The sequence below is a fragment of the Crocodylus siamensis genome, chromosome 2 (genome assembly GCF_052110815.1).
Source record: "Crocodylus siamensis isolate JL-2025a chromosome 2, ASM5211081v1, whole genome shotgun sequence".
Lineage (NCBI taxonomy): Eukaryota > Metazoa > Chordata > Crocodylia > Crocodylidae > Crocodylus > Crocodylus siamensis.
The window spans coordinates 175,867,073-176,009,490 of NC_143396.1; the positions used below are offsets into that span (position 1 = coordinate 175,867,073).

The window sequence follows — 142,418 nt, forward strand, 5'->3', positions numbered from 1 at the left end:
CTCATGCAGAACCCCCCACATGGCGCACAGGGCAGTGGGGGGCAGCATGGATTACCCACCGCCAGCAGGAGTGGTGAGTGCCGGGTTTTATAGTTTCATAGTTTCTAGGGTCAGAAGGGATCTGAGTATATCATCAAGTCCGCACCCCTGCCATGGCAGGAAAGAGTACTGGGGTCAAACGACCCCAGCAAGGTATTCATCTAGCCTCCTCTTAAAGACCCCCAGGGGAGGAGCCAGCACCACTTCTCTTGGAAGCTGGTTCCAGACCCTAGCCGCCCTGACGGTGAAGTAGCGCCTCCTGATATTTAGCCTAAACCTACCCTCTGCCAGCTTGTGACGGTTATTCCTGGTCACTCCTGGTAGTGCTTGGGGGAACAGGGATTGCTCCAATGCCTGCTGGTCCCCTCTGACTAGTTTATAACAGGCCACTAGGTCCTCCCTCAGCCTTCTCTTGTGGAGGCTGAACAGGTTCAGGTCCCGTAGCCTCTCCTCATAGGGCCTGCCCTGCTGCATCCTGATCATGCGAGTGGCCCTCCTCTGGACCCTCTCCATGCTGTCGACATCCCTCTTGAAGTGTGGCGCCCAGAACTGGACGCAGTACTCCAGCTGCAGCCTGACCAGTGCCGCATAGAGGGGGAGGATCACCTCCTTGGACCTGCTTGAGATGCATCTGTGGATGCATGACAAGGTGCGGTTGGCCTTCCTGACTGCATCCCCACACTGCCAGCCCATGTTCATCTTGGCGTCAATGATGGCTCCAAGATCCTTTTCTGCTTCTGCACTGCTGAGAAGGGAGTTCCCCAGCCTGTAGGTATGGTGCTGGTTCTTCCTCCTCAGGTGCATCACTTTGCACTTGTCCGTGTTGAATCCCATCCTATTCTCATCCGCCCACCCTTGTAACCTGTCCAGGTCTGATTGTAGCCTGTTGCACCCTTCCAGTGTGCCCACATCCCCCCACATCTTAGTGTCATCAGCAAATTTGAACAGGGGAACAGGGTGCTTTTTACCCCCTCGTCCAAGTCACTGATGAAGATGTTGAACAGTGCGGGCCCGAGCACCAAGCCCTGCAGAACTCCACTGCCTACATCCCTCCAGGTCGAAAATGACCCATCCACCACCACCCTCTGGGTGTGGCCCTCCAGCCAGTTGGCAACCCATTTGACTGTGTGGGTATCGACACCACAGCCCCCCAGTTTTTTAATGAGAATGGGGTGAGAGACAATGTCGAAAGCCTTCCAAAAGTCCAGGAAGACTATGTCCACTGCTACCCCTGCGTCTGAGGATTTTGTGACCTGGTCATAGAAAGCCACCAGGTTGGTCTGACAGGACGTGCCCCTAATGAACCTGTGTTGGTTGCCCCTAAGCACGCAGTCCCCTGCTGGCCCCTTGTGGATATGCGCCAGAATAATTTTCTCAAAAAGCTTGCCCAGGATCAAGGTAAGACTAACTGGCCTATAGTTTCCTGGGTCCTCCTTCCTCCCCTTTTTGAAGATGGGAACCATGCTGGCCCTCTTCCAGTCCTCTGGCACCACACCAGAGCACCAAGAGTAAATTGGATGCTTATCTTGCTGGGATCCTATGACCCCAGCTGACTTCCTGCCCTTTGGGCAGGGGGCTGGACTCGATGATCTCCTGAGGTCCCTTCCAGCCCTGATGTCTGTGAAATCTATGAGTGCTCGTAAAGCCGTGCCAGGGGTCCTGCAATGACCTCAGCTAATTCCCTCAGTACTCTGGGGTGGAGATCATCCAGACCAGCTGATTTGAATACATCCAGTCCCTCCAGAAGTTCCCTGACTAGTTCCTCACTGACCCTTGGCCTAGGTGCACCTTCCCTGGGGCCTGAGGGGGACCCAGTGTGGGGGCTGTTCCAGTCCCTGCTCAGGAAAATGGAGGCAAAGAAATCGTTAAATATGTTGGCTTTGTCGTCTGGTGTGACGACCAAATTTCCTAGCGTGTCCTGCAGGGGCCCCACATTACCCGGAACCTTCTTTTTGCCCCCTTTGTATTTAAAAAAGGACCTCTTGTTGTCCTTGATCCAGGTAGCTAGTCCCAGTTCCATCTCCACCTTGGCCTTCCTGACTGCCCCCCTGCATCCCCGAGCAACGGCTTCCCTGGTGGTGGCCTCTCCCTTCCATTGGGTGTACGCCTCCTTTTTTGCTAGGAGACATTCCCAGATGCTTTCGGTGAGCCATGGGGCTTTTGCCCCCTCCTGCTCCCTTTGATCCATGTTGGGATTACCTCCCTTTGGGCTTGGAGGATTGTTTCCTTAAGAAGCGACTGCCCTTCTTGGACACCTGGCTCCCCTCCCCTCCGGGACCTCAGCGCTTCCCCGACTATTCTCCTTAGCTCACTGAAGTCCGCCCTCCTGAAATCTAGGGCTGCTGCCTTGCTGTAGGCCTTTGCCACCTTGCGCTGGATGGTGAATTCCAGCAGGCGACGGTCACTGTTGCCCAGGTGGTCGAGCACCCGCAGCCCACTCACCAGGTCATCTCCTGTGGCCAGCACCTGGTCCAACAAGGCATCTCCCTTGGTGAGGCTGTGTACCTCCTGGGTGAGATGGAGGTCCTGCATTTGGGCTAGGAACCTACGTGAGCGGTCAGCCCTGGCTGACTGCTCTTCCCAGCAGGTGGTTTTTTTTTTTCTTAAAGGGCTGGAGCTGGCCCAGGCGGGGCATCCGTGATGGGGCTGGGGGAAGGGGGGGACTGGGGGGCTCGTGGCAGAGTCCTCCATGCAATGTGGGGCAGTGGGGGGCAGCAGGGATTGCACCCCGCATAGCAGCACCCACTGAGCTGGGGGTTTTTTCCCCCAAAGAGCCGGGAGCTGGGGGAGGTGGGGCAGCCATTGCTGAGCTGGGGGATGGGCCTGGCTGATTCAAAGATTCAGCCGAATCAAATCCAGACAGCGATTCGAATCACCCTCCCCCAAATCGGCCAAATCCGAAGTGAATACTAGCCGCCTCGCACAGGCCTACTGTGTGCCTTAATGCCCATCCTGTCCCAGCCCCTTAGACTGAGAGGTAATTATATTAGAGTGTATATGTACCTTCATGTGAAAGAAAATCCTGGATTCAAAAGGACATTTTAATGTATTGGAGAAAAGTATGAGTCCATGGTTGAAAGCTGAAGCTAGACAAATTCAAACTTGAAATAAGGCATATTTTTTAGTTAACAACTTCAGCAAATAATCCAGAGAAGCAGAGAGGTGGTCAGATATGTTATTCTGAAGTCGGGCAGAAGTCAGGGCAGGGTGGCACATTAGAGACTAACTGGTTCAGCAAAGCATGAGTCTTTTTTAGGCAACAACCTACAAAATAACAGATGCATCTGGCAAAGAAGGTCATTGTCTACAAAGTCTCATGCCTCTCTGAACCAGCTGGTCTCAGAGTCCCTGACTCACCTTCTTCTATGGAAGTAGTATATTTTCTTGTTCTGGATGCCAGATCAGGAATGGATAGATATGATTTCACTAAATACAATTTATTGGGCTGAAGGGGTAACTGGCTGTTATTGTCACCCTTTGAGCATGTCTACTTAAGACATTTACTGCAGAGCTGACTAATTAGCTCCACAGTAAAGCATCAGCCTGTACACTTGTAATGCTATTAGGCTGGAGCAAACTAGTTAACTCCATGGTAGGATACTACTGACCAACAGAAATACTATCCTATGGCGGAGTGCTTTACCCTGTTGCACAACGCATGTGTAGATGCTGACCAGGGCTGGCTAGGGCACGGCAGTGCTACCGTGTGGGATGCCTGCTGGCTAGCCATGCACTGTAGCACCTTGTACCTCAGCCATTCACTCCACACAGCACATTGAAGAAGGTCGGAGCAGCCCCTGGCTGTCAGGCTGACCCCTGCAGCCCCCTGCCAGCTGAGGCTGTGCTGCCCTGGCATAGGTGATGGAAGGCTGGGGCTAATGGGGCTCAACACTCCCAAACGCAGGACAGTGGGTAGGGCCGCGAGGCAGCCTGGCCCTGGGCTCTGGGCAGCTGCAAGAGGTGAGGAGGGGTGCGCATGCAGCCAGGATCGCAGCCCAGTGCGTGGATCACGGGCTGCCCAGCACAGCAGGTAAGTACCAGTCGATTCTGTGAAGGGGAAGGGGCTGGGGGTGGGCAGCTTGAGGCCTCCGCGGTGAGGGAATGGGGCACAGGCAGGGCCAGGGGCTGGGGTGAATGGGGCCCTGGCCAGGCTGGGTGGTGGAACAATAGGAGCACGGGTTGCTTGCCCAGTGTCACAGGGAGGCTCCTGCTGCTGTGTATACTTGGGCAAAGGCCTGGGGGGCATGTGCCTCCCAAACTGTGTGTAGGATGGAGGCGGCTGCTGCTATGGGCTGGGCTCCACACGATACTGCAGCTGCCCTGGGAGTGGCATGATGCCACTTGCCTGCTGCTGCTGGGCTGAGCTGTGCCCCCTGCCTGCCCAGCAGCGGGATGCACATGGCGTCGCATGAATCTGAAGGGAGCAGCGAGCACAGCCCAACTGGCAGCAGCAGCAGCCTCTGTGCCATGCACAGATCAGGAGAGCACATGCCCTCTGGGCCTCCACCAGGGTGTGCACAGCAGCGGGACCCCTGCCACATCCCTGGACGGGGCCTCCTACACCCCTGCTGAGCAGGGGACTGCTTCTGCCCAGCAAACAGTTAAGAGGTGCCTGTGGACCAGCAGCAGTCAACCTTTTCTGGTCCGGTACCAGTTATGCCCTGCCCTTCCTAAAGTGCTCCTGTGATCCCCACCCTCCAGAGGAGCACCCCATACAGACTCTGCACCCTGAGACCTGAACAGAATGGCTTGAAGCGCCATTGCCAAGAGCCACGTTAACGCTTCCCTGGCCCTGTGGTGACCAAAGGTCCAGAGCCCTGAATTCAGCGGCACCTGCAGAGCCAGGGAAAGGCTTAACCCCATTTTTGGTGGCAACAGCACCTGACATCTCCTTTCCCAGCATCAGCAGCCTGCTCCTGCTCCTGGCTGGCCTAAATGTATTGCATGGCTCACCCCTTCATTGTGCAATAGCTACTTAGCAGTAGCACGCATGGCCTGTCTCAATTAATTGTGTGATATAGGTAACTTCTACATGTCCACCACCCCTAGTCAGGAGCCCAAGGTGGTGCAATCACAATCACGCCCCCCTTAAAGCCACCAATGGTTCAGCACACTGGCCCTTCTCTCCCAATCGTTCAGTCCCCATTAGCTTGCCTTCCTCCCCCCTACTAGCAACGAATGGTGCAGCCCAAATTCTGGTGCCCCCCGCATTCCTAGACTGAATGGTTCCAGCCCGGCTCTCGCGGCCCGTCCCGCGCGGGGAGGGGAAAGAGCCACGTGACCCGGAAGTTCTGTGCGTCCACTTCCGGGTGAGGATCCCAGCGGTGTCCGGTTCCCCCCCGGCGGTGTCCCGGTCTAGGCCCTGTCTCCCCTCCACTCCTCACGGCTCCGCGGTATGTGAGCGGCGGCGGCCGGGCCTGTCTCCCACTGAGGTGAGTCGCCAGCGTTCCTTATTACCCCGAGGCCTTGCGTGGGGGTCTCTCCCCCCCGGAGCCCGGCTGCCGCCGCCGCCGGCCTTCCTGACGTCACTCGCCGGGGGGGGCGCATTCGGAGCGACCCCGGCTCCCGCCCGCCACAGCGCTTGGGCCGCGTCGGTTGACATGGCAACCAACCGCCTATTATGGGCTAGCGAAGCGCCTGGCGGGGGGGCGGGTGGGACCAGGGAGCTCCACTCGCCCCGGCTCCGAGCCACGTCCCGGCTGTCTTTTTTTCATTATTATTATTTTAATGTTTCTATTTGATTTTTATCTTTTATTTTTTATTTTATTTTTGTTTTTTTAAACTTTTTATTTTTTCTCTCTCGGATGCTAGTTTTCTGCCTTCCTTTCATGTGTACTCTTTACCTCTTGCGTGGAGAGGGAGAAGCAGACCTAGAACGGCTGTCTCTCCCTCCTGTAGCTGGCTGGTGTCGTTCCCCCCCCCTCCCCTGCCCCGTTTTCAAGCCCCAGGTAGACAAAGCCCAGTTTTGCCAAGTCTTCAATATGAAATAATTGTATTGGGAGCTGAAAATTATTGTGTTTTCTGAAAAACTCTCTTACAGTGAAAAAAAAAGTGTGCAAATAAGTCATCTCCATCTTAAGTAACTCCTCAAGCTGTGGGAAAGCAGCTGTGGTGACTGGGGACAGAGGAAGAAGGGATCGGGCCCAAGTGTGATGGATCCCTGGCGGGTTTTCAAGGAGGGGAAACAAAGATCTAGTAGATCTGACAGGGAGCCTGGCAAGGGCTAGACCCTGTGTGCTGGACAGGCAGTGGAAACAACCCACCAGCACAATGCTGTTTCCCCTGCTGCTTTGGGAGAATACATAGATGCACATGTACATATATAAACACACATGCACATTTATTTTCTCATAACAAGCCTGGCTCACGCCCACACTGCCTGGCACCTCCAAGATGGGCTGAGGTGCAAAGCTGTGAAGGCTCAGCATAACCTGCACAGAAAAACAGAAGGGGTCAAAGGAGCCCAGCACATTTTTCCGAAATTTAATGACACAAAAAAAAATCGTACATTTTGAACGCTTTTAGTATTATCTATTCTACATCATACAAGAGTTGAAATGATTGTACAGATGCGATAATTATTGTGTACCTGGCAGTACTGACAAAGCCTTGGCTGAGAAGATATAGTTGGGGACAGTCCTGCTGTGAACAGGGGGCTGGCCTTGGTGCCTTCCTGAGGTCCCCTCATTGTTTGCAATGATCTGTCCAGCCCAGGCAAGGTGGCAGGGGCCCAAGGGAAAAGTCGCCAAGCAGCTGGCTTAAAAGAAACCAAGCAAGGTCCTTCTTTTTTTGTTTTTAAGGCGAGGTGTAAAAGGCGCTGCCATGCAGAGGCTAGCAGTATCACCCAGAGCAAAGGTTTAGTTCCCTGATGAGGGGCCAGGTGTTTGGAGGCTGGGTCTGTGGTGGGGTTATGGAACTTCACAGCCAAGGTCATGGCCTCAGGCTCCAGGCATCCTCAGGCTTGCAACAGGCGTGACTGTAATAGGGCATGTGCTGCTCTTTGTTCCTGCTGTGCTGCCTCTGAAACGGCTGCTGTTTGTTGCTGTTAGAGATGGGCCTGTTTTATGTGCCAGTGGGGGATGCTGGGTCAAAGCCAACTAACAAAACTATAGAATCATAGAAAACTGGGGTTGGAAGGGACCTCAGGAAGTCATCTTTTCCAACTACCTGCTCCGAGCAGGACCGTCCCCAACAAGACCATGCTAGCCAAGGCTTTGTCTACCTGGGTCTTAAGACCCTCCAACGATGTAAAGTTTACAGTCTCTCTGGGTAACCTGTTTTAGTCCTTTACTATCCTCCTCCTGAGAGAGTTTTTCCTTATATCCAATGTAAGCCTCTCTTGCTACAACGTGAGACCGTTGCTTCTTGTTCTGTCATCTGCCACCACTGAGAACAGTCTATCTCCATCCTCTTTGGAACCACCCTTCAGGTAGTTGGTGGCTGCTATTAAATCCCCCCTCCGTCTTCTCTTCTGTAGATTAAATCAGACCAGTTCCCTCAGCTGCTCCTCAGCAGTTATGTGCCTGTCCCTTAACCATTTTTGCTGCCCTCTGCTGGACTCTTTCCAGTCTGTGCACATCCTTTCTGTAGCTGGGGGAGCAGGAGGGGAAAATAAACCTCTGCACCTTCCTTAGTTAGGGGCGGAAGTGAGTGCATAATAACAGTACTGGGGATGGCTAATGAGAAAACAGGGATGGGCATTGACTTCATAGGTTCATAACAAGTGGTCTGAAGGGGGAGGGCATGCAGCAAAGCACACAAGGCAGGCCTGTTTTTTATGCAGTGAGGTAACAGTGGCCCTATGCTCACTAAAATAGCTACGAGCTTCCCTTGCTTAGGGAGGCAACTGATGCATAACAATTAATTCCTTGGAAAGAAATAACTGGGGAAAGAAGTGTGGGGGAGGGGGTCAGAGGTTCATAACTAGTGCTCTAAGAGGAGGACTGTGATCAGAGCACACCAGCCATTGTTGGACATGGGCTACAGGGCTAGATGGACACTTGGGTGACCCAATAGTGCTTTCAGAATTTTATTTTAATGTGGTGTGGCTAAACACCAAAGAGAAAGTATTGATGTCCTAGTGACTTAAGATGACACATTTAAAACTTCAGTTGCTAAATATTATCCATGGACTCTTGTGTGAAGTGTGGGAGATTTGTTTATTATATGTATCTTCATCTATTGACTATTTTGAAGTCTGCTACACTGGTGCTAAGAGCTAACCCAGGTTTCAGCTACACTACAGAGTTATTCAAGCATAGGTATGTCCCTAGAGGTGTGAAAAGACTGCACTGCCTAGCTGATATAGCAGTACTGGCAAAACTTCTGGTATGGATACAGCTATGCTGGCAAAAGAGGCATTTGCTGACTTAGCATCTATTGTTCTGGAAGGTAGTGTAGCTGTGCTGGAAGAATAACTCTTCTGGCCAGGGTACACCTACATTTATGTGCATCTGCTGCTAGAACTTCTAACAGCAGGGTGCAGTCACTGTTGCTATGCTGCCAGAGTCTGCGCACACCCATGTGCTGTTGATAGCTCAGCACCTCTTCCCCCCTGCAGCTGTGCTGGTGAAGCATGAAATTCTCTGGGGAGGCTCCAGCTGGCTGCCACTCTGTTCAGCAGCAGTGTGTGTGAGAGTGTCTATGTACACCTGTTGGCTGCAGGATGGAGTAGCAGCCTTGCTCCATTTGGCAGCGATAGTGTAACTTGCCTGGCAGATAGACAGGTTCTGCTACCACAGGAGCTATCATTGTGGTTGTGTTTTAAGCTGCACTGGAAAAACTTTGTTGGGTAAGACAAGTCTCTGCTTAGGTAGGGAGCTTTGCTGGCAGCACTATAGTAGGGACTCTGATGCAGAAAAATGGTTAGTTTTGCATGGTTTTACATACTTGCAGGCAGTAGTCAGCCTAACACTGACAAACTTGACAGGTCTTGATGTCAAAACTGTTTTGCTGTTGTATATGTGTGTGTGTATTTTATTTGTCCAGTGGTTGGCACAACTGACTCATTGTTTGTTGTCCCTGTGTATAGAGTAATAGGAAGGATGGGAAGCGTGCAGATGTGAAAAAGCCTGCTCTTAAAAGGAGAATATCTGTAGCAAGTGGAGATTGAAAGTAAAAAAGAACGCTAAGCAGAAAGAGGAGGGGTGCTGGAAGAATCCTGAACTCTTGAGAGGACCCAAAAGATTCTGAGGACGGTGAGGAAGCAAAAGAGTCTTGTGCACTGGTGTTTGTTTTTCCATAGAGCCGTATATCTCTTGCACCTTCTCCCTGAGGAACGCGTGCAGGATTTAAAAGTACCTTTGTGAATTCTCTGTTCAATCCTCTGTGGCCTTTCTGACAGTTAAACAAAAAGCTCAGTTAGCTACAAAGGTGGAATGCTGGTGTGCATGTGTAAGCTATGGGGAGTCTGTGGGGATGCGCACTGCTTTTCAGGACTAGGGCACTTGGACTGTAAGATCCAACATCCTGGAAAACATGCCAGACTTGGAACCTTCATTCTGAGAGTGTGTCTGTCTGGCAAGGTTACCATATTTCCAGGCCCCAAAAAATGGGCATCTGTCTGGGGAAGGGAGGGGTAGGGGGAATATGATTGGGGGCGGGGGGCAGCAGTGACATGCCGATGCCCTGCCCTGCCTAGTCTGTTGCCCTTCATTGACAAACCATACCCCCAAGCCCTGCCAATACCTCTCGCTCCCAAACAGCAGTAACCTGTCCCTCACCCCTTGCTGGTGCCCCTCACTCCCTACCCACAGCCCTCTCATGCTGCCAGTGCCCTGCACACCCAACCCACAGTCACCTGTCCCATCCCCTGTGCCCCTCACTCCTGATCTATATCATCCGCCCCCCCCGCCAGCCTTGGTGGTGCCCCTCACTCCTGACCCACAGACCCCTGCCCCCTAGCTTTGCTGCCCAAGCAGCTCCCACATTTTGCTCCTGCTCTCTCCTTGCTATCTTGCCAGAGCCTATGTGGGGAGCACATGACCCCCAACAGCCAATCCCCAAGCAGCCTGCCCGGGAGAGAAGAGGAGCAGCAAAAAAACGGACATTTGGCTCTTACTTTAAAAACCTTCCTGGACACAGCACGGGGGGAGAGGGGGGCTAAAAAAGAAGACATGTCTGGGAAAACCTGGACGTATAGTACCCGTACTGTCTGGGCTAGTGTCTGGATACTGGTTGAACCGTGCAGGCATGAAAGAAGAATCCTAGTATTGGTTCCAATATACTAACTTGCTAATGCTCCACAACAGGGAGCTCTGGATTTTAATTTTTTTTTGCTCTTTCACATGAGAACAGTCAGTGGGTTGCTAGTGAAAAGTAGGTCAGAAACTCACCTAGTTAGGAAACTATATATCTCCACTTTGCCACACTCTGACCCTGTCTGAGTTAAAGCCTTCTTTGCAGCTTTCTGATTTTCTTTAGCTTTCTTTATCCCTTTGAGCTTTGAGTGTTTGGTTGGTTCATCCAGTTTATTAGAGCATCTAATATGTGGTAGAATAGTGGGAGTTACTGGGCTGTATTAACAGAAACATCATCTGCAAGTCGAGGGCAGTGATTTTTCCACTCTGTTCAGCACTGGTGAAACTCCTTTTGAAGTGCTGTGCTCAAAACCAGATGCAGTAGTACTCCAGGAAACATGTGGTCAAATTGGAATGAGTCCAACAGAAATTATTAAAGGTCTGGAAGAGTTAGAAGAACTGGGATTATTTAGTCTGGATAAGAGAAGACTGAGAGGGGATTGGTAAATTTCATATACTGAAAGGGTTGTTGGAAAGAGGATGGTGGTGGACTGATCTCTCGGGGGTTTTTGCTACTTAAATTATTTTCATAGATTCATAGCCATTAGGGACTGGAAGAGATCTCGCAAAACCGAGTCCAGCCCCCCATAGGCAGGAAGTCTGCTGGGGTCAAATGACCCCTGCAAGATAGGCATCCAAATGCTATTTGAATGAGTAGGTGCTTGCACCACCTCTGAGGGGAGTCTGGTCCAGACCCTGGACACTCGGACCATAAAGAAGTGTTTCCTTATGTCTGATCTAAATCAGCCTTCCAGAAGTTTGTAGCCGTTAGACCTTGTTATTCCTTGGGGAGCCCTGGTGAACAACTGTTCTGCAGGTGAAGAACAACTGTACTTTAATACTCTTTTGGCTTTTATAAGCTGTGTTGATCTGGCTTTGTGCTCTTGCTCATTTGTTTTGTAAGCTTTTTTGCTTTGATGTGCTGAGCCTTTGTTGAGAAGGGTAGCATATATATATCTAATGAATAAATTGCAGCAAAGGAGACTTAATTGGATACTAATGCTGGCTGTCTGGATGATAGAAAAGCCTGTTGGGAATGACTGCCAGTTTGGGTGTGGTTAATTGTTGGAACAGATTATTTAGAGAGTTAGTGGAATCCCTTTCCTTGGACATTTTTAAAATGCAGGTCAGGGAAAAGCACTCATCTAAGATGGAATCATCCCTGTCTGAACTGCCTTTAGTAAGGTGTTAGCTATGTTCATGTTTCTCAACCTCTTTTGTACCAGGAACCATTTGTAAACCTTGATGGCCAGTCCTGACCCAGTAAATAGTTTAAGTAGAAAACAGCCCCTGGGCCCTGTTGGTGCTCCTTACTCCCTACCCACAGCCTCCCATACCCCTAGTCCTGCTGGTACCCCTCACTCCCAACCTGGGAACCGGGGGTGGAGGACAGCAGCTCTACCCTGCCACCATGGCCCAGCTGTCACCACTTCCCTCAGGCCGCCTGTGCTGCCCACCATCCTACCTCCCTTCTGAGGTAGAGCCGCAGCCTGAGGGGAGCGGGGGGTGGGGTGGATGCTGCCACCAGGCCATGGCATAAGGTAGAGCCGTAGCCTGGTGCAAAAGTGGGTTGTGATGGGAAGATGTGAGGGCAATGTGAACACCCCCCCCCCCCCCCGGTTCATTACTCCTCATGCTGCTGGCACCATGGCTGGTGCAGGGCCCATGGCGGTGACAACGGCAGCAACATGTCTTGCTGCTCCACTCTGCGTTCTGACTCTGGGACCTATCTCCTGGGCCACAGAGGCAGCTCCTGCCCATGCCAGTCCAGCCAAGCTGCAGCCCCACTGTGGATGCACAAATCTGGGGGGGGGGGGGGGGGGCATATTCCCTCCCTACCCTCCAACACGTTGCCTGTGCCCTCCCCTGCCTCCCCCATGCATTGTTTATGCCCCCCGCCCCACAGACTTACTTACAGGGAACTGCTCCCTACCCTGCCTGACTGCCATATGTATGTGTGCGTGCATAGATGCACATGGTGCCCCCTGCCTGATCGCCTTCCTTTTGCATCCCCCAGCCCAAAGCAACCCTTTTGCAGGCTGGAACTCTTCTGACTTTTTCAGGTCTCTCACAGTCCTACTTTTCTATGATTTTTAGTTTAGAAATGACATCTTGGGCAATTAATTCAGGGAAAACAGTCTGGTCAACCAAGTCCCTTGGTGTCAAGTTTTGTCATGCTAAAAGCCTGCCCAGTGACTCCTGTCTTTCAAGGCCTATTTAGTCCACTATGGATTTGAAATAGTCTGCAGCTCCTGATTTTTGGACATACCTTGTGGCAGTGGATCCTGGGATTTTGAAAATGCTGATTTAGTTGTTGTTTGCCATTGGTTAGATGTTTTTTCCAATTATTGTAAAGACTCTGACCAGGCAGTCCTAGTATGAATAATGTAAAAGTTAATGTTTATAATCTGGAGAGAATAAATATTTTAAATGGGGGAAAAAATGAAAGTTAGTTTTATTGCTGTTTTTCCAAGTTACGGTGTGTGCTCTGTCAGTATATATAATACAGGCAGTACATACAACAAACTGAAGAATAGGTATCACTTATCTTGCTAACCCAAATTGGTGCATTTCTGAGTTTATGGTCTTTTTAAGGCTATTTACGACTTTTTTTCAGTTTACGTTCAGAATATCTTGGTAGTTGTCATTTGCTAAATTCCGTGTCTCCAGACTTTGTCTTAAGGTTGTACAGTTTCATGGGCAACTGGTGCTGCCTTAGTCAGGGAGGGAATGTGCCCCACCCCCCTGCAATTAGTCCCACTGACTGTGGGGGGGTACCCCGCAGGTGATCCTCCCGGAAGCAGCTGCAGCAATCAGCCAGTGATTGCAGGGAGGGCACCTGCATTCCTGCCTGCCCGCCCCCCTCTGCCCATTGCCTAAGTGGCAAACACAGCCAGTGAGAGGGTGCACCAGCACTCTGAGGGTGCACATGTACCCCCTACACATTGCCACTGTACAGTTTCTATCTTGGCACCTTTTATGTATATTTATTTGTTGCGGCATCTGAAACTTCAATCTTATTCACTCATTTGCTGATGTTTGACATAGTTTCTTGAGTGGGCAGAGCAGAGCTTCAGTGGCATAAAACTCAAATAAAAATAGATGCTTTCTGGTCAGTGAGGCATGGAAATTAACTTGTTGAATCTTCAGTGATTTTTAGTTTAGTTCTAGATGTTCTTTGGCATGCAATCTGCCCAACAAAACGAAGCTAGTGTTCAGAACTGATCGGGAGAAATTCCTGCTCCTGTTCTCTTGGTTTGCAAGTTTATATGAACTTTAGTATTAATAGATTAAAATAAATGCCTTGCACCTTTCAATAAAAAAAGGAAACAACTAAAATCTGCACATTTTTCAACAGTAAGTCAATGACAGCACAGTAGGCTGAGTGTTAGAACATGAGATCTCGAGGGAGCTCCTGCATTAATGAGTTCAGTTTAGTTTCCTGCTATCATGGATAACTACTTCATACCCCTTTGATAGAGTGATCAAGCATTGTCTTAAATCAGAGTAGGGTTTTGGCTCCCCATACTCTTGTGTTCCAGGAAGTTGTTCCAGAGACTCACTTCTCAGCTGGTTAGAAACTTTCTAATTCCTTATTCCTGGTGGCTTCAAATATACAATTATAATAGCCGAGTATCAAAATATAAGCTATTTTTAAAGACCTACTTATGTTATAGTATTCCAGTAAACAAAAGCTTATTAAACATTTCATTTTTTTTGCTTTAAAAATATCTTTTGCAAGCAGAATTAGTCAAAAAAGCAGTTAAAAGCTTTGTTTCAGTTTGGCTAAAATTAGGGGTGCACCGATAGAGATTTTGGTGACTGATACCGATAGCTGGTATTTAAGGAGGCATATCAGTTGATGTGATCTGATTTCCAATACAGCTGCCTCCAGCTGATAAGTCCATTGTGGTGGAAGGGGAGTGGGGAGCAGATCAATGCGCCCCGCAGTGAGGGAGGGGGCAGGTGCTGCATAGCTGAGGCAGGGCAGGCATGGGACAAAGATGGCCATGTTTGGGGGGGGGGGGGTGAGCTGGAGCTGGGCTGTACAGGGCTCTTCTTGGCAGGTGCTGGGCTCAGAGTGGGCACCGGCGACAGTGGGAGGGGCTGTAGATGCCCCAAATTTCGTCTAGCTGAGCTCCGAGCACTGGGCAGGTATGTGGCAGCAGTGCTGAAAGCAGGACAACAACAAAATTTGGGGTGGCTGCACCCCCCTCCCAGGACTGCTGGTGCTCCCTCTGAGCCCAGCCCCTGTCAAGAAGACCACTGCTCAGCCTGTGGCTGCAGCTCGCCCTGCCCTGCCCTTTGCAGATCTGGGGGCACCCCCCCGCCATCCTGGGGTATGTACAGCAGTGGGAGCTGGCCCCCCTTCCCCCCCATAAGCTGTGGCTTTGTCCAGCACCTGCTCCTGCCCCTTTCCTCACCAGAGAGGGGGCGACGGGTGGCGTTGATTTGCCCCCCCACACCGCTTCTCTCCCCGCTCCCCTTCTGCCACAATGGACTTACCAGCTGGAAGCAGCTCCCCATGTTGCCTGGCTGTGTTCCTCGCTGCCTGCGTGCTGTGCTGTGGCTATGCATGCGTTTATCAGCCCCATTCGCGCGCATAAGCATTTATCGGCCCCATTGGGCTGATTTCCAATACAGCAAATTTTCTTTGTATTGATACCAGTCTGCCATCGGGCCAATGTATCTGTGCACCTCTAACTAAAATAGTTTAAAACTTCATCAGTTTTTACATTATTGGTATAAAAAAAATAAGGTTAAAGACTTGGGGCTGTTTATTTTACAGTAGAGCCTGACCTTTGTTGTATGTATTGCACACCTTTAAAAAACAGGTCCTGCCCTGAGGAATTTGAAGGTTTGTAGAGGTCAAAAGAAGGGTTATGTAAAGGTATTGATGTATTAGCAGATTGAGCACATGCCAACTGCCACATCACTTTTGAAGGAGTTTGTTTGTTTTTTTGTGACCTGTTAGTTCTGCTCTGTTAAAAACTCAAAAATGGTTTAGCTTCAGCTCATCTTGTTCTGTTTCTAAATGCTAGATACCCTTCTGGATCAAAATTCTATACGGCGTTACCTTTGTAGTTTTGGCAGCTTGATTTTTGTATTTCTTATGAACTCAAACTAATCTTTAACTTAACTGAGAGTTCTGACTATCCTGCACATGCAGGATTTGCTCTTGGTTGTGATCATGTCATCAGTTATATTGGCTTGGACTTTGGAGTAGCTGTTGCAATTTGTGCTGTTTTATGCTGTATATATGCTTTTCACAGGAGCACCAAATAAAAATATTATCAGGAGTAGGCATTACTGTTGCTCATTTTGTTCTAGACGAGAAAAATAAATAAATAGTTCTACAACTGGAATCATAAAGATTGCTATTTGACTGTCTGAGAAAATTCATCAGCTACTATTTGACTCTTATTCCAATTTGCTCCTTTTCTGATTATTACTAATAATCTTCATTTGTTAGCTTCTCCCTCTGTTCTTCCTCTGTCATGTTGTAAGGCGGGGGGGGAGGAGAAGGTGAAGTTAACCTTGTGATTAAAACTTCATTTTAACCATCATTTATTTACTTTAATCTCTGTGACCATCTAGGAATTATGCAACAGAGAGAGTGTGGATGGTAGCTCTCTGCACACAAACTATGTTAATGCAGTATTAAGACAAGGTATTCAAATAGATTAAAAAGTACAGACACTGAGGTTCAGACAATATTCTGCACTTGGCCACATTGCTCACCTTGCCTATCTTGTGGTTTGTGTAAATGGCAGTACTTTAAACATGAAGTGGTACTATAAATAATTGAGGAGGATTTATTGGAAATTTAACCTCTGCCAACATAACCTAACTAACATTGCTGCAGGACTCTTAGACCTGACATTTCCTGACTTGCTTTACAACTGTGAAGTTGTGCTCATATAAAATTTGTGTAGTATTTAATTTATATTTCATGTATCTGTGTCTTATTTGGAATTATTGATTTGTATGTACTGCTGAAACTGCAAAAACTAATAATGGAAACCATATAAAAATAAGGGCTGCTTACAGACATTAAAAAAAAAAAAAGCGCCCAGCGCTTTACTTTGAACTCGGGGTGTTGCATGTGCGCACCCCCCCCCATTAATGATTCATTTCTTATTTCAAATTAGATTGATACTCAATGAAGAGAAGGCTTTGCTTTAATTTACTGTGACTTTCATAATGCAATAACATCAGAGGAGTTTAAAGTACAGCTCTGTTAATTGAAAGTAGAGTTGTAGGGGTTGATGGAGCTTTTTGGTTCTTTTCCTCATTTTCTCTGTGGAGAGTGAACTTTTCATTTGATGTATTTTGGCCCCTGTAGATATGTGTAAAAACATGTTTCCCCTTCTTACTGTGACTAGTCTTTGAAACAAAAGACTGTATAGCGCCTTAATTGGACCTGGCTTGCTCAACATCTGTATAGATCAGGTGATTTAGCGAGGCATTTTTGGCACTTTTATCAAATAGCTGGTTGAATAAACTTTAGCTAAAAGCGCCAGAAAGCCTCACTAAAGAGCCCAATCTATAAAGATGTTGCAGAAATGGGTCGAAGTAGTGCACTGCTGCTTCTTGTAAAGCACAGTTGTTTTTCAGTGTCCTTTAAACACTCCTGTCAGCAGATACAGATCAACTAAATGCTTAATCCTGTATTCAGGCAAGATTCCCAGTGAAGTCAGTGGAGAACTTGACTATCAACAGGCTCACAGTTGAGGGTTTTTTGGCATTTTTCATTTAACATTAATGTTGCCTGTAATCTGGTCTCTTATGGTTTAGTGAAACCTACATTTTTCAGGGCCTTAACTGCAGAGTTAGAATATACAGTTCTAAAAGGAAGCCATTAAGTGAAGATGTTTAATCTGGGACCCATTGAAAGCACTTGAATAACTAAACAGTGTTGTGAGGTTACTAAGGTTATTTAATATCTGTCGGACACTGTGTGGAGATGAGGCAGGTAACCAATCAAAATCCATATTATTGCACTGACAGAATAATTCTGGCAACCCTTTTCTGAAGATAATTTATAGGATTTGTGATACAAAAGGAATATCCTTGTACATGTAGGCTTCTATAAGGAAGGTGGGGTAAACATACTTCATTGATGGATCTCCTTGTTTTTAATTGTTTGGGTTGTATAGTAGCACATGGAGTAAAAGCAGTGGCTTGATTGTCATTAGTTATAAATTTGGATCATGGAGCATTGTCAACATTCATCAATTCACTAGAAGCCTATCATAACCCCCAGTTAATTTAGTTATGTTGATGTGCAGTATACCATTGCTCCTTTTTCTTTCTTTTTAAGACCTCATGGGATTTGAGATTGTCATCCTTTATTAGAGCTTTGTAAAGAAGAGAGATTTTTAAAAAACATTTTAAACACAGCATCCTTCTACCAGTTTCTTCTTCATTGGACAAGATACAGAGATTGTTTCAATATTGAAACTACTCCTTGCATGGAGCTCAGCTTCAGAATTGGAATTTCCATACCAATATAGCAAGATTGGGCTCTTTTCCAAGGATACAGTAAGATGTAGAGTCTGTATGTAAACTCTATACACAGTGCTTTTGGCAGTCAGAATTTTGTTTTCTATTTTGAATTTGCTTTTTAGAGCCAAGGAAACAAGCTGCCCTCTGGGGCTTGATACAGTCAAAGACACCTACTTTCTTCCTTCCACTTGCTCTTTCCATGATCACCTCTTGGCCAAACTGCCCAGTTGTGTATCCCATGATCACCTCTTGGCCAAACTGGCCAGTTGTGGCCTTGGCTCCACCACGATCCGCTGGCTGGGAAATTGGCTTCGTGGTCGGACCCAGAGGGTTGTGATTGATGGCAGTCACTCATCATGGTGCCCTGTGACCAGTGGGGTCCCTCAAGGCTCTGTCCTGGGACCCATCCTGTTCAACATCTTCATTAACGATGTGGACATTGGAGTCAGGAGTGGACTGGCCAAGTTCGCCGATGACACCAAACTTTGGGGCAAAGCATCCACGCCAGAAGATAGGCGGGTGATCCAGGCTGACCTGGACAAGCTCAGCAAATGGGCAGACGAGAACCTGATGGTGTTTAACACCGAAAAATGCAAGGTTCTCCACCTTGGGAGGAAAAACCTGCAGCACCCTTATAGGCTTGGCAGTGCTACGTTGGTTAGCACTACAGAAGAAAGAGACTTGGGGGTCATCATTGACCACAAGATGAACATGAGCCTCCAATGCGATGCTGCAGCTAGTAAAGCGACCAAAATGCTGGCGTGCATCCATAGATGCAAATCCCAGGACGTCATTCTCCCCTTGTACTCGGCCTTGGTGAGGCCGCAGCTGGAGTACTGCGTCCAGTTTTGGGCTCCACAATTCAAAAAGGATGTGGAGAAGCTTGAGAGAGTCCAGAGGAGAGCCACGCGCGTGATCAGAGGTCAGGAAAACAGATCTTTCAATGACAGGCTGAGAGCCATGGGACTCTTTAGCCTGGAAAAGCGCAGGCTCAGGGGTGATCTGATGGCCACCTATAAGTTTATCAGGGGTGACCACCAGGATCTGGGGGAACGTCTGTTCACCAGAGCGCCCCAAGGGATGACGAGGTCGAACGGTCACAAACTCCTGCAAGACCGTTTCAGGCTGGACATAAGGAAGAATTTCTTTACTGTCCGAGCTCCCAAGGTCTGGAACAGTCTGCCAGCGGAGGTGGTTCAAGCGCCTACATTGAACACCTTCAAGAGTAAATTGGATGCTTATCTTGCTGGGATCCTATGACCCCAGCTGACTTCCTGCCCTTTGGGCACGGGGCTGGACTCGATGATTTCCTGAGGTCCCTTCCAGCCCTAATGTCTATGAAATCTATGAAATCTTTGCTTATCAGTCCAAACAATGAAACTAAGTTAGTCAGAAGTGCAGTCCATGCTTCAGGAAAAAAAACAACTTTATTCCTTTAACTTTATGCATCTAGAATTTCAGTTGACAGACAGTGTTTCTTTGTGGGTCATCTATACAGTGAATTGAAAACAGAGTTTTTCATATTTTTGACTCTTCCTCATATTTGCCACTTTTTCACAAAATGCAGCTAAAGACAGTGGGCATTCTAAGATCTGTTTCCATCTTGCAGTAGTAGTAACTAAAGGGGGAAAGTAGTTTTCAAGCATAAGTTGCTAAGTAAGGTGGGCTATTAAATAATTTAAGGACTTGTGCTAGTATCCAGAACTGCTCTCATGCTTCTGTTCAGCAAGAAGACCAGCCTGTGATGGTGTCAGGGCTGAGAGTGACAACTACATGTTTGCAAATAAATGTTATCTTCTTCCGTATAATGTCTCAAAACTGAAACACATTATGCTTTTTGAGGGACTTGTATTTTATCCTCTGAGTGTAAAGTATGATATGCTGTGTTCCAAACATCCTTTGTAATGTATATGCCATACCAGATTCTTTTTTTCTTCATTGTGAGATAAGCAAAATGTTGTGCTTGTTTGTACTGTCCAACTCCTTAGTGCTTATGTTACAACTGGAATCCTGTTTCTTGCAGGGAGTTAATTCCCAATGTCCCGCAATGGATGATGACAGTCAGGATGAACTGATAAACAAGAATGCTTCGCTAGGCAAAGGCAAAAGGCCAAATCTGGTGCTCCTTAGTGAAGCAGGTAAATGAAACCTCTTTCTGCTTGCATTTTTATTAGCTAAAGAGTTGTGCTGTGGAAGGAAGCCTAGCATCTTTTCCATCTCCTAGGTTCTGCATCTTCTGTTTTTGGTTTTATTGTTACTGCTAGTCAATTAAATTGTGAGCAGCACAAGGTTGACAGCTTGATACCAAATGGTAATACAAATGCTGTGAAAAACCCAGCATTCCTTAACAGGAATTTTGACATCTGCTTGACTATTCTGCCTGCTTTTTTTGTGCAGTGTATGCCTATATTTTGTGATTGTGTATAATTAAGGTGTGTTTTCTTTTTCTTTCATTTTAAAAGAAAGCAATGATGGCAATAGTGGAGACTCGGAAGAAGACACAGGAAGTGAGGAAGATGCCACTGATGAAGATGGAGGTGAGGAGGATGAGGAAGAAGGTGAAGATGAAGATTTAGAAGGTAAATGCTAAAAATGCTTACCTCGTGTTGGCTTCAGATGTTTCTGATGGCTGGAAGAGGACAATTGAAACTGTTTTTCTTGTGAAAGAAGCAGTGAGGTGTATATTTTAAGTATTTACAGCACTTGTTGTAACTTTGTAGTGGAGGAGTACAAAAAATATGTAGCTGCTCTTGTGACTGGTTGATACTGTATTTTCTTGCATATAGCATACCCCCTTATATAATATACACCTTGTTTTTGAAGGCAGCATGAAGGAAAGCATCTGTTAGTAACTGAGCAGTAGCTAGGGAGATGAGCCTATTCCCAAGCCTGCTGCCAGCTTTGTGTTCTGGATGAGGCCTGACACTATTCACAGGGGCCGGGCTCTCAGAGCCATGGCAGTTAATGTTGCCTTGGTCCCCAACACCAAATTTCCAGATCTCTGGATACCCCCACAGGACAGATCTGGCCAGTGGGCTCTCTGAGCACCACTGGTAGAGCCTGCTGTTACCACACTTCCTTGCATATAATGCACACTCCAACTTTTACCTGTTTGTTTGGGGGGGGGGTTTAGGTTATAGGTGAGAGAGTATGGTACATTGAGAAAATAAGTTGAATTTGAAGACTACAGCTGGCATATAAGAAACATTTTGATGAGAAATAGACTTGAGCTGATTACATAAACAGATGGGCTTCTTTGACATTTTTATCATAGCATCTTGCATTTTTGTTCTTGCTGTATTCAGATATTTTGTGATGCTTGGCTGTTTTCCTCCTTTAGTTTTTAATTTTTTATCTGACATTTAGGAAGATACAATTCTCTATAAGAATATTTTCTTTTTTTCTCCCTCTCCCTGCCCTGAGTTTGGGTGCATGTATACATGTATCCAAAATTTGAGATGCTGATGTTGCAGAAGAGTGCCTGACATTGTAATTCACCAGTAGAAACTATTGGGGAACTTGAATTTCTCTTACAGGCAATGGTAAAATAAGATCTGCAGATGTTGGTATCGCATCCATTAGTGAAGTAACTCAACCAGCTGATCATATTTTTATCATTTTGGCAATAATAGTGAAATAAACAGCTGAAGCAAATCCAGGTGATGCCCTGAAAATGCCAAGTCTGAAGTACTGAAATATTGGTTTTGATTTTTAGGGAAATTGGTTCATTTAATAGAATTTTTTTGTTTCAAGTATATTTTTGTGGTAACAACTCATGTGCCGCTACTTTTAGCATCATCCTCTTTTCTTGTATGTTTTGATTCTTTTCTCATCCCTTTGTCTGTCTCCTTAGAGACTCCTGCCTTTCAAGACGTGTACTGACGTCCTTGTGTATAGGAATTGTATAGCATATTTTGAACAGACACAATTAAAAATCAAAGCAATAGTGTTATGTGATAACAGAGCTGGCAGCTGTTTTTGGAACGTGGACCTGCTGTGAACAGTTGTCTGCTGCTGTTGTGCCCAACCAATACCTCAAAATAAACAAAGACAGGGTTTTCACCTTGCCGTGGAGAATCAGTATCTAGTACGCTTCAACCAAATCTACTAGCTAAACTGGTACAATAACATACATGAAAAGAGTTGTACCTCTCTGTGCCCATGGTTCCATGGAAGTGTCATAAGGTCAACTTTTGATTTTACCAATTACAAGCAGCAACCTTGAAATACATTACAGTAACTTTCCTTCAAGTCTTTCTAGAGTTTTTTTGTTTTATTTGGTTTGGTTGGTTTTCTTTTTACACTTTAATATTGCTTGGGGAGAAGGGGGAAAGAGTATATGTTAACTGAACTGAGAGAGACAGATTGTTGTAATTATGACAGAAGTATATATAGTCTGGTCATGGTGATTAGTGTGGTTCTGAAACTGCAGGGTTCATTTGGCATTTGGGTAGATTCAGATTGGATTTATGTATTCAGCACATCTTGAACTTCTTTGTAAAGGGAGCAGTATTTTCCAAATCAATCTAAAGATGTTTATTTGTGCTCAAATTAGAACAATACAACTGCATGCCCAAAATGTTATTAATTGTCCTTTTAAAATACTCACCCCTGATGGTGAAAAATACCATACAAAAACATGATAGCCCTGTTTCATTTCCTGGAAAGCCAAATATTTTTGAGAGTGCTGGCGAAGTAGCCAGGAACAATATCATAAAAAAGCATTGAGAACTTTTTATAAGACTGACTTTACCTTATGCTTTGTCTTTCCCTTCTGAATAAAGAAATGTATTTTTATTTGCCAAGAATAGAAATAATTCTAGATACTAGATACTAGTATAGAATTACTAGATGTTGTCTTTGGACACCCGTAAAATAATCTTAAAGAGACGCAACTATTTTGAGATGGTGAATGCTTAACATGAGATGGTGAATGCTTAACATGAATGAGGGCATTTTGAAGTCTCAAGCTGAACACCCAAAATCACTAATCACTTCAGAAAACTATGGTTCTTGGGGTTGGTGCTGGAGTGACTAGGGTGGAGTCAGTGTCCCAGAAGGTTGAGAATTGCTGCTCTAGACCCTTTGGAGCTCCTGTAAAGAAGAAGTGTTCATTAGGAAAATTGTGACAGACATGGTGCCAACCTGATCTGTCTGCCTTTGTTTTTCCATCATTGAAAACATATGCTGCTTGTCCGGTGACTGTCTTTTTAACTTGCTGTGATACTAGTCAAAACTCTAGTTTCCAAGAGATATCAATAGCATCCTTTTCCTCTGAGGACTCTAACACTTCTTTGAAGTAGAGGGACATTAAAAATTAGGAAGAAAAAATCACTGGCTTGTGGCATTCAGAGTGTGTGTGTTGTCTCCATGTGTCCATCTTCCTGTCTTTCACTCCCTGGTTCTCCCCCTTAAAAAATCCAACTACAGTCAGACTCCTTTTGGGTCTTGTATTTGTCTCTCTCTTAAAAACCCCGCTATGTACTTAACATTTTTTTTTCTTCCTTGGTTTTCAAGATGATGAGGATGATGAAGAGGAGGATGACTATGCTGAGGAAGAAGAATTGGAAACTGCTGTTGGTGAAACCACAGGTGCTTTGAAAGCAGTACCACAGACAAATGGAGGGAGTGTTTCCTCTGATGAAGATGGTGAAAACTGTCCAATCTGCCTTAATACCTTTAGAGGTCAGGCAGTTGGAACTCCAGAGAGCTGTGCCCATTACTTCTGCTTAGACTGTATAGTGGAGTGGTCTAAAGTAAGTCTTTTTTCATATAGAAAACAAATGTGAAACAGCTCAACTCTTTCTCTTCTGGACAATCTGTTGCTTTATCTTGATAGACAGCTATGAAATTGTGATAAAGAGGTCAGCTTGTAGGTAGAATATTCAAACCTGATTTCTCCCTTGACATGTTTCAAAAAGTTTTCTGCTTTATTTGTCAGGGATTATATTTTGCAGAGGGTTGCTCTTTTCCCCTTCCCACCCATCCCATTTTGTTCTTTTTTCAGCAAAGGCCAAAAAGAGTACCATTCCTAAGCAGTCCATTATTACAACATGACAGAGTACTTCTTCTCCCTAGGCAGCTGAGCTGAGACTTTTGATCCTAAGTCTCTTATGCAGGTTGCTGCTTGGTGAGCAGATAATTTCTTACACATTTTGAGTCTTTCATTCAAAATAAGGACCTAATCTTCTTGCAGCTCTGTAGAGAAGTCTTATTTCAATGGAATTTCTGTGGGATAAGGCCCTGCATGCTGGTGCCTTGGGTAATACAGATATTTGAACAAAGGAAAGTCCAGAAGAATACTGACTAGCCCAACCGTCGACCCAAAGCTGCTAGCATAAGCTACTTGATAACTGATAGCAAAACTAACTGGATTCAGGTTGTTGTAATCCAGAATGTTTAAAAAAAAATGTACTTGGTAACATTTTAAACATTTCAGATCATTGCCTGGTTGTTTAAGTAGTTTTCATCTTTTCAGCATATCTTAAATACACATGCAGACTTTAAAGAAAATATTTGGCAGAAGGATCATACTACTTTGACAATTTTATGTGGGTATGCATTTAAAATGATGAAGAAATAACTCGGTCCTTTAGTACATTCTTGTGTAAAACCCTATTTTTATCTGGCAGCTCTTGATGCAACTTGTCATAGCCAAGAGAGAGATCCAGGAAACTGGATTAAAAAAAATGTAAATGTTGAGACTTCTGGCTATTGTGGCAGGCACCATGTTGATCACATGGCAGGGAAGAAGAGACTTTTTTTTTTTTCAATTTAGTTGAGGACTGTGCTTTATAACCCAGATACAAAATGTTTTTCTTTCTTTGTTTCAGAATGCCAACTCATGTCCAGTAGACCGAATCCTGTTTAAATACATTAATATTCGGGCACAGCTTGGTGGTAAAATCCTAAAAAAGGTAAGCTTTTATTGGCTTGATGTCAGTAGATGTTCCTTATCTAGTTGTATCCATATGTAGTTGTAAGGCTAAGACCATATTTCCTGCTGAGCAACTTAATGGTTATTTGTATGGTTCCCAAGGGCATCTTGACATTGATGGGTCATGACAATGAAGTCAGAAACATCTGAACTGAAGTTTTCTTATGCATTTGTTTCTTTTGTGGCTGCTCTCAATCTCACTTTGAATGTTGGCCTCACTGAGTTAATTGGCAGTTCTCTATTGCTGGTGTTCTGCACACAAAAGCAAGTAGGAAGAAGTTGCATTGTTCACCCCATACATTGATAATATTCTTGAATCACTGCATGAATGAAATTGCAGTGCTATGACAGAATGGGCAGTCACTACAGTGGTCCACTATCAGGTTTTACTGCTGCTGTTGCTAGTGAAATGGTAGATTGAGAGGAAAAAACAGCTTCTACTTCAAATGCAAAATCATCTTTGGTTTAGATTCCTGTGGAGACTACAAAAGCTAAGGATGATGATGGTGATGAAGATGATCCAACCTTTTGTGAGGTGTGTGGTAGAAGTGACAGAGAAGACCGCCTGCTGCTGTGTGATGGCTGCGATGCAGGGTAAGGAAAGTGGAAGGCTGACTTTTGACATTTTAGGTGTCTATACATGTGCTTTGGGGTAGGGTGGAGGGGCTGGGTTTCAATTAAAGCATCTCCCAGACAGCTGCTCTAATTAAAATACTGCAGTGTAATGTATATTAATCACCCCATGTTTCAAAATGGCCACAGGGGCACTTTAACTGAAGCTCTTTCAATGAGTTTTAATTAAAGCACCCACCCAGCCATTTTGAAATGCAGGACACTTAACACATGTGATGGTGAGGCATGCTGTTCTAATTAAAACACTCCAGCAGACTTGATTAATTGAGTCTGCTCCGATGCACTCTAATGAGAATGTGTTGGAGCATGTTTATAGGCACCCTTGAGTCTCAAAGGAAAGCTCAACATAAGGAACTAAGAAATTAGGAGTCACAGCTGTTTTTTGAGTTTACTGAAGCTTTGTAGGCTCATTCATGTCTATAGCTATTAAAATGGCTCTTGTATCAGGGGAGGAAAAGAGATATGATTACTTCTCTCTTTCCTCCTTTTGTTTTTTTTTAATTGAGAACAAGGAGTATATTTTAAGTAATGCAACTTATTTTTTCTTATTTCAATTCAAAAACACTTAAATATGTCTGAGACTAAGATCACCCATGATGATTTAAAGCTGAAGTGGCATTTATCACTTTTGCAGAACTGCCCATGAATATTGCTTATCTTGGGCACAAAATCACTTTTCCATCAAGCACAATAAAAAAAATGCTTGCTTGAGGTGAATCGGGGAATAGAATTTTTTTAAGGCTGACTTGCAACAAATTGAATGGATGTCAGTAAATATAGCTTTGTCCCTCTGTGCCTTCATGGTCTGGAGCCCTCAGCTGCTTTCATGATTTGAGGGAGAAGCAAAAACAGCAAGACCTAAATACTCCGACATGTCATAAAAACACAGGATAAATGCAATCTAAAGTACTTGGTAACCAAAAAAATGGTTTGATAGGGAAAATTTTTCTCTGAATTCAAGTTCTGTAAGTTATCTTCCTCAGTTTCTGTTTCATTCTCTTCTCTGGATTTAGCCAAATCTTAAGCTAGTTTTGTTTTTCCTCAAGATAAATCTTTTAAAATTCTGACCTTTCCAGGTCACTGACTTTTTTTTTTCCCCTTGAAGTGCTTTCCATTTATTTAGATTTTGTCCTACCTACCTAGGACAATACAAAAATACAAAAACATTCCCTTCAAATCTTACAGTTTTCCCCACTAGCTTCTAAGATTTCATCTGTCATATGGCACAGGGGACACAACGGTGGGAGTCTACTACAGACCTCCCACCCAAAGTCAAGAGCTTGACCAGGAGTTCACCCAGGAACTGGCTGAGGCTGCATGTTCCAGGACCATGGTTGTCATGAGTGACTTCAATTACCTGGACATCTCGTGGGAGGATCACTCAGCAAAATCCGAGCGGTTGCAAAGCTTGCTATCGTGCATGGATGACCTCTACCTGACTCAAGAAGTCTGTGGGCCATTGATAGGTGAAGCACTGGTCGACCTGGTATTGGCTACCGGGGATGATCTAATCGGGACCTAGTGATCGATGGGAAGCTGGGTGACAGCGATCACGAGCTGATCACCTTCACCATCCACCATAAAGCTGGCAAGTCAGTCAGCAACAGGAAGTCCTTGACTTCAGGAGAGCCGACTTTGACAAGCTCAGGAGGCTTGTCAGTGAGGCCCTAAGGGACCATGACCCCAGGGGGAGGGGAGTTGAGGAAGCGTGGTTGCTCCTCAAAGGAGCAATCCTCAATGCACAAGCTAATTCGATTTCATCTTGGAGGAAGGGCAGCCCTCCTGGCTCTCCGGGGATCTAGGCTAAAAAGAAAGGTCTACAAAGGATGGAGGACGGGATTCACCTCCAAGGAGGAATATTTTACGCTAGTCCGGTCCTGCAGGGAGCAAACCAGGAAAGCCAAGGCTGCAGCTGAACTCCAACTGGCTTCGAGCATCAAGGACAATAAAAAGTCCTTTTTAAAATATGTGGGGAGCTGGAGGAAAAGCAGGGGCACCATTGGACCCCTGCTGAACCAGACGGGACAACTGATAACTGACGCCCAGGAAAAAGACAACCTATTAAATAGGTACTTTGCATCAGTCTTTCATCAGTCCCATGGGATGCCCATGCCTGCTATGGGACAGGGAGGTCTGGGTGAGGGTGATTCCCTGCCCTCCATAAATGCTGACCTTGTGAAGGAACATCTTGAGAGGCTGGATACCTTCAAGTCAGCCGGCCCTGACAATCTACACCCCAGGGTACTCAAGGAGCTGGCAAGCATCATAACCCAGTCCCTGGCACAGATCTTTTAGAACTCCTGGCGCTCTGGTGAGGTGCCCGAAGACTGGAAGAAGGCCAATGTGGTTCCTATCTTCAAGAAAGGGAGGAAAGTGGATCTGGCTAACTATAGGCCCATGAGCCTAACTTCTATCCTGGGGAAGATCTTAGAAAAGTTTATTAAAGAGGCCATCCTTAATGAACTGGCTGATGCCAACATCCTGAGGGATAGCCAGCACGGGTTTGTTGCGGGTAGGTCTTGCTTGACCAATCTCATTTTCTTTTACAACCAGGTGACCTATCACCTGGACAAGGGAGAAGAGGTCGATGTCCTATATCTTGACTTCAAAAAAGCCTTCGATCTGGTATCCCATGATCACTTCTTGGCAAAACTGGCCCATTGTGGCCTTGGGTCCACCACGATCCGCTGGCTGGGAAATTGGCTCCGTGGTCGGACCCAGAGGGTAGTAATTGACAGAAGTTTTCGTCAGTTTAAGCTGGGCTGTAATTGTGGGTGCTGCTTGGTTTTTCTTCTTTCTTGGGTGGAGCCTGCTTTTCTAGGCTGCTACTGAGCTGGCTGCACAGGCTTCCTGCACAGCCCCTGAGCTGCACGGAGCCTCGTGCTTCACTCCACGGCTGTAGGGGACTCCTTAGAGGAGTTTTAGTTTGCTGCGCCCCAAGTCATTTAAAGCACATTATGCTGCCGAATTTGCTACAGCGGCTGGAATTACTGCGCAGTACGATGCCGACACATGCAAACACCAACACTATTAAAGTGGTGCAAAGGCATTTAACCCACTTTAAAGTGTCATGTACACATGCCCCTCATTTCTTCTACGCATGGCTCAAATCTCTTGCATCTTTGCTACTTTCAGTTTTGGCACTGTCTTATTGCAGCTGGGTTTAGATGCCCCCTTCCTTGGCTCATAGCTCCAACCCTCAAATATGAAGTAGGCATACAAAATAGACTTTAGGGGTATCTTTTCATGTGCTCTAGGATGGGGGGGGTGGTGCTTTAATTAGAGTTGCTCCAAGAGCTTCTCTAATCAAAGTGCCTGCAGCTTCATGTGTTCAGCATCCCGTGCTTCAAAATGGTGGTGGGGACACGTCAACTCAAGCTTGTGCCACGGAAACTACTGGAGTGTGCTAATTAGCATGGTCCAGCAGACTCAATTTATCAAGGCTGCTCCAACCCATGCTGATTAGCATGGGTAGGAGCAGACATCCAGCATGTGCATAGGTGCCCTAGTTGATTTTGAAGCTTTAAGTGGTCAAAAGAACTTCTGGAAAACCTACTGGCATCCAGGTTTCTAGTACAATTACTGCGAAGCAGTTGTGCTTTGGAAACTGATTGATGTAGGTCCACAGACAACAGTTTAGAGCTGTAGTTCTTGGAGAATTACTAAACATCTCTGCATAGGGGATAACAGCCTTAAGTTGTCCTTGGGTGAAATAAAGCATGGAGGTCTTTTCTTTTAGTGCTGATATGAAGTGCATTGTCCATTGCTATTTTAGATATCACATGGAATGCCTTAATCCACCTCTTGGCGCGGTCCCTGTGGATGAGTGGTTCTGTCCAGCCTGTGCACCAGCTGATGGGGACTCGGCTGGTGCCGGTAAGTAGTTTAATAAGGATGGATTTTTGGCCTGACCCAGATCACCCAATACTGCTCTTCTACATAAAGATGATTATGCAGTCTCTGAGTTTGACTCTTCTTGATTTATTGGGGTGGGCATCCTTTTTTGGACTCCATGTCTAGTAAATAAATGTTATCAGGCTTTTAATTGGGGATTACACTTCACAGAAATCCTTTTGCTAAGAAAGCTTGTTATCAGTTTGGGCCTGGCACAGCAGCCTAATCAAAACAGCGTTTTGTTGCTTTGCTAGCGCTCTAATGTCAGATTGGAAGCAGCTCTTCCTGCTGCCCAGCAAATCCACATTATTTCTTTAGCTGTCTGAAGCAAAACTGTGTCTGACTGGGCATCTGTGTGGCCCTCCTTGCCTAAGGTTTTATTTGCTGTGGTGTGAGGATCTATACATGTGTTTGTGGTGCAGAAACCAGAATGATTATCTTAATTTTTAGATTCTACAGCATAGCTTGCAGCTGTTGAATAAATCCATGCTGACACATGACCTAGAGGCTGTTTTCTTTTGTTTTTGTTTTTTAAGATACAGATCATGTGAGTGAAGAAGAGGTGGCAGCCCTTGTGGCAGATGTCATCCCTACCACCAGTAGGCTACGTCCTCATGTCCGCACTCGAGCAATAGCCAGGACTCGGCAGAGTGAACGTGTTAGGGCAACAGTGAACAGAAATCGGATAACAACTGCACAGCAAATTCAGGTACTGGAGAGCATCCCCTTTAGCCTCGTAATACAATCTATGTTTTTTTTTAAAGCAAATTTCTGGAAAAATCTCAGAGTTAAAACAAGCCTTGTAGTTATAAGATCTGTCGACTTGCTAGTGGCTAAATTCTGATTGCCGAAGGTTAAATGGTTGAGGTCTTGTAAGTTGAGGAAAGAACATGGATTGTTCTGCAGTATGTGACTGAGTCATTAAGATGCAAAGCTGCAGTGAAAAATGCAGTAATGTACATACTGGAGTTCAGCATTTTAAAACTGAATTAAGTTGAATTCATCACTCTGAACTCCAGAAGATTCTGGTCCATGGTGCAAAACTTCCACAAGGTAATAGTAACTTTTCCTTTAGTTGACTGTACTATGGAACAATTATGCTCCTTCTTGTTAGAATACAAATGCCCTGAAAACTGATGAAGGTCTTGTATAGTCTGTGGTCTGGTTTTAACTAGCAGGTTTTGTCCTTCACTTGCATAAATGCTAAAACTCTTGATTTATGCTCCACTGTGTCATGTCTTGGAGCAGGGGTGCTTAAATTCTGGCCTATGCAGCACCCCCTGGGCCCGAAAATTTGGTGGTAGGCGTGCAGGGCCAGGCAGGGATGGCCCCAGGCCCCAGGGTGGGGGACTAGGAGGAGTGTGCTAGGGTAGGAGTGGGTGGTACAAGGCCCCTGGGACCCAATCCTTGTGGGATGAGACAGCACTAGGCCCATGGAAACCAACCCCAACCAGAGGAGGAGTGATGCCAGGCCCCAGACCCAGGTCTAGACACTTGGGTCAGGGAGTGCCGGACCTCGAGGTCTGATCCTGGCACACAGAGCTCGATCGTGCCTGTGGATCTGCAGGGCCAAAAGGTTGAGCCAGCCCTGTCTTCAAGTATTTATTAGTTATGTTTATACCCCAATTGGTAGTTAGAAGTCAGAGAGTTCTTATCAGTGGTTGCAGACATAATTTAACAAGAGCCAGATATAAGATACTTCCTTTGTATTTGCCAGAGGCGCAGGGAAAATTGCAAGTTAAAAAACGAGTTTTGTTTCAATAGATAAAAATATCAGTGATGTTGTTTGAAGGAACTGACTTTGTTTCAGTATAGAGCAGGGGAAAGAAAGAGGAAAAGGAATAAGTGTTTCTTTTCATGGTCCATGGATGTCTGCTTAGGGCTGGTATCATGGCTCTTCCCTAGGGGAGTGCCAGTGTCTGGTCAGGCTGAGGAAAAAGCTGAATCAGAGCTTAGCACAGTCCCCGTTGGATGAAGCTTTCATTTTTCACCTTGGAGTAATAGCATCAGATCAGTGATGGAAAGCAAAATCCAGATAAGACCTAAAAAGCATCAGTTTTGATGCCTATAACTTGGAGAGGAAGAAAAAGGAAAAACAAAGTAAAGACTAGACGCAAGAAAGCAAAGAGGGTGAGGGACACAAAAGAATAAACAAAGACTAAGACTTTCTCTTAGTTTTCAGTTCATGAGAAGTTATTTCAGACCATTAATTACAGTCCTTCTGGAATTTTTCAGTTGTACTTCTACTTAAACAATCTGACTTTACAGAAAATAAAGGAACCTTTATTTTCAATTCCAAAGGAACCTTTTAGCAAATTTAAATCCATCTGAAATCTAACAGCAAGTTTTTTTTTAATGAAGTTCAAACTTCCAGCTTTTGTGAGGTGTTTACCCTGATTTTGGCTGAATGACTTTAGCACTTCTATTTAAAAAAACAACAACAACAACAACAAAAAGAAAAACAAACACCCCTCTAATTATCCTGTCGCAACCTCTTCTGGAGGTTGGTCATGTCTTTTAATGCCAGCCCTCTGCTTCTGTATATTCAGTCCCTGTGCTCCAATTTAAAAAGGATGAACAAACTAGAAATAATTCCCACTAACCATTGGATGCATTTTTAAGATATATAGGGTGAAAGCATTTGGTAAATGTAGTCCCCTCTCTCTCTTCAGGTGCTGATTGCTTAATAAAATCTTAATAGAAAAGGGTGGTTTGAGACTGAAGGTTTCTCAGAGCTGTCTCCCTGCAGAGGAGAGAGGTGGTGCACGGGGACTTAGCTGTTGCATAGTAATACAAGACTTGGTGCCAAGTACTTCCCATTCCAGAAGCCATCCCAAGCACCACTTCTCAGTCTACAGAGATGGTTACAAACTCTCCTTAGGAAGGTACTCAATTTTTTTTCTTAAAGAAAAACATCTCTTACTATGACCCCTTTAATTTGATCGGAGCATGTGAGTTTAAATCTAATAGCTAAGAGAAGCACTCATTGAGTGCCTCTCAGCAAATAGAGAAAGGTGCCAATTCCAGATTCTCACAAGATGCTAGTATTTGAAGAAAGAGCCTTTTTGTAATTCATGCCATATTTGAGATGCACCTAAATTGCTGTATAGTTAAATATTGCAGTGTTCGGATCTCCCTGTGTCCCCCACCTCCTCCACCCCACTTACTTTTTTTTTTTTTTTTTTAATATAAAGAGAATTTTTGTTCTAAAAAGTGCCTTTATGAAAACTGTGTTGTGGATTGTGCCCTTGTGCCATTTAAAGTAGTCTTTGTTATGCTTTAGTATTGACCCCACACTAAGATGAATTGGAGCATGTCATATTTGCTTGTTATGGTTTACATCACTCACATTTGGAAGCTCACTTTATATTGGCAAAACCACTTTAAAATATTTTTTTGGTTAAGTATGTGCTGTTTATAGGAGACTTACAAAATCTGTTTTTTAATATATACATTAATCCATATTATAAATAATTAAGTGATAAATTATAAGAAGTGAGTTGTCATCAGTTATTCTAAATAAGCTCCGATGACAGCCTTTTGTGCCATGTTTATACTTGCTTGAATGCTGGAGTTACAAGGGACAGGGAGATTTGCTAGCTGGTATTGCCAAGCAATCACAGCACTTACCTCTGGCGGTTACAATGTGTTGTGTTTACCCCTTTGCAAAAAAAAAACTAAGATAGTCATGCTATTTCTGGACAGTCAGAAGACCTCTCAGGCAATTTCTGTACTTGGCAATTCAAACTTTGGACGTGTAGGAACTGGATGCTTCATTCCATGCCTCTCTCTGGAAAGGAAGAGAGATTTGAACCATTCCTACTTATTATTGTAATCAACACTGAAAATGAGGCTTACTTACATCCTTACTCTGAGCTCCAGAATGCTGGTGTTAAAATGCCTCTGCTGGAGGTAAAGTAATATAGCCTTTTCGGCACATTTGTGGGGAAAAGGCAGTTTGAAAAATGAGGAAGCTAAGATGCTGGATCACTCTGCTGCCTGACTTCCCTTTCATTTTGGTCCGTCAGGTCGGGCTTTGAAAGCCAAAAAAGTAGTTGTGAAGTTTGGGGAGATACCATAGTGAAAGTGGATGAGAGATTCTCACATCAATATAATTAAAGTAGAATCATCCCTGGTTGGTTATACTGATGTGCAGATTTAAAAAAGCACAAGCAACTTGTGTTGAGTTACTGTGCGTGCTGGTGACATGATACTGGTGATACTGGTTAACTGCTTGTTGAAAGCCCAGCTTATGGTGGGAGGGAAAAGGGAATTTTGGTTCCAAATTTTGAATCTTATCTTAAATAAATACAGAGTAGCTTTCTTGAACACTTGTTGCTGATTTAAAGTGCATGTAATGCATAATTTCTTTTGTCCATACAGCACGTGCCAAGGTACCTCATGTCTTCTCTCCTTGATGAAACAATTGATGCAGTTGTAGCTGGGTTAAACACAGCGGTATACCAGCGACCTCTGACACCACGGGGCCCAACAAAACAGAAAAGGAAGGCAGGTAAGAAGATTGGAACTTAACTAGGATTTCCAGCCTGCATAAATTAAAGGCTTGAGCTAACCAAGCAGGAGATGGACTAATTACTGTAGGGCAAAGACATCTGAGCACCCACATGGTGCTACGTGCATAAGTCACTCTAAAGTTTTTAAAGAATTTCTGTTAGAACAGAAATGAATGACACTTGAAACTGAACTCTTGACTTTTCTCCCTCTGCTACTTTATTTAATTGTAGTTGGCATCCATTGCAGCACATGACAGGTTTTTTTTTCCTGTTCTGAATGCATTTGTGTTTCTGTGAAATGATGGGAAGTGGGTGGAAAGATTCATTGCTAATACTGTATCAAATGCTTGGTTGTACTTGACTCTTCAGGTAGAAGGAAGAAAGTAGGTGGCAAGAAAAGAACACAGACAAAATCTTCGGGTGGAAAAAAGAGTTCAGGAACACGTGTCAAAAGACGCAAGCATCGAATGAAGAGGAGAAAGGGGAGGAAGAAAAGAGTAAGACCACACATTAGTTTCTCCCAGTCTAAAAAATCTCTTACCATTTAAAGCGCCATGTTTAAAGTGATATAATTTTGCAAGAGGGGCATAAACTGATCCACATTCTAGAGAAAAATAAGGGGCTCAAATGACAGGAAACAACTGAGTGGAAGCTTGTGTAGCATGCATAGTGTAATCCATAAGAGTGTCTCTAGTTTTTCTGAAGTCTGACCTCTGAACAGATGTGCTTGGCCTGCTGAGAAACCCTGCGAACCAAACTGCATGGTTTATGCCATAAGCTGAACTCTTTATTGGCAAGAGTGCAGTGTGAAATCTGAACTATAGTTCTTAGTGACCCTATGTTCACTTAGCTGTCATCCTAAATTTCTGTCTGTCTGGTTAAGCAATAATTTGTTGTTGTTTGTGGATGCCAGATAAGTCGACTGATCAGCATTTCATGTTCTCAAAATGACTCTTCAGATATGGTTCAACTATGGACAGGGTTCTGATATGGACTCTACCACATTGCACATGCTGCAGCACAGCTGTTGCCAGCAGCTGTGACAGTTACTCCCTGTAGCCACAACTCTCCTTTGACAGTCTTAAGCATGGCTAATGAAGGGATTAATAGTATCCCTTCTGAATGAAAGAACCTTGCATTGTTTCTAAAATACTGTAATGAAACTAATTTGTCTTATGAATAAAATGTGCAACATCAGCTGATGAAAGTTCATATTCTAGAACAGGGTGTTCAAACTCCTGTCCACAGGCCAAATCTGGCCCACGGTACCATGTCATCTGCCCATGGGGCTCTCCACAAGTTTGGAAATTTGGTGGCAGGGGAGCAGTACCACCGTTCCTCTGCTGCCAAACCTCCAGACCCACAGGGAGCCCTGGCCCTGTGTGCTGGATGGGGCGCCTGATCCCAGCAAGCAGGGAATGGACGGGGCTGTGCTGGGTCCCCAGGACCCAATCCTGGGGTGGGAGTAAGCTGCACTGGGCTCGGGAGGGAGGAGTTGGTGCTGGGCCCCCAGGCCCAATATGGCCCACAGATGGTCCCTGTGCCCTTCACAAGAAATAAATGGTGAATGCTGCAGTTCTTATTAGAGTTAGTTAATGAGAGAAATGAGGTCTAGTAATGCAGCCAGCACACATGTGAATGAGGGCCTTGGGTCTCTTGCTTTCTTGGCTAGGTCATTCTGCAGAATAAACTAAAAATAAAGGAAAATATTTTTTTCTAAATATCCACAGCCTGTTAGCACAGGGTATTGCATCTCTTCCCTTCTTTTCAGTGTTTACACGCAAAGAGCTCTTGTGTATGGCACATGCAACCAATTCTGATGTTGCTAAAGTTTGTCTTCTAGTGCACCGTTGCCAGCACCTTGTGATCTTTATTCATCCAGGTGAAAAATGAAGTTACTGCTCGCTCCCGAATTGCAAGAGCTCTTGGTCTTGGTAAACCTGTGCGTGGAGCTTCAATCCCTTCTGTGTACAAACCTACAGAACCTTCACTTGGCTTTATGAGAGCAGATATTGGCGCAGCTTCTCTGTCTGTGTTTGGAGATCCTTATGAACTGGATTCATATGAAAGGTTAGATCTATGGTTTAGGACCCAGGACTGACCGACTTCCAGTATTATTTTATATTGTTGCAATACTGTAATGTGAAATATCTGGGTGTCTTGAAAATTAAACATTCCAGAAAGGTAGATGTTTGGAGACAGGATCAGATTTTTTACAAGCACTTCTGGTTCACTTATTTGATGGATCAATCTCTGATACCATCTTTTAAATTTAAATTTTAAATTGAAAAGGCATATTTAAGTACTGCCCGTTAAATGCATGTTCTCTGTTTGAAATCTTAATACAGTTTAAACAAGATTTTTAAAAGTACTTTCATATAGTTCTATCCTTAAATTCACCTGTTTGCTTCTGTAGCTTTGTCATATTTACCTACATTTTAACATGCATGTCTTTTTGTTATGGTCTGTAAGACCCATGCTAACAAAGGAAATAGACTTCACCTAAGGTTTTGTTATGTAAAAAGTTAGCCAAGAAAGGAGAAAAGTGTTTTCCTCCCCTGCCTCACCCAGTCTTCCAGTTCTGGTAACCTTTGCTGTTTTATCAGCAGTGGATAAGTATTACTTCTGTTTGCTTCTTTAGTAATGAAGAGATTCCAGGAAACCCAGTTTCACCTGTGAGCGCCAAAAGGAGAGTTCTTTCTCAGTCGGCATTAAGGTCTCATCGGCCAGTTGCTAGACCCATTTCTGTAGGACTTTCCAGGTAAAACCTACCAAATAACTTTATTTTCTTTTTAATGTTTAGATACAGCCTTGAAGATAAAGGAAGTAGTTGTTAAAGAATTGGAGTGTATTTTATCCTTTGTTCACTATAGTGAATTTGAGATACATGCACTTGAAGTGACTTAAAGTAACTAACTTTGTGCTTTGAACCTTGTATTCTTGTGGCTGTCTTTTATTTCAATAAGTAACCCATTTTTTTGCATCATAAAGCTTGTTCTTCATCTAGTGATCCTGCAATGCCAAGTCTGGGAGTCATCCATCCTTTTCCATCCTGACCTGAGCATTTATACAAAGTTTCATAGTAGGTAGGGTTGGAAGGGACCTAAGTAGATCATCAAGTCTTGACCCCCTGCCATGGCAGGAAAGGATCCTGGGGTCAAATGACCCTGGCTAGGTGATTATCCAGCCTCCTTTTGAAGAACCCCAGCGTAGGAGCCAGCGCCACTCCCCTTGGAAGTTGGTTCCAGATCCTAGCCACCCTGACTGTGAAGTAGTGCCTCCTGATATCTAGCCTGAATGTACTCTCTGTCAACTGTGGCCATTATTACTTGTTACTCCCAATAGTGCTCGGGGGAACAGGGACTCTCTCATTGCCTGCTGGTTTCCTTTGGCCAGTTTATAGATGGCCACCAGATGTCCTGCCATTTGGAACAGTTTAATGGAAGAGTGGTTTCTGCAACCTCTAGCTAGAAGTACTGGTCAATCTGTTGAATAAATATTACTCCAGATGAACTGCTCTTCTTCCTTTGCAGGCAAGCAGTGGGCCTAGTGCAGGTGAGGCCCCCAGCCCAGGGTAAGCAGGGCAAGAATGTTGGAACTGGGAGATTCTGTTGCAGTTGAGAGCGGAGCTGGCTGCTGAGGGAGCAGCAAGAGCAGGGGGATCCCCCCGTCTCGTGGGGGCAGAGTTAAAGCAGAAGAAATGGGCAGGGGTCAGGGAAAAGGGGCTGGAACATAAGCAAAGAGGGAAAGGGTAGAAACAAACAGAACTGCGTAGAGAAAGGTGAAAGTACGAGCTGAGTATGTTGCAAGAGCTGGACACGTTTAAAAAACCGGGCCATTTCCAACACCACGTTGTGGGGTGCTGCAGCAACAAGAGACCCATACAGATGTGAGGTGGGACAAAACAAATCAAATTAGGATCTGCTTCCTGCAGATATGTTTTTGTCATGTTTGGGAGTATTTTACCTCAGGGGTACATCTGTATGGTAGAAGCATTTGGAAGCTGGTTTGAAACATTGTGTCTGTCTTCACCCTTGTGACTGAGGGAGTAGGAAAATTTTTAAATGGAAGTGTTGTTTAATTTATTTAGTTTGCATATGCAAGCCTTGCACCTAAGGAATAATGTAGTCATACTACTTGGCAGTCGGTCTATTTTTTTCTTTACCTTCCAACCTCTAGTTTGAAGGAAGAGGTTTGGGATGTCCACCTGATGTAGTGTAATATCTTTGGGTAGCTTCTTGTTCAGCATGTAATATTACTTAGTTTTAATACAACTGCTCTGACAGTGTCTTTTGATTAGACTACTTCTGGCTGGAAATGGGAAGCAAACACTTTTATGCTGTCTAAAATGTTTCAGAAGTCGGTGGGCTTTTGCTTGTGTGCCTATCAGCAACTGAAATGTGGCACCCCAAAAGGCACTGAGGTGTACTGGTGCTTTTTTCAGACAGCTGTACTGGTCCCTCAGAGGGCCAAAAAAGAATAGCTTTAGAAGTTATAGAAAGTCTCTAGAAATTAGGCCCTGAGAGTAGAAATCCAGTAAAATCATGTCTTCATATCAGCCAAATTACAGGTGAGTAGTTTCCCTTATGATTAGGTAGTACAAAAAGGGGTTGTTTTGGGCTGTTTCATGTTGTACCCATTAATATGACTTGGGTTTAATGTCTTATTTATCACAGGCTTAAATGCCATAACAGTAGGCGCTTATAAATCATGATGTTACATTGGGAGAATTCATTGAGTTGATTTGTCTGCTGAGGAGTAAACTGGCAAGGCTGCTGGACAAAGTGGGGAAGCTAGAGATAGACAAGACAGCTGTGATAGAAATAGCCTTAGAGTGAACTCCTGAAGGGCATGTCACACCTTTTTAAAAAAAAAAAATCTTAATTTGTATAATTTGGTAATTAAAAATATTGCTCTCAAGTAGTATTTTTGTTTCCCAGTGTGGTAGCTGAAGCTTCTAATCTTGTGCTCTATGGCATTCCCAAAACACATAGGTAACTGATATTTTCATTTGCTTTGCTATCCCTGGGTACTGGTTTCATAGACATTAGGGCTGGAAGGGATCTCAGAAGATCTTCGAGTCCAACCCCCTGCCTCAGGGGCAGGAAGCCAGCAGGGGTCATAGGATCCCAGCAAGATAAACATCCAAATGTCTCTTGAAGGCGTTCAAAGTGGGTGCTCTGGTGGCAGTCTATTCCAAACTGTGGGGGCTGCAACAGTAAAGAAGTTCTTCCTTATGTCCAGCCTGACATGGTCATGGAGGAGTTTGTGACCGTTCGACCTTGTCATCCCTTGGGGTGCTCTGATGAACAGACGTTCCCCCAGATCCTGGTGAGCACCCCCTATAAACTTATAGGGAGCCACCAGATTGCCCCTGAGCCTGTATTTTTCCAGGCTGAAGAGTCCCATAGCTCTCAGCCTTGCATCATAAGGTCTGTTTTCCTGACCTCTGATCACGCGTGTGGCTCTTCTCTGGACTCTCTCAAGCTTCTCCACATCCTTTTTGAATTGTGGAGCCCAAAACTGGATGCGGTACTCCAGCTGCAGCCTTACCAAGGCCAAGTACAATGGGAGAATGACATCCTGGGATTTGCTTGAGAAGCATCTATGGATGCAAGCCAGCGTTTTGCTCGCTTTACTAGCCGCAGCATCACATTGAAGGCTCATGTTCATTTTGTGGTCAGTGATGACCCCCAAGTCCCTTTCATCTGTAGTGCTAACCAGCGTAGCACTGCTGAGCCTATAAGCATGCTGTGGGTTTTTCTTCCCAAGGTGGAGAACCTTGCATTTTTCAGTGTTAAACACCACCAGGTTCTCATCTGCCCGTTTCGTGAGCTTGTCAAGATCTGCCTGGATCGCCCTCCTGTCCTCAGGTGTGGATGCCTTACCCCAGAGTTTGGCATCGTTGGTGAACTTGGGCAGCCTACTTCTGGCACCTATGTCCACATCATTGATGAAGATGATCTGCCTGCAAAACTGTCTAGCTGCTTCCTTGAGTTGAGTAGACCCAGTGGTGGAGAAGTAATAGTCTGTTTCATCTAAGCAAAATGATCACTTAAGCTAGACACAGGACACCTAGCTTAAATGTAGCGTTACCCCAATATTACCCTGGGATAACGTCCTGGGATTTGCTTGAGAAGCATCTATGGATGCAAGCCAGCATTTTGCTCGCATTACTAGCTGCAGCATCACATTGATGGCTCATGTTCATCTTGTGGTCATTCATGACCCACAAGTCCCTTTCGTCTGTAGTGCTAGCCAGCGTGGCACTGCTGAGCCTATAAGCATGCTGTAGTTCAGGGAGTAGGAACTTTGACCAACTCTCAGCCAATGCAGGCAGAGATAAATGACTTTTTGAGATGAGGCCAATAAGTAAACTGACATCATTTTTTATCATATCCCTGATGATTGCTTTCATGTCAATGTAATTTTTTGAATAGCTCAAGCTCACTGCAAAAGTAAAGAAAATATTGCCTTTCTTAAACATGCAGGAGCAGCGTCCCTGCCTTGGGCCCTGATCCAGAAGCTGAAGCAGAAGCAGCCCCTGTCCCTGACCTGTTAGGAAGTATATTGTCTGGCCAGAGCCTCCTCATGATGAGTAGTTCTGATGTGGTCATCAACAGAGATGGCTCACTAACAGCAAAGAAAGCAGGTGAGTATCCTGTTTAGTGTTTGCATAATGACTTGCAGGCTTAGCACACAGTAAGCATGGACTAGAGTCAGATATTAAGCTTTTGACACACTTCCTGAATGAGCATTACTTGCCTCTCTTAATTGCACAGTTTCAAGGGGAATGGAGGGGTTGGTTTAACAGGAGACAGTTTTGATCTTTTTTTGCAATCTGTATGAGTACAGCACCATCGCATTTTTTTTCTGTTTTTACTAGGCATGGCGAATTGGATAAAGCTATTAATCTTCATAACACTAGTTTTCTTTGCTCATCATATTGTTTGTTTTACACACTTTGAACTAACAGCTCAGACTGCAACAATGAGGAGCTTAGCAAGAAGCTTCATTTACAAGAAATATTTGTTTGAATAAGTATTAAGTTGGTACATTTGGCTGTGCTTTTGTGACTGAATTGGTCTGGGTTTTGGAAAATTAGCTGTTCAAATTGAAATCTTAGATGTAATTCTCATAGCCAATTACCTTTTAATTCACCAAATATTGTTGATCACAAGCACAATCTATGACCAAAGGATAATGAATCCTTATGTTATGTGTCTTATGGGCTGTGTATGGCCTCTCTATGGACCTGGATCTGAGAAAATACTGAAAATAAATTTTTCTCTTATTTCTCAGCTCCACCATTACAGAGAAACTCAGTGACTGACTCAAGAGTGGAAACTGAATCAGGGGAAAATCTCCAACCAAGTATGTTGCACTCAGGGACCACAGCAAGCAGCTCCAGTGGAGAATCTTCAGTTCCATTGGGACTGAATCCTCACACCAGACCCACTTCATTCAGTTTATTTTCATCCTCCTCCTCAAGCAGATTTGAGCCAGCAGCAAACCCTGCGCAGACTACATCAGAAAGGGCAGCTGTTAGATTAGGCTTTCCAATGACCCCCCGGTCAGTTCAGACTCACAACACGGCAAAGTTGAACAGATATGGTTCGAAAACAGATGACATGTCTAGACTCAATGGGGACTCAAAACGTTCGGTGCCCTGTTGCTCCTCCATATCTTCTAAGCCCTTTAGCAGTAACTCTAATTTGGGTTCCAAGAATGTAGTTGCAAGGCAACTGTTAAAACCACCTTCCAAGAGAATTGATATCTCTGAGCTTCCCAGGATACCAAAGATTAAAAAGGAAGCTAGCAGTGGACATTTGGAACCAGAACCTACAGCAAACCCAAACTGTGACATCCCTAACTCCTGTATAACCCAGTTGACTGGCAAAGGGAGCACTAATCAACCAGGAAGAGGTAACAAGGTTGAAAGCCATAAGTCAAATGCCAAGGAATCTCAACAGACATATACAGGGGGAAGCTCTTTTTCCACAAGTAGAGGTGTCTATAGTAGCTCAGCACTGTCTGGGACATCAAGGGGGAAAAGTGCAAGCTCTTCTTTTGAGAGCTTCAAGATTAATATCCCTGGAAACACAGGGCATCCTGGCAGGTTGTCCAGTCCTGGATTTTGTAACACTTTCCGCCCTGTCGATGACAAAGTGCAGCAGAAAGAGAACCCATCACCTCTCTTTTCAATTAAAAAAACAAAGCAGATCAAAAGTGAAATATATGATCCCTTTGATCCAACAGGCTCAGATTCAAGCTCAGCTAACAGCAGTCCTGAACGTCTTAGCCCAGGGATGCCACTAACTAACATCACCAGGACCATTTCAATAGAATGTCCTAAAGTTCAGACATTTCAAACTGTGCGTCGTTTTACCCCTTACACCATGGAAAATATATTTGGGTCAGGTACCGAGTCTGATGTACCGTCAAGTAACGCAGAGTCACATGATGATATGGCAGTAGAGGGCAGGATTGTGGAACAGATCTCTGATGCTGAAGAACAAGAGAAAATGGATGAGGAGGATTCTCTAAGCAGCCCCTGTACTTCGTCAGCACTCAAGCAAACTTCTAACTTGGAGCATTTAAAAGAAGAGAGTAGAGAAGGTCCAAGTGTGTTCTTTGATGCAGAAGACCTAGTTAGACCTACTGTAAAGCTGGAGCCAGGCAGCCCCTCGTGTAATGAAGGGCAGCAGAAAATCAATAGAAGAGAGGGAATGTCACGTTCTCGATCTCGATCCCGGTCCAACTCTAGCTCTCGGAGTCGGAAGAAATTGAAAAAAAAGAAGGCGCTGCTCAAAGAACGCAAGAAATCCCGGTCAAGGTCCCGATCGAGAACACACTCCAGGGAAAGAAGCTCCAGGTCTGCGTCTTGGTCTGCTGAGGAGGACTGCAGTAAAATGCACAAGTTAAAATCCAAGAGCAAGAGATCATCTAGTGACTGTTCCAGCAGCCATGAGCGGTTGAAAAAGAAGAAGGCAAAAGATAAAACAAAAGACAGAAAAGCAAAAGCATCCTGGTCCAAGGACAGAAAGAAATCCAGGTCACGATCAGGGAGTCCTGGCAGTTCTTCTGAGTTTTATGAGAGCAGGAAGAAGAAAAGGTGCTCTGGCTCTCGGTCAAGAGAAAGAAAACGTTCCCGATCCAATAGTATTGAGAGGACAAAGAGACGGAAGCACAAGCGAGACAAAAGCTATGAGAGATATGATAAAAGAGATGGCAGCTCAAGGTCAAGGGAAAGGAAAAGATCAAGGTCCCGGTCCCGGGAGAGGAGGAAATGGAGGTCTAGATCACGGTCTGCATCACGGTCCAGGGAGCACAAAAGCATCAAATCTAAGGAAAGACTACCACGGTCTAGATCACGTTCCAAGGAAAGAAAACACAGGCCAAAAGAAATGTCACCACTTTCACCTCCAGAGAAGGATCACGGGTCTTCAGATGAAAATGTACCACCGTGTGTGGAATATTCTCATTCTTTGAAGCAAGAGCCAAAAGAGCCTGTGGTAGAAGAGCCCTCCTTAAATATCCAACCAGACTTCAAACCCAAGGAGGAGATTCCAGCTGAGACTGCAGTTCAACAGAGAGATGTCCAAGAAAAAGTGGAAATGGACCCGGTCTGTAAGGAATTTGAAAATGAAGTTGCACTCCCCCCACTGCAGAACACAAGCTCTGGTGTTGCTCTTGATAATGTGGATTCTTCTGTCAAGACAGAGATTGTGGATAGTAATGATTCAGCTGTGGTTAGTAGCCACAACAGTGTAAACCTGGAGGAGATAATAGCTAAAATAGAAGAAACGATGGAGTGTCCAGTTCTAATGGAACCTCCTCTAGAGAAGGAGGTGGTTGGACAGGATGAAACTGCAGCACCAACCCAAAGCTTATCTGAAAACAAAATTGTAGTGTGTGTGGAAGAGGTGAAAGATGAGTGTCCTGCGTTGGATGAAAAAACTAGTGAGGTAAATAAGCCTGAGCTGGAACCTGTTCCCCAGGGTACTGTGTTGAAATCTAAAGCACCAGTGAAACGAGTCACATGGAATTTACAACAGGAAGAAAGCGATGTGTTGGCTGCAGAGAAAACGCCACGTAAGGTTTTTGATGTCTGTATGTGTTAGGGAGGGAGGTGGGGGGGATGTCTTTTTTTTTTTTTTTTAATGAGATAATATGTGTTGTGTACTGTCTAAGGGACCATGTCAAGGAAATAAAAAGCCTCATTGCACATTATGGCAGTCAAGTCCTTAAGATTTTAAAAAATGACCAGCGATACACACTGTTAATCCTACAGTCTAAGAGGGGTTTAACTGAATTTTATTCCTTGTGCATCAACAGAATTGTCTGGCAGCTTCCAGGGGCTGGCACAAGCATTCAGGGGTCATGATTGAATGACAGTAGGATTGCACAGTGTAGTTAAGGATCCCCATTATTTTACAGGGCTTCCTCACTGAGAGGAATTATGATGGAAAGAATCAACAAGGCTCTGAGCCAAGCTGAGTTTGCAAGGCTAGGGGAAAAATAGTCTTTCTTTTTTTTTTTTAACTTAGCACTTTTGACATAGAAATTGATTAAGACAATATAAACATTGGTGGTAGCACTGTTAGCTTTTTCAGAGTAGAACCACCTCAGAAATAACATCTTAAGTCTTCTGAGAGAGTGCTGAGCAGTTTAAAAAAAAAAAAAAAAAAAAGAATTTAGACCTCTTTGTTGTGGTTCAGATTAGTCGCCGAACATCAATACTTGCTTCTGAAAAATTGGGCTAGTCTGTTTAGTCAGGTTTTTTTGCTTGTAAATGATTTTAAATATGTGACCTCATGGGTTTATTACCATTCTTAAAAGCTTTTTTTTTCCTCCCTTCCCCTCCTCCCCCCCTTGCTTCTCTTGGGAAACTCTAGGGGTGCCGTTTTACAAACTTCAGAGAGCAAAAGAAGGAGCCTGGAAAGCAGAGGACTTGAGCCAAACATTAAATCAGGTGCAGTTAAATGAGCCTCCTCCAACCAATTATATGATTCCTGTGCCTATGTTTCCTGATCTAGATTCCTCTCAGGTTGGTTCCCACTCCCAAAGCAAAGTGTTGTGGAAGGCCATCCCACCTCATGCGTGACCTCGTTGTGCCTCACCCCCTTCCATTGCAGAATTCTCCTCCTCCTCCCGCGTGCAGTACATTTCATACAGCCCATGCACTTCCGCAAAATCCACTAATTGTTTATTCCTTCAAGCAGTCCTTGCAATTGGATGAAAACAAAAAGCACAGCCCTTCATATTGCAGTATACTTCAGCTTCTATTTGAGTAGCATTGATTTGCCAAAATATCTTGCTTTATTTTCTTTTGGAGAAGCTGGAAGCTAATAAATTATTGGGGTGGCCTTTTTATTTGTATTTATATATTTATTTTAAGAAAAAGCTCCCTATCCCTGTCCTTTGGTACTGCCTACTAGTGAAGAGCAGGAGTCACACTGGTTGCTGGAACACAGAAATGTAGCTAGGGGATGGACCCGTAGCCTTTTTGACTTAAACATCTGCTTAGCAGCTATACTTTCCTGTTTCAGTGGATAAAAGCTGCTGTTAGAAATCCCTGAACTTTGGATCTGCAGCATAAGTTCCAGGTTTTTCCTAAAATATGTCTCTGTTTCACAGGTGTACAGTCAAAACATACCTTTAACTCCACCTCTGCCTTCAAGTCTTCCGCCCTACGCACCCGTCAGTCAGCCCACGGTTCAGTTTATAATGCAAGGCAGTCTTCCTCTTCTTGGCTCTGTGGCAGGACAGAATTTGACTCCAGAGCCGGGCAGCCTGGTGACTGCTTCTGAGCCAGGAATTCAAGCTGCCTCAGTTGGAAATGCAGAAGAGAAAATTAAAGCACTCAAGCCTCCGGTGGAGAAAACAAAAAATGAAGAAGTGAGTGATTGCTCTTACATAAACAAGGATAATGTCCCCAGGCTGTGCTAATCGAATTGAGATGTCATCATAATTTATGAGCAGCAATTTGGTCATTTATCTATATCGCCCAGAACGAGAGAGATGAGTGAGCTGTCCTGTTTTGAACTCTCTTGTTGGGTAACAGCTGTTATTTCATGCTGTGTGACTTCACTTCTCTGGCCCCTGTTGCTGTGGTGGCGAGCTTTGATCATTGGTGCTGTCAAGAGGCACTGGACCAGTGTTCCTGCGTCTTGCTCTGTGACACAACTGTTGAGTTACCTGGTCCCCTCATAGAGCCCTGCTGTACTTGCTTATGTTCCCAAGTTCCTGTTTGGGCACTAGGAGTAGTTATGTGCTGCTGTTTGGGTCCTGTTCTTCAGAGATGGAGACGTGTCTTCACAGCCCTCTGCTCCTGGGTTGTCTAATGAAACTAAGGTTAAGGGCAGTTCTTTTGAAATCACCCAAATGCCTCCCTGCAGAGAGACTTTGAAGTGTTTCAAAGTGTAATGAGGCTTGAAACAGTTTCAACTGCAGGCACATGTACAGCCCCTTGCTGTGCCTCTTCCTGCTGCCAAAGTACTCCAGAATCACTGCACCAGCATGCAGTGGCAGTGCTTCCCAGCTAGAGTGTGCAGTAGAGGGTTGCTAGCTTCTTCAGCTCTGCTCTCCCACCTTCCTCCAACAAGACCATGAATGAAGTGAACAGTCAGTAAGAGCTCCCTGTACCCTGGTTGCTGATGCTACCCCACAGGCTCCTGGCTCTTGGGGTGCCCACAGTACTCAGCGTGCCAGAAATAGACTGGGGGGGGTGGAGCGCACTGCATTGTGGGATGCCAATCTGCCATACACACATAAGGTAAAACATTAGAAAATGAGGTGGTACAAAATAATACCTGCTCCTTCCAGGTACAGTGTTTATCAAGCATTGGAGCATTTCATTGGGCATGCCTGTGTGCTCATCTTTTGAAAACATTTTAAAGCAGTTTGAAATGTTTCAAATATTATGTCTGTCCACAGCCTCATGAAACCTGTGTAATTTAAAACTAATAAGACTGTTTTGTCCATTGTCCACACACAAAGATTGTATCAGTCATGCTCTTGACCTCAAGCCAAAGCAGACTTGAAATTTTGTTGCCAGAGAGTTTTCAGAAGGCAGTTTTTTAAATGTGGTATGCTTTATGTGTGGAAAAATGTTTGTGGAAGCCAGAAAGTTAAATTTGTATAAATACTCAATTTGATTCCCTTTAATTTGGAAATGGACATAGTTTCCTTCAGTGAGAATATTGTCTGTACAGGATAGAGCTTTGTAATGTTGCCTATTCACGCTTTAAAATTTTGGTACAGTAAAGTTTGAAATACTTAGTCAATTTGTCAGGTGCTGAGCTAGTGCCTTTTTGCTGAATTTTTCAGTTTCAGAGTGAATCCAGCCATCTAAGCTCAGGGTTGAGCTAATTTACACAACTCCTAAAAGCTTTTCATTCAAAATTGTCACTATCTACTGTGCAGAAACAAGCTTCTCAGTACTGCGCATCCAGTTTTGAGCAGTAGAGGTATTTTATGCAGTGTGAAATGAATGTGTTGCAAAAGAGTTTTATATGGTGCTTTGCCGTGATCTATAATGCTTTATCTTGGAGATCCCTTCCTAGTAATAATCTTCTTGATATAATAATGCTATTTTCAGTGTTGTCTTCCCAGTGGTGATTTGCAATCCTTAAAGGCTCAGAACCTTTTAGGTACTCCTTCAGTGCATACTTCAAGTTGGAGGCTGGTAGGGGTAGTGACTTCAAAAACTGGCAGAACTGTTATCAAGTGCAGTGGCATCTTCATAAAATAAGTTTGCCCTGATGTAGGGTTTTGTAGAATGGGAGTTGCTGTTATGGTCTGTTGACACAATGTGTGCCTTTCTTTTGCTCTACTAATGAATCTTATTTGAAGCCCCAGAGTCCTAGAATACATTATCTTCATTTTAATTGTCCACTCATTTCTGACATGAAAAGTTTCTTACAGAGAATCTTGAGTGACTCATTCTTCTTGCTTTGCAGTACATGAAGAAATTACATATGCAGGAGAGGGCTGTGGAAGAAGTGAAACTTGCCATTAAGCCCTTTTACCAAAAGAGGGAAATTACCAAGGAGGAGTACAAGGATATTCTCCGAAAAGCAGTCCAGAAGGTAAAAAGATGGAGAACCTGTTTTAAAACAGGAAGAAAGGGCTGCACTGGAAAGAAGGGATGTGGTTCTACTCAGAGCTGTCATAGTTATATGCTGTAAATATGGCCGATTCTTGGAGCCAAAAGGGATCTTGCAGGGTTTTGTGTACAAGAACTAGGCATTGAAGGCTGGACCGGTAGTGCCACCAGTTAAGTTTTTTAACACTTTCTACTGTAAACCTCTATTTTTAGTTGCTTGAAACTGGCAAACATCTACTGTATGGACTGAAATTGTATGTGCTAAGTGTCTGATTTTTTTGGGGGGAGGGAAGGGGGTGTGGAATCTCTCCTGGAAAATTTCAGAATTTCAGCCAAAGCAGGTTCAGCTGTTGAGAGCAGGGTTAGAGAGAAATGTTTTGCATATGTTAGATTCTGGTGACTTTCTTTGAATATCTCTTGTGCCTTTATGGTTTGGAACAAGGGCTTGAAATTTGGCTGGCCATGGCCTTTGCTGTCCATATGAAAATCCACCCAACTGAGCCAAGGAACAAGCCTTGGAAAATTGTAGTCCATATGCAGAGTAGAAAAATACTGATTTCAGCAGGAATCCTACATCTCTATTTTCATTGACAAACTCTTTTTCCCCTCCTACCTCTCCAAACCTTCCTGCCACTTGTATATAATGGAGGGAGACTGCCTGATTTGAATGCAGATAGTTAAAAACAAAGGAGGCTGAGAGGAACTGCTTTGTCAAGCAGACTGTAATTGGGGGTCAACAATGACTCCAAGATCCCTTTCTGCCACTGTGTTGGTGAGAAGGGTGTTCCCTAACCTATAGTTGTGTTGCTAGTTCCTTCTCCCTAGATGCAGCACCTTGTATTTGTCTGTGTTGAATACCATCCTATTCTCATCTGCCCACCTCTGTAACCTGTCTAGATCTAGCTGGATTCTTTCCCTCCCCCCCAGTACGCCCACCTTGCCCCACATCTTGGTGTTATCAGTGAAATTGGACAGCGTGCTTTCCACACCCATATCCAGATCTCTTATAAAGATGTTGAACAGTACACGCCCCCAAGACCTAGCCCTGGGGGACTCCACTGCCCCCATCCCTCCAGGTCGAAAACGACCCATTCACCACCACTCTCTGGGTGCAGCCTTCTAGCCAATTTGCCACCCATCTGACTGTGTAGGCATCAATGCTGCTGTCACCTAGTCTTTTTTTAAGAGAATGTGTAGGAAAGTGTGAAAGGTCTTCTTAAAGTCCAGGAAGATGACATCCACCTCGACACCCTCGTCCAGGGACTTTGTGACATGATCATAAAAGGAAACCAGGTTAGTCAGGCAGGATCTGCCCTCAGTGAACCCATGTTGGTTGCCCCTGAGCATTACCTCCCCTGCTGGGCCCGTGCAGATGTGTTCCTTGATAATTTTCTCAAAGGTTTTCCCAAGTACTGAGGTGAGACTAACTGACCTATAATTGCCAGGGTCCTCCTTCCTCCTTTTCTTGTAAATGTGGACCACATTGGTCCTTTTCCAATCCTCTGGTACCTGGCCAGAGCCCCAAGAGCGCTCATAAAGCTGTGTCAGGGGCCCCGCTATGACCCCTGCCAATTTCCTCAGCACCCTTGGGTGAAGAGCATCTGGATCTTCTGATTTAAACACGTCCAGCCCCTCCAACAATTCCCTAACTAGGTCATCCCTGACTCTAGGCATAGTGGTGTGTCCCCGGGTCTGTCCTTAATCCTAGTGGGGGAAACGTCCAGGTCCCTGTTCAGGAATTTGGAGGCAAAGAATTTGTTAAACAGGTCAGCTTTTTCGTTAGCTGCAATCACCAGATTGCCAAGCCTGTCCTGTAGGGGCCCCACATTCCCCGGTGCCTTATTCTTACTTCTTCTTACTTGGTTAGACCCAACATAAATGAAACCTTTTCCATTCATGTGTCACTAAATTGTCTGTCTTGTTTTCTTCACCAGCGTGAAGGGCCTGGATTCTGATTAGCAGAGGTGCTGAGCTTATACAGTAGCAGTTGATGTGAATTGTGCTCTGAACATGTGAAGTGTTACATTATCCTAAATATTCTAGGGATTTTAAAACAGGCCCTTAATTTGTCAGGTTGGTTACCCGAAGTGGATAGATACTGTTGACCTTCTTGCTGTGCCTAAAATTCCATATCTGTAAAATGGGTCTGGTATCAGACCTGTGATCTGTGTACCTGTGATACAAAGATAGATTGCTTCAAAATGTGAATCAAATGCTGTGAGTGAGTGCTATAAAGAAAGCTTGTGAGGAAACGAATGTTGTCTTCAAAGCAGGTTTTGAATAGCTTGTAGGAAAGAAGGCTTGCGGTCATATCTGTAATTCTGTAGAGAGAATGTTGGACTTTGGCTGAGTTAGTATGGGACTAGGCCAGGTGCATCTAGCAAGCTTTGTTCTAGTAGTAGACAAAGGGATGTCTCCGAGACAAGGATAGCTAGGGTGTATTAATAGATGTCCTGTCAAGAAAAGCTCAGCAGGTTTGTTTGGGTCATAGTATCATGGTGCTTAGGGTCGGAAGGGACCTAAGCAGATTATCAGGTCCGACCCCCTGCCCCAGGCAAGAATGGGTGCCAGGGTCATATCACCCCAGCCAAATATCTGTCCAGCTGTGTGTTGTGGTTGTTACTAGTGAATTCGAATAGAGGGTCAACTTGGAGCACCGCAGTGCTGTACACTGGCCAGAGCAGCATAAGATCTGCCATTCTTACCCATCTTTTTTGCTTCTGATCAGCACATCCTGGCAGAGGGTCAGACTTGATGATCTGCTCAGGTCCCTTCCAACCCTACCAACTATGAAACTATTACAGTATCTGGTATACCCTCAGGGGAAGTCCTTTAGGTAGATTCGAAGTGCACATAGTTTGACCATTTGTCTTTGTTCCTAACCTGAAATGACTGACCTACTGTGTTTTTACCCTTACAGATTTGTCATAGCAAAAGTGGAGAAATCAATCCCATGAAGGTGGCCAATCTGGTAAAGGCATATGTTGAGAAATACAAACATATGAGGAAACACAAAAAGACTGACATTGAAGAGACGCGTGAAATGGAGAAATGAAAAAAAAAGACCCAGCCTGAAGGAAGGTGGGATTATTTTGGCCATGGACATTAATTATTCCAGGGAAAATAGGTCTGCAGTTGCATCTCATTGAAAACAAAGTGCAAAGGAGCAGGATGTAATTGGACTTATCTGCTGAATCATCATTGTTTCCATATGGGAATAGAACTTTTTCTTGGATTAACAACAGGTGCAGAGCTAAGTGACAGTCTTCAGAAGCCCCCTGACCAGCAGAATAGTTCCAGTGGAAACTCAGAAGATGTTGTTAAACTTCAGGGGGGGAGGGGGGTTGATATTCTAGAGCTTTCAGGGTTATTTTGATCACATTTTTGGTCTGCGCACCTGTCTTGCTAACAGTTTGAAACTGGACGCCATTTTTTATATGCAGTATATAGAGAGAGATATACTGTTTCCATTGCGTTTATTTATCAAACTATGGATTGTCTTTAGCAATTTCTCAGATTGATTTAATACTTGAAACGTGGTATTTTTAGTCTGCTCGATGGCGAGTGAAAGTTTGACTCACTCTGTCGTACAGGAGTTGCAAAAGTGAGCTAACCTTTATAAATTGACTTTAGAAAACACTGCTCAAGATGTGGCGTTTATTTACATTTTGTTGAAGTATCTTGTTAATGAGGAGTTTAATTTGGGAGGCTGGGAGATTATGTTGCACTTCTGTAAATAATGAGCTGATAGTTGTTTTTTTTGTGTTCAACTAAGCTGCCTTTCAAAGAAAACAAAGAGCAAAGATTGCAACTTTTCAGTAACCAGCTTGAGGAATGAGACGGAACGCTGTACAAAGCAGAAATGTGACAGAATTTATAAAGTTATTTTGAATGGTTTTAGTCCTGCAGGAAGTGTGTCTTTTATTTTGTCCCGTGCTTGCATCTCATTCTTTTAGCAGTTATTCTGCATACATATCCACTTGTAGGACTTACATAAAACGGTGTATGTGTTCAGAAGAGGGTTCTAGAGTTTAGAGGAAAGAATTTTTTCCCCCCAATCAGTGCATTGGCTATCATTATGTAGGCTCTCATTTTAAAGAAACCAGTCCTCATCTCGGGTGAGGTAAAACTGGAGCATGTGTGTCATAAATACCTTTCATTGTGGATTTCTTTGTAGTAGTACTGATTCCTTACAGATATTTCTGAATGAGACGCACTTATTTTTTTCCAGATCAGATTGTCAAAATTCATGCCTGACATGTGCACCAGTCTGGATAGTCTTTGTTGAGTTTGGTGTTGCTGAATTCACCACCAACATTGTCATTATATTTGTGGGCGAGAAGACCTTGTGTATGGCAACTGAGGAGGAAAGGATTAGTATAGAGATTAGGACAGGACTTTTTCTCCAGCGAGAATTAGAATCTAGTATGAAGACGAATGCCTGCCTCGCCTCTTGCATTGTATCTGGGTGTGCTGTGCGTATCTGGGTGTGCTGTGCCTGTTGATAGTCAATTCATTTGCACATCTACTGGGAACAAGGACTTTGTATTCTATGGATTAACCTCATTTTTAGAAAAGAAAGAAAAACCTGCTTGAACGCTATGTGTGCTGAGCAGTTTAACTAAAGTTCCACAAGTGATGTGATTGAAAACCCCTCTACATGTACAGGTAAAGGTATGATTGTGCGATTTTGCATTAGAACCAATTGCCCATTATTGCCGGTATAGGGGGAGTCCCACCCTGCTATATATGCAAATTAAAGTTCAATAGCAACCATCTATCAAGTTAGTACACATTTTCAAGGTCTAACATGTATAGCTGTTTGGAGCTTTTTATTGTGTCATAGCAACTTTGCATGTGTAACTGGTCTTAAGGTAATTGTGCAGTTAACCAGTTAATTGTGTGATACATGTAATGTGTAGAGGGGGCCTTGGTTTCTCTGTTGAAACACTTGGAAGACACTGTCTCTAAACTATTATGTTCAATATGACAGATAGGAGGCAACAAATTCTTTCCAACACTTTTACTTGGGCTTTCTTTCAATATACTGTAGCTTGGACCGTTTCTAAGTTGCTATTACTGTGCATACTTAAATGTTTTTGAACCACTCAAATCTTTGTTCAAGTGTAAACAATATGTGTGGGTAATCGCTGGGCATATATACTGCACTCACCAGTGTTAATGAAAGGAATCGAAAGGAACAGGTGTGCATATTCACTGGAAGCCGGTTTTGGCTGGCTCGCTGCAGTAGTGAACAAATAATATTTTTTCTTCAAATGCAGCTGAAGAATCTTGCCACACAACTTATGTTAGTTTTAATAAAAGTCTGTGGCCAGACTTCGCCCATGAAAATCCCATCAGTAGAACTGTAGGCTTCATGTTCCCAGCTCTTGTCTCCCTTGATTTTGCTTTATCTCTATGTGCAAAAAACCCAAGGCACGTGGAGTAGTGGGCATTTTAGTTAGATAAGGCAGACACGCACAAGAGATTGTTGGACACATTATTCCCTTTACTAAACCAAATAAAGGCTTCAAAGCCTTTATTTGGTTCAGTAGTTAAAAGCCATATAAAATAAAAGTATGCACTGGATGTCCAAGTAAGATCTGAACTCAAGTTGTAAATTCGGTCTCCAAGTTGTGCTGGTATAAATTTTGCATATCTACTTTTGGCACTTTGACCAATAAAGCATTGTTACTAGTTTTGATTGTGGGATGAAGTATAACTAGCACTGTCAGATTTCTTTAAAAATATGTTTCATAGTTTGTGGGGTTGGAAGGGACCTGAGTAGATCATCAAGTCTGAACCCCTGCCATGGCAGGAAAGAGTACTGGGGTCAAACGACCCCAGCAAGGTGTACATCTAACCTCCTCTTAAAGACCCCCAGGGTAGGAGCCAGCACCACTGCGCTTGGAAGTTGGTTCCAGATCCTAGCCGCCCTGACCATGAAGTAGCGCCTCCTGATATCTAGCCTAAATCTACCCTCTGCCAGCTTGTGACCATTATTCCTGGTCACTCCTGGTAGTGCTGGGTGGAACAGGGACTGCCCCAATGCCTGCTGATCCCCCCTGACTAGTTCATGACAGGCCACTAGATCCCCCTCAGCCTTCTCTTGTGGAGGCTGAACAGGTTCAGGTCCCGTAGCCTCTCCTCATAGGGCCTGCCCTGTTCTCCCCTGATCATGCGAGTGGCCCTCCTCTGGACCCTCTCCATGTTGTCCACATCCCTCCTGAAGTGCGGCGCCCAGAACTGGACACAGTACTCCAGCTGCGGCCTGACCAGTGCTGCATAGAGGGGGAGGATCACCTCCTTGGACTTGCTTGAGATGCATCTGTGGATGCATGCCAAAGTGCAGTTGGCCTTCCTGACTGCATCCCCACACTGCCGGCCCACATTCATCTTGGCATCAATGATGACTCCAAGATCCTTTTCTGCCTCTGCACTGACGAGAAGGGAGTTCCCCAGCCTGTAGGTATGGTGCTGGTTCTTCCTCCCCAGGTGCATCACCTTGCACTTGTTGGTGTTGAATCCCATCCTCTTCTCATCCGCCCACCCTTGTAACTTGTCCAGGTTCGATTGCAGCCTATTCCTCCCTTCTAACGTGCCCACTTCCACCCGCATCTTAACTGTCATCTGTGAATTTGAACAGGGTGCTTTTTACCCCCTTGTCCAAGTCACTGATGAAGATGTTGAACAGTGCGGGCCCCAGGACCGAGCCCTGCAGAACCCCACTGCCCACATCCCTCCAGGTCGAAAATGACCCATCCACCACCACTCTCTGGTGAGCTCAGGCTTTCATGAACTTGTTCACTTCATCAGATGCATTAAGACAATGTCCACTCAAGAACAAATGGGTGTAAACTGGACATACAAATTCAGGCTGGAAATTAGAAATACCCTCCTTAACCATCAGGAGGGTAGATGGGCCAGAGCAGAGCGCTTACAGCATGGACATGTCAGCTTCCAATGAATCTGTGAATTCTATTAAATACCCTGCCACAAGGACACAAAGGAAGGAAGGGGAGTCTGAAACAGCATTCCTATGGGAGTAGTGGGCCAAAATACCTAACTGGTTCTGTGAGGGAGCTTGACTAGTATGTGAAAAGCATTATAGAATATTATTCTCTCACTGATATATACTTTTTGCATCAAGGTCTTGAACTTGTTAGGGTTTGTTCAGAAGTAAATATAGCGCTACTTATTTAAGAAAGTGCATTGCAAGATGTATTAAAATTACAAATGCCATGATGATTGTTAGGTTTCAAATTCACTACCCCTGCATGGAATAAATAGTAACATGGTAGAGATATTAGGTGGTTGGTAAAAGTGGAAGAGTGTGCATTTGCTCTGCTTTCAGTCAGAAGATCAAGAAAACACAGGCGGAAGGCAGAGCAGGTATCTTAAGAGACTAACTGGTTCGGGGGGCATGAATTTACTTTAGCATCTGATATCATTAACATCTTGACAATGTCAGGTGCTAACATCTCCTGAAGTGGCACCCTGCCTTGCTTCCGGCCTTGCTTCAGACTGACGTGGCTAACTCCCTGTCTCTACTTATGAAGACAACCCAGAATGGCAGTCTACCTCTTGATCCACAGGACTTTTGTGTTGTTGAACTATATTTGTGTTTGTTCTTTTTTCAGATACTTTGAATCCAGATGAAATGTGTCCCTTTACTCAGCTGAATAGTTTGCAAGTTGGGTAATTTGGCTAAATACAAATGACCAATCTGGTCCTGTGGTTCAGAATTGCATTGTTCAGCTCATTACTTCCTCTGCAAAAACTATTCATTTAAAACATTGTCTAACCCCACCCTCCCGCCCCACTTTCTGAATGAGGTATGAAATGATGATCTAGGAGGGTGACACTCTAGCAACAAAGGGCTACAACCATCCTTTCCTTCAGATGGAACCTAATAACCTTCTTCTAACATCCATCAAATGTATGGAGAAATTTTAGAAACCAGATGCCAAGCTGTTACTTTTGGGGTGCAGTTTTCCAGCTGTCACCTCTTCAGAGCTGGGTGGTTAATGGTGCTCTATGTTCCTTTCTGTTGCATTTTATGAAAGGCCATCCAACAAGTACACCAAATGGTTTCTTAATGATCCTTTCTCAAGTGCTTGCAACAGTGATATGAAGTGTCCATTGCAAATGGGAGGGCCTGGAATTTTCACTAACATGAGGACATGCCTCTTTTGAGAGATGCCAACATAATCTGTTCTGTAGGTGGTTTTTAATATAAAATAGGGTCATGGCTGGCTACTGGCTAGACTAGACTCAGGGTAGATCTGTGGGGGGCTGCACTGGTACTTTTGGGATAGGTGGATTAATGCATGGACAAGCTGGGTACAAGTCGAGGGGCCCCTACCAATTTGGGGCCCCAGGATCCTCATCAGCAAGGAAGTGAAAGCGGGGTTATAAACTGGGTGCATGTGCACCGGCAGGGAGTGCCATGCAGCGCCTTCCCTCTGCAGGCGGCTGGCAGCACTGGGGGGCTATAGCCCCACAAAATTCACCTTAGCCATCGGTCCCAGTGCTGCCATCCGCCTGCAGAGGTGTGGCGCAGTGCTCCTGGCCTGAGTTGGCCCGGCCCCGTGCATGTGCATGGCTGCACGGACACAGCCGGGCAGCAGCTCCCTGTTGGTCAGTGCAGTGGGGCTGGCAGGGAGCACGACAGAGCTGTGGGTGACTCGTTGAGTGGGGAGGAGGCTGCCTCAGAGTGATAGAGCCTGGAAGAGTTCGGGGGGGGGGGGGGAGTATGTGGCTGTGTGTGTTTTTGTGTGTGTGTGCACGTGCACATATCTCTGTGGGTGTGTGTCTGCTTGTCTTGTGTGTGTGCACGTCAGTGTGCATCTGCATCTGGCTGCATGTTTGCATCTCTATGCATATATTTTTGCGTGCGTGTGCGCATGCATGTGTGCACACGTGTATGTGTATCTGTTTATTGCAAGGAGAGTTTGTGTTTGTGTCTGTGTCCATGTGCAGAGAATTAATGAGGGTAGAGTGTGTGCCCATCTGTGTGCATGTGTACATTTGGCCATAGCAGGGGAGGAGAGGTAGGGAGCAGGGAGAAGAGGGGGGCATGTGCCCCCTCCACCCCCAGCCCAGCAGGGTCCACCCACCCTCCCCTGCCAACACCAGGAGAGGAAGGAGCCCCTTCCCCACCTGCAGTCCAGCTCCCATGAGGGGAGGGGGCCTCCAATTTTGTTTGTCCAGGGCCCCAGTACACTGTAATCTGCCTCTGGCTCTTGCACCTCACTTTCATTCCAGCTTCACCCGAAGTTTAGAACCAACTGCCTAGCAGTGGCAGCAGCATTTCTGTTCAGGCAGCAGTAAGAGTCAATTGAATTCTCCTGACTTTATTAAAAGCTACTTGGTTCCTTCTGAAGTCTTCATTTCACAATTGTTAATGACCCCCTCTTCTTTTTTAATGGTCTTGATGTTCCCCTAATCAAGCTAGCCTTTTTCTGCTATTCTGCTGTTTGTTAGCTGCTCCTGGTAATGTAGCTCCCTTGTCACAACCCTGTTTTTTTTAACTCATTCCAATATTATATTGGTTTTTGCTTCAATTTTTAAACTAAATAATATAGCCCTAGCATGCTAGCATATGATATTTGTAAAGCTTCTTTCTACTTGGAGAAAAATGTGTGTTGTTGTATGGGATGATGCACCACACCATCTGCACCCCCTTTTCAAAATCCTAGATCTGCCCCTGGCTAGATTACAAGCGTTTGAAGCTCCCTGGATTCAGTTTCCTAAATTGTGGGTTTGTGGGGTAGGAATGAGTTGAGAAACTTCCAGAATCAAATTAACCAAGTAAACTTATGCCAGGAATTTTTTTCCAATAGAAAAAGGATTAGATTTAATATGCAACAGATCTTTTTAAAGAGCAGTAAAACACGTAAGCATAATTATGAAATATTACTATGCAGAAGCTGGATTTCTGAGAACACTTTTTAAGTATATTGGTAGTACTAATTTGTAGAGATAATTGAATGATTTGGTTGATGTACAAACAAGCTGCAGACAAAAGTAGGGAGCATAACAGACTTTATGAGCAAGCTATTGGAATTTGGGTGAAGTTTTCAAAAGTGCTTGCATCCTGTTGCCCTGAGCTCCTGTTTGTGTCTGGCACTTTTGAAAGCAGGAAATGGATTCCCAAGTGACTTCCACAATGTTTATTTGAACAATTGAATAGTCATTCATTATAATAGCTATCCATCATGTATTAACCCTTGGCAACAAATGTATATGCACACTGTTTAGAAATGTAGTCTGTATTTAGAAAAGCACCTTCAGTTGGCAAGTGCCTTACTAGGTGATGAGCTGTGAAAAGTACCAATCAAACATCCAATAGAGCTGGTAGGTCTCTTGTTCCTGTGTTTCTGTCCCTGCTTATGAAGTGGCTGCTGACCAGGGGGCACTCCTGAACATGTTATGGGAATGTGCTACAATAAGCAAATGGCCCCGTTGCTTTAAAAGGCTGCCTCCTGATTTGGGGGAGAGGGGGCCTCCTTTAAGAAAACCTTGTGTGTATGCTAACAGTCACTGAATTTGAGTATAACTCTGGGATGGACATGTTTAACTGGTACCTGTATGTGCTGAGCATGTGTCTTGCACTGAGTAGGACAGAGAAAGCATCTCTGACCTGGAAGTAGCAGCACGGTCTTAGGCCTAGAGCAGCAGCTGGCAACATTTCAGTAACAGCAGGCTAAATTAACACAGCTCAGTGCTCCATGGACAGCCAGTAGATGGTGGATTCTTGCACAAATGTGCTTAGAGGGCAAGATAACTTCTCTGCGGGCCGGGCTATAGGTTGCCAATGCTTTCAGCAGGCATGCCACAAATTGGCCCCATACCCTCCCTAAGTGCCATTCTAATCCACTTCCCCTGCCTGATCTGCTGCTCTGCTTTCTGCTGCCAGTCCTGTGCTCCCTAACTCCTCTGCTGCTCTGCTTTCTGTTTTATCTGCCACTGGGCTGCCTGGCCTTCCCCAGTCTGCCATGTGCTATACACAGAGGCTGCCTATGCCAGTTGTTGCAGGTTGGCCCTGTAGGCCAGATGAGTGGCATAGGGCTGGTCTGCAAGCTGGATTGGACACTGTGAGCCCAGTGCTGCCACTTCCTGCCCCAACACTGAGATTGGCCCCTAAAGCCCAGCGCCACCATCACTTGGTCCTCCGCACTGGAATTGGGTGCCTGGTCCAGTGTGCAGGGCCCAGGGCTCCCTGTGGGTCTGGAAATCTGGAAGCAGGGCAGCCATGCCATCCGTACTGAGGGAAACGTGGTGCACAATAATTGTGTGTTTAGGCTTGGCAGAACTCGTTGTTTTAATAATTTAGATGGCTAGAATCAATGCTTATGTTTAAGCCTTTGTTTTGACTTTTATTGAGTTAAATGTTCAGGATTGGGCAGAATTAGGGGCGTGGGTGGGGCAGACAGTTTAGTAATGACAGTAAGCTATTAAACACTTTTTATGGAAAAAAAACCCATCAAAATATAAAAAGTAAATATTCATAAATCAATACTTCACACCTACTTTAAACCGTTCTCTTCGTTCAGCAGGAGAGAGCCTGGTGGGCAGAGACCAGAAGAGGGCAGCAGCAGTCCCAGAGCTCTGGGAACATGGGGAGAGGCTGTGGCTGCTCTCAGCCCCCATCGCTTAGCCAGTCCTGTCCAGGCAGGACCCTGCTGGCACTGGGCTGGAGCCTCCAATGCCCCCTGCTCCTTCCCCTCCTCACCACCTTTGGGTAGGGGTTTAAGTAGCTTATTTCCCTCCAGCTTGCTTTCCCCCCACCTGTGAAGAGCAGCTAATTGCTTACTTTATGCATCATTAGGCTGGGAATGAGTAGCTAATTGCCCTACTGACCAATATTTAGGCCACCCATTGTTTTCCCCTTTAGTCCCTCCATCTCTCTTTCTCCAGTGTCCTGTGACAGTCCCCTTTCTGTAAATTCAGTTTATTTCCAGTGGAAATATTTTCCAATTGTGTGAGTGTGTGGTGAAATCAATGTTTATCAGTTTTTTTTAAAAAATGGAATCCTGTCAGGCCTGGTATGTCCCGACCATCAACATGCATCACATTGTCTACAGCCCCAGAGGATGGGATTGGAGACGAGCAAAGCCATTCCACAGTCGACTAGCGCGCTGCTTTTCTAGTCTATGGGCACTCTCTGTGCAGCCGTCCTCCAGGAAAGGTTGTGAGAAGTAGATCTCGAAACGGCTTTAGCAGCGGCACCAACTCATCGGAGGTTGCTGGAAGCAAGTAGCTGCAGTCCTAAGAGAATCTCTTCTCCCAGGAAACGTGCGGTAACAAATGCCCAGGTCCTCCTTTGTGTTGTGCAAGGCTGCTGCACGTTTTGAAATCGGAAGGAGGGGGAGGGTTGATGGAGCTGCTCAGAAAGCAGGGGGGTGCAGCGTCATAAGGAGATGAGGAAATGAAAACAGGACTCTGTGTGACCAGTATAGATCTTGTCACGGCAGCTGCAGCACCCTACAGCCGACAGCATGGCCAAGCACAAAGCCTGTAAGTAGGCGCTTTTCCCTTCTTGCTCGTGTCCAGCCCTAGACTGTTGCTTGTTGCCAGAGGGAGTGGATGGCAGGTATAACTTGGGCAAAGGGATGACTACTTTCCCTTCTCCCTATAAGAGTGGAGAATGGGGTGAGAATACTTCTGCATTTGGCTTCTGAGCCTGGAGCCCTGTTCAGAGGAGTCCTGCAGCTGCTGTCCTGGGAGAAGGGAAATGAGCCTGTGAGACTTACTTTAGTTTAAAGCATTCTTAGACAGAGACCCATCCTCCATGTGACAGAGGAGGTAGCCGGAAAGCTTGGCTTCTGCTTGAGAGAGATGTGGTCACCCTATGACCTCACTTTCCACCAAATTTGAATCAATTTCCACTTCCCCCATGACCCTCCTGTAGCGGGGTCCTTACACCCGAGCTCTAGTCTAGGCCCTTGCACAGGCCCCTTGCTCCTTGTAGCTATGAATTAGGTGGCTCTTGCTTGTGTCCAGTCCTGTCCCTAGTCAGGTATCCTATAATGCATCAGCTTGGGGTGCTTCTGAATATGGGTATGAGGGAGGACCTCAAGTTGACTCTTAGCCTCTTAACTGTCACTACATCTTGCTGGCCAGTAGTCATATGGCCTTTCCCTCTGCAGTGTTGCAGACTGAATAAGGGCTAGCTCCAGGAGTTGCTCTCCTTCCCTGTCTCAGTGGTCAAGTGCTGTGACAGTAGGGGCTAGAGTCTTCCAGGTGCCTATGAAGTTACCTGCCTAAGCTATTGTCACTTAAAGATCACACAAGAGTCCTGCTCTGCTCTGGCTCTTGACCAAGTGACAACACAGTGCAGTGATCTGACTTTTCTCAGCTCATCTCTCTTCCCCCCCCCGCTTTGCTTATCATTCATTTCCTCTTCAGAGTGACTACACAGTACCATGTGGCAGATACAACATGTAGACAGTCTGCTGCTGAAATAGATCCCACACTTTGCCTTAGAAATGGTACCTAAAAGGACCCTCTTGTGATGAGCTTGGGGAGGGTCAAGAACAGGGGTCAAAGACCTAGTGGCTTGCAACATCCTTTCAGTCCCCCGTATGGGAAGGCAGACTTCTGGGAAGTGAGAGGGCTAGCAGGTGGTAAGCTCTTGAAGGAAATCTGGTACTTAAACTAGAATCATGTCACATTCATCAGGTCAGGAGCTAAGTGACTACCCACGGGAAGTGACTCTCTCCACCCTGAGGCTCCGAGTGCTGCCTCCTACTATCTTGTGTGACACCTGGCTGGAAAGTCTAAATCTGGACCGCAACAAGCTGAAGCGCATCCCTGGGATCTCTCAGCTGTGCAACTTGAAGAAGTTGATATTGTCCAAGAATGATATTGTCAACTTCCCAAAGGAAATCCAGAGTCTGGTCCATCTGGAGAAGCTGGACCTGAATCAGAACCAAATTCGGGTCATCCCAGAGGGGATCTTTTCCTGTCTTCTTAAGCTGAAACACTTGCGGTTGAACAACAACCGTCTTCGTGACCTTCCCAAAGACCTAGCCGCTTGTCAGGGCAGCCTCCAGTATCTCAATCTCTCCAACAACTTGTTCCAAGACATCCCCCAGGCTGTCTTGGACCTGGCAAGTTTGCAGGACTTCTACATACAAAATAATATGCTGCACCAGCTGCCCGTTGGACTGTTCACTGGGCGGCCACTGAAAATGTTCAAGGCAAATGGGAATCCTCTGAGGGAACCTCCTAGTGAAGTCTGCGCTGGGGGAATCCGGCAGATCCTGAGCTACTTCAGCCAGCTTCAGACGTGCCAGGTACAAGAGGACCGGAGGGTGAAGACTATGTTCCTGGGGGCCTCGCTGGCAGGGAAATCCACCATCTGCAAGAGCCTGCAGCAGAGGCGAGCAGTCCCACTGTCTGAGGAAGAGCGGACTGTTGGGATTGAGATCAGTGAGTTCCGCATCCAGGACTTCACGTTTCTTTTCTGGGACTTTGCTGGCCAGCTGGAGTACTACATGACTCACCATGTCTTCATCACCCCCCAGGCCCTGGTCATCCTAGTCATTAACTTCAAGCAGTAAGCACTATATGATCTGCGTGTGTGTTTGGAGAGTTTGCAATCTAGACAGCTGAGGCCTGTGAAGGGTGGGAGGAAAAATCTGGACTGAGAGAGAGAGGAGGGGGGCTCGTTCAAGGTCAGGCTGCAGGTCAATGGTAGAAATGCCAATGGTTCCCTGAGGCCCAGACCACGATCCATGTCTGTGAGACCTGTCTACAGTGCGAATACCATCCCGCTGGGTAGATCCGAGGCCCTTGGGTCTTATCCTAATATTTGAGCCTGTCAGTGTGCAGGAATGAAACCTTTGGTGCAGAGCAATTGTTTCAGCTGGATGCGCCCAGTGCCAGGGGATTTAGAGGAAGGTGTTAATATGAAACCACTGTTCAGCATTTGCTGTATTGCCTTGTGTCTGCTCTATGCTATGGAACATCTGCCCCAACACCAAGCTCGAAGTTTCAGGATAGGTCCATTGGGCTCAAAGCAGTACAGTGCGGGGATGCACAGACTGGCTCTGTACTTGTTGGGTCTAGAGCCAGAATCGGTTATGACAGCAGCACAGTACCCAAGTTAATTAGTTGACTTCTCTTCCAAGTGAGTTAGTCTGGGTGCAGGACTACATACATGTAACTGTACACGTGGAATCTAGAGCTAGCTTGATTATCTCTGCATGGTGTACTGGCTCCACCACATAAACTGAGGGACTGACTGACCCTCTAGTCCCTCTGTTCAAGCTCTAGGGACTTGTGTTTGCTACCGTGGCAGGCCTATGATGACCCAGATGCATCTTGTTACCACCTCAGTTCCCACTGCCGGTACCCAGAGTAACCAGCTGAGAGCCTAAGGTATGTGGATTTGTTTTGTTTTTTTCTTTCAGGTACCAGCTTAATGACACAGTCTTCAAGGAGCTTGTTGGTTTCTGGATCAACAACCTCTTTATGCGAATCCCAAACTCAGTGGTCCTCCCAGTGGGAACTCATATAGACTGTTGTGATGAGGGGGAAGTGGAGGCAAAGAAGCAGGATATCATGAACAGGATCCATGCCATGCTGGAGGAGAGGAGGACAAATCTCATTCACTTCATCAACAACCTGGAAGACAGCGAAGAGTCAGAAATCTACGTGGACCAGTGGAACAGACTGAAGGAAATGGAGAGCCGCACCTTAACTGTAGGGAATGTGATTTATTATGGGTCGTTGTAGGAGTGCAAGGGGCTGTGCAGACCAGAAGAAGATGCATCCTCCTGCTCCAAGGGACTAGTAGGGCCCAGGAGCCACTAAGCATCATCCACAAAGGGGTTGTCTAGCCAGCATCTGTGGCCCTCCTAGGGAGGGACACTCTCAAGCACACCTTACCTGCCTGTTCCCGCTTGCTTATCCCAAACCTGAAAGCAGGGCAGTGAAGCTACTCTGAGGATGCTGCCCTTGGGAGCCCCATCTCTGGTATGCTTGAGAGCAGCCATAAGCAGATGCCCCTGCAGTGAGCTTCACCTCTGTGTTTCTGGGGCTGGCATGTGTCAGAAGGAGCAAGAAGGTGTGGTGTGCTCAAGAATATTCCTCTTGGAGGGTGCCAGGATATGGTTAGACCTATCTTAGATTTCTGCTGGTGCCCTAATCTGCTTGACTGTGAGCCTTTCACCCTGGTACCCAAATGCTGTGGGAGGCACTTGCATGGCAAGTTTTGAGGAGCCCTTTTTTGTAGCTGGTGCATTTAAAAACAAACCAAGAAAAAGATGGACTTTGGAAAGAAAAAGAAAAATGTTGAATCCTCCCCTCCTCCCACCACCCTCATCAAAATTTCTTAAAAAACCCACAAACCTTTTCTCTGTCTGTCTTTACACTTGCATGCTCCAGGGTGCTCTGTGTGTGTGTGTGTGTGTGTGTGTGTGTGTGTGTGTGTCAGGGGGTGCAATTTTAATTGGAGCAGTTAAATCTAGGTAAAATCTGTGCCGCATCCCATGTATTCAATGTTCCATGCTTCGAAATGGCAGCAGGGGCACTTTATTAAAGCTCATTCAAGGAGCTTTAGTTGAAGTGCCCTGCCACCATTTTGAAGTGCAGAGGTGCTGAATACACGTGATGTGAAGGCTGCTCTGACTATCCGAGCACGTGGGAGCAGTCGTCCAGCACGTGTATCGGTGCCCTCTAGAATTCCCTGTGTTCCATGCAGCCCAGCTTAGTCAATTAAGTTGTCCTGCTTTGTTTCTGCTGAACGTCTTTCTTTGCCCTCCTACTAAGCTGTACCCAACAAGGGATGGGAGAGGGATCTTTGGAGCTGCTTCTGTTCCTTTCTGCCTCCTGTTTGTTTTCCCTGTGCAGTTAGGTCCCCCTGAAAATACTGCATGGGCTACTAACATAGCCACTATTACCATCATATCCCAGGCCTTGATGGTCTCTGTGTTCACTTTCATAACTATGTGGGTAAGGAAGTGCTGTTAACCCATCCTACAGGTGAGGCACAGAAAGCTTGTGGCTTGCCTGAAATCCCTGAGGAAATCTATTCTGCAGCTGGCAGTTGAACCCAAGTGTCTTGAATGTCATTAATACCCAGCCCCATTGGACAAGTCGTCTTTCTGGCTGTGGTTGCCAGTTACTTAACAGCTTAGTTTCATTTGCCATTTGCATTTTTTTTTCATTTAGCCAAAAATGATTTGCTACTTGTAGGGCGGCCACTAATGCATCCCCAGAACACAGGACATCCCTTTGGTGGGGGGGGGACAGGGACACCAGTCCCCTTGGCTAATCGGTGGTGGGGGCCACTGGGGCCTTGGCCTATCAACAGCAAGGGGCAGGACCACTACAAAACGTCACTTCCTTCCCTCCCTGGCTGACTCTGAACCCTGCTCCTCCTGGCTGTGTACTGCTCTACCTCTAGGCACAGCCAATAGCATCATGAGGACAAATGATTAACATGTATTTCCACCAATGAACTGAAAAACAGGATATTTTGCAGTCTGTTCCTCATTAATAAACAAACAGGGAACACTGGGTTTGAAAACAGGATGGTCTGGTATAAAACAGGACCAATGGCCACCCTCACTACATGGTTTTGGTCAGCCACTAGCTAGGATCCTTTTTTTTTTTGTTTTTTGTTTTGGACATGTTATATGAGTAAACCATCAAGGAAGCCTAATTTGCTGAACTGTAGACAGAGCATGCCTCGCATTATGCATGGCCTATGTTTTGGCTCTGGCTCTTGTACGTTTTCCCTGTGTAGTTTCTACTGCATTGTATTTAATGCGATCCACAAACCCACATGGGAAAATCATATTTGTAATCCTTTTGTCCCTCTTAAAAATATCTTTTTATTTATCATTTTTAACATTGCACGTTGAAAAACTCTTTGTCAGTTTGCTACTAACAGCTGGTCAGTTTTCCCTGTTTACATCGGTCTCAGCAATGAGAGAGAGAGAGAAACAAGGCGGGTGGAGGGAGGAAAGTGTGACTAGAGCAGGGGTGGGCAAAATGCGGCTCAGGGGCTGGGTACAGCCCGCCAGGCCGTTCTCTCTGGTCCGCAAAGTCCCTAAAAATTTAGAAAATGTAATATTAATCTACCCTGGGCTGCCTGTCATGTGACCCTTGATGGCTTGCTGAAACTCAGTAAGCGGCCCTCTGCCCAAAATAATTGCCCGCCCCAGCTGTAGAGCCACAGTTACTGGCCAGAACGTTGAAGTCGCCCCTATAGCAGGTTTAGTGCCTGAAACTGTTTAAATGCAAAAGGTCGTGTGCCTTAAATATGAAGCATGCCAGGTACAACCAAATCTCCTCTCTACGCCCGTACTTCTGAGTGCCCCATAGAAGCTACTTACACTAGAACTTTCTCTTTGCAGATTTTAGATCTTATTTCCGTCAATTGCACCGATTACCAGGACATTAAGAAACTGGAAGCTGCCATTCTGGGACATGTGCGGAATGAAGAAATATTCCCTAACGTTATCAGAATGCTGCCCCCAGTCTACAAGGAGGTGGAAGCTGCCATTGTTGTTGTTGTGCAGAGCGAGGGGACAGCAGAACATGGTAACCATGCAGGAACAGTCCCTAGCTCCGACTCCCTTCCCTCACGTGCGAGGCCATGGACCCCTCATGACTCTAGGGGCACTGTGCTACAGCCAATGCCTTGTTGTCAAATCATCCTTAGCATGGTGGTGCCTGATAAACTTGGTGCTCCTTATTCGACTTGAAATTAGTTTGCTATTGAAAGACTTAGCACAGTTGGGTGACCACACGTAGAAGCTGGGCAGCTGTGGTCTGAAGTACTTTAGGTGCAACGGGAGCAGGGAATTCAGTGATCTAGAAACAAATCCTTTACTCCTGTAGGGCTGAGCACTACCATTTAACTGCTGGCCTAGTTGCTTGCCTTCCCTTTGTGCCCATTCTCAGCATATCTGGTGAGGGAGGCTGAGATTTTGGTGCAGGGACTAGAAGCATGGCTGCTTCCTTCCCACAGTATAGCAGCACTCTCCTTACCCATGGCCATCCCAGCTATGTTCAGGTCAAGCACGGCCTGGATCAGTATAGACACAGGCATCCTGGAGCTAGTGAACTAAGAAAACTGTTAGCTTGATTTTCAGAGGGGTTCAGTGCTCCTAATTCCAATGTGAAGTCAACATGAGCTGCAGGAGCCTCACACCATTGAGAACAAAGCCATGTATAAGTATCAGAGACTGGAAAGGCAGATGGGATCTTGTGACTGATGCACAGATTCTTACTATGCCTATTTCTATTTCCCTCACAGTTCCCAGACAGGGATGTAGGCATTCAGGCTAGAAAGACCATCTTGAATGCTCCAGGCTTTGTTTCCCTATTGTAAGTTTTCTTCCCGTGCCTGATAGATCAAAGAGGAATACATTGGGTCAGATTATCAGCTCCTCCTGAACTTTTCTGGGAATAAATAGAATGGTTTTATTTTCATTGGAGTAGAAAAGATTGTTTGCCAGTGATCATTGTCCATGCCACTGCTGAACCCTGGCTCCTGGGAATCTTGTGTTTGCAGTGCACAACCCGGTATGTAAGACTTGCTCTTGCAAATGCTTTTCATAAAAATGTGCACCTGCTTATGTGAATGTGGACTGCAGAGCTAGATTCATTATTTGAAGGTCTGTACTTCTGTAAGTGTTTAAAAGTGATGGCACATGCACCCCACCTGCTTCCACATGCCCAGTCCTACCTACCTACCAGTGTCTTGGCAAGGTAATAAGGACATGGAGCAAACCACTCTACAGTTCAGGCTTCCTAAATTCAGTTCCCCCAAGAGTAGCTCTTGACCTGGAGCAGGTTTTGCCCAAGTGCAGAATATAATTAGTAGTGATATACGATAGCCTTTTCAAGGCTCAACAGATGACCAGCTGTTGCTTGCTGGCATTTGGGAGTTGTTTAATATGCTGTTCTAAGTTTCCATGTACCCCTTTTTTCCCCCTCAAGGCATGATGGATCTCAATCTCTTGCTCAGTGAACTTGCCCAGAGAGAGCACCTGACCGGCATTGGCAGAGAACTTCTCCAAGATGTCCTGAGGTACCTCCACCACGTTGGATTGATCATATGGTATGAGGATATCAAGCAGATGGAAAACATCGTCTTCCTCCGGCCAGCCTTTCTGATAACCATGTTCAAGGTGAGCAGTGGGGATCAATGGGACTCTCCCTCCATGCCAGGCTGTTACTCTGAGAACTGGCCTTATGTATTTTGCTGTATGCCACTGTCCATGGACAAGGTCCTTATGGATTGAAGAAACCTTGAGGATAAACATTTAACTTTCGCGATGCACCTTGTTGGTATGTCAATGTTGTAGCCACTGCAGCTATTAAAGCACTAGCTTTAAACTAGCTAGTTTGGGTACCACCTGTAGTGTGTGGAGCTTGGTGCAGGCTGCAAAAACCCACTTCAGTATTTTCTCATCTTTTTGGATGTGTTTTCAGCCTGTGCTGAGTTCTGTAGTGCTGTGGGCTACACTGCCAAGAAGTTGAGATCTATCTTGGGTGTAAGGTGAACTCTGACCTTCGGTGACTGCAGCATAGATACGTCTCAGTTTACCTCAGAGGCTTGCCTCAGAAATCTTGCACTTACGTAGCATGTAAGCAGGCTATCTCGAAGTGCTTAAAGGACTATTTGCAAAGTGTGAGTCTCAGGTGGGAGAGGTCAGTACTATTCCCATTTTATGGATAGGAAAAGAAGAAGCAAAATGATTTTTCCAGGTATGTGCTGCACTAGTGGCACAGCCAGGAATGAAATCCCAGTCTCCTGCTCTAAGCGTTGTGAGGTGGACACCAGTCTACTAGGAATTAGGCTGAGAGTGCCAATGTCTCTTCATACAGCTAGGAGATATGAACAGCTTTCAGCCACTACTGATCTGGCTGGACAGCCATCTCTACAGCTTCTTGGAGCCATCTGATAAATGAACCTATATGTATCATAACCTTAAATGAATTCCTAGGGCTAGAATCCCTTCTCCACTTTCTTTTAATATCATTTGTACAACCTCAGTTCAACCTTGATCAAGCCCTTGTTTCCATCTTACTAGTGCAGGCTTGGTAGATATGGCTCTGTTTCCTGAGAGAAGCCGGGTGTTGGCTGGGATGGAGGTAGTTGTGGGGAGGAGGATGCCAGGAGGAAAGGATGGTCCAGTGTACAGGTTTCTGGTCTGAGACTTGGCGAGAGATGGATTCAAATCCTTACTTCTCCACAGACGCCTCATTTGAGCTTGAGCTAGTTACTGTCTGTTCTGTCCCTCAGGTTCCCATGTGTAGAACTGGGAAGAGAGTGCTTTCACCTGCCTCGTAGGGGTGGTGGAGATTTGTTTCCAAACTTTGCCCAATTATGAATGAATCCACAGGGATGGGGTGGGGGGTGCATAGAATTATGGAAGAGGCAATTATGCGCAAGTGGCAGCCGCTGTGATGGCCCAAGCACCAAGGAATTAATTTCTTTTCCATCCAGCTCTTTGTCAGGTATCACCTTGTGCAGCAGATAGAGAGCATCTCAGTGGACACACTTGTGGGGGAACATGCAACCATCAGGGACCAATCCAACTGGGTATGGACATTCAAGTCAAAGGCTATGCTGTGCCAGCAGGCCATGCGTGCCTTAGTCAAGCACCAGCTTCCCTTGGAAGGGCTGGAGGACATCTTTGAGGAGATGATGGGGCGCAAGTCCCAGAAAGGAAAGCTGTTCAGCCTCCTGGAGCACTTTGAGATCTGCCTGGAGGTGAGGAACACCGAGAAGCTCAACCCAGCAGCCAGGGAGTTTGTGCCTGGGAAGCCATGGGAAGTGGCACAGAGCCACAGTGAGGCCTGTTACTTATTTCCCATGTATCTCAACCACAGCAAGGATGTTTCTGAGGTGTGGGGAGGAGATCATGCAGAAGATCTCCACCTACGGGCCTACTTCTCACCTGAAGTCCCAGAGAGCTTCTTCCAAAGGTAAGGAGTGGCTCTTCATGATGGACATGTGCCGTAGCCTGTCTGCCTATCCTGAAGTGCAAGTCCCTCAGGGCTATGGTCATGCCTTCTTGACTGTCTGGGAGGTACTGAATTAGCATGACTGAAAACAAAAGCCATTCACCATAACTGAAAGGAAGGTTGCTCTTGGAGTTAACACTAGACTGGCACTTGAGAGATTGGGGTTCACTTCCTAACTGTGCCACGAACTCTAGGCAACCCTAGATAAATTGTTTAGTCTCTGGGTGCCTCCGTTTTCTGTCTGTAAAATGTCTGTTGTCTATTTGGGGTTGGTTTGTAGCTGGAACTCTACCTACTGAGCATGCTGATGTCTCGGCTGTGGAGTGTAGGTGCTATTGTAACACGGGTGATCAGTAATGGGGAATGTGATCAATTCAGTAGCTCAGAGTCAGTTGCTATGATTCCTATTCATCACCATGTAGGTAAATTGTTGCTTGTTTTGGGGACCTCTTGATGGCCTTACTTTTTCCTGAATCTATGCAATGCCTTTGGCCAGCCCGTGGGTACAGGGAGTTCTGTCATGGGATCCTGGTTTTCTGGAGCACAGGTCTCCCATCTTCCTAGTTCTGCTAAGCTGGCTATTAATGCTCAGGAGAGCAAAGAAAAAAGCAACCATAGGGAAGTAGTATGGGACGAAGTGCAATAAGCACATTAAATCCTTAGAGGCAGAAGCATGGTTAAGAACCCTTCACTTCTAGCATGTTGACCCATATCTAGTCCATGTTGGTAGCAGCTATTACCTTCTTTCACATGAGTTCCCCCCTATCTTCCCCTCCCCCCAACACCTGCCCTCAGTTTACCTACATCAGAAGTTTTGACAAATTCCCAATTTGTAGATGTGCCCATCATAAATCCCACCTCCATGGCTAGTGCTTTAAGAGCAGGCACAAGTACTAGCAGATGGTCACAGAGTGCTGTGGGTTGAAGGCTGGACTCCCCTTGCAACCAAAGGAGGTGCTTCCTTCCAGTCAGGGTTTGAGACTCAGTCGGGTGACGTTGGGAGGCTTCCTTGCCTCTACCTGATCTGTGGTTAGAGGACTTGGGTGTCCTCAGAGGCTGAGCCTACACTTAAATGTCTTTTTAAGAAAAAATGAGTGCAATAGAGGAAAGTAAGATGCAAGAAGAAACCTGAAAGATGGGAGGATACTCTGGTAAACCTACTGGTAAACTTATTGCCTTTTACGAAGAGTTGTCATTGACTGAGTGATGTCCCTCAGAGAACCTGGTTCTCACAGGAGCCATCCTTTTGGTCCTGGTGGCTGTGATTTGCACATACAGCACAGCAAAACAACAAATCCAGAAGCTTGGCCAGCTGCCTAGTGCCTGCATACAACAGAGGCTAGTGCTGACGGTTGTAGAGTCAACAATGCAGGGAAATGCTGAGCTCCTGCACCGCAGCTGAGTTTGTCCTCTGGAAGATTGCTCATCTCCAAACGTTTGTGGACAGAAAGATGCATGCCATTGTAAATGAGGCCCCTCTTGTCAGGGGTGTCTTGGAGCTGGAATCTTCCCATTGTAAGATTCAGCCATCCAGTCAGGATATGGGATGGCTTGGTACTCTGAGGGATGTCTGATGGGCTGATAAACGTTCATTTGCTCTTAGAGCATTAGAGGGCTTGCTGTTGGGGGAAGCCAGCCCCTCCTCCTCCCCCATTCCAATAAATCGGTGGCAAAAATGATCCATTCCAAAGACTACCTGTGTGCATGACAGATTTATAGCAAACAGGCATGTGTTGTCACCCTAGCTTTCAGGTGAGCAGTGTTGCCTCAAATGCATGAGAAAAGGAGGGAGAGAGACCTTAAGCTGCATGTATGATTTATAGTAGTAATATTGGGGTTTGTCCCTGAGATGGTTGGCTGCTTAATTTGTACTAAGCACCTATGCTGGTCAATGCAGGGGGACAGCTCTTGGCTTCAGAAAGAGACTTATTATTGCTGGCTCTTCTTGGAAAGAGAATAAAATGACAGACAAATACACCAACTGTGTCCATAACCCATGCTAGGTCAGCCCTACATGAGTTTGCTACAGTTGTTGGCCATGGGACTCTGCCCTTGAGCTTACTCAATAAGAGCTTATACTTTTAATATGAAAGACCCTTAATTTTTTCCCCTGTGCTTTTGTCTTAAGCAGGATTGGTGATTGTAGAATTTAAAATGGCTTCACGATACCAGAAATGAGGGAAGGGCAGTATGTGGCAGGGTCACCATCTACAGGATAATGTCTCTTCATTTCCACTGCAGACTCATGGTGAAAGCTTGCTCTTTCTATTCCACCCACTGGGTTGCAAAGACGATGTGCCTGCTTGTGTGCAGTGGCAAGCCTTTGTTGATCAAAGAGAACAACCAGAAGGGCTACAGCTATATTGAACTCCGCTGCAGAAAGCCGGCAGAAAGGATAGGTAAGACTTGAAGCCTCAATAATGACTTCTCTATTGAGCATGTTTCCTGGAAAGGAGAGAGGAGTTTCCATCTGCTGCTGATCAACTTAGGAAACCAGTCAGTGTGTTTGGATGCGTGAGGATTCCAGTGCATGAGCAGTACATCTGTAGCACAACCCCTATTTCCTGTCCCTAGAGTTAACCGAGGATGGGTGGTGCTACACATACTGAAGACCCTATGGAGGTCCCCACAACACAGGGAATAGTCTGCTTCCCCCAAGGCTGGTTTGGGCTGTTGAAGCAACTCTGTAATCTGGGGGGAAATCTAATTAATCAGGCTTTCAGCTGAAAGGTTCATGCTCAATAGATCTTGATGAAATTGGGGTCCCAACAGATTTTTTTTTAATGAAAAAACTCTGTGGACTCAGACAGAGTCCATCATAGAACTGGCTAAGATTGGTCAAAGTTTCAGTGAGAAAATGTTTTAGCTACTCTCAACAAGCCTGGCATAGGGACACTATAGAGTACTGTAGAATATATCCACACGCTATCCCCAGCACTGACATGTGCACAGACATCTGCTTGCATGCACCTAACTTGGAAAGTGCCTTGGAGTGGTAGTGAAGCCAATTCTGAAGCACCCCATGGTGGCTCACAAGCTTTGTGTCTGCCATACAAGACTGCTTCTGGTGGGGAGAGGGAGGAACAGCTCCTGGAAGGGAGTGGGTAGGCAGTGTGTGCTTGAGAGCAGCTTTCTTTGACGAGCGGTGTAGACCTACCCTTAGTCCACAGCTGAGGCTCTTAGGTTCATCCACGCTACAAGTAATAACAAATAAGGAAGAGGCACAATGTAGACTTTGAAAACTTTTTGCTTTACCCAATTCATTTCTTGTTTCTCAAAGAAGTTGGGCCTAGACCCAGCTGGCATAACTGTTTGCCTATAATCCTGCATGATCAAGCTGCAGTCAAGTTATTCCTATTCTTGGTCTTGGTCAGCTCCAGCTGGGTTACTGTGATGGTCACCAGCAGCTGGTTCTTCCCTCTTTGTTCATCCCCAAAGAATTCCAGATTACATGGGACTTAGTCATGGCGATCATCTCCATCATCCGGAAGCTCTCAGATGAGTGGCCTGGACTCCATATATGCTTGAAAACACCTTGTCGCACTGCTGTGTGTCCTGCAGAGTTTGTTTGGCCGGACCTGGATGGCAAGTCCACGGTGTACGTACACTCTGTAACTTGATAAGTTTTGGTAACCCTGTCTTCCTCACAAAGTGGATGTGGGGGTCCAAGAGCATGGCAAAAGGCAATGGTTTGTTTTTTTAAAAACAGCAAATGAAACTGGTTATAAATATTGTTTGTTGATGATATGCATTCTCACCTGAGTATCCCAAGACAAGTTAAAAAGGTGAAAGTCCTTGCTCCATTTTGAGGCAGATCATAGCCAACTTCACAGGTGAAGGATGTTGGCCTTCACCTGTCTCAGATCATGTTGCCCAGGTTTTGATGCCTAACATTAGATGTTAGCCTTCCCTTTCTAGAAACTCCTCAAGCCCCTCTATAGGCTTATTGGCTTCGCTGGGGAGCTCTGAGTACTTCTGAAAAGCTACACATTTTGCTTAGGTACCCAGCTATGGCTCATGGTTGGGATTTGTGAAAATCAGGGGTGACTTTGCTGGGAGTAGAAGGCAGCCCTTTGAAAAACAGCACCTTAAATATGGGTCTGTAAATGGCTTCTTTAGGTGGCTTTGGTACATTCCCTCTTCTGTACTACCACCAGCTCATCTTTTGATACCATAAGAGGGAACATGCAGAGACTCATGTCAAACACTTGGTTTACAGGTATGCAAACTTTGTGTTAAGTGACTTGGCAGAGGTCATTCAAGAGGTCCATGGCAGGGCTGGGAATGAATCCTGGGGCTTTCTGTTAGATGCCCTAGTGCCAGCACATTGGTAATGTTTGCTCGTATAGGTTTTTTCTGTAATACTTCAGAAAGCACGATCTAGCAAAAAAAACTTTGAATCCACAGTGAGTAGACTTTTCAAGGCTGGAAAGGTGTGTTGTGAGGTTTTGTCTACTGTAGTCTTTTATCTCTCTTCAAAGGACCAAGGAGGACATTAAAACTTGTGGAACATGTAGCCATCAGTTTCGGACAGAGCTGCTTTTACCCAAAGGTAAGATGCCAGCTGGCTGCAGCATCCTGCCAGAAAAGGAGAGAGAATGAATATATGAATGACTTCCTGCATGCCCCTGGGCACATCGTTCACTCATCTCAGTGCTGCATTGCCTCATCTGTTCATCAGGGATGCTAAGGCAAAGATAGATCCAGTTGGGGTTTGAGATTTTTGGGGACAGAGACCGCCACACTGCTGATCTCAGCTGGGAGCAAATAATGCTTAGAAGCATATCCGAACTAGGACATCAGAGCTGGGACATCTGAATTCTTACCCACTTCTGTCCCAATTCACATTAATCTCACCTGGTACAGATAGGCATGCATGCGAAGGCAGAAAGGGGTGGGTGATGCAGTGCCCTCTAGCTCATACCTAATAAAGAGGTTCCTTGTTTCAAGTGTTTGTTTCTAACAAAGCACGTTTTCCTAAGAATCTTTGGCAGCCATTCTCTGTTTTTAGATATCAACAGTGGGCCCCCCTTGGCTTAACTGTGTCCCTGCTTCATCACTAATATGCTTTGGGGACAGGTGCACAGCTGGGGTCAACAGTCATTGGTCCATCCAGGTGAAGGGAGTGCTGACAACTCATGCCAGTTGCCATTCTGCCCCCATCCTGAGTGGCTTAGTATATTGGCCAAGTACATCCCTCCCCCACTTTATACTGGCAGTGGGTGAAGGATGTATGTAGGAAAATAGATTCCTCTGTGGCAGAGTAACCATGGGGGTCTTTCAGCCTATACTGCTGGGGTAGACTGATACCTCTCTGTCTTTCCTTTCAGTTTTGAGTGATGTGGAAGCTCCCGCGGCTCAGCCTGCTGCCCACTACTATGTCACAAGCTATGGAACGACAACCTTTGGCCCCAGCAATGTCCACGTCAGTCGCCAGGTAATGTGGCTGCAGTTTGGCCCTGCTCCCTGGGTTTTGGCTTCCATTGTTTTTGTGCTGCGGGTAGCTACTTAATGCAACCCGATACAGCTCCTGGTGTATCCCCTGTGAAATGGATGATGATCTGGTAGTTAAGGTCCTGGTCTAGGACTTGGATTCCTCGCATGACCTGAGACAAGTTACTGAGACCTATATCACTTGAGGTGTTCAGATTCTTTATTGGGAGTTGGGCCTGTAATGGTCTTTACAAGACTTCAGCCTTGGTCTCTGCTGAGTTCTCCGTCTGGAATATGGAGAGAATAGCACTTCTCTGCCTTCCAGGAACACTGAACTGGGTTAACACTTGTGATGCACTTGGATGACAAAGGATAGGCTAAGTCTTCCCATTGATTTTAATGGGAGTTAGGTCAGGTCATTAAATAGAAAAGTCCCTTTCTGCCGGGCCTCCCTTTCCCTGCCTAAGTTCTGTAAAATGCACATTGTAGCCTGCTGGTCAAACACTCCAATACATGTTTTAAGCCTTGTGTGGACTGTTAAATTGGCCTAGCTTGGCCTGCATAGTACAGGCTGAAGAATTTAATTTGGGGTTCCAGCTGTCAATCATCTCTGTGGCCTCTCTATTTATATAATCCTTCTTAATTTAAAGAATATACTCTGGCAGTCTTCTATATACGTATCTCACTGCTATTCCTAGATGCAAGCATCTTGATTAGGCTGAAAAAATTAAGGTGAGAGTTGAGCACCTAAATTCTCTAGTGGGTTATGAAAATCTCACTCTTCATGTATCTAAAAAAGCCTTGAAGCCTGGGCTTTTTTAGATGCTTTTAAAAATAATGGTAGACTCATAAGTTTGTGCCCTTGGAAGCCAGTTGTCACAAACCCTCTCAGGAAGTCATCATCCCTCATGGGGAACCACTGGTGTGTGTGATGTGTTACTGGGGAATCATGCTCCAAGAACTTACTGCTGCACATAGATGCCTGTGACTTGGGTCTTGTCTACGTCACAGAGTAGCTGGCATAGCTATGTTGTGGGGTGTGAAAGGATCATGCCCTGGAGTTGATGCATCTAAGCCAGCAAAGCTCCTGATTATGGACACAGCTCTGACAGGAACCTGGTTCTTTCTCTTGGGGGAAACTGGCGTGGCAACACCAGCTGAAAAATGCCTTGCATTGGTAGATCTGCATCAACGTGAGGGAGCGTGCCTGCCATAATATAAACATTTCCTCTGGTGGTGCTTGGAAATTGCTAAACCCTGGAGCAACAGTGTTCTACAAATGGTATTTTGGATGGCTGTGCTCCCATGCCCCTGCGGTAACCATCCTGCAGCACCTTTCTCCACCCTTGCTGTGGGGCTGGTGGTCTGACAACTTGGTGGCTCTTACTGCTCCAGAGCCCCACCCCACAGCTCACCTACCAGACCCAAATAGCCCTCAACTTTTGGGGCTTGTTAAGATTCAGGTCAGTGCTCTTCTGCTTATCTGCTTTCTTAGCCACTGAACAAGCAAGTGCAGTTACTTACTCTTTTTTTCTTATTTCAGAACATCTTAGATGAATAATTGGGCCAACCAAGGAAAGGCTGCATGGGAAGAAGACTGCCCTATAGTCAAAGCCCTTGGTTCATTTGGGACCATGTCTCATGCACCTTGTTCTGCAAGATGTCTGCCTGTTTGCAGTGTATGTTAAAGCTGAATTTGCAATAAACACTTTCCACCCATAGCAGGATTGAAGACATGTCCGTTTATTTACACAAACACATGGGAAAAATGCACGTTTAGTTATGCTGTAAACATGGCAGAAAAAGCAGATGATGTACAGGAGAGGTTTGCTCTAGGAAGAATAGATACAAGGTGGGGGGAAAAAACCCGCAGGTATAAATTAAAACTATGTACAAAACTAGCACACCAAGTGTGCTATTGCAATGATTCTCCCTCATTAGACATCATCAACAGGCTGTCAAATGTGTGATGCCTTCAGCATTGTACAATGGATCCAAAGCCCAGAAGAGTCCCTTGAAATAGTTCATGCTGGACTTTGGATCAAGGTCATGTTTTTTCAATTGATTCCTGATGTTCACTATTGTCCCCCTCATAGAGAGCCATGAGTTCCAGGTCTGCCAACTTGATGCTGGTCTTTTTTAATCTTGAGACCCAATTCTGATGTCAGGTAGCAGCTGAGACTACTTGGACTCATGCAGAATCTGGACTAGGCCTTTGGTGACTATTAGCCACTTCGTGATTAACATCATCAAAGGCCACTTTCATAGATAGTATATAAGCCTCCCTTGATCTCAGTGGGGCTATGTCATTTGGAACCAGTTGAAGAAGGCCCTTTATTCAAGTGTATGGGAGAAAACAATAACTAAAACAAATTTATAAAAGTACAGTACTAAAATTTGTATTTATAATAAAATATTGATTTGGCACCTCGCGGTGTAGTGCAGATGCTGAGCCATGGGGTCCTATGGTCTTCCCACAAAAAAGCGCTTGTGCTTTTAGTGTCCTTGTATTTTCTACAGTCCCTGGCCCAGATCTTAACAGAAGGATAATAGAGGTATAACTTGTACTCCAAATTGGGTAGAAAAAAGAAATTCCACCTGTTTAGGATATTGAAGGTGCTCAAGTAATTTAGGTGCTTTCTAACTAGATAGCTTATAAAGTGAATTTAGCTAAATAGACCCTGCTGCTTCACATTAAACCATGCTAGCATTTCATGCTGACAGCTAACAACCTATCCCCCCTGCAGTCTCCGCTGCAGAGTGCATGTCCCTATAGATGATTGTCAACAACTATGTAGTTGCACTGAGATTTGACAATCCCACAGCCCCTCTCTGTGCAAAAAATGGTTTTCTAAACCATGCTGGCAATAGGGAGACTGTTTTACAGTCCATCTCTGCAAATAAGGACAACATTGCTTTGCACCATAGTAGGAATTCTGCACCAGAGTAGAAGAGCTCCTCATGCTGGACTGATGCAAACGTGGCTGTGCAATGTGGCCTGTATGGACAGGTTAATGCTAATATGCATGGAGTTGAGGTAGGATCTGCAATATAGCTAGGGCCTTTTGTTCAGATAGAAAAAACTGCTATTGGAACAGGGACACCAGTGACTGTGGGGTCTAGACTTGCTTATGTTTGTTACCTACAGCCACTGCAACCTCCCAAGCCAAATTCAGAGGTCCTGGAATGTCATTGGCTGTCTCTCTTGCTAAATCTCACTAGATTATTAATAGAGTTACAACCCACTGGGGTGAAAACTGCCTGCAGTTTAGGGTAAGCAGTCATCTCCCAATGAAAGCAATGGCTGGGCTGCAAGGACTGGAAGGACCACATGGCTGTATCATGTCATGAAATTAGACATAATCAAAAACCCCCGAAATGATCCATTAAACATTTGAGTTGTGAATACCCGCTCCTAGAAGATTCCTCAGCCCAGAGACACAAGAGCTGCTGTTTTTCCAGAAGAGTTGATACATGTGGCCAATAAGGTAAGAAGCTGCTGTCAACCTTGCCCAGCTCACCTGATCCTCTCCAGCTTTCTCCCGTAGCTGCCCCTTTCCATTTCCCCTCCTACTTTTCAGGCAGACAGCCCAATTTCCAAGGTACTTTGCAAGCTTTAGGGCTAATTGCTTTTCCATTTGTCATGGACTCTAAACAGATCAAATTCTCCCTTCACCCCAGGAGCTTTTTTATATTCTTAACTGGAACAAGATGGGTAATAATAGCAGCAATTGGTGTAGAAATGGGATCCATTCCTGGCCAGCTGGAAAAGAGTAGCTCTGGTGTCCCAGTCAGACAAGAGGAAGGCTGAGGCCAATAGCTCAGTGGCTGAGCTGAGACCTCTAGCCCATTAAGGAATGTACAGGAATGTAAAGGAAGGGACAGCACAGCTCTCAACCCAGAGGCCTCTGATCCTGCAGAGACGGGTCCCTTAATTCAACCACTGAACAGAAACCCAGAAGCTATTCCTGCTGCCAGCCTGTTGTCTGCAAGGGCCAGGTTTGCCAGTTGTTTTGTGTGCCAGCTTGAACCCTCAAAAAGGCCTGGCTTTAAAGAGACAGATATGCAACCTTTCTGGAAAATCAGTTTCCTCCAACAGAGGCCCAAGCTGGCCCCCTCCTTCCCAGAAGGATCCCTCAAGAAAGCCCTGTATACCTTGTAGTGCAATGCAAAGGCCTGTGTTAACAAAAGGAAGTGAAACAAAACCAAGATTTACTTGTACAACCTAAACAGTAAAGAGAACTTAAAAAGCTACATGGAGGCCTGTTTTATAAAAAAAAAATGTGTGTGTGTGTGTGTGTGTGTGTGTGTATATATATATATATATATATATATACACACACATATATACACACACACACACACTCTTCATTCTTGACATACTGCCAAAATGGGCAGCTGAAATCTTGACCTTATAGCCATAGATAGCAACCCCCACCCTCCCTCCCTTCAATTAAAAACAATAAGGTCAAGATTTCATTCACTTTTTCAAGGTCTCTTGGTATGTAGTTTTGGGAAGACCTGCTTCCCCCCATTTCCAACCCCTCCCTTTTAAAATACATTTGGATCACGAAAGGATGTGATTTTTCTAAAGGCTGGGCTAGAAAAATGAACAAATATGAGACTGACTCTCTTCTATTAAAAGACAGCTGAAGTGATCAGGCTCCTTTAATGAGAAAAGAGGAAGCAAGACCTTAGCGAGCAATTGTGTGTCATAGTTACATATGCATGACTGTTCTGCAGTGACTCAGCCCACTGATCTCAACTGCATCATTAATTTATTACAGGACCTCACCTCATCTAGCCCATGTTTCCAGATGGGATCCTAAAGCCACACACTAATAGCAGGGTGGTGGGGCAGAGTACTTTCAAATGTAGCCCAGTCATGCAGAGACCCGGGCATGGAATGAGAGCAGCTGTTACTCTCCCTGCAGAAGGCGCTTTAGGAGGAGAGGGGGCTTACTCGATTTGCATCCTGAATTGCTCGAGGAAGTCATGCAGGCTGTTGAAAGAGGTGGACATTTGCAGGCTCAGGTTCCCACTGTTCAGGGATGAAGTGCCTTCTCTCAGCACCATCTCATGGAGATTCTCGCAGAACTTAGGCACCAGCTGCAAAGAGACCCAACCCCCGACCCAAGATATGAACACTGATGTCAAACTCTCGGATGGTGAGGAACACAGCGCTCGCAGTTTACTCATTTTCTCTCTTGGATGAACTACTCAAGTATTCCCTTGAGCCTCCTTCTGTTCCCATGCACTGAAGAGTGACAGATGTGTTCACACTGTAACTCCCAGAGAGAAGGAAGCAAGACTTGGGAGAACGCAAGTGGGACAGGTCTTTCACCATGCATTTGAGGACGACCCTCTCCAGGCTGGACTCAGCTTTGCACAGGTTGTCCTTAAATGCACCCTGGCTGCAAGAGCCCCTGTCCACTATGGGGCTTTTTGAGGGTATCTAATAGCTATGGCAAAGCCATACCCCACCTCTGCCTGACTGACTCCTCTGTCCTTTTATTTTATACCAGTACCCAGCACCCCTTTGGGGACAGGCACAAGAAGTGGGGACCCACCCACCAGCTACTGCTGTTCCCACCAGAGCCTGGCACTCCGTGCAGCTGCTCCCACAATCCCCAGCTAGAGTGAGGCAGAAGCAGCCCTGGCTTCCTCCCATTTCCATCACCTAATCCCTGCCTGGTTCTGCTGGGTATCTCCTGCTGGCCCAGGGGCTTCAGATGCAGGGAATGGTTTCATGGGGTGTCAGACTTGGCCAGGGACAGCAGTGGCAGCAGGCGGGTCCTCCCTTCATGCCCCTTTTTCTTGCCCATCTCCCCAAATGAGCATGAAGCTAACTAGGAGGGGTGATACTCTCCGCTCTGGTTATGCTGGACTCCCAATTATTTGGCCAGACCTTTACTAGCTGCGCAGAGCTATGGCCTTTTTGCACACAACCAAGGGACGGCCTCTTGGCCAAAGCAGACAAACACTGAACTCACGTCTGACCTTTAGTGAACGAGCGCTGGGCAGGGAGATATCCCACCCAGCATCAGCCATGTTTGGCAGCTAGCGAGTGCTCCTGCCCAGAGAGAGCTTCTATATCCCACCCTCCACCAATCCTTCTCTGCTTACCTTCACCAGGATCAACTTGCTTTCCTTGGCCCTGGTCCCTGAAAAGCACTGCCCAAAACAAAGGTAAATGGTGAAGTCAGGAGAACACTCCCTGCGGTGCTGATGAAAGTCCTTCAGCTCTGCAAGAGAGAAGATGGAGGGGGGGAGGGGGTTGTTAGTGAGTGAGGGGTGGTGGGGTGGGGGTGCAGTCAGAGTTTGCTGGGCTGAATACATTGCCTGGGAAGGCTGAGAAGGTGCAGGCTATGAAAGGAGCTTTCTGATTAAGGGTCTGCTCAGTTTGAGAGAACAAGATGCTCCTGGCTGTTGCCTCTTTTTAAGCACCAATGCAAGATCTCCTGGAGTTTCTCTTAAGTGGGATTTGTAAACACAATACACCATACCTACAGGCAGGCTGGGCCCGGCCCATGATCAACCTAAGGACTTCAACCACACTAGGGCCTGATTATATGAGGCATTGTCCAAACATAGGATCACCTCTGTCCTAATGAAGAAACCCTGTGGTGTTTCATCCTGGCTAAGAGAGCTACCCAGGAAGCTAGATGGAGGTGGAACAGGCTGCCTGCAGGCTCACCTTCCCAGAACGTCTCATAGTTGTAGAGCTCCACATCTGTACTGCGTGGCAGCAGCCTAGGCTCAGGGCACTGAGTCATATTGGCCAGCTGCTTGGAGAAGGCCCAGAAAACCTTGCATTTATCCAGGCGCTGGGCATAGATCCTGTTGTTCCGCTGCTCCAGCTGCAGCCTGGCATTCTGGAGCAGATGCCTGGTGAAATGAACCTGCTTGTGATCCGCCAGATGGTCTGGGCTTGGGAAATGCACCACCTGCATACAGTCCTGGGGGAGGGCAGGGTCTTCATTATTGTATGTGAACAGGCACTTGCTCTGGGTCACTTCCACAAGGTGGGACTGCTTCCCCCGGTAGTAGATGGTGACCTCCAGATTGTGTGGGATGGTTCCTGAAAGATACGAGAAAATGCTTTTAATTATAAATACATAAATGATTTTATAAATGAGGGAGGCTTGCTAAGGGGGTTGGCCCTCTGTAACAGGTGACTGGATTGAATCTTGTCTGGGCTGGAGGTGGCCAGAAGTTGATACTATCCGATGGCTTTTTGGTGGCCACTGAGTATGATATGCTTTGGTTTCCCAGTGGGGCTGCTACATCAAAGTTCACTACAGTGAGTGCAAATATTCCTGCTGGCCTCGGTGGGCACTGGACCAGCTCATGACATCCCAAGCCCCAGTCACCAGATATGGCTTCCGGTAGCATTTCCCCACCCCCTTGGTTGGCAGACTCTGCGAAGCAGAGGATGGCTCAATGAAGAGCCATCCCACCCCTGTGGTTGATGGGCGTTGCATGTCTGCCTCAGCAGAATGAAGGGTGGAATGAAACCAGGCCACCGTGATGAGACCATGGTCAGGGGAAAGTACTTCCAAGATACCTCTAGTTCTTCAAGAGAAGTGCAGAGGGGCCTCTAGTTTGTGGGAAAGGTGAGCACTGTATGACTCCAAGAGCTGCCTTTTCCCCTAAAGCTCGACTGTTGTGCCCCTTAAAGATGTGGGGACAGGTGGGCAGCTTATTCCTGAGTACAGGTCTCCCTGCCTAGGACTGAGAACGGCTCTGAGGCACTGACCTGTGTTGTTCAGCAGAGGGACTGTGTGGTGAGAAGGTTCCTGTGGAAGCAGGGCAGCACAGGGGTTGAGCATAATCTGCTCCACTGCGGCGGGGGCCATCCACTGGTTTGCCAACTGGTTAGAGCCATTCTCTGCCAGCTCATTTTGATAGACAGCGGCATTTCCATCAGGGGCTTCATTCAGGAATATGTTCTGGGTACCAGGGTGGTTGCTGTATTGAGATCTCCCTTCAGACAGGATTCTTGCTGTGGTGGAGAACAATTGGTTTGTAAGATGGGTTGTTTTTGCAACAATAGCATTAGGGTCTACCTCCTCCCCTACCCCATGCTCTGCCTTTGTGTTGTGCTCATACTCTTAACTAGGCATAGTTTCCCACTGAGGACAGGGGGACTCTTTCCCACCAGCTTTAGCAGGTGCTGGGTCAGACTCCAAGCCAGTCATCTTCCCATGAAACTACAAACAGGCCTTTAAGCCCTAAACCGTCACTCAAAACCAGATTATAAAAGAGAAGAAAACAAAGTGGCTCAACCACAATGATAACACTATCAGGACGAGCCAAACATCACTGCCAAGTTATCCTGTTAACTGCATAACCACTCTTCCATCAGCCTAGATGAGAAGCTCTTTGGGCTAGAGTTTGACCCTCACCATATGCTGATGCTGTATCAACAATGAGCATTACACTCATTAAAAGGGAATGCTGTGTGGGTGGAGATTTAGTTGTGGCCAAGGTCTAAAGAGATGAGGTCTTAAATCTGACCCCACAGCAGCAGAATTTTAGTATCCCATGCATATTTTTCTTGGGGGAACAAAACCTTGTACTTCCAGAAGAAGGGGCTAAATAATCAGACAAGTCTTGCCCATCTCAAAGCATTGTGGAACAGAGCCAAAGGGTAGCTGGATATCTAATCTCCTTTTGAAATCAATGGGCTTGTAATCACTGGACCAAGCTTGTAAGTACCAAATGGGCTTGTAAATACTTTTTTGGCTCCAGCTCTACAACCCTATAAAATTATAGACACCACAGTTGGTTGGAAAGGAGAGTTTTTCCGCATGGCAAATTTGGACAAAAATAAATTTTCATTAAAAATAGTTATCGTAAAGTGAAGAATTGGGGGAATTTTTCAATCAAAAACCCACTAAAGTTTTCTCTCAGAAAGCAGATGTTGTTTGTGTAATATTCTCTTCCCCCACCCCCAACATCAAAAAGCCAGTTTGTAGCAAGGTTTGTTTTGATGGAAGATTTTTGACAAGTCCTAAAAGTAAAACAGGGGTTTGGTTGCAGAACACTACCTGGATACTGGCAAAGACTCAAAATTACAAAAATGTGCATCTTGCATGTAGTGGGAACTGGTCCCTCTTACCTACCCGCTACATGAAGTCAAAAGATCCTGCCCTTCCCTCAACAGGCCAAGTCAACTGTAGCCTGCAGGAAGATGAGCCACCAGGTGTTGTTTTTACAACAGCTGGTGGTTCCCACCTGAAAGATCATTCAGTTAAATCAGTATAAAGAGCACATTGGAAGAGAGCTGCTCCTGTGCCAGCAATACTTTCAGCTGCAACTCTGACCTTCACACCTGGGTCTGAGCAGGTATGAAGTTTCCTGTTTTTTTTCTGTATGTTTTAATTTAAGATAGTGATTCTCAACCAGGATGCCCTGTGATTCATTTAAAGGTGAGAGATACCTTGCAGTATTCACACTGTTATACATGACTCTCAGGAATTCAAAAACCATACTGCTGTGATGTGGTCTGCAGCAGAAGAACATTTCTATTATTTGTCTGTAATCTAAACAAGTGAGAGCTAAGAGCTGACGCTTTTCTAAGGGGTACCTTGAGTCTAAAAAGGCTGAGAACCACTGTTTAAGATAGTAATTGCTTGTTTCTATGTTACCTGGAGTTTTGCATGTGTGCCTGTATATAGTCCTAGCCAGCTCTCTGATAGTGGGATATAACTAACCTGTGTTATTAAGGTGACCTGTGACAGGTATGGCAGCACTGTGTGAAAGGTCCTGCTGGAGAAACAAAGCGGCAGAAGGGGTATAACCATTCGGCCCGGGGTGGAATTCTGCCACAGGTTCGACGGCCCACTGGACAACTGGGGGATAATTCTCCACTGGTCCACTTGGCACTCTGTTCTCCTGTTGGGGGTAATTACTTTGGTTCGGTTGATAGTGTGGACCTTCCTCTGGTGAGGTTAGGAGAAAAAAAAAAGACCGGAACAACAGGGTTAATGACCAGGATCAAGTGAGGCACTGCAGGAGGCTAGCTTTTATTTTATAATTGCAATCTCTGGTGGTTTTGCCCTCTGACACTTAAAAAATGCTGCAGAAACAATCATTGTCATCACAGTGTCATCACTCAGCCACTCTCTGTCCTTCCCATCCTATCCCAATACGAGTTCCCAACCCTTTCCCAGCTTTCTAGAACTCCAAACCAGAGAAGAGATGGACTTAAGGAAAGTTCTCAGACACCATACGGATGGGGGGTGGCACTAACCCCTATAAGGAAGACATAAAATTAGGACCATCATGGACTGGTTTTGGCTTGGACAGTATAAGAGTAGATTCTGATCTAGAATCAGCGAGGGCCCCTGAGATTTAATGTACTTCTCCCATTGTGAAGACAGCTGTCAGGGCCTGGCCATCTCTAGAAAGCCAGCTGTAACAGGGGCTTTGCCAAAAGACATCCAAGATAGGATTCCCAATGGAAAATCATGGGTAGGCAACCCCCAATGGGGACACTTCACACATACCCAGCAGAGAGCATGCTGAGAATCATGACTACTGCAAAGAATAAAACACCAACAGAAGTAGTTATTGGCTCTTTTTCCCTGGTCTGCCCTGCATGACTGGGTGCAATTTCTGTCCGGTACTCTTCTGGGACTTGCACAGGGTTCCCTACAGCTCCCAACGCCCAGGAAGAAAGGCAACTCTAAAGCAAGCCAAGCTGCTTTCCTCAGGAAAGTATTTCCTCCTCCCTTGAATCTGGTTTATGTGATTATTCAGGGACATTGAAACATGGATAAAATTGTAAGGGGTTCATGAGAGCCAGATGTTATATGAAATGCAAACATATCTCGGTATGGTTCTGCCTCTGAACCAACCTCCTGCAATGAAGGGTAGCAACAAAGGGCCCGTAAACATCTCCACTAGGTCAGGTTCATCAGGGTAATCATTTGAAGTGGAATGATGGCAGGTGTTCATCTGATCCCGGAAGGGGTGGTAGTCTGCCCTTCCAGCCTGCATCCTGGCCATTTCTGTGAAACAAGGCAAACCAGACTGTTTAAATTACATGCCTGTTGCAAGATTTCATACCTGCCCCCACCCTTTCCCATAAACATCCCCACCACTGTAGAACCATATAATCTCACTTTGCCCTGCAACTGAGATCTTGCCATAATTGGTCAAAGGAAGATGGTGAGGGTGTAACACTGCTAACCAAGTCTGTCTCCCCTTTGACCTTGCCATCATGATCCTTTCCTTTGTCATGTCTCTGTGACAAAGTATTTACCAGAATTTGAAGATTCACTGAAATTTGATGAGGCCACACCTGAAGCATTTCTGCTACGGCCTTGAGCTTGTGACCCCTGGGCTGTCAACTGTGCACTTTGGTACCCACACAACCCCAGCCCCCACTGCTATGGTTGAACATGCTGCAGGCTCTTGCCCCTGATAGCACGGCTCAGCAGTTCTTCAGCAGACTTGTTGCCACTGACCCACCGGCTATTAGGTAGTGCAGCGGTTCCCAAACTGTGGGTCGTGACATCAGCGGATGGGGTAACGGAGGTGGAGGGGCTGTGGGCTGGGAGTAAGGGTCATGCTGAGGAAATGTGGCCATAAATGGGGTCATGCTGAGGAAGAGTTTGGGAAGCACTGAGTAGCATCTCCAACTTCCGAATCAGAAATTGATTTCAGATTGGCAGAGCTTTAAAACACTTGCAGACCCTGGTCATACAGATCAAATCTTAAGTGAAGGGAGCCTGGCTTAACTTGGACTCCTTGTTGACACTACTTATCAGCATGACCATAGATCGGGGTGGGCAATTATTTGGGCCCAGGGGCCAAATAGGGAACTTTGCTGAGGTGTCATGGGCCACGTCAGCACTTGCCCCGACTCCCACAACAACGCACCAAAATTCCTTATGTGGCATGGGGTCGTGGGGGGGCAGGGGTTGGTGTTCAGGAGTAGAAGGGGTGGGTGAGGCCGAGATCATGGGGTGGGGTTGTGGTGCAGTGACAGCACGGGGCAAAGGCCTGGGACAGAGCCGTGATCCGCTGCCTGCACCCCCCCCCGCGACACATATGGTTTCTGCAGGCAGGGTCATGCAGGGAACAGATCATGTCTCTGCCCCAGCTCAGCTCCAAGCTGCCACCGCCCCAAGATCCCAGGGGCTCCATGGAGAGCAGCTGGGAGCTGCGCAGGCAGGGCACTCCGATCACATCCACCTGGTGGAGTGCCCTGCCTGCACAGATCCTGCCCCTGGAGGCAGGTGTGGGGTGGACGGTCTGGGGTACCCAGGCAGCAAGGCTGTGCCTGGCGGCAGCTGGAAAAAACCACTGCTGGGGCTGCCAGGAAATGGAGTCACGCTGCCCAGCCCTGCTGCACGCCTGGGCATGAGCCATGTCTCGGACTGCCCCCGTGCCTTTACTGAGCAGTGCAATATCACTTTGTGGGCCAGATCTGGCCCTGGGCCATATTTTGCCTTCTACTACCATACATTGTTCTCCTCTCCTGACTCTTCTCCTGGCTTTGGCTCCCTCCAGTGATCCCAAGCATGTATTACGTTTACCTGTATCCCCAGTGGGTATATCTACATGTGCAGTTAGCACCCAGCAATAAGCTTCAGGACTGCAGCGTGTCAAGCCAGAGTGAGTCACCCCAGCTGGCAGGGGACCTGAGGGTCAGCCTGCCAGCCCAGGGCTGCTGCACCCTGGCTCAGTGTGCTGCAGAGGGGCTAGCTGGGGCATGTGGGTGCTACAGTGTAGGGCTAGCCAGTAGGCAGCCCCCACACTATAGCACCCTCATGCCCCACCAACCCCAGTCACTGTCACTGTCTACATGTGGGTTTTGGTGTATGCAACTACTCTGCTGTAGGATAGTACTTTTCCCAGACAGTACTATCCTACAGCAGAGTTCATTAGTTTACTGCACCCTAATACAGGAGCGTGCGTAAGTGATGGTGATGCTTTACTGCGGAGCTAACTGGTCCACTCCTCAGTAAATCGCACATGTAGATGCACCCAGTCTTTACCTATTTAGCCTTAGCTGCATCTCTGGGATTACATCTGTGCTCCAGCAGAGCCAGAAAAGGCTCACAGATATTACACCAGGCTATGGAGCCTTGCATCAAAGTCTGTGTACAACAGAATGACTACCCAGGTAGGCTGCCCTGCTCCCTAGCACAGGGCACAAAGAAATGCTGACAGACTCAGGAAGGCTCCCGATTGCCAAGGCTGTACAATTCCTAGTGTCTTTCATGCCAGGACCTCCTCAGGCTTCTTTATACATGCAAGATCATACAGCCACACCATGCTGGGGTGATTAAAATGAAGCAGGGTAAAAACACCTGTCCAGTAACAGTAATTCAGTGGCCCTGGCTCTCCAAACCCTTCTTTGAACTGCAAAAAAAGCTTTGGTTATGCAGAGCTCCTCAGAGCCAGTGCTTCTGCCCTGAAGACTTTAGACAGCCAGGCCACACCCCGTTGAGCAACATGCAGCTTAACGGTCTGCACAGGCCACAGAACCTGCTGTTGGTGCACCACCAATTACCCAAGAAGGTTCTTGTTAGATAAGCAGGATGGAGGTGTGTGGCAGGATGCAGAATTGTATGACAGTTACTGTTATCCTAGTGTATGACTACTTATATAAGTGATTTCCAACCTTTTTTCATTTGCAGACCCCTAAAAAGTGTCAAATGTAGGCAAGGACCCTTTTGAATTGTAAATGTAGGCATTCACAGACTTTTGATTGATCATAGTCATCTTTCATAGACCCCTTAGACATAGTCTGCAGACCCCAGGGGCCTGCAGACCACAAGTTGAAAACTGCTGCCTTAGATGTGCTTTTCATATATGTAGCTTATGATCCTTTTCAGTAACAAGTAGGTACCTATCCCCACACTCTACCAATAGCTCAGCTGAGACCCAGGATGCCTCAGGGCTACATTTCCCAAAGTCCTCCACTGACTCAGGGTAGGTTTGTTCTTTTATGGCTGTGCACGCTGATGACATTTCTAGGACCTGATTATCAGTTATGCTCACCACATGCATTTTGCAATGATAACAGAAGAGATGTGGATGTTCAGCACATACATGGACCATTCATATTCATACATGGTACCCATTGCTGTAGGAGAAGTATGGATTCCAAAAGTGCATCAAACCTTATGCTCAGTTGCTGATAATTTTGGGTGCCCACACAAAAGGCACCTGATGGTTTATGCTTAAATGGCTTGCCCAAATTGTCTTAGTGAGTCAGGAGCACAGCTGGAAAATGAACCCAGGGCTCTTGCAAGACCTGAAGTACCCAGACAAAATGTAAATAACCAGGAACACGAATATAGGGGAGGACCTGCTGCTCAGATAAAACAGATCAGTAGTTAGGTGAAGATCTTTCATCTCTAAGTTCTTGAAAGGCTGTTACAAACAACTAAGTGCAACTCTTCTAGGTTTTATTTTCATGCAATTCAGTCTTTTATTTATTTAAAAGAAAACCAGTCTGTCACTCACCTTGAAGAGGGTTTCTCAGCGATAAATTCTGAAAACCATTTTCTATCTGTAGCTGCAAAATAAATGAGAGACAATTTGCTTTGTTTAATTGCATTATCACAGAAATCTGAGAAATTAAGTGCATCTGTGAACAAATGCCCCAATAGTTACTTTGTACATCTAGACACACTTTTACAAGGGAGCTTTGGCAGGTGGAGTTGATTCAGCCACAGTCTTGTTCTACATTTAGCTTTACTGCTCTCTAATGGCTCAGTAGAAACACGAGTCTGCTAATGTCAGTCTGAGCCAAGGACAATAATGGCTTCACAGGATACATACGAGCAAAATATGCTTTGCAACTTGGACCTGAAAAGGAATCTAGTGAAGATGGAGCTGAAAGCCAAGGAATTTGCTTAACAGCAGCAGCACCTCTTCTGGTATGGAAGGGAAGCCGCATAATTTTACAAGAAGGAAGCATTTTTACCAACTGACTTATACAAGTAGGGAGCATTTTACCATCTGAATTACTAACACCAGAGCACAGGAACACAGATACCTCACCACTTTTAACACCTGCCCAGAAGAGCTTTGCATCTTTCCACTCTTCTGTGAAATATTAAACATAACCTAAAGGAAATATGCCTCTACATCCAGCTTGCCACTGGACAACTTTGAGGTAAAAAAACTGTTTCAACTTTTTCTCTGTGCCTAACCTGGACAAAAAAAACTTTTCCAAACAGGATATTTTACCACACCTTCAGCCCTCCTGTGAAATATGCATTTTCATTTCTACCCAGGAGAACTTTTACAATCTCTGTTCTCTCCTATGCCTGATGAAGGGTGTGTGTGCCCAAAAGTTTGTAGATAAATACAATAACTTGTTTGCAAATTTCTAGTTGGTCTAATAAAAGGTATCACCTCTTCAATGTGTTTTGATTCCAATAGCACAACCAAGGATTTGCACCCAAAGAGCTAAGATTGTCGGTGGCGACTGGTTTGCTGGAACTGGAGCAAATCCCCAGTGTCCACAATGGGTGCGATCATCAGCTAGTGTGACCTGGTGTGATTCCACTGACATGAAGGGAGCTGGTTTGATTTACTAGTTGAGACTCTTACCAAGATAGAAGGGCTTGTCTATGCAATGATGTCCATGCTAGTTTCCAGGCCTCCTGACATAACAGGGCAACAACTACTTTCTGTGATGGCACTTGGGCTTCCTGGGGTAAATGCAGCCTGGCCAGCACAAGGAGGCTTTTCTGTGGCCAGCACAGTTGCATCTATGCCAGGGGTTTAGCTGGCACACTTACGTCTGCTGTGGGATGTGACTGTTTCAGCATTCCCAGCTGCCGCAGAGCTGTTGCAGAGGATTGTAATATAGACCAAGCCCAACTTAATTTGACCTGTTAAAGAAGTTCAAACCTGTGTAGATACAATTACTTCACATTTCTGGGGGACTTCTCTACTTTCTACTAAGCTCCCAAACAAGGTTTGTGAATTTTATAAAATATTTATAAATATATGTTATTAACCCATGTGTGGACAAATGTATTAATTATATATACATATACACACACACACACCTCTATACATATACACACACACAATATAGTATATACAATTAATATGTTCATATATGGATTTAAAAAAAAAAATCACCTTAGTTATTCTGGAGCAAGGTTTGGATTTGTTTTTTTGGAAGCTAGGCCTCAAGAACAGAAAATCGCCCAGCTGGACTAGAGGAGTGAGCAGGTGTGTCCAGACAGGGCCCACTTTCATGCCTCTTTGCAGCCTACCACATGCATGGAAATAGCGGGCAGTCAGGCAAAAATTGCTTCACCTCCACTATGGAAAACCCGTCTTGCACAGGGGGATACTCATGAACTGAAACACCTTCTACATAGCACTTAAGTATGAACTAGAGTGGAATGAATGGGTGACCAGACCCAGGTGCCCATTTAGAGAGCAGACGACACCAGGTTCTTTGGCCTCTTCCTTGGCTGCCATTCTGGTGGCAACTACCAGAGATGCTGTTGAGTGCCCTCAGCCCAAGCATCTCTTCCTACGGCTCCAGAACTGCTAGTTACATCTTAACTTAGCTGGGTGTTACAGAGATCAACTGCTCAGTCATGTTGCCAGGGCAAGAAGCATGGTAAGAGCAACTCTCAATGGCATCAGCATGCTTACATGCAGGGGCTAACAGTGAAGTTGGGGGCTAACAGTGAAGTTGCTTGGGTCAGCACTCAAAGAAAACCCCACTGATGACAGTTCCCCATGAACCTCTTTGACCTGAGACCTCTTCTCAGGTTCTGAACAATTCCAAGAGTGATCCTTCACGTTTAGTTTTTCCCCCTCTCCTCTCAGCCCCAGTTCTAGTACCTGTATGTGAGATGCAGGCTGTAACAGAACAGGGACTTTCACAGTAGGAGGTCTGGTGTCAAGCTTGTCCTTGTCGTCTTCATCCTCCTGCAGTATATGGTCTAAGAGACAAATCATAAAATTACAGAGAGCCATACTGACCAGTCAGATCCCATAATTTACACACCTGAATTTCCAAAAGGGAGACTTCACCATGATATACAGTTCCAATGAGGAGGGAGTGTTTGCTCAGAATTTAAAATCCACATCTGCAAAAGATGCTCTGCTAAATTCTGGATTCCCTCCGTTTTCAGTTGTTTCCAGTTGGGGACACCTACGGCCTCATTTCTCAATAGGGGCTGGTGATTCAGAGTGCTCCTGTTTGTGGGAACCATGCAGAAGGTATCAGAAGGAGGCCTACTTCTCAGAGGGTAGGCCGTCAGCACTTTCTAAAACTTCCCACCCCTCTCAGGTGCCTTGGGTTGGGCCCCCAGTACATACTAGCAAAGGCATGGTAGTGAAGCTCAGTGCCCAAGACAGCTGCAAGGTGCCCAGGGCAGTGCTGGCTTCTCCCATGCCAATTGCAGGGGTGCAATCAGCTGCTGCTGCAGTAATGGCTGTTCTTGAGCCCCTCCACAAAGGCAGGCTCTAGGGTTGCTACCCAGGTCATCCCTTCCCCAAATTATGCTACTGTACATTAGTCGAAGTGAGGACCCAAAAGTCTCTTTGGTGACAGATAAAAGTTAATTGGTATGTTTCTGAAAATCTTGCCCTTGATGCCACTGGCTTACTTGGATCTTCCTAAGCTGTTACACAGCTGGCAGGGGACTTCCTGAGTGCTTCCCTTAAACACATCTCAGCTCCCATCACCTACACAGCCCTACTGACTTCCATGTGTGCAACTATTCTCCAAGAGCTTGGCTCTCCATCTTTCCTCAATGCAGACCTTTGGTTTGGAGAAGGGAAGAAATATTTCTCTTGAGGAATGATCCATGGGCCAGTCACCCTACCTGCCATGGAACATACTCTCACTCCAGCTGAGCCACCCCCATCATTCAGACCACAGGCCGATATTTTTCAAGAGGGTTCAGCTGCTTTCATTGACAGAAAGTAGCAGGGGCCAGTGGGTGTGAGTTATTTCTAAATATCTGGCTCCACAATAGAACCATTGGTGCAAAGGAACAAGAGAGGTTTTCCTGTTGGCTACAGGAGCCCTGAAAAATGAGTTGCACTCGTTTTTCTGAGGGATATTAGTCCACCTCTACAGTTGAATGATATCTTTTCTGTCTCTTTTGTTTACCTTCAGTTAGTGCTAAGGTGACCTGAAGAGGGCAAAGTAATGTTAGCGGCCTGAAAGGGTTCTAGCAAACAGCCCATCTCCCATATGAAGTCGTGGTATAGTCAGTGTGGCACAGGACCTGGGCCAGGATGAGAACAGCAGCAACTCCTTCCACAGCTTGGAGCCCATATCTACCCATCTCAGCCCTCAACATGTAACCCCCATCCTTACTTGCAGTAGCGGGAGCATTGTTGGTTGCCACAGCAAGGGGCTGCTTGATTCTGTACACTTTGTGGGGGTCGTCGGAGTTCTTGGAATTATTTTCCACCATCATGAACATGTTAGTGGAATCCAGAGCACAGCGGAAGTTCGTTTTCCACCTGGCTCGATCTTGGATATTTGGATGGTACTTTCCACTGGCGATGGCCCAGGCCTATTCATAAAGAGGAGGGTAAAAATAAGAATTTCCAGTTACTAGGTCAGACTATAAGTCCATCTTGGCCAGTATCTGGTGTCATACAGTGACAGAGTGCATGCTGAAAGGGAGAGTAAGCCAAGTATGACCAAGGGTTTGTCCTTTGTTCCTCTCCCACTTGCAGCCGCTAGCATTTAAGGTTTAGGAAGTTTTGATTCAGAGGCTGTGCCCTTAACTTGCATGTTCAAAAGCTGCTGATGCGCCTTTCTTCTAAGAATTTGTCCAGTCCTTTTATGGGGGTGAAGAGAAGATAGGTAGGGAAGGAATTAGAGAAAAAGAAAAATTACAGCTTGACTGTTCTCCCTGGTAGCAAGGTCTGAAAGCCTCTACACCAGTGGTCTCCAAACTTTTTTGATCGTGCACCCCTATAAGTAAAAGCTTTTTGAGCACACCCCCCCAATATATGTATATTTATATAAATATAAATAGAAGTGCTAATATTTTCTTCCCACACCCCAATGGATTGTCTTGCACACCCCACTTTGGAGACTACTGCTCTACACAGATCCCTCCCAATCCACCATTAGCACATTTTAAGACCTCATCCGGTTTACACCATAGCTGTAAACAATCTTCCTCCCAATCAGTTTGAAAACTCATTTACCCAGGAGTAAATCTGGAGTCGCCTGCCTAGTTTGGACTGGCTTCTGCAGGAGTTGGGGTTTTGCAAAGGAAAGGAGAGAGAGTCATTTGGAATCCTACCTTGAAAATTTCATTATCGTTGTTGGTAATATCCCTCCTGGAATTGTGTTTCCAAGGGATGCGAAATTCAGTGTGGGCTTCATTTGTCCAGCGGATCCCTTCATACTTGTTGCTGTTGATCTCTTTAATCAGCCAGGGACCGAAACGCAATTTCTGAGAATCCCTAGAACAATAGAGACAGAGGTTAACACAGGACCATGGCAAAAGCACAGCACACACTGAAAGACCAGAGCCACAAGGAACAACATCACCCCTGGATGGCCTACTCCTATGCAGGGAACAGTTTTGCTGTGATAAATGCAGGTATTTAGCCTGTGACCAGAGGCCTATACAAGCCAGTGAAAAGCTGCCTCCTTCTCCTTGTCAGAGCATCAGGACAGAGCTGATCCACTGCTGGCTTTGGTTGCTAGTGCACTAATACAAGCTGCTATGCAACTCTCAAAGTATAGATGCACGGAGATGCACCTGTGTGCAGTTGTTCTGGACAAATGCATTTATGGACATGCAATGCATGGAATATTAGCCAATAATAGTACAGAATTAGTACAGAAATTGAATGCAGCCTGGTCAGTTGCCAAGAGTTCCCCTTCAGTGCTATAACAGCCTCTTGTGACCACGGACAAGCCCTCACATCTTCCTGGGCTTTTGGTCCCCATCTGTAAAAGGGGAATTGGCAAAGGCATGAGGCTAGCAAGTCCACTGCACTGTGGCACACTAGTTTCTGTAGCCAATGATACACAGGAGAGGGATATGAGTAGTATCATATCCAGCTGCCCAGACTCCTCAGCACAAAGGACTAGGTCCCTATTGACAGCCAGTCATCTGGAGCAGCCTTCAGAGAAAGGCTTGAGCTTGTGCCTCTGATGCCATAGTGAGACATCATCCTGCCCACTTTCCCACTACAGCCCTTCAAAGGGGAAGGGCGACACCTCCTTTCCTTCCTCCACCCCAATCTTGATGGCCATCTATTCTACTTAGTCTCCTTCTGACCATAGTTCATATGGTATTTAGCACAGTGAGGTCCCAACCTTATGTGCGGCATCTCTAAGACAGTGCCATACATGATGGCAAGACTTGGAGGATATTTTTACACATGCTCTTAGGATGGGGAGGTGCTTTAATCAGAGCAGCTCCAAGAGCCACTAAATAAAAAGTGCCCAGAGCGTCTTGTGTAACAATGTCCCTGTGCTTCAAAATAGTGGTGAAGCATCAAATGAGGTATAGAAAGGAGTGCCCCACCACCATTTTGAAGCACAGGGATGACGATACACAAGACACAGAGGCTTGCTAGAGTACAGTAATTACCTTGCTCCAGCAAATTCTATTCATCAAGTCTACTCCAACGCGCTGTAATTACAACATCTGAGGAGCACATCTGCAATGGGCCGGCCTCAGAGATGATGCTCAAGGGCAACCAGCATGGTTTCATTAGGGGCAGGTCATGTCAGACCAACCTGATTGCCTTTTATGATCAGGTCACAAAAGCATTGGATGCAGGTGTTGCCGTGGATGTAGTCTTTCTGGACTTCAGCAAGGCCTTTGACACCATCTCCCACCCCATCCTCATTAAAAAATTGGGCGACTGTGGCATTGATGCCTACACAGTCAGATGGATTGCAGATTGGCTGAAGGGTCACACTCAGAGGGTGGTGGTGGCCAGGTCATATTTGACCTGGGGAGAAGTGGGCAGTGGAGTCCCCCAGGGCTCGGTCCTTGGGCCCTCGCTGTTCAATTTCTTTATCAGCGATTTGGATGACGGGGTGAAAAGCAACCTGTTTAAATTCGCTGATGATACCAAAATTTGGGGTGAGGTGAGCACACTAGTAGAGAGGGAAAGACCGCAGCAAGACCTGGATAGGTTACAGGGGTGGGCTAACAAAAACAGGATGCGTTTCAATACTGACAAGTGCAGGGTGCTGCACTTGGGCAGTAGTAACCAGCAGCACATTTATAAGCTGGGAAATTCCCTTCTTGAGAGCACAGAGGCAGAAAGGGATCTTGGAGTCATTATTGACTCCAAGATGAACATGGGCCGACAATGCGAGGTCACGGTTGGCAGGGCCAATTGCACCTTGTCATGCATCCACAGGTGCATCTCTAGCAGGGCCAAGGAGGTGATCCTCCCTCTCTGCATGACACTGGTCAGGCCACAGCTGGAGTACTGCGTCCAGTTCTGGGCGCCCCACTTCAGGAGGGATGTGGACAACATGGAGAGGGTCCAGAGGAGGACCACCCGCATGATCCAGCAACAACGGGGCAGACCCTACAGTGAGAGACTGCGGGACCTGAACCTGTTCAGCCTTCACAAGCGAAGGCTGAGGGGGGGACCTGGTGACCGTCTATAAACTCACTAGGGGGGACCAGAAGGGTTTGGGGGAGACCTTGTTTCCCCTAGCGCCCCCTGGCATAACAAGGAATAACGGCCACAAGTTATTGGAGAGTAGGTTTAGATTAGACATCCGTAAGAACTACTTCACGGTCAGGGCGGCTAGGAGCTGGAAGCAACTTCCAAGGGAAGTGGTGCTGGCTCCTACCCTGGGGGTCTTTAAGAAGAAGCTTGATGCCTACCTAGCTGGGATCATTTAAGCCCAGTTTTTTCTCCTGCCCAGGCGGGAGGTCGGACTTGAAGATCTACAAGGTCCCTTCCGACCCGACTTCTATGATTCTATGAACTCCCTAGCAGATATTTACCCAGGTCTGCCACCCATGATAAGGACTGGAGAGTGCAACAGGGACTATGTTTAGAGAGCAAATTTACTGTGTCCAGTCATGGTGCCTTCAAACACATTGCAGAGTTCAGCATTACATCTCCGCCTCCCCCCAACTCCTAACTAGGAACAGTGTACCCATGTCTGCTTCCTGTCAGGGAGGCAGGCTAATCAACACGATCACTTAGCAGTGCTAATTAACTCAATGTTTCCACCATGCCAACTCTGCTACATGGCTGCTCATTTAGAGTCAAGGAGGTTGTGAGCTAAGGCATGGAGCTGCATGGTCTATGTTGAGACACTGCCATCAGGTGCAGTAAATTTAGTTTCCACCGGGCCAGGAAGGGTTGATCAGCTTTTCTTATTGCTGTCACCTTTGGATTGGTACATCACTCCTGTTGCAGAGCACAATGCATCTTCCCTCCTAATCCAGCCACTCACCCTTCATTCTCTGAAGCAGCCATGGTGCACACAGGCTCAGACGAGTTGGAGACTCAAGGGCTGGGCAGTTCGCTCCCTGCCTACCGAATGGAGTTTGTGCCAATTCAGTGGAACCTGCAGACACAGAGAGAGCAATACACAGTCACTGGCATGTTGCAACACCCTCTGGGTGGCACAGAGAAAAAACACGTGAGCAGCCCACCCTGTGCACCTGGGTTCCCTTGCAGCTTTTAGCCTGCACACATTCCTTGAGGCCAGTGTGAGGCATCATCCTGTGAAGGGAGTGTTTACTTTGTTTTCTTGCACAGACTTTGCTGGTGTCTGTGGACAGAGGGTGGGCAGAGCAAGGGACACTTATGGTTTTCACAGTAGTTGCAAACAACGTGGCAGATGCTTTATGCCACAAACAAGGTGGTTTCTGTTCCCAAGAGCTTCAGTCTAATGAGGAAACAAAACCTATAGACCTTGCTGCTCAGGTGTCCTTCAGAATGGGCTTTCAGAAAGAAGAAGAATGATCAACTAATCTACAGTAACAGCTCTGTTACCTGGCATCCCCAGGGAATGGGAGATGCCAGTTAATCAAATGTGCACCGTCTGGTACACTCCCCCGCGTCAGTGTGCCAGGGGACAGGGTGGAGGGGCCCATGCAGGCTGCTTTGCCATGGGCCGAAGAAGTGGCAAAGAAAAACTCAGCTTGCGGCAGCAAAATGAGAAGTCCCCCAGAAGTGGTATTTCCAGTTTCGCTTTTGCCACGTCCCTCGGATGCTGGTTAATGGACTTTTCTGGCTAATAAAGTGCCGGTTAACACAGCTTTTGCTGTACTTCAAACACACAGAGTAGGAGATGCATTTACTAATCCCTGGACTGCCTTGAGTCTAAGAAAAAAACTATGCCATTTGTGTAACCCTGTCTTCTCCGATTTATTTGACTATTCTCCTAAAACCAATCCTGCCTGGTCCCATTTCCTCCTCCAGTTGAGTTGAGCTAGCACCAGTTTTCAGCAGAAATATGCTGCAGGATATTCCCAGGAGGAGCTAATTTGTTGCTAAATCCACCAGGTGGCAGCCTGCTGCATTTTGGTGACATGCAGGCCTGGAACTGCATACAGATACCATGAAGGTGTTAAAACCTGAGGTTAGGAGATCCCAAGTTCTAGCAATGATTCTACCACTATCTTCTACCAGGATCATGATCAAGCCACAGAGAGAGAACCATGTCCTCTACCCCCTTTCCCCATCTAGTTACTGGGGATACAGTTTGTAACCCATGTCAGCAAGGCTTCAATTAAGGCCTCTTTGAAAGTGCTCCCGCAACAGAAGCACATAAACACACATGCTGAGTAACCAATGTAACCGTGATGCAACAGTAGCCACCCAGGCTGCATATGAGGGATCCTGAAAATCCATACGGTGACTTCCTCCATGCTTCCCTTCACTGCATTGCAAAACCCCTGCAAGTTAGCAGAGTCTGACAAAATTCATAGAGAGAAAGACACATCAAGCTCTCAAACTGCAGGCTGACCTGTCACCTGTCACTGTATATTTAGCACATCTGTGCATGCAACTTATCTTTTCCCCTATGGAGCTCAAAGCCCTTTGCTGAACCAGGTGAACTATCTGTGGCAGTGACCTCTGCCAGCCACAGAAACCAGGCAGGGGGAGAAGGTGCCTGTTAAACTTTTGTAAACTAAGCCAGGAATTATGAAGGATAGGAGGGAAATCTTCCCAAGCAAATCATCATCTGCCTACAAAAGAACGGCTTTAAGCAGTGTGCTGCTGAAATCAATTGCAAAACATCTGAATTTCAGCATGTACAAGCACACAAGCACACACATATACACACACACGCAGAGCTAACATGCCACTCTGGGACATCCAGCCAACTTTTGCTCTTTTGGCATCCACTCAAATCCCTTGCTGCTAGAGGACAAGAATAAGGTAAACAAAAAGCATTTAGTTATTTGCAAAGAATGGAGAAAAAGACAACCCCATGTAGCTGTGATTCATTTTTTTCCTCTTCTCCTCCCCAGCTCTGATCAGTGATCAGCACCAGCAGGAAACAACAAAACAGCACCCAGCCAGATTGGTTACCTTTGCTGTTCCCAAAGGATGTTACCAGGGGGTGTCTGTGAGTTGTTGCAATAATATCAAAGAGTGCTGACTGTAGAAGCTTCCTTTTATAGTCATTCCAGCTCAGGGCACAGCCAATCAGCAGGTGCAACGTTTCCAGAATGGGAGGGTTTAATAAAACAAAAACATGAAACCTTATCCAAACCTATTTCCAGGCCAGGCTGTGGTGATTCAAGTGGTTTCTACTGCACCTACGCATATATAGGACTTCCTTTCCTGGAAATCGCATGATCTTCTCAAAAGTAAAAGTTTCATTTTTCTCCGGCTCTTTAAGAAAGCTGCTTAGAGGACTAGCTTCCCTACAAACCACTACCATAATGAACATCCTTCCGCTGTCCATCCTGGAGCCCAGCCAGACACTTTTCTAAAGCTGCTTTTGATATGCCAGCAGCTCCCCCAGGGCTTATTATTGCCCATTGAACTTCTTTCTTCTTCTCCGTTTTCATCGTAATACACGTTTAAATGAAACTGAAAACAGCTGTGTTTACAGAATGTATTGTATGTACAGTGTAAATATTTAAGTTTTATATACTGTTATCATTCCTGCCAGCAGTGGTCAAATAGCAGCTTTAATCAGAAATCTTTGGCTGGTAGGGCTAGACATGCCACAAATTAAGCCCAGTGCCCTCCTTGACTGCACCTCCAGCCCCCTTCCCTTACTCAGTCTACAGCTCTGCTTTCTGCTGCCTGCCCTATCTGATGCCATGCTGTCTTGCCCCTTCCCAGTCTGCCGCATGTCACTCACAGAGGCTGCCTGTGTCATTTGGGGCATGCATGACACAGGTTGCCCATGGACATGGCAAAATGCATTAGATTAAGGGTATCAAACTTATCTGCATCTTCAGGTTGGATCCAGCCTGTGGGCTGTATGTTTGACACCCCTGTATTAGATCATCTAGTTTTTTTTCATTGGAGGATCATTTCTTATAATTGCTGCTGGGCTGCCTGATGTATGACATTTCCTGTGTCCATGGAAGGACAAGCCAGTAGTGTTCAGAAATCTCCAAAGGTCTCAGAAATTAATTTCTCCTACATTAACTGCCCACAAATGTTGCTACCACAGAGTTAAGGTGGCCCCAGGCTGCCCTGTGCCCTTCTAGGAGGATGAGAGCAGTTAATTTCAACTTAACTTGGCAAGGCATAGCTGAGGTACATACCAGCACTGCACGCAACCTTATGCTGCTCCCTGCTGGTCTGAACACAGCCTCTTCCCAGTTCAGGTACAGTCAGGTGAGCGCTGTAACAAGCAGGTGGGACGGCTGGCTCAGGGGCCGTGCTGGTGCTTGTGCTGCTTCATAGGTTTGAACTACAGAGCTTTTACTTGAGCTTTCTAGTTATGATCATTGTGCTAGGCAGGGATGTGCTGAACTGCGGCGGAGCTATAGAGGGGGAAGGCAGGGGGAGCTGTCACTGCAGTGAGATGAGGGCGGCCTGCAGGTCTTTAGGATAGTTTGCAGCAATCACTTAAGGTTTCTCCTCTGCAGGTTTACTACTTTTAGAGAGGTTGAATCTCTTGGGTTACTCATCCTCCCCACTTCCTCTTGACCAGGCTTGGTCAATCCCCAGCCTGTGGGCCAGATCCGGCCCCCAGCATCATGGCATCTGGCTTGCCCAGCTCCCCCGAGGTCTGTAGGGAGCCCCACAGGCTGTGGCCCTGCCAGCTAGATTGGACACACAGGGCACGTGGGGCCCAATCCCAGTGTGTAACATCAGCCAGGGGCGGCAGGGGGCCTTCAAGCCTGATCTCCGAGTGCTAGGCGGTGGAAGTGGCTTGGGGCCCTGAAGCCTGGCCCCAGTGCTCAGGACCAGATGGAGGAGGCACAAGGTCCCTGAGGCCTCATTGTAGTATTTGAAGGGCCAGCTGAGGCCCAATCCAGGCATGCAAGCCCGATCCTGGTGTGCAGGGTCCAATCCAGCCTGGGGACTGGCTCTGTGCCATTCATCTAGCCTGTGGGGCCCAAACGTTGAGCACCACTGTTCTTGATAAAACTTATTTAGTAGCCTAACCTGGGGGGAGATGACTAGGGCACGAGCCCCAGATGCTGATTCAGAGGGGTATCAGAGTGGCAACCTGCAGGAAGCCTGTGTTGCTGCCACAGCCCATGTTGGGGAAGCTGGTGCTGAGGTAGTGGCAATCCATGTAACCTTCACAAGGAAGTGAGTGCTCCCCCTCTGCCCCTCTCCCTTCCCCTCCACACCAGAATCAAAAGTCATACCTCTGAACTTATGTCATGCCTTCCTGTAGCAGAGGGATGTGCGGACAACTGCATCCCGCACATCTGTACATCATGGTTGCTTCCACTACAGGGGACCTAAAGAGCCACAGGCAACATTTTCTGATCAAGCTGTGGGCAAAATAGACTTCTCATCCTGTTGAAGCCTTTAAGATTTCAAATATTCCTATTCCATGTCAGGATAAGCACAAGCTAGGACACATTTTCAGCAAGGACAGAGGCAGACCCACCTTTGGAATTACGAAGTTGCTTGTCTAGCATATGGGACACCCAGATCCAACGTGTCCCTTCTTGGGGGTCAGAGCGGGGGCTTGAACGCAAGTCTCAGAGTCCAGGCAAATGCTTGAACCACCAAGAGTCCGGTTCTTGCGTGCTGGATCAGTGGATATTTTATACCAAGTGGGACAATGTGACAGGAAATACATGTCTCAGGGCAGCCAAGTGCCTGCTAGTTAGGAGACTCATGGGCTAAGAAAATTTCAGGTTGAGTTCTCTAGTCTGAGTCAGGCAGAGAAGGCATATGATCCACGGGAGGTCCTTTCCAGTGTTTTTCCGGTTTTGATCCAGGAGACCTTTCTCAGTGAAAGGTTGAAATGAATATGTTTCCCTGGGTGATGCCAACTTGGCATTTTTCATCCCTTTACCTGAAACAATTTCCTGTCTGCATTGCTCCCTGAGCCCTTGTTTGCCTGCTGTCTGCCTCGGGACACACTGCCAGTTCTCTGTTCACTCAAAGGCTGGGCAATGTTAAAGAGGCAGCTAGCCTACCTTGGTCTGCAAGCTGTTGTCAGCATTGTGAGTGCTGTAAAACAGGCTTGGCCCCTGGCTGTGTTTGGGAAATATCCCTGTTTCACTGGGAGCTCCCAGGTGACTTCCACCGTAAAGCACAGCCCAGCAAATAAAGCTGAACATTTTTCCACACAGGGCTGAACTTCTCAATACGTTCACCTTCACCCGTGTCACTGCCACCGTGGTATCTCTGGAATGCTGTGTGGGATGGCCCTGCCTTTTCTACAGAGGTTGTGAATCAGCTGTAACTCCTACCAGTGGAGCCTTTTCTTTTCAATGGCAACCTTTTGGTGGCAGTGGGCTGGAATCACCTGATTTGGGTCTGAAGCAGGCTGATGGTAGGACCTGCCACTGCTGCCACCAGGACCCAGATGCTGCTCCTTTTCCCTGCTGCCTGACCCCATTAAGGATGAAGCTTTCCATTGTCCAAGCATGCTGTGGTACAGTGCAGCAGGGGCAAAGCCCCCTGCTACCAAAGCCCCCACCACCTGGCTGTGGTTCAGTGTGGGCAAAGCCCGCCTGGATCCAATGGCTCCATGGGCTGGGTAGGTTTCCAGTCCCTGACTTAAACTAGAAGGCCTCATTCTGGAGGTGTCATGTTTATTGTTAGATGCACACTTTGGTGCTCATTACATTTGCTTTCTGCAAAAATTCAGGCTATCGAGCTCCTAGCATTCAGATCTTCAGGCTCAAGGGTGGATGTTGAGCTATGAAGGTTTAAAGCCAGGGGCTACCAGAGCAGTGCGTGTGTGTGTGGATTGGTGGATATGAAGTGTAACTTTTCCTTGCTCAGGATGTCGTGTAGGAAGTTTTCACCCACTCAGGAAATGGAATACCATGTGATTTCACTCCTCAGCAACACAGCTGAAATGCATGATCAATGACTAAAAAAAAAAAAAAAAAAGAAAGAACTCTAGAGATGACTCACAGGATAAACTAGAAGCAATCCCAAGAAGGGAATAGGCTCGATACTTTCCTTCTTGCACACAATTTTCTCAGCCTTGTGAAAACTCTGATAATTTAGGGACCTGATGGACTATGGCCATAGGCAACAAGGGGGGGCAAGGGCAGCAGTGCTTAGCACCCTCAAAAGCAGGGTAGCGGTAGGGCCATAAGCCAGCCTGACTGAGGGCTTCTGGCACAGCAGGGGTGGGGAGGCAGTGGGACTGGGACTGGGGCTGGGGCTGGGGCAAGGGGAAGGGCAGGTGCTGCACAGCTGGCAGAGTGTGGGACTGAGCTGTGAGCGGCTCCTCAGCGCAGGTGCAGCTCCTGCTGTTACCCACACCCCAGGAGGCATGGGGGGGCATGTCCCCCCAGATCTGCACAAGGCAGGGCAGGCAGCTGCTGTGGGCTGGGGCTGGGGCTGCACCGGCCTGTTCTTGGCAGGGGGGCCGAGCTGGGAAGAGCCCAGCACAACCTCTGCCCCAGCCTACAGCTGCACTCTGCCCTGTCCCACACAGATCCAGGGGCACGTGCCATCCATGCACTCCTGGGACATGTGCAGCAGTGGGAGCTGCAACCACCTCCCCACACCCCCAGAGACCAATGGTGACTTGGGGCACAGAGGTCCCAGGGGATCCATCCCCTCTGGCCTGGCAGTGCAGCTGAGGCTGGCCCTGCTCTGGCCCCCAGCTCCAGGTCCCCTGGGTGGTGTGGGACCGGGGCCAGTGCAGAGAGGCAGCCAGGGTAGATTCAGGGTTGGGCATGGTGGATTCATTGGCATGGGAGGTGCTGGCACTGGGCAATGACCCCGGGCATGGGGGAAGGGGTGGCTGCATGGGCACAGTGAGTCCCGTCCCTGATCCTGATCCTGATCCTGGGCCCAGCTCTGCTCTGTTCCCTCCTGATCCCTGCCCAGTCCTAAGCCCACTCCCTTCCCACTCCCACGGTGCTTTCCCCCCCTCCGCCCCTTTCCCCATAGACTTTCCTGCGAGGGGCGGAGGGGCTGCACACACACAAGCGCGCATGCTCAGCTCCCCCACCAATTTTTTTCTCGCTCTGCCTATGGGGCCACCTGACAATGGTCTTCAGTGGGCATGTCTACACATTCATTAATGTGCCTTAGCTACTGTGCATTTAATTTAGAGCTTGCTTAAGGAAGTGTTAACTAAATGCACAGTAACTAGAGTTGCTGCAGAGTAGCACTGGTGCATGGTTATTTTGTGACACTTACTGCACATTAACCTTATAACACTGCACAGTAGGCTATTAGCACAGTTTTTAACCACCATGCTACTGAGCAGTGTTATTAGACTAATACGCAGTAAGCATCTTGTGTAGACATGACCAGTGGTAATAAGGTCATGTGAAGCAGGGAGTGAAACCTCCCTGTCTTCCTGTGCCAGGCTGTCAGAACCCATGTGGAACAGCCCAAAAACTCAGTGGGGCCAACTAAAGCAGGTCCAGGGCCAGAAGAGCCACTGGTTGGATTATAAACTGCTAAGAACAAGGGCTGTCTCTTGGTATCTGGCTGCAGAGTGCCTTGAACAGTCAGGGGTCATGTATGAGTCCTCAGGTGCTTCTATAATTGAAATAATAAATAATATTCAGAATCAGGATCCAGTGCATCTCATGTAGCCTGTGCCCAGATTTCACTGATGCCCTTCCCACTGCAAGTGCTCCTTCAGGCATACCCATAGACTATGACTGAAGCCCCGTATCTGCATAACAGCACCTTGCTTTTGGTTTTTACATTATACTGCTGAGGCAACAAACATCCCTTCACTTGAGGGAGAGCTGTTGCTGTGTTCACAGTCCCTGGAGGAGGTGGCCTTACCCCTCACCTCAGCATCTAGGCAGTGAAATGTGGCAGGTCGGTTGTATTCTGTGACCCTGGATTCTAACCTAGGTGTCCCCAGGCCCCATGCAGTGTCAGCAGAGCCTCACTAGAAGGTGAGATGGGCCAGCTTGCTGGCTGCAGGCTATCCTGCCCATACAAACTGACTCAGCATTGTATAATGCTGCTGGATTGTCTCAGTAAAACCTTGGCCCTTAGGATGGGCCTGAGCATTCCCAAACTCCCTGCTGCTGACTTGAGGTGAACCATGCTGATGCACAGGCAGGCATCTCCTCAGGGCCTGAGGGTTCACTGAGCTGCATGGGTTTCTACATAGCAGAAGGATGGACATTATAAACCCATCAAGCTGCCTCTCTGCTGGGTTTGAAGCAGCCTTGCAAAACTGCCAGGAAAAGTGACCAGGCCTGTGGCGAAATGCCGGGCTAGCGGCTCCGGCACCGCTTAGGGGAGCCGCGGGCTTTGCGGAGCTGTGCGAGCGCACGGCTTGTGGGGCGGAATTGAGGTAGCTTTATAGCCGCCCTCGAGGTTCGCCGAGTTGGCACAAGTAGACGACTTAGAGTAAGTAGTTAGTGTCTCTTAATCTATAGGGTGTCCGTTGGTTCACGGGGTTCCAGAGCCAGCAGCTGCCGGCTCCGTAGTCCCAGAACTGGTCAACAGCTCATGAATGGGAAATACAAAGCAATACTGTAACACGGTGAATCGTTGTCGGTTGTCAGATTTCTGAGGCCTTTGTTCTCGCTGGGATACGTCCAGGCGGAGAGGCTGAGAACCGGTCTGCGGGGTGATCAGGCCCACAGAGTTTTCCAGTTGTCGTCTCTGCTGCTTTCTGCTTTTTTGCCTCTTTTATAGATGTTCGTTGGACTGCCTCTATGACACTAACTATAATACATAGATAGGATAATTTTCTTTTACATAATAGTTACTAGGCAGATTTTCTACACAAGTTTTGTTTCTGTAATACTGACACTTTTTAGATAAGAGGTAAAATTTATAGAGTATAGGTGTGGGGTCTACTGCTAGCAGAGCATAGTACCAGGCACTTGTTTAGTCTAACAGTAAAACTGCAAGGCAATAAAAAGCAGTACCAGGCACTTGCTTTAGATAACAGCACAGGCCTCAAGGTTACATAAATGTGAGAGTGCCACGCGGCAGTTATACAGAAAAGGGAAAATAATATAAAGTCTTTGCTAAAAACTATAAGATAGTTACAAGGCCAAGCACAAAAGGGAAAGGCCAGATTTGTTGTTCAAGGGACTGGGCAGGGACTAAGAAAATCTGGTTTTGATTCCTAGCTCTTCTAGAGGTGGCTTTGGTAAATCACATGGGCTAGGGACAGACATTAAAAAAGCCTGAGCCTGAATGAGGCCCTGGTGTCACTGGCAGAGAGTGCAGCGGTAGAGGCCACTTTCACAGCCACCACCAAGCAAGCTAAGAGAGAGCCATGCAGCTGGAGGAGAAGATGTCGGGTCATCGTGATGGGTGACTCCCTCCTGAGAGGAATGGAGGGAGCCATCTGCCGCCTGGATCCCGCGGTACGGGAGATATGCTGCCTCTCCAGAGCCCGGATTCAAGATGTCACAACGAGGATTCCAGACCTGATTAGGCCCCCCCGACTACTATCCCGTGGTCCTCATCCATGTAGGAACAAACGACGCAGCCCAGAGTATTTCAGGTGGGGTCATGAGTGACTACATGGTGCTGGGAGCCAGGCTTAGAGGTTCGGGGGAACAAGTAGTCTTCTCATCCATCCTACCAGTCAGCAGTCAAGGACAGCACCACAGCAATTGCATTAGAGAGGTCAACTCGCAGCTTTGTAGCTGGTGCCATTGTGTGGAGTTTGGATTCCTTGACCACAGCCTGCACTTCCAGGATAAAGCCTTGTTCGTATGAGATGGGCTATATCTCTTTCCAAGAGGTAAGAGTCTCTTCTCTTACAGGTTGACTGATCTCCTACGCTGGGCTTTAAACTAGGTTCGTCGGGGGACGGGGATGTTGACAACACAGAGAGGCCAGGAATGACGAACCTCAAGCCAGGCACTGGAACAGTCCAGGTAAGTACCAAGGACTCTGCTAAGCATCAGAATTGGGAACTAGCAAGGGCACCTATTGAGGGGCTTAGATGCCTCTATACTAATGCTAGGACCATGGGGAACAAGCAGGAGGAACTTGCACTCCTACTTGCAAATAAAGAATTTGACCTGTTTGGGCTAACAGAAGCTTGATGGGATCCTACTCACGACTGGATCATCGCCTACTGGAATTCACCATCTGGCACAAGGTGTCAAAGGCCTGCAGCAAGGCAACAGCCCTAGACTTCAGAAGGGTGGATTTCAATGAGGTAAGGAGACTAATTGGGGAGGCACTGAGGTCCCCAAGGGGAGGGGAGTTGGGAGTTCAGGAAGAGTGGTCATTCCTTAAGGAAACGATCCTCCAAGCCCAAAGGGTGACAATCCCAAGACGGATCAAAGGGGGCAAGAGTGCTCAAAAGCCCCCATGGCTCACCAAAAGCATCCAGGAACATCTCAAAGCCAAAAAGGAGGTGTACACCCAATGGAAGGGAGGGGCCATCACCAAGGAGGATTATACTTCCATTGCTCAAGACTGTAGGGGGCCTGTTAGGAAGGCTAAGGCGGAGATGGATTTGGGACTAGTGACCCGGATCAAGGATAACAAGAAGTCCTTTTTAAAATACATAGGGGGTAAAAAGAAGGTACCGGGTAATGTAGGGCCTCTGCAGGATACGCTAGGAAATCTAGTGGCCACACCAGATGACAAAGCTAACCTCTTTAACAATTTCTTTGCCTCCACCTTTTTAAGCAGGGACCGAGGTATCCCCACACACTGAGATCCCTGACGGACCCAGGGGAGGCGCTGCCAGGCCCAGGGTCAGTGAGAACATAGTCAGGAAACTTCTGGTGGGACTAGACATGTTCAGATCAGCAGGTCCTGACAATCTCCATCCCAGAGTGCTTAGGGAACTGGCAGGGGTCATTGCGGGACCCCTGGCACAGCTTTACAAGCATTCATGGTGAGGTGCTGTAGGACTGGAAAGGGCCAATGGTCCCCATTTTGAAAAAGGGGAGGAAGGAGGACCCAGGAAACCACAGGCCCATTAGTCTTACCTTGGTCCTGGGGAAGCTTTTTGAGAAAATTATGCAGGAACACATCTGAAAGGGACCAGCAGGGGGAATCACACTTAGGGACAACCAACATGGGTTCATTCAAGGCAGATCCTGTCAGACCAACCTGGTTGCCTTCTATGACCAGGTCACACAATCCTTGGATGCAGGTGTCGTGGTGGATGTAGTCTTTCTGGGCTTTAGGAAGGCCTTCGACACTGTCTCTCACTCCATTCTCATTAAGAAATTAGGCGACTGTGGCATCAATGCCTACACAGTCAGATGGGTCGCGGATTGGTTGGAGGGCCACACCCAGAGAGTGGTGGTGGACGGGTCTTTTTTGACCTAGAGGGATGTGGGCAGTGGGGTTCCCCAGGGCTCGGTCCTTGGGCCTGCACTGTTCAACATCTTCATCAGCGACTTGGACGAGGAGGTAAAAAGCACCCTGTTCAAATTTGTGGATGACACTAAGATGTGGGGAGAAGTGGGCATGCTAGAAGGGAGGAATAGGCTGCAATAAGACCTGGACAGGTTACAGAGATGGGCAGATGAGAACAGGATGGGATTCAATACTGAAAAGTGCAGGGTACTGCACCTAGGGAGGAAGAACCAGCAGCATACCTTCAGGCTGGGGAACTCCCTTCTCGTCAGTGCAGAGGCAGAAAAGGATCTTGGAGTCATTATTGATTCCAAGATGAACATGGGCCGCCAATGTGGGACGTGGTCAGGAAGGCTAACTGCACCTTGCCATGCATCCACAGATGCATCTCAAGCAGGTCCAAGGAGGTGATCCTCCCCCTCCATGCGACACTGGTCAAGCTGCAGCTGGAGTACTGTGTCCAGTTCTGGGCGCCGCACTTCAGGAGGGATGTGGACAGCATCGAAAGGGTCCAGAGGAGGGCCACTTGCATGATGAGGGGGCAGCAAGGCAGGACCTACAAGAGGAAGCTATGGGACCTGAACCTGTTCAGCCTGCACAAGAGAAGGCTGAGAGGGAATCTGGTGGCTGTCTACAAACTGGTCAAGGGGGACCAGCAGGCAATGGGAAAGTCCCTGTTCCCCCGAGCACTACCGGGAGTAACAAGGAATAACGGCCATAAGTTGACTGAGAGTAGATTCAGGCTAGATATCAGGAGGCGCTACTTCACAGTCAGGGTGGCTAGGATCTGGAACCAACTTCCAAGGGAGTGGTGCTTGCTCCTACCCTGGAGGTCTTCAAAAAGAGGCTGCATAATCACCTAGCTGGGGTCGTTTGACCCCAGCATTCTTTCCTGCCCATGGCAGGGGGTTGGACTTGATGATCTGCTCAGGTCCCTTCCTACCCTACCAACTATAAAACTATGAAACTATGACTGGGCAGTGGACATTGAGGGCTACAGGCTGTACAGACAGGACAGAGTGGGTGGGCATTGCTGTCTATGTTAAGGAGCAATATACATCTTCTATTGATAGGGTTTACTATCTGGAGAAACGTGGGGAAGATAACTAGTAGGGCAGAAGTGCTAGACTTCAGGAAGGCCAACTCAACAAGCTCAGGAGATTAGTCAGGGAAGGACTGGCTGGTAAAAGCCTTGGAGAGATGGGAAGGGTGGACATATCTCAAGGGACTAATCCTGCAGGTACAGAAAAGGACCATCCCATTATGCATAAAAGGGGGCAAAAAAGTAAAGAAACTCTCTTGGTGGGGCAGGGAAATCTAGGAGAGCCTGGAGGGAAAAAAGAGGCCTACAGGCTGTGGAAGCAGGTGGCTGCCACCAAGGAGGAGTATACCTGCTTGGCTCGAGCTTGCAGGGAAACAGCAAGGAGAGCCGAAGCAGAAATGGAGCTTAGGCTGGCAGCAAAAGTTAAGGCTAACAAAAAGTCATCCAAAGCAAATGGGCAGACGAGAACCTGATGGTGTTTAACACCGAAAAATGCAAGGTTCTCCACCTTGGGAGGAAAAACCTGCAGCATCCTTATAGGCTCGGCAGTGCTACGTTGGATAGCACTACAGAAGAAAGAGACTTGGGGGTCATCATTGACCACAAGATGAACATGAGCCTGCAATGCGATGCTGCGGCTAATAAAGTGACCAAAACACTGGTTTGCATCCATAGATGCTTCTCGAGCAAATCCCGGGACGTTATTCTCTCCTTGTACTCGGCCTTGGTGAGGCCGCAGCTGGAGTACTGCGTCCAGTTTTGGGCTCCACAATTCAAAAAGGATGTGGAGAAGCTTGAGAGAGTCCAGAGGAGAGCCACACGCATGATCAGAGGTCAGGAAAACAGATCTTACAATGATAGGCTGAGAGCCATGGGACTCTTTAGCCTGGAAAAGCGCAGGCTCAGGGGTGATCTGATGGCCACCTATAAGTTTATCAGGGGTGACCACCAGGATCTGGGAGAACGTTTGTTCACCAGAGCGCCCCAAGGGATGACGAGGTCGAACGGTCACAAACTCCTGCAAGACTGTTTCAGGCTGGACATAAGGAAGAATTTCTTTACTGTCCGAGCCCCCGAGGTCTGGAACAGTCTGCCAGCGGAGGTGGTTCAAGCACCTACGTTGAACACCTTCAAGAGTAAATTGGATGCTTATCTTGCTGGGATCCTATGACCCCAGCTGACTTCCTGCCCTTTGGGCAGGGGGCTGGACTCGATGATCTCCCGAGGTCCCTTCCAGCCCTGATGTCTATGAAATTTAAGTACATAGGAAGTAAAAAGAAGGTGCAGGGTAACTCAGGGACCCTTCAGGATGAACTAGGGCAACTGGTAACAGATAGGGTGGCCAAAACAGAGCTTCTAAATGATTTCTTTGCATCCTTGTTCCTGGACATGAATACAAATACGCATCCCATTGGGACTTTAGGTAAGCCTAGTATAGATACCAACCCTCCAACTGTTCGTGCTGACCTAGCAAAGGGGCCCCTGGAGGGGTTGAATATGTTTAAGTCAACAGGCTATGATGATCTTCATCCTAGGGTACTTAGGGAATTAGCTGGAGTCATAGTGGAACTGCTGGCACAACGGTTTGAGCACTCATGGCACTCAGGACAGGTCCCAGAGGATCGGAATAGGCCCAATGTGATCCTTATTTTCAAGAAGGGGAGGAAGGAGGAACCGGGTAACTACAGGCTGGTTAGTTTCACCTCTATCCTTGGCAAGACCTTTGAGAAAATTGTTAAGGATCACATTTGTGGGGGACCAGCAGGTAAAATAATGCTAAGGGGAAATCAGCACGGGTTCATAGCAGGCAGATCCTTCCTGACTACCCTGGGTTCATTTTATGACCAGGTCACAAAATGCTTGGATGAAGGAATAGAGGTAGATGTTATTTTCTTAGATTTTAAAAATGCCTTTGACTCAGTGTCACACCCAGTTCCTATAAATAAATTAAACAGCTGCAATGTAGATTATTACACAGTCTGGTGGGTGGAAAATTGACTTATGAGATGCACCCAAAGAGTGGTGGTGGATGAGTCAGTTTCTACCTGGAGAAATGTAGGCAGTGGAGTCCCTCAAGGCTCTGTCCTGGGACTGGTACTATTCAATATCTTCATTAGTAACTTGGACGAGGGAGTAGAAAGCACTCTGCCCAAGTTTGCTGATGACACCAAATTATGGGGGGAGGTATACAAACTAGATGGCAGGGAGCGAATCCAGGGTGATTTGGAAAAGCTATGGAAATGGGCCAAGCAGAATAGGATGCAGTTTAACAAGGATAAGTGTCATGTGTTGTGTGGTGGGCCAGTAGGGGGTGCTCCTGCATTGAGCCACCCACCTCACTGCACCCGACCACCTTCCAGGCTCTGAGTGCCTCCCTGGGGGTGCCTCATCTCTGGCTGACCCCCTTCCTGGAGCACACCCACTAGCCTGGGGGCTCCACTGCCACCACCCAGGGATGGGCTTGATTCTGGCTCTGCGCACCCTGGGAAACACAGACCTAATAGCCCTTGAGGGTACTTGCTTTACTTCAAGAACTTGGGATGCTTCCCTTAGTGAGGAGCACAAGTAGTGGTCTCCCTTAGTCAGCCAAACCAACAGGACCCCAAGGCATAATTTAGATCCACTCCCAATACGTCTCCCACACTAGGTACAAAGGAGAACTTCATTGGTTACAAGGGGTAGGGTTGGAATAGGTTACAGGGTAGAGCAATATCAGAGAAATCCCATAGAGCAAACTGGCACGGCAGAGTAGCCTTTGATCATGCATCTAAGTTACTGCAAGCTATATATCTAGTTAGATCTCAGGTAGCTTACTCACAGGTATCATCCAGAGGCAGGTGGAGATTCCCTCTGGAGGAAGGCAGTTCCTTGATCATGAGTTTTGAGAGAGAGACAGCAAGTTTCAGATGGTTCAGCTCTTCTCTCTCTCCGAGTCTTCCTTATGGCTGCTGCCCCCTCCTCCTGGGCAGTCCTTAATTTATCTAGCCCTTGTGACCTCATTTACCTGGTCCATTGGAGGCCAGCACCTGTTGGCTGTCAGCCAACCAATTCGAAATGCATCAATAGTTGCTGGGCAGACTGGCAGTCCCTAGCTCCCCAGGAAGCAAGCCCCTCACCCGGTTATGTGATACCAGTCATGTAGGCAGAGGGAGAAGATTTCCCCCCTCCCTCAGGAATGTATCCAGCTCAGGTTACCTAAAGAGATAGGGTAAGGTGTGTACCCTCTGAAGGGCCTATCTTAACCAAATTGTCACAGAGCAGAATTTTTGGGGAGAAACAGAGGTGGCCTTCTGCCAGAGTGACTTCTCCCCCTGGAGAAGAAAGAAGCTCCCTTCTGTGCCTCCAGCTGCTGCTCCTGCACTGCCACAGAACTGGCCACTTAGGCTTCTGGGGGCAAACATGTTCTTAAAGGTCTCTCATTTATCACAGAGTCATTAGCTGTGTCCCCACCCAAGCTTGCCATACTAGACAGTGGCACCCTCAAACTTGTCACCCTGCTCTGTGAGCTACCTCCTGAACAAGCAGTGGAATAGCTGTTTCTACGTGGGCTTGCTGTTTATCATGGTGACAAAGGAGCTGGCAACTGCGGCTGTGCTGTTTCTGGTTTAGGAAGTGGTCCAGCATGGGTGTATCTAAAGATACTGCTCTCTGGTGCAGTAAGTTTATATTGTACACATGCCCTTTGAAGTTCCAGCATGTGTAGTGTGGCAAAGAAGTTGTCTAGCAAGGGTCTTTATGGTTTGATGGCCAAGTCTGGACCAACTCCTGCATCATCCCCAAAAGGCAGAGAGTTGAGAGAACTTCGAAGTTCTTGCTTTTCTGCACAACATGTAATTCAGTTGTCAAACTCACTGTCACAGGATGTTGTTGAGGCCCAGAAGGCAAGATTCAAAGAGAGACCAGATATTTGTAAGTCTAGCTAAAATATTCTAAATTACAAGGCTTAAAAATGTTAGGAAGGGAGCTAAAACCTTGCATTGAAAATAGTCTCTAAGAATTAGGCACAGCATTAGCTAATACAGGCTGGGAGCACCTACACAAGACATTTACTGTGGAGTAAACTAATTAGCTCCACAGTAAACATCATGCATGTACATATGTGTCCCTATTAGGCTGGAGTAAACTAATTAACTACACAGCAGGATAGTACTTGTTTACTCCACAGCAGTGCATGTGTAGACTCTGCCTTGGCTGGCTGGGACAAATGGGTACTTCAGTGCAGAGGCTGCCTGCCAGCTAGCCCTGGAGCACCCTCCTTCCCCAGCCAACCCTTCTGCAGCATACTGAGCTGTGGGAGGATCAGCCTACCTGTTCAGGGCTCTTCTGACTGGGTTAAACATGCTGTGGTCCTGGGTGCATGTGCACATGGTGTGCCCAAGATAAATAACCTCTGGAGCAATAAGCTCAGAGTTTATTGTTCGCATTAACTGCATGTGTAGGCATGCCCGCTGTGTATTATCCTAGCACTCATTCCTGCCCAGGGCAGGGGGTCAGACTCAATGATCTAATAGGTTCCTTCCAACTCTAACGTCTATGAATTAATTCAATCTTTGCAGTTTAGTCTAACCTATCTAGGCTGAACTGGTTTGTAACTGGGCAGACATTCTCTCTGGACAGAGGAAATTCAGGCACATGCCAGCAGTGGCTCAGGCTAGAGGCCAGGGGGTGCTAGAGAAGACCTCCCTTCTTTTGCACAGTGCTGAGCTGAGGGGGGGCATGGCTGTGCACCTACAGGGCCTCTGATTAGGGAGGTCTGCCTGCACGGTCCCAGGCTTTTCTCCACTGGCTGCTCAAGGGGTGAGAGTGTTGCCAGACCCTAGCCCCCGCTAGCACTCTGAGGCAAGGGGGCTGTGTAGTGCATGCATCTGTCAATGATACAGAGTTTTTCAATCTCCCTCATTGCTTCTTTATACTGTCTGCAGCAAACTGACAGGTGAGCAAACCAGTAGGGGGCTGATAACAGTGATTATCACCTCATCAGCAAGACAATAGGCTCTCTCCATTACTTCAAACTCTTCTTAAACAGCTCATCCCCCATCTGTTGATTAGCTCCAAATAACCCTAAGCAGTCACTGTTCTGTCTCCCTGTCCCAGTGAAATTGGAGAGAGATACACACAGACACCTCTCAGCATTAGTTAGCATACCATGTGCCTAGGGGCCGTGGGGCTGGGGTCTGTGCTGTGAGAGACGGGAGGGAGGGAGGGAGGAAGGGATTCCTGCTTAAGCAGTGAGGGGGGGTGGGATTGGGCAGGGGGAAGCCAGGCAGACCCTGCTGTGTGCAAGTCTCTGCCCCAGCTCCAGCTAGGGAGCAGAGGGGAGGGGCCAGCTCTGCTGTAGAGCAGACAGCTCCGTCCAGCCCAGAGAGCATGCCAGGATGCTGGGGGTGTCTGGTTTATCTTATCTGGGACAGACATTGCATAAACCAGTTTGAGCCAAATCAGTTAAGTCTGATACTACATTCAGCCATTTTCAGACTGGTTTATGTGCACTGAACTTCTGTTCTGTTACAGGTTTAAACCAGTTTCTAATCACTTAAACCAGTTTATGTGTAATGTCTGTCCCTAGCCATGATCTCTCTGATCTTTAGCTCATCTCAGTAACACTGTGGATAAGGAGGGAAAATATGATTTAGCCAAATATAAGTTACTAGACTTAATGCAAGACAACCCGGGAGAAAAAAATCTCTGACCTGTGCTATTCAGGATACCACACCAAAGGGTCATACCAGTCTCTTAGGGTACTCTTACACATGCTCCAGGGGTGGAGAGGTGTGGAGCTTTAATTAGGGTGGCTCCAAGAGCCACCCTAATTAAAGTGCAGCCACATTTCCTGTATCTGTGTCCTCACACTTCAAAATGGTGTCAGGGGAACTTGAACTAAAGTTCATAAGATGAACTTTAGTTCAAGTGCCCCCCCCCACTATTTTTAGGTGCTGGGATGCTGATACATGAGACACAGGAGGCTGCTGAGTGTAGCAATTGCCATGCTCCAGAAGACTTGATGAACTGATTAATTGATTAATCAAGTCTGCTTTGACCTGCTGGAATTGGAGCAGCCTCCACACTTGTGTATAGGCGCCCTTAGGGCCTTCAAGTCATAGATCTATAGACAAGGCTTCCTCCCCTCTATCCTTTGTCTTGCCTATTTAAACCAGAAGCCAGTCAGGCCAGAAGCTATCTTTTGCTAGATATTTGCAGGGTGTCTAAAGAAGCAAAGCCCTCATCCTGGTTAGGGACTCCAACTGCTACAATAATACAGATAATAATTATACCTGCTATAAAAAAATGTTTTGTAGGCTGATTTTCCCCTCCCAAAATATTTGCCGTAGGCAAAGATGAGCAGAATCTTGCAGGACTGCTTTATCTGGGGTATCCACAGAGCACTGAGGTGTGAGAGATTGTGTATGTGTATTTGTGTGCATGCATATGTACAGGCACCTGTTATTGTAAAGAGCGTTTGTTGCTGAAGACAGCTGGTAACATTCGCAAAGTCCTTGATCGGCCTTGCCTGGAATTAATCAGTTACAAAAGTACTCTGCCTAATCAGCATGTAACCAACAAGCAGGAGTCGTGCCACTATCTGAGATGCAGGCGTTCCAGTCCATTGGGCAAAGCCACAGCTTGTGTGAACTGCTACTGATCCAGTGAAGCCTGAAGGAACTAGGTGGACAGATGCATGCCCAGCAAGGGTCTGGCTCTGGTTGTCTTAGTCCATCCACAGCAGCAGAACCGTGTGATTTGCTCCACCCCCTTGATCCTTCATGCCTTCACCCTTCCCAGTCCTTCGCATCCACTCTCTTCACCTCTGGTCTCTGCCCAAACAGGATCTGAACAGAGGAAGGAGAGTTGAGATTTTTTTTAGAAGCGCATTGCTTTAATCACAAGCATGAATAATTGCTTGTGAGGCTGCCAGGTTTGTTTAACCAGCTCCAATTAGGCCAGTCGGCTCTCTGATTTCCAGTAATGCAGGCACTTGCCAAAAAGTCTCTGCACCAAATATCTCTGTGTGAACTGAACCTGCCCATACACTTGGTTTTCCTCTGATAGGAGAGTTTCAGCTTGCTAAGCAAATTTTAACCACGCTAAGTCACTGTTCACTATTTGATGCTGCCGAGTCTTTCAATCAAGGAGGAGGCAGGGTTTTTCCTGGTGACAGAAAATTCCCACTCATATTTCATTTTTGTTTCCCATCCAATGTAGTTTCCCAGGACTGTTAATAATACACAGACTAGTTGCTTTCAAAGGGTTCTGAATTTCAGCTCTATTGTCTGTGGCCTGTGGGGGATTCTTGAGGGCAGAGACCAGCCCTGGCATGGTGCAGTAGCTATGCCTGTCTCTGATTCATAGTACATGCTGGGGGTAGGGAGCAAAGCCCTTGAACCAATCTTACAAGAGTCAGGAAACCAGTGCTGCTGGGAGCATCCTTACAGGGTGGTTTCTATTAATTTTAGGCTCCCTGGATACTTTCAGTGTGGCTTAAAAGGGCTTAAGTGAGAATCAGGCTCTTTAAATTTCTATTCTCCTCTTTCAACTTCTGCTATTGTAACATGAAACTTGGCCTGACCTTCAGCTGCTCCTTGTAAGGGATGTGAACTGATAAAAAGAATCCTTCCCTTGCAGCTCTTGTTGCCCTGTCTTGCCTTTGTAGGTAACTGGTGCTTTCCTCTTCCCTGTTTCTCCATGCTGTCACGGCTCAGGCATTTCATCCTCCTTCACATATCCTGCACCAAGAGACCATCTGTCTTTGTAGAGGGGAGCAAGGAAATCCCACTTGCTTTGCTGTGTCTGTTACTATAACATACTGCACATGGCCATCTCTTTCTAGCCTCCCCACTTGAACAGGGAAAGTTTATGTGCAGCTCATTAACCACTACGGGAAGCAGGAAAATACCATTATCCTGCAGTCATAGATGGGAAATTGAATCACAAAGCAATGCAGTATGCCTGATGTCATCTGGCAAATCAGTAGTAGAGCTGGGATTTCAGGGGCCACAGTCAGACAGAGCTGCTTGGACTTCTGTGTACCTATTGGCAGGGGGAAGGGGGCCAGATAGGATTCTTTTCCCCCATATAGGGCTAGGGACAGAAATTACACATAAACTGGTATGAGTGATTGAAAACCAGTTCAAATCTGTAACACAATAGAAGTTCAGTGCACATGAACCACTTTCGAAATGGCCAAAACCGGTTTAAAATAAACCTGGATGGATGGAGTATCAGACTTAACTGATTTAGGTTAAATCAGTTTAGTGAACTTCTGTCCTAAGAACCCCTCCAGGTTCAAGTTAACTCACAGTCCCCTAGTATCCTAGAATGCTTTGCACCTCTCCTGCAAACCTGCCCCCCCTCCCCCAGAGTAGGCAGGCAGCCTTGGCTCAAGCTGTCTGCTCCAGCCAAGAAGGGAGGCATGCTCTAGCACTGCCCTGGCTTCTGGCCTGGGCTACTGCAGGCATGTGGCTTCATTTCCAGACTCAAAAGTTAATATCTGTTCGCTTCCTTATCAGTTCAATCTACACAGCTTAGACTAACCTGCAAAGGTTGAATTGATTTGTCCTTGGGCTTTTGGACTGTCCTCACGTAGCCCGGGTGGTCCTGCCTTGTGATGAGACTCACTTTGTTATAGACTATTACCAGATACCTTGCTTCAGACACCTCACTCAAGTGGGGCTTGCAAGCAGCTTGCATCTTTGCATCCTTGCTCCTTCTGGACTGCCTGCAGCTGAGAGCCGATGGCCAGGCAGTGCTTCTGGCTCTTGGGGACTACTCATCTGGTCTGGCCCATCTGGTCTAAACACATGCTCCCTTTCTTCTGGGTGGTATGGATCACCGCAGCCACCCCTTGCATGTCTCACAGACCATTTCAGAGATCACAGATTATTTAAGGCTGGGTGTTTGCATTATAATAGTGTTTGGAGAGACAGTAGTTTGGCACTATGGCTGTTTCCCTATGATGCCAAAATATGTCCTGGCCTTACTAGGGTAGCAGTAGAATGAGGGGCTAGGATACCATTATGTGAGTAAAGCAGTAGGAACAACATGGAACAATTATTGTCCTAGGACAGTAGTTTTTAACTTTTTTTTCATTTGCAGACCTCTAAAAATTTTTGACTAGGGGTGCGAACACTTTTGAATTGTAAGTCTGGGTATTCACATACTTTTGATTGATAATAGTCATCTTTTGCGCACCCCTTAGACATGGGCTGTGGACCTCCATGGGTCCACAGACCACAGGTTCAAAGGACAAAAGAATGCTTAGCTTGCATGTTGGCTTCCCTCCATTTTCTCCCGCATTGCATCCTATGCTAGTTTCATCACTCCTATATTAAAACACATCACTGCCAAAACTAATGAGCTCATTTCCATTGGTTTAGGGATTAAAGTCGGTGTAGGTGGGCGAAGAGACAGTGTGCAGTTCAGGTAACACCTGCCAGTTCCCAGAAGCTTGCAGCTTGGGTTTTGTTCCAAAAGCATCCATACATGTATTTTAGGTTTAACCTCCGCACAAGTTTCCTGGAAACTCCAGCTGCAGGGTGTGAAGTGGTACCAAGATGCAGCCTGAAGAACTGTGAAAACTCAGCACTGAGGAAGAGGGTGGAACAGTAGCAGTAACCAGTAACCTAAGGCCATCAGGGCAGTTAGCCAATGTTACCTAAGCCCTGCAACACCCTGTGAGATGGCCTTTACCCTCCCATCCTGTTTTAGAGGTTGAACTGAGCCCCCTGGCATGTTGAAGTGAGGGAGCTATTTATGTTCAGTGCATTGTTCCTTAGAAAAGAGCTTCCTGTTGTGCTGAGACACGGATGCAGTCCTGCCTGGTGGGGCTTCCTGCACTCTCCTTCCACCATTACCTGTGCCCAAGCCAGGAAAATCCTCCCATTACCCTGCCCATTGGAAGCAGCTCTTTCCTTCTGCCCTTTGCCACAATGTGGCCCCTCACCATAACCCTTCTCTTGGACTGAGAGGGAAAGCAATGGGCAGTGACTCTCGTCTTAGCAATGAGTCCAAAGAAAAGATTGAGAAGCATTTGGCTGCATCTCCCCTTTTGGCTGTTCTACAATAGTGTCACTACTAGGGGAATGCAAGAATTGTTGAAACCACTGACACATGCACCTCTTAACTCTATCCCTGCTCATAGAATCATAGAAAGTGAGGGTTGGAAGGGACCTCAGGAGTCATGTAGTCCAACCCCCTGCTCAGAGCAGGACCAGCCCCAACTAGATCATCCCAGCCAGGGCTTTATTGAGCTAGGCCTTAAAACCTTCCAAGAATGGAGATTCCATCACCTCTCTAGGTAACCCATTTCAGTGCTTCACCATCCTCCTAGTAAGAAGGTTTTCCCTAATATCCAACCTAAACCTCCCTTGCTGCAACTTGAGACCTTTGCTCCTTGTTCTGTCATCTGCCACCACTGCTTGCTTCTTCTTCTACAGTAGAAATGGGCACGGATCCATCCGCTCCAAAACGGAGAAATCGAAACTATAAACTTGGAGGCAAGAGACAGCCTGATGAAAGGGGAAGGAGTTTATCACGGACATTAGGAGAGGGAAGTGATCCCTGCTGCCTGTACCAATGCTGTGGAAAAAATAAAACCCTTCACTGGCTGTCCTCCAGTCATGTATATCATTAACACATACAGTGCTGTACCAGATGCATCTGTCAGTGCTGCTTGGAGGCAGTTTTCAGGAAGAAAGTGAATAGGAATAGCACATCCTGTATCTGTGCAGGGCTTGAATTACGTGACTCTGGAAATCCCTTTACACCCTATGACAGTTCATAGGATTATAGGGAAGTAGTGCTGAAAAGGACCTCACACAGTCATTTAGTCTAGCCTCTTGCTCATGGTAGGGTCATCCCTAATTAAACCACCTTAGCCAAATGTCCATGCAATGTGTTCTTGAAATTTTCCAGGAATGGAGATTCCACAACTTGCTTAGGAAGTTACAATATTGGGCCTGTTCAAATGCTTGACCACTCTCATAGTTGGAAAGTTTCTCCTAATCTTGCACCTAAATTTATTCCACCATAGCTTGAATCCATTGCTCCAAGTCCTGTCCCCTATGCCAAATGGAAAAGCTCATTTCCATCCTCTCTCTAATTGCCCTTCAGATATTTGAAGGCTGTTATCAAATCCCTCCTCAGTCTTCTTTTCTGCAGACTGAATAACTCTAGCTTTTTCAGCCTTTCCTCATAAATCAGGCTTCCCAGGCCTTTAATCATTTTTGTTGCTGGACTCTTCCCAGTTATGGGTTAAGTGCATGAATGAGGAAGCTGCACTTTCCAAAGGCATAGCCCATTACAAAAATGTAGCATAGAAAATTCATGTGGGCAGTAAATGACTCCCTTCTACCCTGATGGTGAATGCTTCCCAGGCACTATTTTGGTGCAAGCCAGAATGGTAATTCTTAGTATTCACAATCCTCACAGCACTTTTAAACGTGCATCTGTCCTCATAGAAAAAGAAGACAGCATTTTTGTTCCTATTTTCCACATGGAAATACTGGGCACATTTATGTGTTCATTAATGCAGTGGTTACTGCTTATTTAATTTAGTACTTGTATAATCATCAAGTACTAAATAAATGCACAGTAACCAGAGGTACTGCAATCAGAAGACTGCGGTACAATGGCAGTAACTTCTACTGCTCGGGATGGGGGGGAAAAAATCTTACGCCCTTATGTCACTGGGCATCTAACTCTACCCCTCAGGACAGTCCATCACTGGATTCCCAGTGCCTCGGCCTGAGCATACTTCCCTGTCTTTGATGTTCCAAGAAAAGCAGAAGGCTGATGCTGATGCAGTGCCCAGGCCGCAAATTGCTGCATCATTCTACAGAGGGATGTGGCATTTTGTGCGAGGAAGGGTGGCATATAGATCTAATAAATAAAATGGCCCCTGCCCTTCCCTGGTAATGACTCTTTGTTAGCAGTTATACCCCCAAGGAACTGTACCCCACTTTCTGTGTGGCCCTCTCCTGCCCCCTTCCTTTCCCTGCCCCCCCCACCAACCCCATAGACTCCAGTGAGTCTGCCAGAGATTAGCACTCATCAGTTTAGTCCAATCTGAGCTCAATCCTGCCAGGTGATGAGCACAGTGGCCTCAGTCCAGCAAAGCGAGTAGATGCGTACTGAACTCTGAACATCTGAGTGACCCTGTTGACTTGACTGAAATCACTCATGGGCTTGACATCAAACACAGGGTTTGCTGGAGCAAGACCACACAGGGTTGAACTCCTACTGTGTATCAATCAGTTTTCTTTGGACTGATTCCAGATACTAACCTATCTCTTGGGTCTTCTGAATGTCAGAAGCTTTCTCTTTTTTTGTCGAGCATAATCTATTCAAAAGCGGCTGCATCACAGAAGAGTTTGGATGTCGGGAAACAAGTGGGTGATGCTCACTCTTTACCTGCATGACTGGACTTCAACCATCCTCCCCCACACAGATAATGGAAAAACAGCATCTTCAAAGGCTTGGGGGCTGATGTTGTGGTCCTCATGCTATTTGACATCATACCATGTGATTTGCTGTGACCTGAAGCAGGAACAATAAAGTACCCACAGATGAGATTTTCAGTGGGCTTATTCTTTTCACTCCATTAGAAATCCTGCTCATCTGGAGGGCAGAATATTTCTATGCTTTGTTCACACTGATTCACACTACACAAGACGCTTACTGTGCAGTAGCATCACTGGGCATGAACTAGGACATGACACTGCTGCAGAGTATTAACGACCTATTGCGCAGTAGTAATGAGCTACTGTGCAGTAAGCATCACTGGGCAACTATGCTAGAATGCTACCATGCAGTAACACCGGGTACTGTGCAGTCATTTAGTACTCGGCGCCTGGTGTAGATGTGGCACTGAGGGGCTTCCTGGGGAGAGTAGTAAAGAGTACTTCCTTTTTTGTGAGGGAATGGGAGGATAAAGTGGACCTACACAAGATACCTTTATAAACTAATCTGCTGAGAGCCTGCATTCAAGATGATATGCATCACCCAGGATTAACCAATAGGGATGGGAGGAAATGATGAAAGCTAGCTGCCCACAGGAGATTATAGAGATAGATATTCCTTTCCATAGAGCAGTCTTCTCAAATGTGGAGACTGTTTACCTACGTTAATTAGTGTCCTTATTTTGGATTAGCTTTCAAGAAGACCAGAGACTGCAATAACACATGTGGCAGTAACTGCAAGCTAAGATCTCTCTCCTGGTACCCCATAGGGCTGGGACAACACACTTCTTCGCTCCCTGAGAATGGAGATTCCTTTCACCTCCAGCTGAGGAACTGATATTAAACTGGGCAAAGCAAGGTCATTAGTTCTGCAATCTTTTTCTTGGTAACATAGGGGCCTGCATCTTAATATGCAATTGTGTTGGACAGTTGCATATCCATGAACCTTTTATAAATATAAAAAAAGCATATGCATGGTGGGAATGGGCATGTTTTTCTGCTGGTTTTTTTCTGTGCATCTTATGGAGACAGCCTGGAAGCTTTCTGTCAAAGGACGGGGGGGGGGAGGGGGGAGCACTGAGGGAGAGAGTATGAAAAAAGCTATGAGAGTTTTCCAGAGTTATGACTGCATAGAGCAGGGACAGGGAAAGCCCCATCCTCATCTGACTCTTCCTCCCTTTCCTGCTGAAATCCATAGCTGCCGCTGAAGAATGGTCTCCGTGGGTAGATCAATGAGTCTGAAAAGAGCTAGATTCTCCAAGGCTATGAAAGCGGAGGAGAGAGAATAGTGGGGTTGGGGAACCTCATCTTGGTTTAGGGTAAATGCAGTAATACAACAGGTGCTGCGATGTAGAACAGGAGTCAAAGTAGGATGCTTCTATCTTGGTCAAAAAATCAGCTTCTCCGCTTAATACACACACACTCCAATGTTGGGGGGAGAAATGCCTGTTATACGCAACCCAGTACAGGACATCTCAGTTTTCTAGATGGTTGTCTTGGATTTTATTTTCTTGATGCTAAATTCTGTTGTCGTTTCTCCCCCTACTCCCCCAAAGGAAACAAAACTAAAAACAAATCACTAGATGATCATAAAAGGGTTTGCAGTTTATCTTCTCTGGATCTATATGACCTCAGTTGGTAAAACACAGATTTTCCCCACTGCCTCTACAGTCACTCTGCTGCTCCACCTGGGCAAACAGTCTTCTAAGGAAAATGTTGTACGGTCCATTCCTTGAGTTTTAACACAGGATAAAACTCCTAAGAATGTACTATGGGAGTGATTCTCCCTTGGCTTTGGGGAAAGGTGTATGTATTTGAACTATTGTATTAATCTGGTGTCTAAGTCTAGAATTATTGAGAAACCTCTCTATATAATTCTCTTTTATAACTGTAATTATATAACTTATAATTACTGAAAAGGACCTCTGCTCTGATCCATGTACCATACTGCATGAAGCCAGCTAGTATCCTTCTCCTTTTTTAATTCGTTGCTAGCCTCTGTGGGAACTCAGCTAGTTCTTTGACTCCTTCTGGACTTCTCCTTCTTCCCCCTTTTACTGCCCTTCACATGAATGAGAATAAAGTGAAACTAATGAAGCTACTCAATTACCTTTGGACAAGGTTAGCCCTCACAGTATCAGAGCATTTGCAAATACTGCATGATGGGGGTTACCAGTTCTACAGTCTGCTTCCTCTGCTACTATTTTGAGGTTAGTGCTCATGTCATCTGATGTTCTGAAATGGGTAAGAGGAATCTGGGGACAAATTTCTATTTTAAAGATTAGTTCCTTTATATATTTCATGCTTCTAATAATACTTTGCACTTAGAGCACTTTTTTAAAGTTTGGGGTGCTAGTGTGGCTAGGGGTGGGCACCAGCTGTGGGCACCATCTTACAGGGGGCATGACAGTGAGGGCTGCTGCCGCTATCGCCCAGCATGCAAAACTTCTGCACAAGTTTGAGGCATAACTAGATAACAGCTCCATACTATACATGAAGAACCTGAGGCAAGCACGGGCTGTGTGACGTCCTGGGCCACACAGCAAAACAGTAGCATTTGGGACTGGACCCTACGGCCCGCAACTGCTGTTATTCACTCATTAAACTTGCTCTGAGAGGCAGCCCGAAATCAGAGATTCTAAATCGAAATCTTTTCAAACTTGTCCTTAATACTATGATTTTAATAATTGGGGCATAGCCCCCAGATACTAAGTGCTGCAATGCTGGGGGTCCATGTTCAGTGACATTAGCATATGAAACCTATCCTCTTCCCTGCTATGCTCCCAGATGCCTTTGCCCTAGGCTGGTAGGGATAGAATGATATTGCTGTCAGCAGGCTACATGGGGTTGTATCATACATGAAATGAGTGAGAGGGGGTCTGAGTTTCTTGTCCAGCAGACGGGAGGCCATGCCATATGAATTACCAGTGTGGAGATGGGCATGCTGGGAGCTTTGAGTTTGGGACAGCACAACTTTGGAACTTTTAGGAATTGCAAAATCTGGGGATTATTATAGCTAGGTTGAGCTGACGCACACTGCACTTGTGTTATCCTTTCACACCTGCTGCTTCTCCTCCACCTTACCACACCTCCAAGGTGATCTGCTGACTCTTAAATCCTGAACTCTTTGGGATCCCTGCTCCACTTCCCTCTGGTTTCTCTAGATTTAACATTTTTCTGATGCTAGACAACACTTGTGTGCTCCCTCACAGTATTCTCTTAGCTATCCTTCATCTGCTGGCAGCACCAGGTATGCATCAAAGTGCTAGCTGCATGACCATGTGATAGCTTTGCTACTTGTGACTAATGCAGCTATGAATGAGCATCTTAAATAGGTTATAATTAAACCTTTAAAATGTTTCATATGCTACTAGCCGAGGCATTTAAACCAACTAACTACCACTCTCATTTAAATGAATAAGAGTTGTGCAGTGAAACCTCTTACTTGACTTGGAAAAATCTCAATGGACGTGTCTACATATGCATTTATGCCAATTTAAATTTATTGCGCAGTAAATTACTGCACAGTAAGTGGGAATAGGCTGGTGTGTACACGTGCAAGCATTAAAGCACATTAACACTATGCATGGACTAACTTGGCACTAAAGTTAGTCCCAAGTCGGTCCACACATACAGAGTTACTGTGCAGTAAGGCATCTATACCTGCGTTACTGTGCAGCAACTAATTGGGCATAAATTTGATATCTGCATCAGGCAGGTATCAAATTTATGTTCAAGTCAGTGTAAGTCACTATATTTACTGCACAGTACAGACATGCACGTATAGATATGTGCCCATACTACACAGTAATTTTTGTTATAGCTTAGTAAACGTGTGCATGTAGACATGTCCATTATGGGGTATGTGTGTTTGCTTTGAACAGATGGCACGCAAATGCCATAATTGCAACTTGAAGCCAGGCTGAGTCTCGTTTAACATCATGTTATGAATTCCTGCCTGTTGGCTTTCTGATATCCAAGGAAAAAACTGATCTGACAATTCTAGGTCATAAACTTTAACTTGGTTAAATTCTGCAGTAGAACATTCCCCCTTTTTTAAGACTTGGATGCTAAAAAATGCAGTTTCAAGTGGATCAAAACTTTCCATGAATACAGGTTAATTTTGGCTTATAGATTTAGTTGGGCAAATGAAGAAAATTTCAGATATGTAACAAAAAAAAAAAAAAGAAAAAGCGTTTTAACATTTTGTGAAGTTGGTAAAAAGCTTTGCTTTAAAGTGAACATTTCATACAAAATGATCTACATTTTAACTTAAAAATGGGTTAAAATGGCTGACAACAGAATGGAAAAATTTTCCCATGGTTGACTGAAATACTAAAAAAATGGATTTTTAAGTCCCCCCTTCCCACCTTCCCTTGGTAGTGGGGAAAAAACCAGAAATCAAAAATTGTTTTGGTTTGACCCAAAAAAGATTGTTTTCCCTTGGTTTACCCAGGAAGCTGAAAAGCCAACTATTTTCACAGCTCTTTTTTTAAGTTCTCATCACTCATCACAGATGTCTAAGCAATTTGTAGTCATGTTCAGTGTTGGTCCCCGGTCTTATTGCAAGCTGCAAACTTCCTCTAAAATTCCTTGGGGAAAAAATTGATTGCGTGACCCCCATAGGCAGAAGGAGAAAAATATTTGGGGGGGCGGGGCTGAGTGTGTGTGCACATGTACACCGCATCCAGATGGGAAAGTCTGCAGGGGAAGTGGGGGGGGGGGGAAGGGCCATGGGAGGGAGTGAGCCTGGGATGGGGCAGGGATCAGGGGAGCAGAGCTGAGCTGGGCCCAAGATAGGAATTGGGGCCAGGGCGCACAATGCCCATGTGGCTAGCCCTTCCCCCATGCCCGGGGTCACTGTCCAGTGCCAGTGCCCCTCACACCAATGAATCTGCCAGCCTTGCACCAGCCCAGGCTCCCTCCTGGCCCCAGCCCTAACCCTGCACCACCCAGGGAGCCGGGGGCCAGAGCAGGGCCAGCCTCAGCTGCACCGCTGGGCCAGAGGGCACCCACCCCACCCCACCCCAAGTCGTTGTTGCTATCTAGAGGGGTGAGGGGAGGGGGTGGTGGCTCCCACCACTGCACGTGTCCCAGGAGTGTGTGACAGGCTAGCTGGCAGTGACCTAGCCCAGGGGTTTTGAAAGGGCAAAAGATTGGAAGACTTGGGATTCCCTTTCCTCACCAATCTGGTAATGATTTGGCCCAGGGGTTCTGAAGGGTAAAAGATGATTGGAGGAGCTGGAAGCAGAGCTGGGAACGCCTCAGGTCACTGTTCAGATCCTTCCTGGAGCAGGGGGAGCCTCTCCTGCTGGCTGCAGCCTCTCGTAGGGGATCCTGGAGCCCAGTGGGGAGCCTCTCCTGCTGGCCGCATGCTGCACTGCTGAGGGTCCCACTGCTGCCTGCAAGTCCTGATCTTTCAGGCTCTTCTGGGGCACTGGTCCTGCCCCGCTGGCTCAGCTCATGCCAGCTCTGTAAAGCTCCTTCCTTGTTGTCCCTCGCTGGTCTCTTCCCTGAGTCAGCCCATGCTGCTCCTTTTATTCCCCTCCAGGTGACCCAAGGGGCCAGTTAGGATATGGTGGGGAGAGGGGGGAGTCTCTGGGGCCTGATTGGTGCAGAAAGGGAATCCCAAGTCCTCCAATCCTATTTGAATCCTTCTGTGAGGAACATCTGAGACGCCTGTCTTTGCTTCCCCTTACGGGGTTGGGACTTTGTGGGACTTTAAGCCAGGAACAGTATCCTTACAGAGGTTATGTGAATGTGAGGCTAAAATTCCCTGCTGAAATAGCTGGGGTGGAGGAAGAAGTGTCAGCCATTGCTCTAGTGTGCCCTGATCTGGGGTGGATGGAAGGGGCCACTGTCATTGTAGGGACCAACTCCAGCCTTTTCCGGGTTCTTGCTCGCTACTGTAAACAACAGGCTGGCCCAGCTTACCAAAAATAGTTAACGATGCATGCCTTGTGCTCAGAGGCAGATGACCAATGGGAGCATAGAGAGATGGGTCATCCTGAGGTTGTGGGGACCCTGCACTTCTCTGGAGCAAAGTCCCAGCGAGTCCCTGCACAGGGCCAATGGGCTTTGTCTACTCTGTGCAGTTGGATTGAGAGGGATGAAAAGAATAAGCTGCTGGTGGTGGAGACCCCCACTGGGAGAAAAGCCCCAGTGGGGGTCCCTGATGGCGTGATCGAGACAAGAGGGCTCAACCAAGACCTTGTTACAGTGATAGTGGTTAGCCCAACCTTGAAAGATATTGTGGTCCACCCAGGACAGAAAGTGGCCTTGGTAAAGGAAGCTGAAGTGGTGAACCCTGGAGCAGGAGGGAAACCCTCCTCCAAATGACCCTTTAAGGTTCTTTTTTGGGAACTCTCCAGTGCCTGAAGCCTGTAAAGCTCAGCTCAGGGACAAACTTGGGGCTCAAGCCCGTGTTTTCTCCCTGTGTGACTGGGATGTGGGGGAGGCTAAGGGGGTAGAGCATCACATGAGTCTGAGCAACCCACAACCCTTTCATGAAAAGTCTCGGTGCATTCCCTTTGCTGAGATGGGGGAAGTAAGATGTCATCTGCAGGAGCTCATGGACCACTGCATCATCACGGAATCTAAGAGCCCTTATGCCTCTCCCGTTGTGATTGTGCGATAGAAGAACGGCCAACTCCGTACGTGTATTGATTACCGGACTTTGAACACCTGGATCATCACTGATCAACACACTGTCCCACGGGTGCAGGAGACTGTAGACTGTTTAGTAGGGAGCAAATGGTTTTCAGTACTACACCTCTGCAGTGGCTACTACCAGATACCTCTGCAGGAAGAGGACAAAGGGAAGACTGCTTTTCTTTGCCCCTTGGGATTCTATCAGATTGAATAAATGCCCTAAGGGCTGCAGCCAGCAGGAGAGGGCTCCCCCACTCCAGGAAGGATCTGAGCAGTGACCTAAGTGATGTGAGGCCGAGGCTCCAGAAAGGTCAAGACCCCTAGCAGGCTGGAGTAGTGCCGCCAGTGGTGGCTGTGTGCCAGTGTTCCTGCTCACCACATGGGAGATCCAGTTCAAATCCCAGCTGAGGTGACTTGGGGGTGAGTGAGGTAACAAGAAGCGAATCTTCTTGCAGTGGAAAGGGGCCATTGTGCTTTCTCCCCCTCCAGGTACCAAGGTCCTATATGTTTTATATTTTGTTAACCCTGTTTTTTGTCAATGATTGTAAGTGTCTAACCTTTGTTGAATCCTGCCCCCTTGGGGCATTGTAGTGTCCACTATACCCTCTGATTTATGCCTGTTATGTTCCCAGTATTAAAAGGTATATGTTTAAGTCCCCACTGGTGGTCTGGCTCTGCTCTATAGAGGGAGGAGAGTCCCTACACCTGCCACAGTGCTTGTGTACCTGCTTTGAGACCTTCAATTGGAGAGGGGGTACCTCTTGGAGTACCGCCCGGGTTACAAGTGCATAGGGGGGCATGTGCCTCCGAATCTGTGTGGGGCAGGGCAGGGTGCTGCTGCGGGCTGGGGCAGAGGGCTGCGTTAGGCTCTTCCCAACCTGCCTCTCCCCCTCCCCCCAGGAAGAGGCCAGCGCAACCCCATTCCAAGCCCACAGCAGCAGCCTGCCCCATCCCATGCAGATCCAGGGGCACACACTCTCTGTGCCTCCCGGGGTGTGGGTAACAGCAGAAGCCATGCCCCCATGGAAGAGTCGCTCATGGTGCCCCACTGGCTGTGCAGCTCCTGCCCCTTACCTGGCCCCAGCCCCACTGCCTCCCTACCCCTGCTGTGCCGGAAGCCCTCAGCTGGGTTGCCTTGCAGCCCTACCACTGCCTCATGCTTGTGTGGGCTAAGCCCCATTATCCACCCCCTTCTGCTGCCTATGATGATCCCAAGAAGCACTGACTTTTTAGCTAGTGGTGTACTATGGGTCTTCTGTGTCTGGGGGCCAATGCTTGCATTTGCACTCCCCCCTGCAGCCCCAATGTGCCCTGCTCCCTCCACACCCCCTCCGGGGGACAATCCAAGTAGGGTGTGGGGGCCCCTCTTCCATCCCATGGCACTTTCACGGGGAAATTAACAGCACGGCATACCGGATGCAGGGGGAGCAGCAGCAGCTGGAATTTCCAGCCAGGACAGCTAAAGAAACTTACAACCCGCCAGGCGGCGGGGCAGGTGGACTACACACCAGATGCGGGAGGTGCCGCAGCCTTTCCACCTAGCTCTAAAGGGCCTGGGTGGTGCCGCCCAGCCAGTGCCCAGGGGCCATGGCCCCCTTCCCACTCCCTTTGATATGCTACTGACTTTGGATTTTATCTTAGTAAGCTAAACCCCACTGAAAAATCCATTTTGACTTAAAGGGTGTTGCGATCAAGCCCCATGCATCTAATTACCAGTGTGGCCTTCTAGGAAAAAAAACTATTTCCCACATCCAATATCTTTTTCCTAGAACAGTGTTCACAATCTTTTTAGACTTGGGACACCCCTCATTAGACTCAAGACAACCCTCTATAACTTTTAGGAAATGAGTGGCACCCTAGTTTGTTTATTACAGTTGTTGCCTCCTTGCAAAGGGGTTGGATAGTGGTGGTGGAAGAGAAACCAAGCAGGGGAAGCTTGAGCCTGCACTTATCTGCTACCTTCCTTACCTCCTCACACTTCTTCCAGAACCTTTCAGAGGTTGTGGTGACATCCCTGGGTGCCTCAGCAACCTGATTGAGACGCACCATCCTAAACAGTCGTGCAGAGCCTTGGACAGGGGGAGGTAATGCAATATTGCTGTTGATGGTTTTGTTGGCAAACATGGCTCTTTTCTAGATACGCCTAAAAACTGCTAACTGCAGAAGAGCTTCTCTTTCAAACCATACATGAGCCATAATGAACGCTGAAATGCACCCAGGGCTTCTCTGTACTGTGTCCCCAACTGCAGAGTCTAGCAATGTTACGAGTAGGCAGGATTCGGTGGTTTGGAGGAGGTGGGGCAAGAAAATCTGAAGCCCTTTGCAAACTATTTTGTGAAACCCTATTCCCTGGATGGTACAAAATTTGCTGTGTGAATTCTGCCTCATAACACAAGGGAAAATACCCCTCTTTACTCTGCTATGCCATGCCAGCAAAGTTACTTTTGTGTGACAGGAGGAGGAGGAATTGAAAATATGTCCCAATTGGTGGACATGAAGGGAGTTAAGAGAAACCACTTACTGAAGAAGAGTAGGCTGAGTGAAAGCCATTGAATTCCATTCAGGTCTGTGATAGGCAGGAAGAAATGAATGGTTGGAGGACAGAGATAGGCCACTTCTCACAATGTTCCTTGGTCTGAATTAGTGGTGATTTATTACAAAAGTTACTAGGTGGTTTAAAAGCAAAGCATTTCCTGGCACTCTTTGCAATCAAGATCAGAGTGTGATCCTGAAGGGTAGGGGAAGGGAAGAAACAATTGTTAAGGTGAGAGATGGCTTGACCCAAGTAATCTGAGCATGGCACCTGGATCTGAGTTCCCTAGACATCTTATTTCTCCAACTGCTAAATCAAACTCCTGGATTCAGACTCCTCCCTAGCTCATGATTTCTGGAGACCGTTTTGTAGCAGTGCGGCGTGGTTTTAGGCCATTGTCAGGTCTTGAACAAGAATGAGTGTCTAGACAAATGGTCAGACATCTGGAAAGATCAAGCCTCCAGATTATTCCTGCCTTCCACATTGCCTGAGCCCTACAAGTGGCAGGAGGCTTTATTGGCCCAGTTCAGGGACAGTTTATTTCTTTAAGCTGAGATGGTTATGGATTGCATATTCCATCTTCCACCCCTTCAATACACATGCACAGCTCCCCCAGCCCCAAACCATAATCATCTTCCTAGGCCTGACAAATGTTGCACTGCAGAGAGGGTTTGATCTAACTTCCTGCTGACATGGATGAGAATTGGCTGCAGTGAGCCTGTGCAAGGGTCAGTCTGCTCTGCCATGTACCACTGAGGCAAGTCACTCTGTTTAAATTTTTCTTAGCCCTGGAGCATGGGCAACTGGTGCCTCCGGACTCTGGCAGAAGCTGGCATCGGCAGTGGGGATGGGGCTGGTGAGCACCCACAGAAGCTGCCAGCAGTGTCAGTGGTGGGGATGGGGCTGGTGAGCACCCACAGAAGCCGCTGGTGAGCACCCACAGAAGCCACTGGTGGCATCAGCGGCAGGGATGGCCCTGTCAGGGGGGCACATGCCCCCCCCAAGCTCTCCTACCAGTCGCCCATGCCCTAAAGAATGGTGTTCCATGATGCAACGTACCTGCTGAGCCATTCTGTATGTCAAGGGGAGGTGGAGGAGATGGGGGTTTCCTTCTATGAGGTATGGGTGGAAATTCTGAGTAGGGGAAGAGGGTAGAATCTCATTGGGCAACACTTTGCCTTCTGAATTTTCTGAAAGTGGTGCCTCATATTGTGCTTAGATGCTCTAGTGATGCAAGTTTCCAGATCCATGGTTTTGGTTGATCACAGGCAGAGTAGAACAAGCAGGTGTCCTGCCACCACTCTGTGGATCGGAAAAGCACGATAACAGAGCACATGGGCAGGACGCTGTCAGAGGAACTGATTTGTGCTGGCCACAGACCACAGTACGTTTATTGAAAGGCATGGTAGAGAATAAAATAGCCAACTGTCTGAGGTTTCTTTCCATTAATAGTCCAATAACATATGCAGAGGGATTAGCAATTCTCCCCACTCTAATTAGAGGGCATGATCATATTAGAAAGAGGAAGCACAACCAGTTCAAGAGATTGCAGCTGGTTTACAGTAATTCCCTCTCCATTCTCTAGCATGCATAGTCGATCTTGGCTCAGAGTAGGCGAGTGTTAAACGAAAGAAGAGCAACAGTCAGCTCCTTGAGGCCTCTTCATTGGAACCAAAGCTCTTTCATAGCCAGACACAAAGAAAGCAACATTAAGCACCAGGCAGCTTTTTCTTGAAGAGGTGTTTTATTCTTCCAGATAACTTTATGCCCCATGATTAAAATGCATGCAGCTAGCCTGCATCTTGTCCAGTCATCTCTGCCAATTCAAAACTGGAGCAAACTGTTGCCAGTCTGGTTTATTTAAAGTGCAGGACAATGATATATCAGACAGATAATCTTTCTACTCTCACTTTTCTTAAACTGGGCTGAACTTTGGCGAACTTTGGATCTAGATCCGATGTGGTGGCTTGGGGCCTGTTTTTTGCTATGTTGAGCTTTTGTGCGAAGGTGGTTGGGGACAAATTATGGAACAGAGCCAGTAGGGCTGGGTAGTGAAGTATAACTAAGGCTCCCTGAATCATATTATAGGTAAAAGCTGAGATGGATTCTTAAAAGGCATTGGGTTTTTCTAAATTCTAGTCTGGGGGCATGAATAGGAAAATTTTTAGAGAGCAGGAACATAGTATATTCAGAGATTCATAGATTGTTAGAGGCTAGGTGGGACCTTGCATATCATTGGGTCCAGCCCCTCTGCTCTAGGCAGGAAGACAACTGGGGTTAGGTGACCACAGCAAGGTGACTGTCCAGTCTCCTCTTGAAAACCTCCAGGGTAGGTGACTGTACCACCTCTGGAGGGTGTTTATTCCACAGTCTGGACACCCTGACTGTGAAGGAGTTTTTCCTGGCATTAACCCTGAAATGGTCTTCCAGGAGTTTGCATCCACTGGTCCTGGTCTTCCCCAGGGGTGTAATGGTGAACAGTTGTTCACCAAACTCCTGATGCACTCCTCTGATATAGCAGCAAGCTGCTATCAAGTCCCCCCTCAACCTTCTCTTCTTTAGGCTAAAGAGGCCCAGGTCCCTCAGCCTTTCCTCATATGGTTTGCCTTGCAAGTTCCTGATCATATGGGTAGCTCTTTTCCAGACTCACTCAAATTTTTCCACATCCTTATTGAAGCGTGGCACCCAGAACTGGACACAGTACTCCAACTGCGTTCTCACCAGCGTTACGTACAGTGGGAGTATCACTTCCTTAGTTTTACACAAGATGCATTGATTGATGCATGCCAGCGTGTTGTCTGCCCTGCTGACCACCACCTCACACTGATGGCTCACATTCATACAGTGGTTATTCATTACCACTAGGTCCCTTTTGACTGTGGTGCAAGTCAAGCTGTAGCCACCAAGCCACCAAGCCTATATGTATGCTGAGGGTTGTTTGTTCCCAGATGGAGCACCTTGGAAATGTTAAACTTCATCTGGTTCCAGTCTGCCCAACTGTCGAGCCTGTCCAGGTCCACCTGTATCTGCAACCTATCATCTGGCATGACTGCACTGCCCCATAACTTGGTGTCATCCGCAGACTTGGCCAGTGAGCTTTTCACTCCCCCATCCAAATCATTGATAAAGATGTTGAAAAGCACCAGTCCAAGCATGGACCCCTGAGGGACAACACTGGCCACTTTCCATAGGTTGACATGGAAAATGCCAATTAACTAAAAGACTCTTCACTTCATAGTATGGGCAGCTTCTAAATGAGAAGTGTGATTAGGAACTTCCCCTCCCACTTCCAGCTGCAGGGGCTGCCTACTGGTGGTCCACATAACGTCCTTGTGGCAACAGTAACCATTTTTATACTAAGTAACCTTTGAAAAGCTTCCTGTGCAGGAAAACTTGACTGTTCATGGGCTGCGTACCTGTTTCCCTCAGCATACTATATTCTCCATGCCTTTAGAGGAGTTGCATTCTCTCCGCAGAAAAATTCTTATGCTAGAAACAGTGGCAGTCTGTACAAAGTATCTCCTTTCTCACCCCGTATCTGGTTAAATGACTACATTTGTCAGCATGTACGTTGGGGTTGGGGTTGGGGAAACTTCCCTTTTTTGTCTTTGGATAGTTCCAGAGCCAGAGGGGTGTCATGAGCTTTATGTAGAGAAATACTTCTGAGTGCAGCACCAAAAAATTGGAAGGAAACCTGCCATTAAGGGGGGCAGTTACCTGCCCAGGGTGCTGAGAGAAAACATGGCTACTGGACTTGGAGCCTGATCAGAATAGACAAATTGAAGGGAAACCTGTCACTGAAGGGCAGAGGAAGTAGCAAATGTCATCTCACCAGGATTCAACAAAGGTTAGACACTTACAATCATTGACAAAAAACAGGGTTAACAAAATATAAAACATATAGGACCTTGGTACCTGTTCTAGCAATGCTATACAGCCTTAAAGCCAACTTAACCAATCCTTGTGGAGCAAATATCAATTGGGAAACAATTATGGAATCACATAATGTAAGCTCCCAAGTCCCCATTCTGGTTCTAACTGCACTTTAATTATTTTTTCTGAATCAACTTCTTGCTGAGCCACTGAACAGACTGAGGATACTTTCTGATGTTGGCAAGAGCAAGTAAAGGCATGATTAAGAAGTGGTTGGAGGGGTTAAATTTGAATGTATTGGATCCAGAATTGAGCTTCCCCATAGTCTTGGGGCCATCAAATTCTGTATTCTTGCTTGGCTCACTGCTGGGAGGTCAAACTTCTTGAAATATGGATGCAGAGGGCATCAGTGAAACTTTTTTTTCAGTGGCCCACAGACTGTACACAGGTTCCCTGGGCACAGGAAAAGTCTAGCTCCAGCTGTTCCTCACACAACATGATGTCACTGAACACAGTCACATCCCTTCTTAATGCAGATGGCATCCGTGAGCTAACACTTCCTTGCTGGTACAAGTAAGCACAGGAGGGTTCAGTTTCACTGAATGTGGTACACACCCAGAAGTCAAGTGTACAATTATTTTTTACCTGGTGGATTTGTAGTATTACTCCAAAGTGTGATCAGGTATCCTGGCTGGCAGCCACAATACATAATGTAGTTATCTCTTTGCATTTATCAGGAAGGAAGGTGTATAGAAAAAAATACTACTCTTCCAAATATGGAGAGGCAAACAGTTCTGGTGCAAGCACTCCCTAGGAAACATGAAAAATTGTTGCTTTTGCACAGGTTGATTCAAAGGTGCTTTATGTCCTGTACCTGAAACTGCTTAAAGGCCCTCTGTCCTTGAAGGCTGGAGTCAGGTAAAGTTTCTAACCTAGAGTCGATCTTGAATAACAAGGCTGTGTATCCAAAGCTTTTTATCCAAAAAACCCTAGAGTACTTTACAAGCTCATTATTATTATTATTATTATTATATATGCCCTTGTTAGAGAGCTGGTTTTGTGATGGAAAGTCAACAACCAGGTACAATTCAATCACTGAATGCCTCACAACTGTGTGAAGGAAAGGAAGGTGTTTGCCAGTGGCTACCAGGTGAAACCCCCTACCCTTCCATGGTGTCATGGAAATTTTGATGCTTCTGGATATGCTCTACTCTAGGCTGGGGAAAGGCTCCATTCAGTTTTTGGGGATTTGAACAGGTGGCCCTTGGGAATCCGGATATTTCCAAGATGGGCTTCCCTAACCTCGCCCATAGTTCATTAGATTTTATTGTCTGGCTTTAACAAACAGGTACAAACAGCTTGGGTGGAGCAAGTATCTCTTACAGAACAGAATCTGGCTTTCATTGGCACAGGGACAGCAAGAGGATGATGGCATCTGCCCTATTAAGAAGCCTTCGGGGTCTTGTGGAATTTCTCGTGGGTGCAGAAGAGTCTGTGATACTTCTTGTTTGGAGTCTGTGATTGGATGCAAGTAGGCAGGGCATGCTTGGGAACATCCTGGCAGGGATATGATTCCCCTTGCACTGTAGGCACAACCTTCGTGGTCATGAGCAGTCAGGTGGGCTTCCTGGTTACTTGTAGAAAATGCAGAAGAGCTCAGTTTGATTGAAATGGGATACAGTCCCATAGCACTCCCTTTCCAAGAACGTTGCAGGCCAAGGACCCGTTTGGGCTTTCTCATGATTAATTGCACTGGGTCTTTTTTCTAATCTTTATATGAAATATGAATATGCTGTTTACTGAGTCCTAATGTGTACTCCAGGGATGTGAATATGTGGTACCACAGACGACGTGTCAGGGGAGCGTGCCCCCCCCAATTTCTGCATTGACAGGAGGCATGGGGCACAGGCTACAACCTGGCTGGAGCCAGGGCCCTGCCACAGTGGGGGTGGCCTCGCATCGCCTATGTCTGCTACTTACCTGTCCCTGGACTCAAATACTTTTGGAGAGGGGATTAAAAATAAACTCCTTTTTTTAATATTGAGGGGAAAGTGTGAGTTCTATGTGTTAGGGTTGTTGGTTGTAGCCATGTTGGCCTAAGGACATAGGCAGACAAGGTTCTTTGGGTACATGTAATATCTTTTATTAGACCAACTAAATAGTTGGAAAACTTGTTCTTTGCAACCTATTGGGAACAATGCCCTTCAGGCATAGGGAGAGTCTGTCGCTGTTTGTGTGGTCTCCTGGGTAGAATAGAAGCCAACATGGAAAATATATATGTTATATATTTGATAAATTGAATTTGTTTTTCTGTTGGTTTGTTCTTTAAAATAAACTCCTTTTCTCGGGCTAACATTAAGAACATCATACCTGTCAATTTCTTCTGAGGCTCTCAAAGCACTTTTTGCACAGCCATTAACCTTCATACTGTTCCCATGACTTGGATCTAGTAATTGCACAACACAGTAATAATCTGTGGAATGCAATGATGCAAGAAAGTAGTGAGCTTACTTTCAAAACAAACCTTGGACGCTCTCATATGGTATGAAAAATATCAAGTGCTATAGTGAATATAAAAATAGTTTTGGAATGGATGTAAAGCCTATTGATTCACGGCAGAGGCCAGCCTTCTAACTATGGGTGTTTATACAAGTGCTGGGGGAGAGGGGGCTGGTAAAGTGCCTAGAGCATCACATGTATTAGCGTCCCCGCACTGAAAAATGGTGGCCAGGGTGCTTTAACTAAAGTTTGTTTGATAAGCTTTAGTTAAAGTGCTGCCACCGCCATTTTTCACATGGGGACACTGATAGACAGGATGTTGGGATCTGCTGACCTCTGCCTTATTCAGTGTGCAGGCTGGCTGAACAAAGAGGAAAAATTTAAGGTTCCACCAGCAGCCTTAAATCTGGCACTTTTGACATCTTGTGTGACTTTAAATCCTACTTAACTTTCTTCTGTAATTTTGAGAGCAGTGGAATAATCTTTTTCAAGTGCCAGTCTGCTTTGGCTATAGCTTGTATTATGGTAGCTCATTAACTAAATCCATAGAGGATAACTGGGGTCATCTAGCCTGATATCACATATAACTTAAGCCACTGGATAGTAAGACCATAAAAGATAGTCTTGTTCAGATTATGAGAGTGAAAGAAAGTAATGATTTTTGTTAGTAAGGATAGGGCTAAAGCAGACAAGTTAAATGACTCATCCAAAAACATGCCAAGAGTTTGTCTGTACTGTCTAGTACCTTACCCAGAAGACCAATGTTTCTCCCTTGCCCACATGTACAGATGAGACAGAGTGGCTGTTGTGAACTGGATAAAGATTCAGATTGACATTTTCAGAGCTGCTAGGGTAGGAGATGGAACTAACCTGGAGATCTCATCTTTAGTCGGAGTAAACAGCTTGGTGACAGTGGCTGGCTAAGGCCTATGCAGCAATTGGCTTTTCTGTTCTTCTGCCATTAACACCCTCCCATCTGGTTCATTCTGTGGCAAGCAGGGGTTACATGGCCCCAGTTCCCAAACTTCTTGTCCCTGTTCAGGAAACATTTCTTCAGCTTCTCTACCTACTCCTCATCAAGAGAAGAAATACTGCAGCTTCTGGTGACTCCTTATCTTTCTGACCTGTCTGGTCACTTGAGTGGGCTTGCAGACAGCACTTGGGATGGGGATGGGTTGCTTCAGCCCAGCCCTGCTCCTGGTACACACTAACAGAAGTTAATGAAAGCACTCCACTTTGGAGCGCCTTTATCTGAATCCTTATGTAATGAGGGCTCATTTGTCATGCAATCAGGCACTTTCTAAAGTGCTTTGCAGCCATGTACTTCAGTCAGGGCACAGCTGAGAGTGGTTTCAGTGGCTGTTTATGCAACAGCACGTCACGTCTGTCTGCGCCCTGTGATGCACTGTGGAAGGAGGGTAAACATTAGGCAGGAAAACGAACAAGTCAAGTTAAAGGACTATGTTGGTAGGAGAGTGAACAGGCGTAGATTGGTAGGTGTAAAACAAGGTTGGATATAAGAAGGTTTCTAAATCATCAGTTTCTGATGCAGTCTTCTGATAATAGCCTCTTGGGCACAAACACAAACTAGCTTTTAGATAAAGCCTGAATAGCTTCAAGAAGGGCTTACAGCATATGTTGCAGTTGCCTACAAAAGGAAACGCTTGGACTAGTTACTCAGAGGTTCCTTCCATTTCCATGTTCCTTTTGACCCTTGTTTTCATCCAAAACTATAATCTCGTTCCTTAAATCTCAGAAATGTGGCTCTTACTTTCATTACTCCCCCCCCTTGCACTTTCTACTCTGTAATAAGGAGAAGGAGACTTTAGCTTGGCCAGAAATGGAAAGTACTGGAGAATGGCATTAGAAAGCCTTGTCACTTGAGTTTTACAACCTGAGCTATCTACACCACAGAAGTTTTGCTGAAAGAAAGGACTGTTTGGTGCTTAATGCTTGGGAATCAAGAAATGAGGTCTATTCCAAGCTTGGGAAGCTACTTAAATATTCCTTACCTCAATTTCCCCTTCCGTAAAATGGGGATTATGCTTTCTTTGTCTCCTCTATCTAGGCTGAAAGCTTCTAGAGGAGAAGGTTCTCTTTTCTCTATATGTGTATGCACAGCTTCTAGTACAATGGGGCACTGATCTGCTTCACAGCTTTCAGGTGCTGTTGTGATACATGTATAAAATAATTAAATTTATTATTGTAATTGGCTTCAACTGACAGAGTGCGCAAAACTAGCCAACTTTGGGCAAAGTGGAGGAGGATTGTTACAGCATCTAAGATGCCCAGTGGTTGCAGCGGTCTCAGGACTGACTTGATTTGAATTACCTTTGGAGGTCCCCCCACATGCATCCAAACGACTTGGAAGGCTGGTCTGGTATGCATACAAGACAGGTAGTCAGTGAAAATGTAGATTGAGGAGTCAATGGGTGAGAGTCAATCTACATTTTCACTGACTACTTGTATTGCAAGCATACCAGCCCAGCCTCTGGCTTCTTTACTTTTCATTGCATCCAGGAAGAGCACACACCAACTGCAGAAACTTCCTTAGCCTGACAAAGGGTTTTTGAACCCAAAAGCATGCTTAATAATTGTTTTCCAACTATTTAAGTTGGTTTAATAAAAGATATCAGATTCACACAAAGAACCTTGTCTACCTATCAACCTATACAGGCATCAAGACAACACCCATCTTATTTTCACTTTCCGTCTCTGCTGGAGGGAATTTGTGTACACACCCATTCTCTCTGAATGATGGACAGCCTTTGTGAAGAAATGGCTAGACTGACTTGATGCCAGTGTTTCAGTGATGCTCTCACAGAGCTGTTGTCTCAGGCTTCTGTAACATGAATCCTATTGCATAAGAGGGAACTATTGTCAGCTTTCCATAACCTGAATCCTACTGCTAACAACCAGCCTCTGGGGTGAACAGGTAAGATGGGTGGTTTCCATATGATATGAGGATTTAGAAACCACCTGCTTTGCTATTGCACCTTGTAGGATTTTCTGGTCATGTGCCACAGAATGGCTAGGACTTTACCAGACAGAGGCCTCTGTTGTGCCATGTGGTACCTACTACCTCCCGTTCATTTGCTTGTGCTTCAGCGCAGCCTGGGATCTGGATCAGCTCAGTTTGTGTGGCAGGTGAGGTTATGGACTAAGGCTTATTAAGGTCTTGATCCCATCAATATTCAGTGGAAAGGAGGGATGTGGACAACATCAAGAGGGTCCAGGGGAGGGCCACCCGCATGATCGGGGGCAGCAGGGCAGGCCCTACGAGGAGAGGCTACAAGACAGCCTCCACAAGACAAGGCTGAGGGGGATCTGGTGCCATCTGTAAATTGGCTAAGGGAAACCAGCAGGCAATGGGAGAGTCCCTGTTCCCCTGAGCGTGACTGGGAGTAACAAGAAATAACGGCCATAAGTTGACTGAGAGTAGATTCAGGCTAGATATCAGGAGGCATTAATTCACAGTCAGGGTGGCTAGGATCTGGAACCAATTTCCAAGGGAAGTGGTGCTTGCTCCTACCCTGGGGGTCTTCAAAAGGAGGCTGGATAATCACCTAGCTGAGGTCACTCGACCCCAGCATCCTTCCCTGCCCATGGCAGGGGGTCGGCCTAGATGATCTGCTCAGGTCCCTTCCGACCCTACCAACTGTGAAAGGCTCCCATTGGCTTCTGTGGACTTTGGATCAGAACCCAAGGCAAGGAGTGGGAGCCTTCCCAACTAGTGCTGTCACCCTAGCCACACCTATGTCTACTCTGTCACTGCCATGTAAATTGTTTCTCTTACAGTCATTTGCCAGTCCTGTGCTGTGCATCTATAACCAGCTTTCCCCTGATCTGGTGTGAACTTTGTTGGGTTGCTTCAGGTCCGGCACAGGCTTATTTCTTAAGATGCAGTAAATAGCTAAAGCTATTAATCATCACCAGAAAAGAGGAAACACTAGAAAAGCTGGGGCTCTTCTCAACCTAAAAGTGAGTACTGTATCTGGTTTTTTTTAAAAAAGGAAGTGCATAACTGTTATATATTCATTGCTGATTTTGCAGATGCAGAACAAATGCCCAGAGATAAACTTGGGGAGAAAAGAAAGATTTCAGTGATTTGATGATGCAAACAGAA

At 46.4% G+C, this 142,418-nt stretch overlaps 3 protein-coding genes across 8 annotated transcripts; 2 read left to right on the forward strand and 1 right to left on the reverse strand.

Moving 5' to 3' along the window:
* The first annotated feature begins 5,328 nt into the window (after positions 1-5,328).
* Positions 5,329-51,834, forward strand: PHRF1 (PHD and ring finger domains 1). 3 transcript variants are annotated; one of them, XM_090032386.1, is made up of 19 exons: positions 5,329-5,471; positions 9,071-9,236; positions 19,870-19,984; positions 20,309-20,425; positions 23,364-23,602; positions 24,680-24,763; positions 25,253-25,377; positions 29,192-29,292; positions 29,847-30,019; positions 33,694-33,823; positions 34,194-34,321; positions 35,707-35,894; positions 36,466-36,585; positions 40,316-40,476; positions 41,127-43,919; positions 44,723-44,799; positions 45,465-45,725; positions 47,789-47,917; positions 50,855-51,834. In XM_090032386.1, exons 3-19 carry the CDS (start codon positions 19,894-19,896, stop codon positions 50,987-50,989), a joined length of 5,052 nt encoding a protein of 1,683 aa, XP_089888512.1. In that variant the 5' UTR covers positions 5,329-5,471; positions 9,071-9,236; positions 19,870-19,893; the 3' UTR covers positions 50,990-51,834. The 3 variants fall into 3 exon arrangements, with proteins under 3 accessions (XP_089888512.1, XP_089888513.1, XP_089888514.1); XM_090032387.1 differs by lacking the exon at positions 9,071-9,236; XM_090032388.1 differs by lacking the exons at positions 5,329-5,471; positions 9,071-9,236; positions 19,870-19,984; ... (4 more) ...; positions 29,192-29,292; positions 29,847-30,019 and adding an exon at positions 32,026-32,195.
* Positions 51,835-60,326: 8,492 nt separating this feature from the next.
* Positions 60,327-79,770, forward strand: LOC149871369 (malignant fibrous histiocytoma-amplified sequence 1 homolog). 3 transcript variants are annotated; one of them, XM_090032389.1, is made up of 11 exons: positions 60,327-60,456; positions 61,621-62,500; positions 63,357-63,648; positions 66,309-66,495; positions 67,900-68,090; positions 69,413-69,894; positions 72,175-72,332; positions 73,372-73,531; positions 74,415-74,485; positions 75,264-75,370; positions 76,910-79,770. In XM_090032389.1, the coding sequence occupies exons 1-11, from the start codon at positions 60,438-60,440 to the stop codon at positions 76,925-76,927; spliced, it is 2,565 nt and encodes an 854-aa protein (XP_089888515.1). In that variant the 5' UTR covers positions 60,327-60,437; the 3' UTR covers positions 76,928-79,770. The 3 variants fall into 3 exon arrangements, with proteins under 3 accessions (XP_089888515.1, XP_089888517.1, XP_089888516.1); XM_090032390.1 differs by lacking the exon at positions 60,327-60,456 and having other exon boundaries at positions 61,605-62,500; XM_090032391.1 differs by lacking the exons at positions 74,415-74,485; positions 75,264-75,370; positions 76,910-79,770 and having other exon boundaries at positions 73,372-73,557.
* IRF7 (interferon regulatory factor 7) lies at positions 74,371-99,947 on the reverse strand. Of its 2 annotated transcripts, XM_090032392.1 has the most exons (13): positions 99,886-99,947; positions 97,796-97,909; positions 94,647-94,809; positions 93,701-93,902; positions 92,212-92,312; positions 89,857-89,908; positions 86,232-86,384; positions 85,086-85,313; positions 83,126-83,371; positions 82,064-82,447; positions 81,493-81,611; positions 80,330-80,475; positions 74,371-74,511 (listed from the first exon to the last, which is right to left on the reverse strand). In XM_090032392.1, the coding sequence occupies exons 2-13, from the start codon at positions 97,816-97,818 to the stop codon at positions 74,454-74,456; spliced, it is 1,875 nt and encodes a 624-aa protein (XP_089888518.1). In that variant the 5' UTR covers positions 97,819-97,909; positions 99,886-99,947; the 3' UTR covers positions 74,371-74,453. The 2 variants fall into 2 exon arrangements, with proteins under 2 accessions (XP_089888518.1, XP_089888519.1); XM_090032393.1 differs by lacking the exon at positions 74,371-74,511 and having other exon boundaries at positions 79,842-80,475.
* Positions 99,948-142,418: the final 42,471 nt, after the last annotated feature.

Excerpts from the sequence above, each read along its gene's own strand:
- LOC149871369 (XM_090032389.1), top strand. Across the intron at positions 66,496-67,899 it reads CGAGGGGACAGCAGAACATG|GCATGATGGATCTCAATCTC; the intron begins GTAACCATGCAG and ends TTCCCCCTCAAG. Across the intron at positions 73,532-74,414 it reads CTGGATGGCAAGTCCACGGT|GACCAAGGAGGACATTAAAA; the intron begins GTACGTACACTC and ends CTCTCTTCAAAG.
- PHRF1 (XM_090032386.1), top strand. The coding sequence starts at position 19,894 with ATGGATGATGACAGTCAGGATGAACTGATAAACAAGAATGCTTCGCTA. Across the intron at positions 19,985-20,308 it reads GGTGCTCCTTAGTGAAGCAG|AAAGCAATGATGGCAATAGT; the intron begins GTAAATGAAACC and ends TCATTTTAAAAG. Across the intron at positions 20,426-23,363 it reads TGAAGATGAAGATTTAGAAG|ATGATGAGGATGATGAAGAG; the intron begins GTAAATGCTAAA and ends TTGGTTTTCAAG.
- IRF7 (XM_090032392.1), bottom strand. The coding sequence starts at position 97,818 with ATGGCTGCTTCAGAGAATGAAGG. Across the intron at positions 89,909-92,211 it reads AGCCTGCATCTCACATACAG|CTACAGATAGAAAATGGTTT; the intron begins GTACTAGAACTG and ends TTTATTTTGCAG. Across the intron at positions 86,385-89,856 it reads GCTGAGAAACCCTCTTCAAG|AAATGGCCAGGATGCAGGCT; the intron begins GTGAGTGACAGA and ends CTTGTTTCACAG.